This window comes from Equus asinus, chromosome 6 (genome assembly GCF_041296235.1).
Source record: "Equus asinus isolate D_3611 breed Donkey chromosome 6, EquAss-T2T_v2, whole genome shotgun sequence".
NCBI lineage: Eukaryota > Metazoa > Chordata > Mammalia > Perissodactyla > Equidae > Equus > Equus asinus.
The window spans coordinates 54,482,630-54,626,808 of NC_091795.1; the positions used below are offsets into that span (position 1 = coordinate 54,482,630).

The window sequence follows — 144,179 nt, forward strand, 5'->3', positions numbered from 1 at the left end:
GTTGGATCAGAATTGTTGTTCAACTTGCTGTCTTTTTATCTTCAATGTCTAATACTTTTCCTGTCACATAGAAGGTCTTTAATAAATGTTTATTGAAAGAATAATTGGACATTTTATGGAGGACCAGACATTGGACCACTGGGATGCATCAAATGAATGCCACACTTAGGGATCTTCTTAGGTGACCAGTTGGCCTTTGGAAGGTGACTCATCAACATTAGCCTGTGAATTGAGGCTTCTTTAAATACATCTCTATCTGTATCTCTATATCTACAATCATAAGTTAGAGTAGTGGGACTAGGACTTGGTTGTCTAAAGGAAAAGCTCAGAGATATGGGGAAAGCAGATTTTAACATAATGAGCAGAAAGAAGCTAGGGACTTGCAGGAGTGAGATGTTTTAATTTGTCTGTCTGATGAATAAGTCTGTGCACCTTTAAATTGACTGAAGGTGAGGAATGGGATATAAATAGCACAAAGTCAGAAAAAGAGTGCAGTGCACAGGATAAAGAAGAAAAGGCATTGATAATTTTATACAAATAGGATTAGCATTTACATTTTTTTCACTTTTCCGTTTAGCACTTATCTTTGAAACACTTCCTATTTTCTTTATTACGTAAATCATGTGGTAAGGGGCAAGAAAATTTCTGTTAGGGTGAAATTTGGATTGCCATTCTGCAAAACAAAAGGGAGCATTCCTTTACATGTAAGGTAAATTTTCTCAGGAGGAGGAGAGGGAAATAGAAAGGTTGAAAATGTGCAGCATAAAGAGGCCTGGATAACTCAATGAAGAGTCAACTATTATGATAAATGCATAGTCAAATGCTTAAGGAAAGAGAGAGACCTTATTGTAGTAAGAGAGCTATCAAGTAAAAAAGAATGTTATTTGTCAAAAGATGTAAGAGAAATAAAACAACTAACCATAAAACAAATAATTTCAGAGAATTAAGATGATCTGAATACCAATTAATTCAGGAAGAACTTCACTAAGAACTTAGACGCAAGAAGTACAGCTCAAATAACGTTAGTAGAAGCGAAATTTTCAGTGATTCATGGACCAAGTAGTTAAGCAGCTGAGAATAATTTTGAAAATCTGTTACAAATGGCATTTTCCTTGGTGTTTCATGTCAGATGAGATAGAATTTAAAGTAAAACTATGAAGGAATGTAAAGTCACGATGTACCTGTGTAGATAACTAATAACGGAAACAATACAGTTGTTACAAATAAACCTACTACCTTCTGCTCTCTTGTGTGTACAGTCTCCACCGGCACTGAGCTTGGGGAGACTGATTTAGGCGATATCCTCTGTGTTCTCTATTGCTTGTGAGAGCAATAAACCTCTTCTTCACCTGCTTCTGCCTTGGTTGTGCTTTTTGGCTCCACATTCACCGAGACGAACCCACTGAGCTCAATTACAGTTCCATCATGTGGATGATTGAATATAGTTTTGTTCAACAAACATTTTATACTAGAGATTGTAATAGCCACCAGAGATTCCAGGAAGACTGACAAATAAGTATTTAAAGATGAAGTAAAGATTAAGATAGTTTGTTTTCCATGTAAACAATGAGCTGGCATGAAGCACTTGGAAAGATGCAGAAGTAATTCCATAACAGGAAACTGAGGTGCAGTTAGGATTAAGAACTACGTGCTAAGTAGCTGAAAAACCAGTACCAACACCAGTCCTTGTCTTTGATAACCTAATGTCCACAAGTCATATTTCCTCATTAACACTTTTAAAAATATCTCTTGTATAATACAGAGTAGTGACTGTGCATGTAGCTTAAAAGCTACTCATCCAGTCTGCAAAGGGAGGAAATTCCAAGTGAGAGCCATTTTCCTCTAGTTCTATGCTACCTGACAACATGCTTAAATTTATGAACTGAAACAAATTTTCTTCATCCTTTATTTTTCAATATTTACACATGAGTAGATATTATCTATTAGATTTGGGGGGAGGAATAAGGAAATTAAAGGAAAATTCCTTAAAACAGCTAGACATTTGCAAATTCCAGCAAGAAAATAAATATAAGGATTGCCTGCAGAGCTTGTTTCTGAAACTATTTATGGAAGTGGCATTCTGTAAGTGGCCTTCTTTGCGTATTTACGATTATCCTCCTGAAATATCTTTTTGGTGTTTGTTTTGCCTTTGTCCAGCACCTCAGTTTTTTCAGAGATCTTTGCTCATAGCAATGAGCCAAATCTTAATTATTGAGAGAACTGAACCTTTATTTATCCTTAGTACTGAATATGGGCTTTCACGGTAGAATTTCCTGGGTTGGTACTCTATTCTTTTATTCTCCTGTTAAGCACCCGTAACTCTGTTTCATCTTGATAGTGCTGCAAATCACTGTAAACCAACAAAAAACCCCCTTTTCTAACAGTTTCACCCTATGTCATGAAGCACAAAAAATATTAAGTGAAATAGCTGCGAATCTCAGCTTTCAATTCAGTGGAGCTACTTTGTTCTCTGGTAGAATTCTACTTCTTTCTTTCTTTTTTTTTTTTTTTTAATACTAACTCCTATAAAAGTACAGCCCAAAGCAAAAGATGACAAGGAAAATTTTTGCTAATAAATAACTCTGTAAGTAGTAGTAGCTGCTCTCATGCTTTCTTCCCTGAAGTCCTGAGCCCTTGTAATATGACTATGGAAGAAAAAGCAGCTAAATAACACATACAGTATCCTGAATCAATGCCCTAACCTTGAAAAGCATTGTCTCATCCCCAGCTCCATAACAGAGTGTTCAATATCTGCTCTGGATGATGGGGTAAGTGATAAGAATAAAGCATACTTTGTGGATCTCTGACTTATTCTTTCCCCGAAAAGTGATTCCCTTAGAAGAAATATTTGTGAAATATAATAATGGTATTTGAGATATTTAGTAATCTTGTAATCCTTTTGAGCGTGGTAGCATAATTCAAATTCAGTATTTACTACTGCTGTCAAATTGGGCTCTCAGCAGAGGCATTAGACATGTTATCTTGGTGATGGGAAAGTTCATGCTGTTGAGCCCATGCAAAGCTAACCTGATCTGCCAACTTGCCATTGATTAATTAGAGATGTAACTGGTAAAGAAGAATGCCTGATGTTTATAGGGAAGACCATCTTGTCCTCTTGATTAGAGGGACCTTCAGTTTTCTTCAGGGCGTTTGTGATTACAAAATACTCCTAAGAAGATTCACTCTTGGCTGGCGCTATCATGTTGTGCAGTGTCATCTGTAAAGAAGACATGTTTTCGTTATCAGTTAACACTATGTAGGGAATTCTCAATGAGGGCATAAAGAGTATCAGTTGTATGATAACTGTTATCATGCTAAAACCATGGCCAACTTGATTGTGCCATCAGGGCCTCCTCAGATTTTTCATGGATACAGCACAGGGAGTGCCTCTGGGCGTCTTCAATGATATGACAGATGGATCTGCTCATGCCCAACTTACAGTAAGGGGCTAGTCAGTTAGTATCCCACGGTCAGACAGTTAGTCTTCACTATTGCCCAGTGTAAAGATATGTGTTGATATTCAGATGGTGATGATTTACTTATTGAAGAGGGCACAGCTTTGTTATAAAACATTAGATGATTTCTAAATAAAGTCTCTTATCAGGGATTACCATAGATACCATAAAGAATTTCAACCTGATTATCATTGAGCCAAAAGATTACAGGAGACAAGAGTCTGACTCACTTGTAATGTGGCCATGAAATCCTCTTCAGGTATGAGACCTGATCCAATGTAGAAATTTTCAATTATTTGTTATTTTAAAAAATATTACATTTTTTGCAAAAGACGTATCTATATAGGACTGTTACCCCAAATATATAAAGAACTCTTAAAACTCAATAATAACAAAATGAACAACCCAATTAGAAAACAGACCAAAGACTTTAATAGACAACTCACCAAAGAAGATATACAGATGGCAAATAACCATATTAAAAGATACTTCACACCATATGTCATTAGGAAAATGTAAATTAAAACAACAATAAGATACCACTACACACCCAGCAGAATGGCCAAAATTAACAACACTGACGATAACCAATGCTGATGAGGGCGTAGAGCAACAGGATCTCTGATTCCTTACTGGTAGGAACGCAAAATGCTCTAGACGCTGAGATACCCATATGCTTATCATATGATCCAGCAATCATTCTCCTCGTGAAGACTTCTGTCCACAGAAAAACCTGTATATGGATGTTTATAGCAGCTCTATTCATAACTGCCAAAACATTGGTACATACAGACAATGGAATATGATTCAGCACTAAAAAGAAATGAGCTATCAAGCCATGAAAAGACATGGTGGAAACTTAAATGTATATTATTAGGTGAAAGAAGCCAATTTGAAAAGGATACATACTGTATGATTCAAACTATATGACATTCTAGAAAGGGCAAAGCTATGGAGACAATAAAAGGATGTGTGGTTGCCAGGGATTGGGGGAGGGGGAGGGATGGATAGGTGGACCACAGAGGATTTTAGACCAGTGAAAATACCGTGTAGGATACTATAATGATGGATCCATGTCATTACACATTTTTCAAAACTCACAGAATAGACAACACCAGGAATGAACCCTCAGTAAACTATGAACTTTGGATGTTTATGGTATGTCAATGTAGGTAGTAAACTACTACTCTGATAGGGGATGTTGGTAATGGGGAAAGCTGCGCATGTACGGAGGCAGGGGATGTATGGGAAATCTCTGCACCTTCCTTGTAATTTTGCTGTGAACCTAAAACTTCTCTGAAAAAATAACGTCTTAAAAATAAAAAGTTACATTTCTGAGTTATAATAAAGTGCACATGTGTTACACATGTGTAGCCATCACTCAGAGCAAGATCTAGAACATTTTCATCTCTCTAGAAGCCTTCCTTATGCCCTTTCGTAGTCCATAATCTCCCACTCCCACCCAGAAATAATCATTTGTCTTGACTTCAAGTAACAGAGTTTAAACATAGTTTCGTCTGTTCTTGAAACTTATATAAATGGGATCATAGAAAATGCTCTCTGTTGTCTCTGCCTCCTTTCACTATCAATGAGATTATTGCATATTGTTGCACGTAGCAAATATTTGTTCATTTTTATTGCTAGGTAGCATTCTTCTGTATGGATATGCATTTTTTTGTCTATTCATTCAACTGTTGAAAGGCTTTTGAACAAGCTGCAGTTTTTGGCTTCTGTGATTAATGCTTCCAAGAACATTCTTGCATAGGTGTTTTGCTAGACATTGCTTTTACTTCTCCTGGGTATATAGTTGAAAGTAGAATTAGTGAGTCATATGGAAGTCATATATTAGTTTCCTATTTGGAGTATACTGACAGTTTTCCAAAAAAGTTTTATTGTTTTAAACTCTCACCAGCAATACATAGGCCTCCAGTTACTGCATATTTTTGCCATACACACTAGTGTCCGTGTAGTGGTAACTGAATATAGTTTTACTTTGAGTTTAGCAAAGCCTTGATAACTTTTTAATGCTTATCTGCTATTTCAATATCTTCTTTTATGAAATACCTGCTAAAGTCTTCTGTCCATTTTTTAATGTTTTCTTTTGTTATTATTTGATTGATAAATTTCTTTGTTTAATTCTGAATATAAGTCTTTTGTTGCATATATAAGATATATATTTTATATGTCTTTCACCAGTTTAATGACGTAAGTTTATTACCACACCTCTTAATTTTAAGGAAGTTCAATTTATCAATTTTTTTATGATTAAAGCTTTTCATAAATTACTTAAGAAATCTTTGCCTATTGAAACTTCATGAAAATATTCTGCTAATTTTTCATTTATATTATTATTTTCACTTTAACATTTAGGCGTAAGATTTTAGAGAATGATGTGAATTAAGGGTCAATACTCTTCTTTCTCTTAATATAGATATCCAATTTTTTTCAGTATTATTTATTTAAAAAGCCATCTTTTCCTTACTGAATAACTGTGGCACATTGCTCCTCAGTCAGGTTAATATATGAGCGGGGTCTCTACTCTATTCCATTGGTCTATTTATCTATCCTCACACTAACACTACACTGTCTTAATTATGTTCATTTTATTTAAAGTATTAACATCTCATAGTGTAAATTCTCCAACTTTTCTTTTTTTCTTCATGATTTTCTTGGCTATTTTAGGTTCGTTGAATTATATAAACCCTTTAAAATGACAGTTTTTAAAATTCTGGAAATGGGTACAACCATTGTTCCAGTTGATCACAGATATTATTTTAATTAACTGTCTCACTATTGAATGTTATAGAAGGCTAGGGTACTATTTCAGAATATAAACAGAACATTTACTCCCATTTCCCCAATGCAAAACAGAGAAGTATTGTCACCATATCTCACATTTCCTGAGGATCCGTGGCTTCAATCTCTCTCTTTTTTCTCTCGTGCCATTTTTTTTCAGTATTTCACTTTATTCAATCAAAAGTAAAGTGATTACCTCTAGATAGCACAGTGATATTTGTTGGGAAGATTCCTAAAGCTCACTGAATTGACAAGAAAGCCACATTTTGTATGGAAAAAATGCAAGAAGCTGAGAATCTCTGAGCTAGGAAGCAATACCTACTAATCCAGTCTTATTGTGAGACCAGTCTGGTCAGGGCAGTTCTGCCATAGAAATGAACTTTCAAGATGTAAATTCCTGGAAATAAATGTCATATTGGCCAAATTTATTGGTCTGCCAACACCACACCTCCTCAGATATGCAAGTAAATAAGGTGGAGTTGGGTGGAATATGGCCCTCTCATCTTTCATAGCAAGAACAAGGCAGTTATATTTATTATCTAGTCAAAATTTCCTATAAAGAGGATAGGGAGCAATTCCTTTAAGTAAAATCAGAGTACTATAGGAAAGAAGGATGATACGTTTGGTGACTAAAACCTGACAAATGTTCAGTACAGCATACAATAGGATATCCTCCAGTAGTTGAAAGGAATAAGGAACCTCTATATGTATTAATACAAAAATATCTTTGAGACACCAAGTGAAAAAAGAAGGCAAGAACAATTGATATAGTGAAATGATACTTATTTTTAAAATATTTTTAGATTTTAGGGAGTGAGGGGCATATATTTATGGAATTAAAACTGCAGAAAATATTCCAGAGGCATAAATACCACTGGTAAATTTTGAATAAGGAGGAAGATTCTAGAATTGGAGGGAGGAAGGCTAACTGCCTAGCCATTTTTTTATAAGAAGAAAATATTTGTGTATAATTGTGTAATTAAAAATTGACTTAAAATAGACTTGTCAGAAGAATGAAAAGCTTTTTTAACTACAGTCAATTCTTTCTCTTATTACCATTCTAGTCCAAGCTATGATTTTTACTTATTTGACTTCTGTAAGTCAAATGACTTTTCTAATTGCCCTCTTACCCCATATCTAATCTATTCTCCACATCTCTATTTGAATGATGTTCTAAAAGCAGAACTATAATTACTTAACATTTCTTTTAGGATAAAGATATAACTGCTTGAAATGGTTTAAAATCCAAAGCCTTGTGATGCCTGATTCCTCTCTCCCTCTTCAGCCTGATTTTTCCTCATTTTCAAGACCATAATATCAATCCTTGTAACACACTTTACAATGTGCAAAACTTTATGCAGTTCCTATTTTATCTACTGAAAAATGTTACTATATAATTTGGCTTTCCCACACTTTAGCAGTAAAATAGCTAAGAGTAATGAAACAAATATCACGTTAATTAATTCACTAACTAAAGGCAACTATACAGTACTCATGATAAAGCCTCAAATTTTCAACTCATTGCTATGACTTCAAAAGCCTTGAAAGTTCTCCAAGGGCAAAAAAAAAAAATCTATATTTATATGTCTATCTCTACCTGTCTATCTTCTATCTATACAGAGGACATAGACAAACAGAGAAACATCTTAATACTAAGATGGGGGTTAATGTTGGATTTGTTTCCCAAACCTCCATATTAAACAGTAGACCTGCTGACCTACAATAGTTTACAGGATCCACAAAGCCTTTTTTTTTTTAAATGAAATGTGTCTGAGATTTAAACCACAGAATTCTGATTGGCTTCTTGACATACTTCCTTGATCAACATACCCAAATAATGGTCTCAGAAGAGCCAAACAGTTTATTCCTAAAGCTTGACTTGGATGTGGTTGGGGAAGCCTACCATATTCCTTCCTGGTGGGAGGTTGCCTGCCTTCCCACCCATACTTCAATTTCAGTTGCATGGAAGAGAAGAGGAAAAAGAGATAGAGAATGCTCAAAAAGGAAAACTTAAAGAGAGAGACAACCTGCACAGTGATTTCATCCAGAATCTCTTTATTCATTAAATTTGAAGATTATGAAAGTAATGGACTATTATTAAAACCCATAAGTAGAGTAGGAGGGGAGTGGAATGGAGAGGAGCTATTAAGCTCCTTACGGTACAAGGCAATCCGTTTACTCTACCCTAGCTTTGATAATGATACCAAGTGTTATCATCATAGGCTTCTTTTAGACTGACAGAACAGAATATCATATGTATCACTTTCTTGAAAATTACTACGTAGCACAAAGTAGTTACTGCTAGCCATGGGGAGCACTAAATACTCTAGTCATTCCCACCAAGAGGAGCAAGTTTCAGGTCTCACAGTGTTTTTATGTCCAAGCCCTTTGCCTACTATTTTTGGATTTAAAGCCAGGATTAGGCTTGAAATCCAAGGACGTTTTCTTGAAAGTAAGCTGAATCATTGACACTTCATGTTACTTTAGTGCTGTAGTTCAATTTTCTCCCTCACTTAAGGATTAACTATATTAAATTCTTATGTGGATTCAATACTCATAGGATATTCTCTGCAAAAAGCTTACTATACCTAAATAGATCAAGAATAATGAATTTTTAAAATATATTACCTACTAATTTCCAATCGCAAAGGATAAAAATACATTTCAGCATAATAAAAAATCATAACTCAGTGATTTGGGATTCCTTTTGTCTTAATGTTTGTAATGGCTTCTTTAGTTAGATTTACCAGTAACAAAGGCATGAAAGGGGCCAGTAGCAATAATGAGCAATAAAAATGGGCAATTCCAAGCCCCCCAGTACCTCGTTGTATATTTCCAGTTGTGAGTCCTTCTAGTCGTGGCATGCGGGATGCCGCCTCAGCATGTCTTGATGAGTGGTTCCATGTCTGCACCCAGGATTCGAACTGGCAAAACCCTGGGCCGCTGAAGTGGAGTGCACAAATGTAACCACTCGGCCACAGGGCCGGCCCCCCTAATTTAGAGTTTTATAACCATTTTTGATAGTGAATATCAGTTGGTCCTCAATACTTCCCAGCAATTCTATGATATTTCTGCAACTGATTCATTCTCTCCAATGATTTAAACTTTTATCCAGTCTTCTCAATTCATGAACTTCCCACCTCTCCCAAGAACCCCCACAGGTCCAATTTCAAAACCTACTGGCTCAGAGAGGGTGAAGTCAATGCACAAAGCACCCAGGGTGGCCTCTCCTGCCCTTTACCTCTTCTCTCTTCTACTAGCCTGATCCTAGAGAGATCTGAAGCTGAGTGGGCAGGGATTCAGAGAGGGTGAAGAAGATACACGAGACACAGATACCCCAAGGAAGTCAACTGTAAGTCATTATTCTCTACAGTCACAAGTCTAACTAAGAGAGAAGATCTAACAGTAAATCAAGTTTGAAATTCAATTACCACGCTACTACAAAGAACTGGGTATCCTAGTGAACAAATTGAGATTTTTTTCTGTGTTTACTTATTTTGTGAATTAAAAGAACCGCAAGTGTCTTAGCCAGTTGGGACGGCTATAACAAATTACTATAGACTGGGTGGCTTATGAACAACAGAAATTTATTTCTTACAGTTTCTAGAGACCGAGAAGAGATCAGGGTGCCAGCATGGCTGGGTTTTGGTGTGAGCCGTCACCTGGTTTGCAGACTGCCAAATTCTTGTTATATCCTCACAGGGCAGAAAGAGAGTGAGCTAGTTCTCTGGCCTCTTCTTATAAAAGCCTTAATCCCATTCATGAGGGTGCAGTCCTCCCAAAGGCCCCACCTCCAAGTACCATCACATTGGGATTTGATTTCAACATATGAATTTGGAGGGACACAAACATTCAGTCCATAAAAAAACCCTGTTCCATGAGTCAAAGAAAATTTATGTGTTGATCTCTTTAAGTTTTTACCTAAATTAAGAGAGAAATATTCCCCTACTGAATAAATTTTAATGAGTAAGCAGGAGACAAAAGTAAAGTTGCATTTTGATTTTGTCATGATATGAGCTTGTTCAACAAAGTTGTTAAAGGTGATATACTATTCCTCTTCTTCTCCCTCTTCTTTTTCTCCTTTCTTCCTTTCCCTTCCCTTCCTTTACTAAACATTTCAGTCCTCAAACTATTAACTGGGATAAAACAAGGCAGACATCTGTGTTGACCATGGAGGAGGGACCATGGTGGCCTGGCAAGGGATGAAAGTCAGAGTTGAGTGTCAGAGCCTCAGCAGAGTAAGAAAGACAGCTGCACAATAGCCTCCCCTAGCGTATTAGAGCCCAAGTGGATGAAGAGGCATCCATGTGGTGGGAGGTGGGGATGAGGTAGGGCAGTCAGCCTGGGAACAGGGCCCAGACAGAGGGAGGAGAGCACCCATCCAAAGCTTTGTTGACCCATAGGCTTCTCTGTCTGGTGATAGGATGGGCACCTCACAATTCATTGAGAGACTGTGAGGTCAATTGCTGTAAGTCTGGTCTCGAGCTGCTCAGTTATCCAGAGAACTTCTGGGAGCTGTCATCCAGAGAGGAGTTCAGGAACTGAGTGATGGTAAATAGAGCAGAGCCTCTCCATTCATCTTACTTAATGTCTCTGTATCCAGTTCCATGCCTTTGTCCCTATCTTCTGCTAGGTTTGGAGCTGCTGATTCAAGGCCAACTTCTTACTGGAGCTCACAGGTCTATGAGAAAAACAGTAAACACTAAGAAGTGGTATGTTTGATGGTTTGGTTATTGATACTGGCTTTGGATTAAGATCAATCTTTCTTTAGATCTTAGGTACACCATGGTCCATTATCTTAACTGTCATGATTTTGTCTTCTTTCACATAAAATGCAGATTGTAAAACCTACCATACTGGGAGGATATAAGGACTACTACTGTATTAGTTTTGATATCTATTGCACTTGTTGATTCATTATAATAATGAAATCCAGTAATTATTATCACTAGTGAAATCTTATTAAACAGCCCACAAAATCATATCAAAGCCTTTTAAAAATACTTTCATATATCAAAAACAACACCAAGATCAATTTTCATTTTTAAAAAGGCAATAGAATTATTCTGAATTTTTGCAATGAAATTATTGACATATAAATAATTCTATTTATATGTTCTCTAAATGAGAATATATTGACCAAGAGGACAATTTTACAAAAATGAAAGGATGTAAGGTTTGCATAACAATTTAATTTAATTTTTGATAAATTTTATTACAAACAGAAAGTAATGAGATGTTTGGAAAAGATAAATAAGAAAGACTTAAAAGACTTCTATAATAACTAATTTTAAATCTCTTACATTTTCTCTGTAACTGCACACTTTCAATGATGATAGCTTTTTTATACTAAGAGGAAAATAGTACCTTTTTTATAACATTCTTAAATAATAATTAAACCGTAAATAATTAAGCATTCCTTTGTATTGAGTGATTAACAAAGCTTTTCTTTTTTTAGTCAATAACTTTCATTATTTTTACCAAATGTAGAGAAAAATGGAAAATCTAAAGAACTGTAGTTGTCTAGGTCTTAAAGAATATCATTCAGAATTCAGCTAATCTGCAAAAGCTCCTTAATCAGAATTATATTTCTCTTTTTCTACTTAAATGATATGAATTTAATAAATGAGGGACTTTTCTCCTCTATATACTTATTTAGCTTACCACTGACTGAAGCAGGTTATGTTGAAATATTTGTGATCATCCAATTTCAAATAAACTCACAAAAATTCATGGTTACACTACCATTAAGCAAAATTGTGTACTCACATTTTCTGCACTAGTTAATTAATACTTTTCCATACAAGGAATTCATTAAAAGATCAGTATAATCACAAGTCAAATCACAGTGTAATTTACCAATATTTCATCAAAAATGATTTATGAACGAAAATTAAAAATATTATTTACTTTCTCTATTAAAGATTATTTTCTCTATGAAAACGTTGGTAACCAAATGTCCCCCTAAATTCCAGCTTTACCACTAGAGAATATTTCTTCTGATCATGTTGCCTTTTGGGATTTTAAAATTTTCCATCAAAGTAATTTTTAAAATATTAATACCTAACAATAATACTTTTTAGCAAATATGTATAATGTCTGTGTTGAAGATAAAGCATGGTATGTAGAAGGGGTGTGGGGACAGACAGAGAGAAAGAGAGACGAGAGAGAGAGCGGGAGAGAGAGATCAAGGTATGAGGAAGAGAAAGTACTGGTGACAAATGGGAAAGCAGAGCCTGAAGAAGTCAAGTTTGCAAGGTTGCACTTGGACCCAAAGCAGTTCTAAAGCACACTTATGTGTGATGCTCAGAGTATGAAGGTGTGCAAGAAATATCAACTTAAAATTTGTTTTAAATTCATTGAAAAAGAAAGAATTGGTATTTTCTACGGGACCAGATATTTTACATATTAGGCCATGAAACTTATTCATGTGTAAACGTTTAATCTGCATCTAGTCCATTCATCAGTATAGAGTACCAATTGAATGGTCTAGTTGTATTAAACCGAAACCAAAACAGAAACAAAACTCACCCCCTGTATCTTAGACATTGTGCTCTCTTGGTCATTGTACCATTGTCTTAAAATGCAACTCAGGATCTCTTCTATCACCCCATTCACTCTGAGCTAAGCTAAGATTGCTACTTTCATTTCAAAAGCTCTGTTTCAATAAAGAGATAATTACCATTCTATCCTTGTTCATGACAGGAGTAATTGGCTAAATAATGTAAGGTTCATTGTAACATTGTGCTTCATATACAATGAAAATTGTCAGGCATTGTGCTTCTGGAATAAAACAACAAAAATCTAACCAACAAGACTATTCAGAAAAGATGATATGCAGAAAGTAACTCACTTTTCAGAAATAAATGTCATTTTTATCTATTTTTCCCCTCCCCACTCCTAAAACCTCCTCTGCTTCCACCATCATTTCTGATGGGAGGGTGAATTGCTAAAGGGCTAATTCTTGAGGTAAACAGTATAGTTGAAAATTATTGCTGAAACGGCACCTTGCCTGGCTTCATGTTTGCATTTTTATTAAATATTTATTGTTCTTCCTTCTTCTAAAAAGCGTTATTTAGGGTGGATAATTTGTATATATTCCCATTTTCTTCTAGATTATACATGTAAAATCTTTTCCCTGGAAATAAATACAATCATGAGAGAATCCTAATCTTCAAAGTTCCTGAAGCATATTTTTTTGAAATTTCATATCTTTAAGTACACATAATTCATCTCCATATTTATGATGGGAAGACAGTGCAGATATATGCACATGTCCATGATAGGAACAAATAATACACATAGTTTCTGAATTCTGCCTTTAATTTGTCAAAAGCCTACAAAAATGGAAAAGGCTTTTCACATGTAAGTGCTAAACACACAGATGTTCTTTTATTTGTACACTGCAGAGATTTAGGGAGAAATACCTGTTTAGTAAAACGATACTAAAGATAGACTGTTTTTAACCAATGCGTTTTTGAGAGTGATCCACTGTCACAGCAATAACTCTTCCATTGGTGATGAACTCAAGGCTGTAGAGATCATTTTCCATGTGGATTTAAAATACTCACTTGGAAAAAAGTTGATTTACGTCAATGAAATTACATTTTAGTCTTATGGCTAAGCCTCATGCTAATTTTCAAGGCTTTTTCAAAAATAAGATTATCAAGGGGCCAGGCCCTGTGGCCAAATGGTTAAAGTTCCGCATGCTTCCCTTTGCTGGCCTGGGTTTGCGGGTTAAGATTCCAGGTGCAGACCTACTGCCCTCACCAGTCATTCTGTGGCAGTGTCCCACATACAAAACCATAGAGGAGGATTGGCACAGATGTTAGCTCAGGGCAAATCTTCCTCAGCAAAACAAAAGAAAAAAAGAAAAAAGAAAGATTCCAAGGTCCTGGGGAATACACCAGGGGACTGTGAGCCATACATGTTTTACATTTTTTCACTGTTTAGTAGACCTTTTTCCCCATGAATGGCTTGGTGGACTGCATATATTTTGAAACAATGAAGTTGTGTGTGTGTGTGTGTGTGTGTGTGTGCGCGTGTGTGTGTGAGGAAGATTTGCCCTGAGCTAACATCTGTCGCCAATCCTTCTCCTTTTTGGCTTGAGGAAGATTAGCCTGGAGCATCTGTGCCAATCTTTCTCTACTTTGTATGTGGGATGCCTCCACAGCATGGCTGAGTGGAGTAGGTCCCTCCCTGGGGTCCGAACTCGTGAACCCATGCTGCCAAAGTGGAGCATGCAGAACGTTAACCACTTGGCCACCAAGCCGGCCTCAACAATGAAGAATTTTCACCAATGAAGATAAATCATGAAATACGCTATCTCAATCCATATTCCTTTTGGAAATTTTTGTTACTTTAGTGTATTATTCAAAGATAAAGATTAGACGTACCTTTAAAAAGTGCTTTATGAATACATAGAATGCAGGAGGCAGGAATCTTTCAATGCCCAGGAATAAACTCCTTAATGTATTTCTTAAGGACGGACCACAAAATAATACTCTTTTGACTTCTTTTCAGATTGCTTTTTCGATCCATTTTGAATAGTATTTTTAGGAAAGATTTTTAGGACTAAAACCCCCCGCTGCATTAAAACAATATTCCTTCAGACCCATGGATTCCAACTCCTTGACTTATAAGGTAATGCATGCCATCACACTCTCTCGAGTAAGGAGAGTTAAGGAGACAAAGTTCTTGCCTAGTTGACACACATGTGTGCACATGCACGCACACACATACATATGCATAAACAGTAGTAGTGTATTTGCACTGTAAAGTAAATGAAATTATAGATAAGCAAAATAAAAACAAAAAATCAAATCTTCATATTTATCCTACTAAGAGATCATCATATTTAACACTTTAGTGCACAACCAGAGATGTGCTGGACCAGCTGCTACTGTCTGTCACACCTAATTGTGCACACCTTTTCCCAACTGTGTGTTCAGTGACATCCCATTGGTACTGTGTTGATTACCACATGACTAATTGCTATAGTGGGAGTATTTACACCATGATAATCAGCAAGTGCTGTGAATCAAGGCTTCCACTGCCTGTCCCAGCAGATTCATTAGCACACTACTATAAAAACCCTTTAGAGCTTTCTCTGCACATATATATGCATATATGTGTATTTTTACCAAAATTAGGTCATAAATATACATCCTGTCTTACCATCTGCTGGTTTTGGTCAATAATTTCCACCATTCCGTTTAAATAAAATGTCATCTCATCAATCGTATTCAGAAATTTTTAATTTACCTAAAATATCTTTTTGACAGATAATTTGACCTAAAAACCATACACAATGTGATAATTTTTTAACTCCTCCTGCAGAAGATTTTCCTTATGATTTTAAAGTGCCAGGGGCTGCCTGGTGCGTAGTGGTTAAGTTTGCTCGCTCTGCTTTGACAGCACTGGGGTTCTCTGGTTTCGATCTGGGCACCAACCTAGCACCGCTTATCAAGCCATACTGTGGCAGGCACGTCCCACATATAAAACAGAGGAAGATGGGCATGGATGTTAGCTCAGGGCCAATCTTCCTCAACAAAAAGAGGAGGATTGGCAGCAGATGTTAGCTCAGGGCCAATCTTCCTGAAAAAAAAAATGCCAGTTACTAGAACCATTTCTATTATAGCACAGCCAGATTTGGCCTCATTGTTCTCTTCCAGACTCTTGATATGGGTTTAAATTATGTTCTTTTTGTGTCAGAGACAGTGTAGGGTAGTAGTTAATGTCTGAGGACCCGGAAGCTAGAGTGCAGCTCTGCCATTCATCAGCTCTGTGATATTAGGCGAGTCATACAAGTCTGCTGTTCCTCATGCACTTACTTTACATGTAAAACGGGCATGATAAATACCCTCACTGATTGTAAAAAGGACTTTTCTCATTACCTAGTGTCTTCATTGTATCTTACAAATCAATTTAATAGTTTATTTATCAGCTTTGTTTGCTTTCTTAGTGGCACATAGAAATGATATATCTTCAGTCTTGCAATCAATGGTACAACATCTTAGATCAAATAAGTTATGATAAATTTATGTACTTTATAGAATGTTGTTATATTTAAATATACATATTTACGTACGTATAGATATATGAGCCCAGAATATAGTAAACAATTAATTAGCTTTAACTATTTTTATTATTGATAATACTGATGGGAAAAATGAAAGAGATCTTTTCAACAGAAATTTTCTCAATAAATTGATCATTAAGATCTTTTGGTCTGTTAAAATTTATTCTAACAGAGCTATTGAATCTAAATTAAATGAATTTTTTGGAGAGAGATTTACTACTCTCTTTTGATTCCTTGAATGAACTGTTTTAAGGAAATAAGTCCTCTGTGGATTTTTAGAAGTTACAGGAAAAGGTCAGCAGAGACAAACCTCTTATCCAAAAGACATGCCCGCAGGCATTCTTACAATATCTCTAAGGAATTCAAGCTCTAATTAGCACAATTAATGAAGATTCAAAATTGTAAATTGGGCACTATTAATGAAGGTGCTTACTAAATGTAGCTATAGGATGCTTAAAATAAGCATTTAAAATGAAATATGATTCCTAAATTTCAATACTGACTCAATAAAAAAATACCTTTTTGGCCACAAATTTAAGGGGGGTTTATTAACTTTGACACCACTATAAATGATACAATTATTTCATCTTTTTAGTTTTAAATTGTAAAAAGAGTGTTGAGAGTTGCAAGTTTGGTGAAGCTTTACTAAAGCATTCAACTACTTTCAAGAAACTCATGACAGAGTGTACAGAAAGTTAAGTTAGATCACTTTCTAGATCTTAAAATAAATGTGAATTTGCTTTACAATCCAGAAAAAGTTGATCTGGATACATATTTTATTCACTAGACCACTATATATTTAGCTTAAAAATTATGGATAACCCAACCAAGCAGTTGATTTAATTAGAAAAAAAGGACAGTCATATTAGTACCTTGAGATCATGTTAGGCAAAATAGAAAAAGGATTAGATCCACTTAGAGTATAGTTGATTTGTTTCAAGCTTTTGGCATCCTCTGGACACGTCTCCCCTTACTGGAATTATTATCCTTAACATGAAATATAATTTTCAAAGTGATTTCAATAGTAGGATGATTTCAATTACAATGGTAAATAATTGGATCTGAAGATCCACACTTATAAATTAATCATCTACTAACAACAATGAGTTTTATGAAGCGGATTCAAAGTGACAAATAAAAATGGCAAGTAATAGGATATATTGGAGTATATGAGGAAGCCATTTGGTGTAAACCTAATTTGGCCTGAACTTGTCTTTCCAAAAGGGCCTGACTATGGTCATTGAGCATGCATTGTATATCTGCTTTAGATATTCCCTATGGCAAGAACAAAGGCCCTTGAGATAAAGGTGCAACTTCCCTCCCCCTCCTAACCTTGGCGTCTCCTTAAGGATTAAGCATCTTTCCTTAGGCTAGGAACTGATTGCTGAGCTCACCTGTGACTGCCCAGCTGGAGACAATAGACTTGCCTCCAGCTACACCCTCCAAGATAGCAGACCCACTACCTGCTGTGTCCATCAAACGCTGTGCCAACAGGGCAATCTTGTGAGTATTGTGGGACTGACATTTCAATCATATGTGAAAAATCCTGTTTGGGGGTATATAACCACTCTGTATACCTCACTTCTTTGGTGCCCTTTCTTCCTTTGGGAAGAAAGGCCCCAGACCGTGGTCCTCACATTTTAGCTCAGGATAAACTCACCCAAATTTTTATTTATAGATTGGCTATGGACTATTTTCATCAACAAAAATAAGAAAAAAAAAAGCTGTGAAATGAATAGCAATAAAAACTAAGACCTTTCAGAAATTCCTGGATGCCCTAACTCTCCTGAGCAGCTCCTGGGTGTGACAGACAGTGCACTTTAATGCACTCACCAGGAAAAGGTCACTGAAAATGGAAAAGCACATTCAATTGCACATGTCCTCATGTTAATTTGTAAATTCAGTGACTTTCTCTTTAGAAAACTTAAGAAAAAAGAAACATATCAAAGGTCAAATATATGAAAGAAAAATAAAAATACAGACTCGTAATAACTTTCTTAGATTAACATCTCAATGGGTACAACAAAACAAAAGCAATCATAAGGAAAATTTGCTTTCCTTTAATTAGCAAGGAATGTTACCTGAACAAAGAATCATCACATTACAGTTTGTATTAATATCCCCAATTGCTATAAGATGTTATTTCTCCCTCATTGATCTTTTATTAATTTGGAACGGTGTCTCAAGAATACTTTAAAAACATCAGTTGGAAAATACTTCTGGCACAACGATTTTATTTTACGCATGAAGTAACAAAGGTACATAAGATGAAATTACCTTCACAGGGACACAATAATTCTTAGCTGTAAAGGCAGAATGTGTCCATGACTTTTCTGAACTCAAGTTCACTGATATTTTTGCTATGTGATTTTGCCACCTATGGATACAAATTATACTCCTTAGTTGGAAGATATTTCCATTCAGTTATAAAACCTCAAAAAATCTTGCAAGAGATAATACAGAAAAATATTTTGTAAACCAGCATTGGAGACAATTGTTTCAATAAATTTGATGAAGGTCTTTTGATGATTAAATTAATATGTGGCACATTGAAAGAATCTGTAATTATAATTATAAGCAAATAATCATATTTGGTTCAATAAAGAATCATAGCATTTATAGATACATTAAACTGATTTTACATAAAACTTTTAAAAATGCTTAATGGATTTGTGTCAAACAGTTTTAAAATATAGAGGCTGTGTAAGTTCAGTATTTGATTCTGTTTCCATGAAGTTCCAAAGTATCCATAGTATTGTTAACTAAATGTATATATTTAATTCTGCTTTAAGATGTTCAACTATCCTGAAATGTAATTTTTTTTTTTTTTTGGTGAGGAGGATTTGCCCTGAGCTAACATCCATTGCCAATCTTCCTCTTTTTTTTTTTATTGCTTGAGGAAGATTGGCCCTGAATTAATATCTGCGTCAATCTTTCCTCTACCTTGAATTTGAGATGCCTCCACAGCATAGCTGACAAGCGGAGTAAGTCTGCACCTGGGATACGAACCCATGAACCCAGGCCTTGGAAGCGGAGTGCAGGGAACATTAACCACCAGGCCACGGGCTTGACCCCCTTAATTTCTTTTTTATTTGTAAAAATCAAGAGAATAATCATGTAATGAACACATTTCGTGAGGCAGCAGACCTTTTCTGGGAATCTGGGTTGGAACTGCAAGGTTTACAGGAAATGTCTACTTGCCTCTGGACGTTATACGCATAAACTCCAGCTCTGTGGAATAATCTTAGTCCATCAAGTCTGTAAGAAGTACAAAACCTGGAGTGGAGAGAGTTGGGAAAATATAATTAAAAGCAAAATCTCTTGCCAAACCAGAAAACCTCTCTGCAAAAATAGCAGTGGAAGAAAACAATTTTCTTATTGAATAAGCATTAAAAGCATTAAGCACAAGAAGCATTAAATAAGCAGAATGTGATGCTCATCACAGGCAATCTACTAACGAGATTGCAAAAACAAAAGGAAATCTTACCTTTCTATACAGTCAAGCAGATACGACTCATTGCATATATTTTTCAAGATAAACAATAATTAGTCCTCAAGTCAGAGGTCTTTACAGCATCATTTGTCACACATAGTTCATCCTAAATTCACCTGGTAATTGGGGTAGCCACCTGTGTTTGCTAATTGCCTTTATCCAAAGGAAAAATAAATTTCTTACATCTATGAAAGGAGGTGGGTTTGGAGCCAGCTGCCTGCTGAGGTTGGGTTCCTGCTCGCCCACAGAAACTGGGAGGTAGACGCGCTATCTTCCTTGATGATTACATTTTAAAGAAATAGTTTCCAAATCCTTGAGAAAAATATCCCTGGGTTGTAAAGCTGACAAAATGTTTACTTAGCTTTTAAAAATACATGCAGATAGCCCAAAGGGACAGAGAAAGAATACACAATTACAAGTTTTCTAAAGCAAGTGCTCTAAGAAATAGGATGGGAGAGAGTCTCTGTCTCTTTTTTTCACCAGGAAAAATTAAAATTTATTTTTCTCATTTTTAATTTGTGTTTTTCCTTATGAGAGGGAGAGATTATTTTAGGTGCGTATCTTTTATATAATACTTTATATAATACTTTGTTGAGTTGCACCTTTTTGAACCTAATCTGAAAGATACTTGACAAACTTGTAAATATAATATATTTGAAATAAATTCAGTTATCATGTTTTTGTATTTCTGCTTTCAACAGTTCATTTGTTATCTACATTTAGCTTTATAAATTATACCTTTTTTAATAGTGTTTGTGCATCTCTACGTATGTATGAAAGACTTATAATCTCTGTCTCTCTCTCCATAACACAGCAGGGGCTCAACTCCTGGCCTCCTGGCCTCCTGGCCTCCTGGTCTAGTCATCTGAACACGGTTGGTACAGAGAATCTTCCCACTTTTAGAGTGGACTTGATTGATGGACATTAGAAAACAAACAAATAAACCAATCATTTACAACTACTGGTGAATAATATGGCACTCTAATACCACAATAGCATTTTCTATTAAGACTAACATATTACCTGTGTGTTATGAGACTTATTTTCTCTTGTGAGTTCAAAAGACGAGCCAAACAGAATGTCAATTGTTTTATTAATTTTTTTAAAAACACTTTGAACAAAATATTAAAACTGGAATAAGAGCGAAACATTCTGATTAAAATCAAAGAAACATATCCATTTGTATAAATCCTTATATTTCTTAAAACAAAATAAAATGGCGTACTAATCAAGCAAATAAATATATAAGTAACAATTCTAAACCCATAATCATGTTTCTGGGAGAAAGAGGAATGATTAATCTTTTAAAAGCTACTAGGTTCTGGGTCACATTTGAAAAAGCACAAAAATATAATAGTGTTCGTGAGAAGGAAGGTTTGGAGGGAGGGAACCAGGAAATTGAAGGTGAGGAGAGAGAGAGAAGGAAGGACAACCGTTTATCATCATCATCATTGTATAATAGTCATAGAATGAAATGCACATAGTTTAAGTATACTGTTTGATAAGTTTTGAGAAACCCAAACACTTGTGTCACCCAGAAATCTATCAGGGTATGGAGCACTTCTATCACTCAAAATAGTAACCTCCTACCTCTTCACAAATTTATATCTGACACTCTTGAAATCAACCCCTGTTCCTTTTCCATCACCTTAGATTAGTTTTGTCTGTTCCATAACTTTATGTAAATGTTTCATACCGTAGGTACTCCTTTGTGTCTGGCTTTTTAGATTCAGTATAGTATCTGTGATATTACCATGATATATTTTAATTCTTATTAATATTCCACTAGTTCATTTCTCTTTATTCTATTCATTGTTGAGTAATACGTCATCATTCATTACATGACAATGTTTACACATTTTCCACTTGATGGACTGTTTCCAGTTTGAGTCTATGATAAATAGAAGTGCTATGAAGATTTTTGTAAAAGTCTTTTTATGGAATATATTTTCTTTTAATTTCCTAGCTTAATATCTAGTAATGAAATTGCTTCATCATAGGTATACAGTAGGCATATATTTAAATGTACAAGTCACTGGAAAGCTGTTTTCCCAAATAACTACAATATTTTGCTCTCTCATAAGCAATGTACAAGAGTTCCCTTTGTTCCATATCACTGTCAGCATTTGGCCCTGTCAGTCTTTACATTTTAGGCATTCTAGTGCATGTGTGTTGGGTATATAATGATACAATGATATGTCTTTATAGTTTAAATTTGCATTTCCTTGATACCTAAAAATGTCAATACAAGTCTTTTGTCAGACATATGTATTGAAAATATTTTTCCCGTTCTATGTCTTGCCTTTTCGTTTTCTTAATGGTATCTTTCCCGAGAAGAAGCTTTGAATTTCAATGATGTCAAATTTATAAATAGTTTCTTCTACAGGTATTCCTTTTCCCGTCCTGTAAAAGAAATTTCTACTGACCCTATTTATTTTTCCCTAGAAGTTTTGTAGTCTTAGCCTTTACATTTAACTCTATGAGCTACATCAAATTAATTTTTGCACATTGTGTGAGGTAGGGGTAGATATTTTCTGACATGGGTTATTTACAAGTGTATTGTTTAATTTCCAATTATTGGAGAATTTTTTGGGTATCTTATTTTTTATTGGTTTCCAATTCAATTCCATTTTTTCCTCAAAGAACATTCACTGTATATTTTCATTCCTTTAAAATGTATTGAATTTATAGCCCAGCATATGACCTGTCTTGGTGAATAATGTATGTATACTGAAAAAAGAGTGTGTTCTGGTATCATAGATCTAATATTCTATAAGGGTTGATTAGGTTAAATTGGTTGAGAATGTTAATCTAAGCTTCTATATACATACAGATCTTTATATTAATATGTATACTATATATTAAATTTTATAAAAATAACTTCTGTCAATTACTGACAGAATATGTTAAAATTTACCACTATTATTGTAGTTTTGTCTAATTCTCCTTTTCGCTCTTTCAGTTTTTGCATTATATAATTTATTCCTTTGTTATTAGGTTTGTGCACGTTTAGGAGAGTTGTATCTTCTGGATTAATTGATCCTTTTATAAAATGTCTTTATAGTGATTCTTTTTGCCTTAAAATGTAAATGGTTTGATATTATTTTAGCTAATATTCTTTTTATACTATTAGAATTTGCATAATATATCTTCTATACTTTTTAAATCTATTAGGTCCTTGATATTTACAGCTCATTTCTTGTAAACAGCATATAGTTGGGTCTTGCTTTTTTATCCAACCTGACAATCTCTGCCTTTTTTTTTTGGAGAGGGGGTTTTTAGTTCATTTACATTTCATACAGTTATTTATATTATTGTTATAAGTGTACTATATTTTTGTTTTTTTCATTTGTTCAATGTGATCTTTGGTTTTCTGTTAAATATTTCTTGTCTCCTTTTCCATAAATCAAGTATTTGTTACTATTCTGTCTCCTTTACTAACGTTTCAGTCAAACTTCTATTTTTTTTGTGTTTATTATTAGCTCAAAACATTAATAAAGTACATCATTAATGTATTACTATCTAACTTTGAGTTATTATAACACTTCACGTACAATTTAAGAACTTTACAATAGCATGCATTCATTTATGCAACTCCCAACTTTTGTTCCATTGTCACGTATTTTACTTCAATGTATTCTATAAACCATATCATACATTGTCATACTTTGCTATAAACAACCAACTGTCTTTTAAATAAATTAAGAAGAAAAAAGTCTTCTAGGTACTAATTTATTTGTTGTTTCTAGTGTTCTTTGCATCATGGGAACTACATTCCCATTGGGCGTAATTTCCCATCAGCCTAAAGGATGTCCTTCAGTATTTCATGGATGTCAGGGCTTCTGGCAATAACTTCTGTCAGCTATTATTCCATTTTAAACCCTTTATTTCCCCTCCATTTTTGAAAGATAGCTCTGCTGGATATAGAATTCCAATCGGCATGTTCTTTCGGCACTTTCAATGTACCTTTTCATTTCTTTACAGCTTCTGTTGTTTCTGATGAGAAGTAAGCAGTTATTCTTATCTACTGTTCTCATTCATATCTAAATGTAAATCTAAATCATGTTTCATTTTCTCTTCTTTTATAATTTTCTCTTTATGTTTAGTTTTCTATAATTTGACTATGATGTACCTGCTTGTATTTGCCTTTGTATGTATGTGTATGTATTTATGCTACTTACGATTTGTTTAGCATTTTAAATATATGGGTTGATATTTCTTGTTAAACTTAGAAATTCAATTTTTTCTTGCTCCAACATCTTTTCACTGTTGGAACTACAATTGTGTATATTCTACTAGTAAATATGTTCCTGTAAGTCAATGAGGCCATCTGGATTTCTTTAAAATCTTTTTCCTCCCCATGTTATAGTTAGGATGGTCTCTATTGCCCTGTACTTAGGTTAACTGACACCATACAATCTGATGTTAGGATATCCAGTTGATGTTTTATTTTAGATACTGTATTTCTGCATTTATAATTTTCCTTTTTGTCTTTATTATAGCTTCCATTTTTTCCCAATATTTTCCACGTGTTCAATGATTTATTTCCATTTTTCTTGAATTTCTTATGTAATCATTGCTTAAATCCCTTGCTTATTAATTCCAACATCTGTGTTATCTTTTGGTCTTCTTCAAATCAACTTCAGTCTCAAAATCAACTCCACTCACTCTTGTCATAAGTCCAAAGACTCCTAGAATTTTGCAAGCTCTGTAGTCTCTGCTCAGGTCTAGCCTTTCTGTTGTGTTCTTTGCTATCAACTCTTGTTCTGTTAGATTAGTATTTGGCCAAGGAGTCAAGGAGAAGTAGAAACACACATCTGGAGCTCTTTCTCTGTGAATATCCATTCTAATACCTTTAACTGCAAATTCTAGCCATCTCAGCAGTTATGAACACTGATTTCTTTTTCCTCGAGCTAGTGAAATCAATGCTCTTTATTTGGGCTCCATTCCTTCTGTTGAGGTTTGGAAAATTCCCCAGGTAGAAAACAGGGGTAAATGTGTAGCTCTCCTAATGTATTTCACTTCTTTGAATGATCAAAGCACTGTTGTTCAAATATCAAAGCATATGTTGCCCACAGCTTGAAAAATGTTGCTTCATGTATCTTGTCCAATTATATAAATTTTTATGAGGATAAATCTGGCACTCATTTCTCTGTTATGGCCAAAGTTGAAATTCCATAACCATTTTTCAAGCATTTGTTATATGAAGGATGGTTTTATTCAGTGTTTTAGTAACATAACTTCCTTCCCTATTTCCTCCAAAATATGAATTACAGATTACTTTCTTTATTTTACATTTCAAGATCTTGAGTGTCTGTAGGCTTAAACTATCTGAAATAATAAAAGTTAATGTGGTTAATATGTATTGAGCTCAATTTTAAATTCAGGTCAATTGGAATATAAAATCTTTTTTTCTTAACAATTATACTGATAGTTTTAGGAATGCCTTATGGTGAAATTATTTGTTTAATAAAAATCTTCAAAGGTGCCTAATAGATTCATTGTATGTAAAACAAATGCTACTGGAGGTACTCAACCTGTGCTTGAAGTAGAGATGTGAGGCCCAAAGCCACATATATTCTGGCTTTCTGCCAGGCCCCTACCAACTCACTCCTTGATGATGAGGGATATGCATGATTTCTAGACATCCATTGCTTAGAGTTTAAAACCATTGCATTACATTGTGTGGCCTATGAGTAATCGTTGAAGTTACTGTGGATGTTTTGACTGTAGAAGAAAGGACTAAATGAAGATGCAATAGCTAATTAAACAAAAATTTAAAAGCCAAGAAGAGGCTGAGTGATTATTTTTGGCATCTTGAGGACCTGCAGTTGGGAAGTAGACTCATGCTCAAGCTACAGAGCATGAAACTGAGTGTGATACAAGAAGCAAGTTTAGTGTTGATTTAAAATCAAAGGCATGCAGAGAGACTAAATAAGATATCATCCTGAAAAGAATTGGTAGAGAGGCAGAATCCAGATGCGTGGCACAAGGATGGAAATGAATAAGACCAGATCAAAGCAAGTGATTGCATATCAGAGAGGTAGGAGATAGATCATCCCAAATATCTGGGACGGATACCCAACCTAAAAGCTACTCTGAAAGGCAAGAGTGGGTAAGGAGCTTACATAGATGGGAAGCCATCCTGAAAAATTGTGTAGAAGGAAATCTTACATTGAGTGACAAATCCAGATTAACCTCTGTAAGATTCTCAAATATATTTTATAATATTTGATCAGCTTTATATATTCATATCGAACTCCTTGTTAGTACATTATTTATCTCACTAATAATTTGGAGAAATTGAAAATTTTCAAATATCAGGTTAAATTGTACATTAAGTTAAAAGACGTATGTTCTGCTAAGGTGCTACCAATCAGGCATATTTTAGGTAAAGACCAAGAAAGTTGTAGTCTTAATTACTACTCACAAGATGTTTTAATGCTGGGCCTGATTATCTTATAAACCTGTGTCCTCATAAAATGCAGAGCATTCTTGTTTTCCTATTGTGGCTCTGTGGTTACTTTGTAAAAATATGTAACCCAATGTAGGAATCTAAAATAGTTTTGATCTTACAGGGAAGCAGAAAGCTCAGTATTAGCCAACAGTAGATGAAGAGAGGAGCTTGCCTGTCAGCTTTCTCTTTGCTGGCAGAAGAAAATCTCAAAAGAGTTAGAAGGTTAGCTTATTCTTCATTACTTGTGCACACACACTCACAGATTTATAGCAGCTAAGATCTAAATTCCAGAAATTAAAGGATTTCAGAAAATCATATTTTCAAGTGAGGCTTTCTTTAACTTAGATCTTAGTAGATCAAATACATTTGAAACTCTAAAAATATCATTAAATAGCTTCATTTAGACCTAGAAATATTTTGCAGCTCAAGTTAAAGAGATTAAACCTATGTCTCCTTAATGAAGAAAATCTCACCTTGTCTTTTGATGAAGTAACATAAATCAGTTCTCGCTCCCAGTGTTGAGTTTGAGGTTTCATCCTTAGTGTTTAAATGAACAGCCTGCCCTGAAATGGACCTATAGCTGCACCTGATATCTTTTCCTCAAAAACTCTTGTTGTTGGAAATGTTGACTTCATTTGGCAGTGAAGGGGGAGCTGTGTGTTTCATTTCTATTCGTCCATCATTATAGGGCATGTAGGAACCTGAGAAAGTTCGATAGATGTGGGATCAAAGTTGTATTTCAAAAGATAAGACTTTGGTTGATGTTTGGAATACATCAAATTAAAAGGAGAAATTTAAAAATTATACCCCCTTGTGCATGGATATGTGCGTGTGAGAGAAAGAGACAGAAAGAGAGAAACTGTTAAAACGTCTCCCTAATTAGATGGGAAGCTTGCAAATATAAAAAATGTATCTTATTTACTCTGATATTCTCAAAAATTTACAAAATACCAGAGGTATAATAGATTCTCAATTAATAATACTTGAATAGACATAGTAAATATGTCATTTGAGTGCTGTGGAACATAATTAAAACTATGTTCTTTCTTCTATTTCTACAGGAAATTATTTTTAAAAATTCGTTAATATTAATCTACTCCATCAGCTTCTATTTCTTTTAACTACAGGGCTTGAATAATCCAGATCTAGTCTTGGGTTAGACGCTGCTAATTGTTCCAGTTGGAGTAGGAAACAGGCACCATGACTCATTGGTTATGTTTTGTTTCCTTACATTCTATGCCATATATCTTTGTTTTATCAGTGGCTCTGGTGATGGTAGAAGGATGATGGCATCATACCTCCCTTACCTCCAATTGTTTTCAATGGTGTGTCTGTTGATTGTCCATTTTTTGATTCCTGAGTAATAGTCCATTATACAGATATCCACGATTTGTTTATCCATCCCTTTGTTAATGGGCATTTGGCCCATTTTCAATTTTTGTCTATTATGCATAAAATTTCTATGCCCATTTACATATCAGTCTTTGGGGGTACGCTTGTATTCATCTCTCTTCTGTACGTAGCTAGTCATGAAATTACTCCCTTGCATACTATGTATAAGTTTTACTTTATGAGGAATGAAAAACTGTATTCCAATGTGGCTGTAAAGTTTACTTTAGCTTTCCCACCAGCATTATATGCAACTTCCAACTGCTGCATATCCTTGCCAATATTTGGTATTGTCCATGTTGATATTGTCAGTCTTTTTAACTTTAGACACCTTAATGGGTTCTTGGTGGTGTGTCTTTACACATAAATAATTGCAAAACATTCTTTTCAAGTAGATGAGAAACATTTACAAAAATTGATGAAGTTGACACACTTGAAAAGAAATGCTTTTCTTTATCACTGATAATACTCCCTCTACTGAAATCTATCTAATCTGATATCCACACCAGCTTTCTTATGTTTACTGTTTGTGTGGTACATGTATTCCTCAGTTTTTGCTTTTGTATGTGCGTGTCCATTGTTTTTTAAATTTTTAAAGATTTTATTTTTTTCCGTTTTCTCCCCAAAGCCCCCCAGTACACAGTTGTATATTCTTAGTTGTGGGTCCTTCTAGTTGTGGCATATGGGATGCTGCCTCAGCAAGGCCTGATGAGCGGTGCCATGTCTGCGCCCAGGATTCAAACTGGGAAACCCTGGGCCACTGCAGTGGAGTGAGTGAACTCAACCACTCAGCTACAGGGCTGGCCCCTGTTTTTTAAATTTTTAAATTTCGAAACATTAGACTTACAGAAAAGTTGCAAAAAGAGTACAGAAAGTTCCTATACACTCTATAATCTACTTCCCTTAATATTAACATTTTGCATAAGTATGTTAGAATAAACATAACCAAAAAATTAACGTTGTTACACTACATTTATTAACCACAGACTTTATTCAGATTTCACCACCTTTTCAACTAATGCTTTTCTCTGTTCCAGGACCAAGTAGAAAAATCCCATAACGCATTTATTCTTCATTTCTCCTTAGATTTCATAGATGCCTTCAATCTATGATTATTCCTAAATCTTTCTCTGTCTTACATGACCTTGATATTTTGGAAAAGTATTGGTCAGTTATTTTGTAGACTATCCTTCAATTTAGGTTTGTCTAATGTTTTCTTACCATTAGAACAAAGTTATGGGTTTTTGGGAAGAAAACCAATAAACAAGTATGACCTTCTCAATGCTTCATAGCAGGAGTTACATAATGACACTACATCATTACTAATAATGTTAACCTTGATCGCTTGGGTAAGATAGTGCTTTTCCAATGGCTTCACTTTAAAGTTATTATTTTTCCTTTTGTCCTTAACAAATATCTTGATGGAGAAACATGGAGATGATGAAAATATCTTGTTTCTCCTTTAATTCTGCCCACTAATTTTAGCATCCAGATTGGATCTTGACTGCAAAAATTATTACACTGATATTTGAGTGGTGATTTTCTATTCCCATTATTCCTTTTACACATATTAAAGGAATTCTTTTGTGAGGAAAAGCTGCTGATTCTCCCCCATTTATTTATTTACTTGTTTATTTATATCAGTATGGGCTCATGAATATTTATTTTATTTTCTGGATCATAATCCAATACTTTCATTATTTATTTTTTTGCTCAAGATTTTCTAGGTTTAGTCTTTGAGAGCTTTTTCAGATTGTTTTCTGTGCCACTTCAACGTCTCCATAATTTTTGAATATTTCCTTACTTTCAATCACCACAACATGCTCCAAACTCACCTTAGAATCAACCACTTCTCCAAGAATCCTAGATTCCTTTTTTGAGAGAATGCATGTCTTGTCTCTTCATTCACTGAACAAAGTTTCCTTCACTTATTCACGCAAGAAAAGCTTCTAATTTTGATAAAGTCTCATTTATCAATATTTTTTCTTTTACAGATTATACTGGTAATATGGCATAAAAGGAATCCTTTTTTTAAGCCATGACTACAAAGATTTTCCTCTGTGTATTCTTCTTGATGAGTTAAAGTTTTAAATTTTAGTCTATGCTCCATATTTATTTATTTTTCTTTAATTTTACTATTATTTTTTCAGATGCACATCATAACATATTTCAAATTCTGTGTACATCATGTACACCACCCAAAAACTAATTATAGTCCATCCCCTCACATGTGAACCTAATCACCCCTTTTGCCCTCCCCCCTTCCCCTGTGGTAGCCACCAATCCAACCTCCAATGCTATGTGTTTGTTTCTCGTTGCTTTTATCTTCTACTTATGAGTGAAATCATATGGTATTTGACTTTCTCCCTCTGACTTATTTCACTCAGCATAGTACCCTCAAGGTCCATCCATGTTGTCACAAGTGGCCGGATTTCATCATCATCTACCATATGATCTAGCTGTCCCACTGCTGGGTATTTATTCAAAGAAATTGAAAATGCAAAGGCATAAAGATACTTGCACCCATATGTTCATTGCAGCGTTATACACAATAGCCCAGACTTGGAAGCAACCTGGGTGCCCATCAAGGGACAAATGGATAAAGAAGATGTGGTATTTATGCTTCATATTTATTTTTTTGCATAGGTTTTGAAGTATTTATTGGATCAGCCCCATTTGTTGAATAAATAAAATTTTCTCTATTTACTTGCCTTTGTGTCTTTGTAAATAAACAGCTGATTATATTTTGTGGTCTATTTCTAAAGTGTTCAATTGGTTCTGTGTTTTTCCTTTTGCCCATAACACAATATCTTGATTACAGCAACTTTTTAGTGAACCTTGAAATCAGGAAGTATGAGTCTTCCAAATTTGTTTTTCTTTTTCCACTTGTTTGGGTAATTCTAGTTACAGTCGCTTTCTATATAAATTTAGCACAAGGTACTATAAAAATATCTACAAGGAATTAATTTCATTTCACATTCACTCTATAGATCAATTTGGATAATGTTAACATCATAAAGTGTTAGTTATTCCAATCCACTATCTCAATATATTTTCTCATTTATTAGGACATTCTTGATTTCTTATTCCATGTTTGTAGTTATCAACGTGAAGATATATGTATTTGGTTAACTTTACACTTAAATATCTCTTTTCCCCTGATGCTATTGTAAATGTTACTTTAAAAAATCAACTTTCAATTGTTCACAGGCATTATTCATAAATGTAATTGAATTTTTCATATTCACTTAGTACCCTGGGGCATTCCTGAAATAATTTATCAGATCTATGGGCTTTTTATAGATTTTTTGGGGGAATTTATATGTTAATATCAGGTCTTAAATCCACAGAGATTTATTTCATCATTCCCTTTTTTTATTGAATATAGTTGACATACAATTTTGTATTACTTTCAGCTATACAACCTCGTGACTTGACATTTATTTACATTACAAAATGATCACCCTGACAAGACTAGTAACCACTTGTCATCATACAAAATTATTACCATATTCTTGTCTGTATTTCCTGTGCTGTACATTACATCCCCACGACTTATTTATTTTATGAGTGGAAGTGTGTGCTTCTTATCCCCTTCACCTATTTCACTCTTCCACCCTCTCCCCTCCCCTCTAGCAACCACTAATTTGTTCTCTGATTCTGAGTCTTTTTCTGTTTTGTTTGTTCATTTATTTTGTTTTTTCCAAAGAAGACATGCAGATGGCCAACAGGTACATGAAAGGTGCTCAACAACACTAATCATCAGGGAAATGCAAATCAAAATCACAGTGAGCTATCGTCTCACACTCGTCAGGTGGCTATCATCAAAAAGACAAGAAATAACAGGTGTTGGCGAGGATGTGGAGAGAAGGGAACCTTCGTGCACTGTTGGTGGGAGTGTAAATTGGTGGAAATTATGGAAAACAGTATGGAGGTTTCTCAAAAAACAAAAATAGAACTACCATATGATCCAGCAATACCACTTCTGGGTATTTATCCAAAGAAAATGAAAAAACTAATTTTAAAAGAAATATGCACCCCTATGTTCATTGCAGCATTATTTGCAATAGCAAAGATATGGAAGGAATCGAAGTGTCCATTGGTAGATGCAAGGATAAAGAAGATGTGATACAGATAGATAGATGGAAAGATAGATAGGTATATAGACAGATATAGATATATAGGTATACTTACACATACAATGGAATACAAGTCAGCTGTACAAAAGGGTGGGATCTTGCCATTTGTGACAACGTAAATGGACCTAGAGGGTCTAATGAAAAGTGAAGTAAGTCAGATAGAGAAAGAAGGATACAGTATAATTTCACTTATATGTGGAATCATCATTTTCATTCTGCATGACTTTTCTTTTTCTTGTCTTATTTCACTGACTAGGACTTTCAAAACTAGTGAGAGAAGTCATTCCTCCCTTGTTCCTGTTGTAAGGGCAACATTTTATTGATCCCTCACTCACTCGTGTTGCATCTGCTGATGAGCCTGCTGAATACATGCTTCATCACTTTTTACTGTGTTTTTTTATTTCTACCTTTTGATTAGAGTTTTTTCATGTAGTTTGCATCAATCTGCTGAAATCACACACCTGATTTTGTATATCATCCACCTTTTTCTAGTATCTTCCTTAATTTCCTTTAACATATTTACCATAGGTATCTAAAAGTCCCAGTGAGGTAATTACAACATCTGCATCACACCTGAGTGTGTTTTTCTTGCTTGCTCCGTCTCATGGCAGTGTGTTACCTTTTTGCGTGCATTGTAATTTTTGGTGAAAAGTGGATGGATCTTTTGAAAAATCATAAAGGCTGAAGTAAATCATTTTTATTATTAGAAACGTGTATCTCTTTTCTTCTATCCCAAGGCCACTCTGTTCTCAGATAGAAATTACATATATTACAATAATAGAAGAAAATAACATGAGAATTTCTGCAAAATGTTAGTTGCTTCCTGGATGCCTTGAGCAATTATGCAAGCTTATTCTCTTTAATATTTCAATTAAGGCTTAGAGGAAGCTCACAAATGAAAAACTGAAATGTAATGTTAAGCACCATATTGTTTGCTATTTTATCTCTGGAAACTAGCTCAGAGTCTAGAACATTGTAATTAGCTAATAATCACTTGCTCTATGAACAAATGAATGAATGAATGCATGAATACACGAACACATGAAAGAAGTCAGTTGTTGCCAGAATTTGGAGGCATATGAGTGACAGATTAATGAATCAGGAATATTTGACAGCTCTAGCATAAAAGTATTATATCACATAAATTAACATGAAATTCTAATTTTATAACCTATTTTATACTTTAGAAATATGTATTAATTAAAATCTGTTTAAATATTATAAGCCAAAGAGAAAATAAGAGTATTATTGAGAAACCATTTCCCTGCATATTTTTTTGGAAAGGACTGAGAATAATTTCAGGATCTCCATAATATAGAATATCTAGGAGACTCTGTAATGCATCAAACTGGGTGATTTCTTTAATGTAACCAAAACAAATATTTTAATATTAAAGAGGTACGTGCATGAAGATGTTAGTACCGAGAATATAATTTTATTTCTCATGGAAAAACCTACCGGGGAATTTGCCAACTGAAAAAAAAAAATTAAAAAGCAAAACAAAAGTAAACGAAACAAACAAAACTAAGAGCCAGAAGGCAAAGCAAGGATAGAGTAATAAAGAGAAGCATGAATTATAAGCAAGATCTTATGACGTCTCTAACTTTATATTAACAGGACATAGATGCAGTTTTACATCCTCCAAGGCCTATAAAAGAGGATGCTTCTATGAAACAAGGGAGCAAAGGTTTGAGTCTAACTTAGGGGAGAGAATATGGAAAAACACCTCAGCCATGTGAACTGAGTTTCATATTTTTGCCAAATTAGAAATATTTAAAAATGTCTACATTATGATACACAATTTCTGGACTATGTCAGAAGCAGAAAGTCGAATACTGAAAGACAAAGCATCTCTCCAAATGCAAATAAAATGATGCACTAAAGGAACTGAAAAAAAAAATAGTTTTCATTTCCTGAGTGCTTCTACTTTGTTCTTGCTTAAAATAATTGCATAGTTTCCTTATTAACATTTACTCAATCATTCAGCAAATTCTTGTTGGTTTCCTCCAGTGTGTTAGGTGCTATTATAGGAATATTTGATAATTGTTCATATTATATTCAGTAATCGATATGACTACCACATTAAATTTTATAGTAAATGATGATAAAGCAAGTGATTGCTTAAAAAAGATTCTAATTAGATTCATGAACCAAATTTTGGAGAGGTTTCCAGTAGCCACCAGGTATTTAGAGTCCTAACAATTTTGTATACATTTTTCTTGAAAAACTATTTTCTAGAGAAATTGGCAAAAACATTAGGGTTCATGGGAACTGATGTCGATTGATATACATGGAGAAGCACATTTGTTCGCAAATATGTACAAAATGCATATGAATGAAGGAAAAACACTTGTGTTGCCACTAACACATTTTTTCTTACTTGATACTTGAATAAACTTATCTATTAAAATCCATTAGAGTGCAATTTCCTTACATGCAGGCATGCTCTCTTATTTGCCATTTTGCAGCAAATAATGTTTCCATTCATTTTTGAATGTGAATGAATATAAAGGAATTGTAAAAACAATTTGCCTCAACATCATCATATTCTAACAACATTATTAGATTTTCTTCGATGGCATTTGTTACAAAATAACAATAAAACTGATTTCTTTTTTTGTTGTTATTTTCCATATGTGTTTGTGAATAGAAAGTAAGTCAGTGATAACATAGGTATCTCTGAACTTCCAAGAAAATTGTTTATTTCCCTATGAGAGTATATCTGTATCGACATGTCTATTATCTATCAACCAACAATGTGTGAGAGTTCTAATTGTTCAAACTCTCAGAAACATTTGATGTTTTTATTTGTTTTAAATTGTAACGTATACTAGTATTTCATTGTGGTTTTGCATTTGATAATTTTTGAAGTTAGTATAAAAGGTATCATTTAGTATTTGATTTTCAAGTATTTTATTGCTAGTTGATAGTCAATATTGTTGACTTTTTTGTATATTGACATTGTATCCTACAACTTTGTTAAATTCTCTTCTTAATTATAGTGATGTATCTATAGATACTTGGGATCTTTAATGTAGAGTATCACATAATCTGCAAAAATGATGGGTTTATATTTCATTTCTGCTCCTTAATACATTTCATCAAACAAAATTTCTTCATTGAAAGACTGCAGCCTTTGAAATTCCATCTAGAAAAAAAAAATGCCTTACAATTTATTTTCCTCTTTCATTATTTCTGTATCAGCATGGTAGCATTTCTCAAAGCAAAAGCACATTTAAAATGAAAAGAAAAAGAATAGCTGGTAATGAAGAAATCTATCTTAGGAAGGCCTGAAGGAAGCAGCCAGTGCATAGCGCTTTGTACCTTTAGAAGAAGACGGGATGACTGATGACAGAAGAACCTGAAGTCTTCTTTCTGAGCTCCGGGCTTCAGGGGAATCCAACAGTTTCCCCTCAAAGAAAATTTGATGAAGACTGATATTGACCAAGAGAGGAACAGGGGTAAAAGAGCAACACTCCAAATACCTGAAGGCTGTGCTCAGAGGCTATGGGCTGTCTGGGCGTCTTGAAAGAAACCCACCTCATTTATCCCCCTGAATCAGAGCCTATCAGAAAAACCTTGCAAAGTTATTGTAAGGAGAGACTGCACCATTAGAAATACTTGCACGTAGTGTATTTATCTCAGAGATTTTGTAAATCCAGAGAAAAATATTGACCAAAGTATGCAAATTTGACTGAACCAGTTTTTGTTGTTGTTACAGTCAAGAGGCCAAATCTTTAAGCAATAACTCTAAATATTCCATTAAATTACCGTGGCTTTTACAGCAAGGGCTTTGCACTGAGTAAAGTAGAGTAGCTATCAGTTCAAGTATACAATAGCCAAACAGGCATTTTTTCCCTTTCACAGAGATGCGCTCTTTCTTCCTACACCTACTGATTACAGACATCTACAAGACAAGGTCCGTTGCTTAGAGATGCTGTTCACCTTCACTGTTCAGAAGTAGAGGACAGAAAATTCCCATATATACAGTACATCTAAGAGACCGTGACCATTATTCTGACCTCAGTTGTGTTAAACTACAACTGATGCGTACTCATTTTTTTAAAAAAAGGTATTTCTTGTCATATTCATTTTATTCAACATAAATGACACAAGTTATGCAAATGGTTGAGTAGTTGCCACAATAAATATCTATATCTATAGCTTAAGATGAAGACAAGTTATTTGCCAATAATGCTGCAATTAGGGCTGGAATCAGCTGGGTGCTACTTCTGCTGGTTTTGTCCAGTTTCTCTTATAGCTCTTGTCACCTGGTAGCTTGACTGAGGCTGGATTGTCCAAGAGAGTCTCACTCACATATCTGGCAGTTAGCTGCACCAGCTATCTGGGGTGCCTCATTCTCCTCCATTTGGCCTCTCCAGTAGAATAGCCTGCTGGTGTACATGGCAGTAGTGGCCTTCTCGGAGGGCAAATCTGAGTGTTCAAGCACTTATCAAGCCTCTGCTTTCCTCATGTTTGCTGATTTGCAATTGCTAAGCCAAATCACATGACCAAGGCCTGCATCAATATGTGAAGGTGTGGATCCCGGGAGATATGATTCATTGGTGGCTATCATTTTAACAATCTACTATGATGCCCTAGTATAAATAAAATCATGGCTTATTTTTCTCATTTTCTTGGTTTAGTATACCTTTTAAATTTTTTTTGAGATAAGTTTAGACTTACAGAAGAAGCAAAAAAATAGTACAGAGAGGTCCCATATACTTTTCATTTATTTCCTCTATTATTGCCATCTTACACAACCATAGCACAACTAACAAAACTAACATTTAATCATAGTTAATATTATTATGCTAATAATATTATTAGCAATATTATTAACTAAAATGCAGGCTTTACTCAAGATTCATTAATTTTCCTACTAATATCATTTTTTTCTTTCAGGATCCAATCCAGGATTCCATATTATTACATCTCCTTAGTTTTCTCCAATCTGTGACTGTTCTTTAACCTTTCCTTGTCCGTCATGAACTTGAAACTTTTAAAGGGTGCTGGTCAGTATTCTGTGAAATGTCTCCTGGTCTGGATTTGCCTGATGCTTTTTCATGATTGGGTTAAGCATATGCATTTTTGGCAAGTATACCACAGAAGGGATGTTGTGTCCTTTTCAATGCATCGATTGAAGCACATGATGTCAATAAGTAGTGATTTGCTGGTGATGTTAACCTTGACCACTTGGCTGAGATGGTGTCTTCCAGGTTTCTCCACTGAAAATATGTATCTTTTCTTAAATGCAGCCCTGGGATCAACTAATTTTCCAGGAGAAGGGAAAAATGAGTTAAAAAATTTACTTTTGGAGCCAACCCATTGCATAGTGTTTAAGTTTCCCTGCTCTGCTTCAGCAGTCGAGGGTTTGCAGGTTCAGATGCCAGGTGGGGACCTACACACCACTCATTGAGCCATGCTGTGGCAGCATCCCACATACAAAATAAAGGAAGGCTGGCACAGATGTTAGCTCAGGGCCAATCTTCATTCCAAAAAAAAAAAAAAAAGATACTTTTAACCCTTTCCTTCTCAATTTACTTAGTGTAGTCTCATAAAACACAGGGTAATATAGCTCATTCTTCCCAAATAGCTCTATATTTTTTAGTTAGGGGTATTGTCTTACAAAATTTTTTTATATTTGACTATTTCTACTAGGAGTGTATTGTCCTTCGTCTCAAATACTAATATGCTTGCTATTGCTGTTGTGAGTAATAAAGTCCTTTGCTTCTGACCCAGGAATATCATGGCTTCTAGCAGGTTAAAAATCTCAGACTCTGCACAAGTCTTAATACTTGCCTGTCACTTTCTTTCCTCTCTGTCTCCTTGTAAACTCTTAGGCTGAAGAAGGACATACATAGAGGAGATTAGTGCCAGATGGAAGTGCCAAATTGTAGGCAAAACAGATTAAAATCAATAGATCGTATATTAAGAAAATGGAGATGAACTATTTGGATTCATGCAAAAAAAGATGCTTAACAGTATACATTTGTACTCAGAAAGCAATAAAAACTCAGCGACTTCCCAATGAATGTTATTTTATTGTTTATAAGATTATACTGCAATTTTATTCTGATTAATTATTTTTAATTCCCCAAATCATATAAGAATAAATGCTAATGAATAAAAATAAAAGATACAAAATTTGATACTGAAAAGAGTTAGAGAACTACTTCATTCTTTCAACTCAATTTACCCCTTCAGCAATAAACACTGCTAATGATAGTGTTTCCCTATGCATAATCATCAATAGGAGCACATGTGAATATATACAATGTTAGTTAACATTTTTAATACAGTTTGGGTCATGCTTTATATTTTTGTTATTTTTTCTTTCTAACTTAAGTATCTGGATAATCTTTTATGTTAGTGTATTTGGAACTACGTCATACTTTCCTTTTTTTCGTAATTGCTGCTAAATGTTGCTCAATGTATTTAACTATTCTCTAACTTATAAGCATTTTATTTTCACCCTTACCAATGGTGATACTATGAGTATCTATTTACATGTGTCTTACTGCATATGTGTAGGAAAGCTTTCTAGAAATGTATTTGTTGCTCAAATAGTATACGCTTTTTAATTTTTATGGATACTACCAAAGAATTTTTCAAGGAAAATTGCACCAGTTTACACCTCTGCAAACATTGATTTAGCTCATCTATTTTTCTTCTTCTTCCTTACCCACAGAGGATATTAGCAATCCCTTTACTGCTGTGGGTGAAAATGTCTTAGATGAACATCATATATTAACACTTTTAATTTGTATGTTTCTGATTACTAGTGAAGTTACTCATCTTTTAATATGGCTATTGGCCTTGTAAGTTATTTTTTCTTTTTTATATTGTCATTTACCTTTTTTGATTATCATGCTTTTCTTTATTTTATATCCCCCTTTATCAAAAAAAGTAAATATTTGAACACATACTATTTGTACAATGAATTGTACTGAGCAAAAGAGAGTAGTCTCTATTTAATTCCTGCCTCTCTCCATATACGTAGACTTTCCAGAGTTACCTTCTATCAACTGTTTGATGTGCATCTTCTTAGCATGTTTTATATTAATTTCCCTGCATATACATATACACATGAGGGCACACACAAATGCATTCGATAGAGATGGTACTCTTTGTATTATTTTGCAATGAACCTGCTCATTTAATCTCTTCACTTGTTTTTACTGGCCCAATAGAAAACCTAATGTAGGTTGCCAAATGCTCTGTTAACTAACATTTATGTGTTTCTCAATTTTTCATTACTATAAATAATGCTAAAATGATCATCGTTAATCATATGTTTATGTGCAGATATGCAAGTGTTCCTAAATAATAGAATTCTTGCAGTAGAATTCCTTATTCAAAGACTTTGATATTTTAAAAACACATTATCTGTGGGTAACGATAATTTCATTTCTTCTTGTCCAATAGTTATGATTTTAATTACTTTTTTGCCTTAATATGATGTCTAGAATATTCAGTACAATATGTAATAAGAGTGGTGCTATTGGATGCCTTTACTGGTTCCTGATTTTAAAGGTAACACTGTGTTATTCTCTAGTAAGAATAATGCTTACTCTAGGCTGTTTTTCTAGATATCATTTTAACAATTTAAGGAAATTTCATCATTTGCTTAGATTGCTTTGAATTTTTGTCCCAAATTAAAGTTGACATTTATTAAATGTTTTGTACAGCTATCCAGCTTTTCAGTTTTGCTAATGTAAAACTATCCTTGAATTTCTCAGATAAATTCAACTTGATCTGGGTTTATTTTTTATACAGTGCTATATTTTTGTTTAGAATTTTCCATCTATTTTATGCATGAGATTGATGCGTGACTCTATCTTATTCTAGTCACTGGTTTTGGTACAAATGTTATACTGATATTGTCAAATTAGTTGAGAAGAAATTTACTCTTCTAATATCTGAAGATCTTGTATTATTTTGCAATGGTTTTTTCTTTAGAAAATTTGCTACAATTCAATTGTAAAAATAAAACAAAACATAAAAGCAAATTAAATTTGATCTTAAAATATAAAAAGCAGATCATGGAAAAAATGAAATATACTATATAGTTAAGTTTTTAAAAAAATGATTATAAAGGGCTTGTAAATTGTATTTAAATTGTGAGAAAGTGTATTCTATAAAAAGGGGCATAGAGTTTATAGTCATACAGTCCTGGATTGGCGTCACAGACTCAAGCTCCATCTGTGACATGTTCAGTACTTAGCCTCCAAGTCTTGGTTTTCTAATGTGTAAAATAATATAACGTTTAAGGTCACTGTGGAGGTAAAACGAAATAACATTTGTAAAACATCTGTCACAGTTCTGAGCACACAGGTTTTACACTCAAGAAATGTTAGGTTTTTTCCTCCTTTTACATGTTTTTCCATTACAGAAGTCTGAATTAATGTTGTGTTTAGGCTCAGAAGGTGCTGTTCATTATTTCTGAGAAGCTAATACCATGTGTCAGGACTTGTCTAGGCCATTTGAATATTTCATCCAAGGCTTCTATTGAGCATATAAAAAACTGAAGACACGCTTGTTACCAACATGGCACGTTGTAGTTCAGAAATCTGCATTTCAAAATTAAAGGGCTAACTGGATCAGAGTTTATTGCTCACACTACAGAATTATTCCTTATATTCCAAGCCTACAATTTTAGGAGTTTGCATGGACAATATTATGACCTTTCACATTCCATGTGGAGGCCATGATAACTCTCTAAAGGCATTCTTTGACAGAATCTATTTTGACATCCACATTGGCTCAAATACGGCCCCAGGCAATGAGAATACATTAGTGCAGGTCACTAACATAAACAGAACAGCTTCTCATATGGGTTCTGCCCCTAGCCCAAAAGGAAGAGAAAACTTAAAATAAGATCATCAGGACAAAGAAAGGAGTATTTCAAAATATCTTCATATGAATCCAAATGTAGTCAATCCTATTTAAGTCAATGTTTGCAAAATCCATTTCTCTACTTTCAAGTGCAAGTATGAATAATGTAGATTGTTGGAAATAAAAGGCCACCTTGAGAAAATATGCCATGTAAAGTTCAGCTCTATCATGTAGCTCATTAATTCTTCAGCAGTATTTAAATATGCATTCAGTTTTATTTTGCATTATGTATTATTATGTCATATGTTATATATTTTTACTCAAGAGGTTCTATTTGATTCTTTATCAAAATTTTCGTATCATTTTTAATGGTTTCTTATTTGTTGGTCATTGTTTCTTTCCTCTGTGTTTCTTTGCAGATACTAAAGATAATTTTCACCTTTTATATATGGAAGTTATTATATCTGAAATATTCTCACTCATAGTTGCTGGTTAGCTCCTGTGTTTTGTAATTCTTTTTTAGTTCATATTTTATTGAATTCACTTGTGGGAGCACGAAGGAGTCTGAGCTGAAGATACTTTCCTGCAAAGAGGTTTGGTATTTGGAGTTGAGGGGCATGTTTTTATAAAAATTTTGTCAGTTATTATTAATTTCATCACAAGTACTTTCTTATAACTACCTCTGCACAAACATAATTTTCAATGGTTGCTTAACATTCATAATGTGAGTATAACAATTTAATTAAGCATTCTCTTTTTGTTGGACATTTTTACTATTTTCACTATTATAAATAACTTCACAACAGATGCCTTTATTCGTGAGGTTTTATTTAGAGTTATTTCCTCATGTTGGATGTAAAATTGCTGGGGCAAAGACAATGAAGCATTCTCAAGTCCTTGATTGTCAAATTGCTATTCAGACGAGTTATAGCAATTTACACTCCGTTAAGCAATGTATCAAAGTGCCCATCTCAGCCCACCTTTAGTCTGATTGCTAATTTGTAGGGGAAAGAGGGCATCTCACTATGCTTTAATTTTTTTTCCAGTTTCTAGTGATGTTGAACATTTTTCACATATGGTATCCATTATGTATTTTTTCTTTTGCTGAAGAATCCTCGTTAAATTATTTCAGCTTTATCTTTTTCTTTGTTTATTAACATGATCTTTTCTCAGATATTAATGAAAAGTTCAGGGAAAACTAGTTAAAGAATTTAGAAAATGCTGGGACTTCTTTATTCTATCTGTGCATACTATCCTACATATAATTTTAGAGTTTGGGGCTTCTGGTCCATATTTAGTTTTAAATAGTCAGAGACTATATACCTAAATTGACATATACCCAGTGGTTGAATGGTGGGCTAAATTTGTTCCAATTAAAATATATTGCAATCAAAGTAACCATCCCAATTTTATGATGACTGAATCCAACTTTGTTAAACTGTGTACTCTCTCGCCTATCAATATTGATGTTCTAAAATTAACATCATACTTAATAAATGACCCTTTGTATATTTGCATATTTTCAAATTTTAGACTCTGTTCTCCCCAATTCACGGGTCAAGCAGAATAACAAGATAACTGGTTTCCATTTCTATAATGAAAATAGCTAATTAATTAATGTATAATAAATTGATTCAACAGCTTGTGAGATAAAATACCCAAATATTATACTGGCTTACTAATTATATGTGGGTTGTACGTGCATGTGTGTTTGCATGTATGTATGTAGTAGCCTATAAAACGTGTTTATGTAGATGTAATAGCATTACTATTTGTATGTAATAGTATGTAAACATTTATGTGCGTATATCAATATTTTTAACTGTAAGTTAACTTATTTTCCTGTTGTCTCAGAATTTCAGATTTCCTAAATGCTTGGATTTTAGGTTGCTAAATCATCTATTTATGACATGGTGACAAATTGGAAAACCAGTTTGGTAAGCATATGGCTTGTCTCCTCATTTTGGGTGTTTCCAGAGTCGTGGAGATGGGTCAGGTTGTTGTTAATGGCGTCCAGTTGATACCGACTCCTAGCGACCCTGTGTAAGGCAGAACTGAACCCTGCACAGCCTTTTTTGTGCCATCCTCTCATCTTCCTACAACTCAGACAATGCTCTGCTGCTATTCATGGCCAATTTTTTCAGAAGTGGGTGCCCAGGTCCTTCTTCCCAGTCTGTCTGAGACTGTACACTCCACTGAAACCTGTCCACCATGGGTGACCCTACTGGTATTTGAAATACTGGTGGCATAGCTTTCAGCATCACAGCAACATGCAGCTGCCACAGTATGACAACTGACAGATGGGTGGTGTGGTTCTCTGACCAGAAATGAACCCAGGCCATAGTGAGGAGAGTGATGAATCTTAACCACTAGACCACAAGGCCTCCTGGTCAGGGGTCAAGAGAGGATTAGAGAGGATTTATACAGTGAGAGTTATTAGAAAGCTGAGGCATTTCCTCTCTCTTCAACCAAGCCGAGTGAAGGAGACTTTAGAGAAGCATCTGAAAAGTTTAACAAATGTCACCAGAGTTTGGAACCCATAGTGAATACACCTGACTTACATCTAAAATTGTCTAAAGGCAAATGCAACCTCTGATGCATGTGGCTAAATGCAACCTCTAATGGCAGAGTAAAAATAGTATGAAAATAAATTTTATTTTATTTTTACTAATAGGAGAGGTCAGAGGCCTGTCTCTCTTCTGCTAGATGTTTCTATTTAGGGAGCCACTATTAGTCATTTTGGAAGAGAGTCCAGCAAAAAAGGCACTTACTGGGAGGAAACAGATTGTCTGGGGATGGTAAGCTGTAGAGATCTGGAGTCTAAGAGAAATCACAACTGATTGGCTGAGGGGGCCTGGAGCACATAAGAGACCTGTAGGTACAAGGTCCCAATTTGAAAAATCTCAGAGGAGAGAAGGAGTCTTCACTTGATACCTGCCATGGGAGTGGGCATCAACGCCCATGAAAAACCTACCAGTCAAGTAAGATGACATCTCTCATAGCTATAGCTGGCCTTCACACAGGCAGAGGCTAGACCATCGCTGAATCACTCAGAGCTGCTTGTTTGAGGAGAGTATCTTTGCCTATAGAGATTTTAAAAATCATGGAAGCCAAAGGTGGGGAGAGGCAAAGAAATGAAAGAACAAAATCAGAAATAGAAAAAAAAAATTGGCAAGCATTTATCCTTCATCTTAATTTATATTTCTCACCATGTAACCACTTTGAGAGATGTATGCCTTGTTTTCCTTTCTTCTCTGTCCCTGTCTCTCTCCTCACCCTCTCCTGCCCTTTCTCACTTATACCAAATCGAGTTAAAAAGATACTCTGTTTGGGGCACATCAGAACCTTCAATTCCTGAAAGGCTCTTCTCAGTTAATTTTCAGACATTGAGGTCTTTTCATATTTTTGTTGTTCTTATTGAGTTCTAGCTTAATTCTCACGAGGTCAGAAAACATGTTCTGTATGAATTCAAAACTTTGAAATGTATTGACACTTTTTGTGGCCCAGCAGTATACAATGAATCTTTGTAAATTCTCCATGTGAGTGTGAAATAAAGATGTACAGTCTGAAACTTATAGATGCAGCATTCTACATAAATCTCAACTTTATTTAAAATAGTCTATCCTTGGTGATTTTTAACTAACTTTTCTATCAATTACTGAGAAGTGTGTGCTAATATTTCCCAGTATAATTATTAGTTTTTTTCTTCTAGTAATTTTTACTTTTTTTCATATTGAGATCACATAATTAAAGACATACACTTTCAGAATATGTTGTTTTCCTGATGAAATAAACTTTTTATCATTATGGAATGGCCTTATGTATTCCTACAGGTACTTTTTGTCTGAAGACTATTTTACAATAATTGATGTAGAGATGTCATCTTTTTTACAGTAGTTTCATTTGATACTTTATCATTTCTCTTACTTTTGAATGTTTTAGATAAAGTTATTATAAAAAACTAGATCTTTATAGTCAAGTCTGATGACTTTTGTCTTTTAATCAGATCATTTAGAATAATTACATGCAATGGAGTTAACAAAATTATCAAAATATATTTGGTTTACAGCTCTACCATAATCCCCTAATTTTTAGTTCCCTTGACCAATTCCTTGGTTCCTTTTTTTTACTTCTTGCCTTATTTTAGACTAATTAGTTCAATCACTACATTTTTAAGTCTTTATTTGCATGGAAATTACACATTCCGCTTTTATTATCCCATAGCTACATATAAAATTATAACATGCATAATTATTAAATTTAAGTTTACTTGGTAATATTGTTTGTGCTCTTTTTCATATCAAACCAAAATTTCCTTCAAGAAGAAAGACTACAAAAAAATCTGTTTGGAACATCCAGTTTTAAGTAATTTTTTGTTGATGAACCTTTCTTTAATAATCTTGTTAACACCAAATTTCACTCACCCCTAAGGTGAATGGGGGTAAAATTGCAGGTCTAAAAGTGTAACAAAGGTGAGTATAAAAGTGTAATAATACACATATGCTACATGCTCTGACAAAGTGGAAATAACACAATTTAAAAAGTGAGAAGAAAGAGGAAAATGAAAAGAAAAGTAGAATTGATTCTTGATTAGCACACAAGCAAGAAATGAGAGTAATGAACAAGATTGTAGGTGGACACACCATTAGTAGAATCTTAAGTGAGGCAGACTGGGATTGTGGAAATTTATATAGGTATTAATAATACAAGTGTGCTCACTAGAACTAACATACATATTTCTGTGTGTGTATATATGTACACACACAAATTATATATACAAAACAATCAATTTAAATTCAAAGAACGCATAGTGGAAGATAAACAGCAAATATAACATAATACAAAAATAAAATAATCTGACAGAACAGAAACCAAGCAAATCAATTTCTTCAAAACATGTAAATGTACTTATCTCACCTTTTAAAAGAAAAAAGATATTCTGATGGCACTTGAAGCAATATTCAGCCCTCTGCTACACAAAAGGGACATACCTAAAACAGAGGCATTCAAAAAAGATAACGTTACAGGATGACAAAGAAATACCAGACAAATGCAAACCAAAAAGAAAAAAAGAAAAATGCAAGGTGGCAAACGTAATACCTGGCAAGGTTAATTTAAGCAAAGCATCAGTAAACAAGACAAATAAGTACAGTTTTATAATTGTAAAGGCTAAAATTTACAATAAATTTATAAAAACATCAATTAAAAAAAGGGGGATTTGGGAATACCATTCTTCATCCCTCCCCCAAAAAAGTTAAAGGAGTTCTAAACAATATAATTTAAAGGTATGTTAAAACAACATATTTAAAGAAATATATCCAACTTCGTGCACCAATGATAGAGAATAAACTCTCTTTTTAAAAGCACACAGGGTGCCGGCCCCATGGCCTAGTGGTTGAGTTCGGAGCAGTCCACTTTGGCAGCCTGGGTGCAGTTCCTGGGCGCAGACTGACACCACTCGTCAGCAGCCATGCTGTGGTGGTGACCCATATACAAGATAGAGGAAGATTGGCACAGATGTTAGCTCAACGTGAAGCTTCCTCAGTAAAAAAAAGTATTACAATAAAAGCACATGGAACATTCATGAAAGTAGACAATGTATTCACGCAAAAAACCTTAATAAGTTCCAAATAGTACAAATAAACTAAACAATGAAATAAAACCAGAAATTAGTAACAAAATTAAAAATGGAAAACTTACATAAAAAGTGATAATGACTAGGGGCCGGCCTGGTGGTGTAGAAGTTAAGTTCATGTGCTCTGCTTCAGCCACCCAGGGTTCTCTGGTTCAGACCCCAGATGTGGACCTCAGCACCACTTACCAAGCCATGCTGTCGCAGGTGTCCCACCTATAAAATATAGGAAAATGGGCATAGATGTTAGCTCACGGCCAATCTTACCCAGCAAAAAGAGGAAGATTGGTGGCAGATGTGAGGTCATGGCTAATCTTCCTCAAAACAAAAAAAAAGAGATAATGACCAAAAAAATTGACCAGAAGTGATAAAAGTATTTCCACTTTCCAGCAGTCTATAGTATCGCAGGTTTCCGAGGGTCCATTACTCATGCCCTGTGAGTCTGAAATTTCATTCAATATAAAAAGTTTGGGCAAAAGCTATCAGGAAAAGTGTAGCATTAGTACTCAGCTCTCCTTTCTGGATCCTCATTTCACATCTATTTTAGTCTAACAGTTTGTTATTCTTAGTTCTTACTTCAGTGAGATTGTACTCCCCAGTAAGACATTAGCACATTAAATCTTCCTTCAGGCTCTGGAAGCCTGGGCTAAGACAATTAGAAGTGTTTCTAGAAAACAGAATCTCAAGCTGAGATGTCAGAGCCCCATTACCTACTCATGTGAAAGCAATAGGGACCTCACTGCCCTGGTAAATGGGATAGTAACCTGACATTCAGTGACATCACAATTCCTTCGGCTTTCACAAGTGGTTAATTCAAATGAGGCCCAGATGGAAGGTAAGGTTTTGAGAGATCACACCTATTAGAATGGCCAAAATCTGGAATACTGATAACCCCAGCTGCTAGAGTGGATGTGGACCAACGAGAACTCATTCATTGCTGGTGAGAATGAGAAATGGTACGGCCACTTTGGAAGACAGTTTTACACAGTGTTTCTAGTGTGCTGACAAAAAACCAAAATACATATGTATGTACGAGCTATGAAATACAAAGTGTGTAATTTTAGTGATTCCACATACGAGGAGTTAAATGAGCTTATATTTGCATTTAAAACTGTGATTACACAATACAAAGATGGATGAAAAAATTCAACGCAAAATTTAAAATTGTAATTTTTCTTGATTTTGAATGGCGTTAAATAGCAAATAAACACTGTCACAAGTAGAGAGCTAGACAGCAGAAGAAAGGAAAAAGCCATATATGTTAGTATCTTTAGTGGCACTTTTCTCCTGCTTTTTAAATGAGGCACACTGCATTTTCATTTTACACAGGGCATTGCAAATTATGTACCTGGCCCTAATTGTATGTATATTTGTTATTGATACATATACTTCTTACTTAAGCATAAGAATATTTTGTAACCCCTTCTCCTCCACCACCAAGATCCAATTTTTGGCCCTTCAGGGTGCTATCATACCCATTGAAAATGCACGCTCTGGTACTTGCATCAACATCTGCAGCCATCTGACAGAGTATGAAAACATTTTGAGGACTGTTTGGTACGAGGTCTTAGCTGACTCTGAAATCAGAGACGTGAAATGACATTTGCATCCTCTGAGTAGAGCTGAAGCTTATGGAAGGTAAGTGGATAAACCATCATGGCCAGCATGATAATGCATCCCATCGCATTTGCTTCCTACACGTCGCTGCCTCACTTCCCCTTCCCATTCCTTGCATTGCACTGGGATTATTGCACTTTGCAGTATCGTTAGAGCAAAAGTTTTGCCCCAAGCTCTGTTTTCTAGGGGATTCTGTTATACGTTGCTTAGTTTCTTGTCTTCCATAGTGCTTGAAATTTCACTGGTCATACATTATTTTCCATCTTCACCTCAATTTTCTTGCAATTAACAGAGTTTATGGCCAATAGTGTCACCTCTGGGAAGGTGCTAAGCCCTATGACCTACCTCGTTTCTCTTCCTGGTGCTTAGGAAATGGGGTGACAGAAAAGCTTCAGGCAAATGATACAGATCACATTTGGTTTCAAACTTGGAGGAGGTAGAAGAGCAAATTCTCAGTATAGGCCAGCTCACCCACATGTGCTATTGTGATGCTGGGGTCTGAGAATGCCCTGATGGTTTCCTGCCAACCTGTCTGTCCTGTCAGGCTGGCATTGCTGCTTTCCTAGCCTGTAATTAGGCAATGAAGTAGGCAAGGAGGAACAAAACAACAGGGAGGAAAGGAAAGTGTACGCATCTCCATTTCCATCAGTAACATCTTCTCCTTTTCTAAGCTACCACTTACCTTCCACACATTCTGCTTCCTAAGGAGATTCCTTTTTCTTTCTTTCTTTGTTTTAATTGAAATTAAATTCTGGGATACCAGTCTTCTTCTTACTTCTGTAGCATCACCAGGATTGGGTTATGTGGGAAGGCCCATGCTAGTTTTTCAAAATAAAAAATCATTGAATTTTAAATTTATAAATATTGAACAAAGGGGCAAGGCAAGATAATTTGTAATGCTTTGTTCACTATGTTTTTCATTTCAAGTTTTTTATTATTGTTGTTGAGGAAGATTCGCTCTGAGCTAACATCTGTTGCCAATCTTCCTCTTTTTTATTTGTTTTACTTGTGGAACATTAGCCCTGAGCCAACATCTGTGCCAGTCTTCCTCTGTTTTGTATGTGTGTCACTGCCACAGCATGACTGGCGAATGGTGTAAGTCTGTGCCCGGGATCCGAACCAGCGAAACTGAGCTGCTGAAGCGGAGCGTGTCAGACTTACCCACTACACCACAGGGTCAGTCCCTCATTTCAAGTTTTGCTTAAAAAAATTCATGTTAAAATGAGATTACTTTTTGACTTAGTTTCTTAATGAGATATTTCATGGTTAATTATTAACATATTATTTCTGCTATCATGACATTATAATGCAATTTAATATCAACTAAATGAAGGAAGACGCTTGGTGAACTCTTAGTTAATACTAGCTCTTTCAAGATAACATTGTAGCAGAGAGTTAAATGCCAGAGGTTAAGTACAGTTCTATTTCAGTGTAAGATAACTAATTAAGAAGTAATATTAATTGTATAATGCAAAGATTGAGAGCAGAAAACCAGAACATATGTGAAACGCTCCAAATTCCAGCATTATCTGTTATAAACTCATAGATTGAGACCATCTTCATTTATAATGACAATAGTTAAGCTGTAAAACTATATTCTGAAGAAAAGCTGATACAGTAAATAAGGAGACATGAAACATTAGCTGTGGAGTGCTTGAGACACCTTGTTTAAAAATGTCTTTATTATGAATAATTTTCTTCCCAAGTTTAACGCATATGCAGGAATTAGAGCATCCTGTCTAAGATCAACATCCTTGCAGAATCTCAGTGTGATTCCTGTCAGTCAAAATCTTATATTAGAGATTATTTTAAATCTATAAACATACATAAACTTAATATAATAATAAAAGTATTATGATTGTTATTATAATGATCAAAAATTTCTATCCTAAATTAATTTTTCCATTCTATGTAGTCAGGTATTCGTTATATATTTCCAGTAACCACCCAACTATCATGTGACCTTGTATCAATTAGAAATTAAATTTTCATTTTACTCCTACTTTACAAAAGCTAATTGGAAAGGTAAGTCAGATTTGAAAATCATTCACTGCATTTCAATGACAACAATGAAGGGATTTCGGATTATTCTTGATTTTGTGTTACCTGTTCAATATTCTCCACAATTAACATAGGTAGTTGATATTGGCTTTATGAAGAGCTAAGCCATCACAATATGTAACAAAAACAGCATCGATTCTATTTAACTAGTAATTGGTTAAATTATTTTTAACAATTTGTGCTGTTGTTAAACCAGTGAAACTAGGTATCTTAAATGGCCATTAGCATTAAGGTCATTTGTGAAAATATTGAATGTGTTAGAAGACAATACAAATAGAGAAATAAGAACAGCCCAAAAGTTACACTGAACTGCTATGATTTGATATTTTATGGCTGTTTCAAATTGTTGATTCAAGTGCCTCAAAAGATGAACAAATAGGAAAGTAATACTATTTGCATCTAGAATATGTTCACGGAAGATTAATGGGCAATTAATAGTTTCAAGGGACTTGGAGCTCCTAACTTACCTGTGCCAACCCTAAGGCCATCAATCCTCTCCTTGTATATTGTCTCTGTTGCTTCTTCATTAAATCACATGAACTAATTACACTATTCAGTTGATAGACTCTTAAATGATGTCTAATTGCTGTTAACATCAATTGAAAAGTTTCAGATAAGGGAGTATTCTGGATGTTAGAATAAATGATTTATGAATTAGGAACATGGAACATGGATAATTTTTTTCTTTTATTTCCAAAGAATATAAATAAACTGTCTAGTTAATGTAAATTGAATACAGGAAAAACCACCAATTTTGTACAATTTCAGTTTGTGTTTAGAAAATTCTTAGAGTTCAGGAGCATGTCTATTATTCTTGTGATTATATAGTTACATGACTTCACCAAGCGCCTTCCATGTGAGGTCTTTCCTGACTCCCTCTGGCCCCTTTTGAATGTTTACATTATTTGATATCTGTCAAGAGTGCATATTGTGGGGGCTGATCCTGTGTCTGAGTGGTTAAGTTCACGTGCTCCACTTCCATGGCCTGGGATTCATGGGTTCAGATCATGGGCGTGGACCTAGACACTGCTCATCAAGCCATGCTGTGGTGGCATCCCACATAGAAGAACTAGAATGACCTACAACTAGCATATACAACTAGGTACCGGGACTTTGGGGAGAAAAATAAAAAGAGGAAGATTAGCAACAGATATTAACTCAGGGTCATTCTTCCTTAAAAAAAAAAAATGCATAATGTGTATAAAAATCACCCGAGAATCTTATGAAAATACAAATAACATTTCCATAGCTCTGCAATAGGACCTGCATTTCTAACAACCTCTTAAGTCATGCTGATGTTACTGGCCCACGAACCACAGTAAAATACCAAGATCTTTCAGCATTTATTAAGAGCCTGAACAACATAGACTTTCCTTTTGTGATTTTCACCTATTGTTTCATATCCATTAAAAATATCTTCCAATTGAGATAGCAAATTATTTATCTTAAAATTATAAAAATTGCTTTAAAAATATTCCAGCATCAACTATGTTAGTCTTTACTAAATTAGTAAAATTTGGGGACATTTTGAAAAACAGCTACAATGTTTCTTTCTTTCTTCACTTAACCAATCCTGTGCCTGGCATTGTTTGAGGTGCTAGGGTTAGAGTGGTAAAGACTAGTAGGGCCTTTGTCCTCAGGGAGCACACAGTGTGCAGTTTAGGCTCAAGGAAGGAAACAGGTTACTGAACCCATTTTGATTGCATTAGTGACTCAAAAGTCACCCATGGTGCCGATGACGCAATAAAACAGACCTGTGCTTCCGGTTTTCCCCAGGTTATGTTTGACTTTCTCGTTAACACCCTACCAGTAGAAGAAGCAGAGTGATTTAAGAATTAAGAGCAAAATAAGTTAATCTTAGTCAAAAAAAAGAGCTTAAGAGTAGAGGAGTGAAATATTTGGAAAAGATATAAAATGATGAAATATTTATATAAGGTCATTTAAAATGTTATGTACAATAAAAATTTATAACTAGCAGGAACAAATAAAAACAACTTTCTAGAGGCTAAAAAGAGAACCAATTCAACTGGAAAAATTATTTTTAAAAAGTAAATTTCTATTTTGAAATGAATTGTAAGCTATGATGCTGTTAGAAATTATGATATCCATGAGAACATGCAAATAAAATAAGAAGAAACATCTCAGAAGGGGTTTTATTATTATAATGGATGCAATGAAGATTATCTTTTACATGTTATTCTGAAGCTTGTTTCTTGTATTAACAAGAACCCCTCTCCATAAATTCCGTTTTGTCTATTTATGCCAGCAATTTGATGTATATCTTAAATATACTATATTTGGAGAATTTCTATTTTTAAAATATTACACTCAGTTGGCACATTTATCTTCCCTCATTTTTATGACTATTTCTATATCATAAATTCCTTGAAGGAGAATATTAGTATTAGTTTGCTAGGGCTGCTGTAACAAGCAATCACAGACTGAATTTTCAGATGGGTAGCTGAATTTCAGACAGGTACCTGAAACAAAAGAAACGTATTTCTCACAATTCTGGAGGCCAGAGGTCCAAGATCAAGATGTCGCCACAGTTGAATTCTTCTGAGGCCTCTCTCTTTGGCTTGCAGATGGCCATCTTTTCCCTGTGTCTTCACATGGTCTTCCCTCTATGTATGTTTGGGTCCTAATCTCCTCGTTTCATAAGAATACTAATCATACTGAATTAGGGTCCACCCTAATGACCTCATTTTAATTTAATTACCTCTTTAAAGACCCTATCTTGAAATAATAGTCTGAGATACTGGAGGTTAGGACTTCAACATATGAATTTGGAGGAGACGGACACAATTTAGTCTATAACAATCTTGATCAAATGTTTTGCATATTTAATTATTTGCTAAATTTTGCCTATTATGCTTCAAAAATATGGCACAAATATTTTTTCCAGCCAGAACTTTTTTCTACTCCCTTTCATCTCTTTTGAGATGAGAATAGTCATTAACTTTTTTCTTTTATGTTAATTGAAAATTTGAATTTTTGTCTGCTAACAGGTGAAAGAGGTTAGACTCTATGCTGGAAGTAATACAAAGCCAAAGACATTGTTGATCACCTAAAGTGACTGGATTAGGAAGATTACTGAGGGCAGTGTGTTCAGGGTGGATTACATTGAGGAGAAACTAGAAATGAATAGAATCTAGTTGCATAGCAATTGTCACCATGACAGACTAAAACAGGTGGTGGCAATAGAAACATGAAGGAAGGGGCTAATGTGAAAAGCAGTAGGAAACAAGACCAAAGGTGCGGGGATAGACACATGGAAATGGTAATTTTGTTTTCTGAAACAAATTTTGGAGCACATGATCAACGTGTTTTAAGACAGCCAAAGGCTTCTGATCTCTGGTTATAAATCATTTAACTTGAAGCTCTAACATGTCCTTACAATCTCTCTATTAAGAGTCCTAAGAAGGCATCACTAGCATTCAGTGGAAAATAAATTGGGGAAGTGCATGAAATTTGAAGGAAACATACCAAGCAAAAATGATCAACCTACTGGGAAAGGGAAAAGACAGGGAAGATATTTTATAGTGATCACCTCCATGTGACATTATACTTTTCAAAAAAGCAGTAATATTATCAGGAATAGTAAGGGAATTATAAAAAAAAAAAGAATGGAGAAACCAGAAGACTCAATTCTTAATGATAGTGTATAAATAGAGAAGTATACTGCATTGGAGTCCAGGTTCTGCAATTTACTAGCTGTGTGAATTTAGGTCGTTTATTTTCATCTTTCTGAGCTCTGGTTTTCTCCGTAATAGAATGGGAAGTATAATATATGCTTAAATGTGTTATTGAATTTTGTTTAACATTCTCTGTGAAATATTTAGAATGTACCACATAAATGATAGCTTTTACTATTAATAGTGTTGTTATTGGCACTGCCTTTTTCTCACTAACTGTGATTTATGCAGCCTGTGTCTCTAACAGTCATGGAAGCTCACTCAGAACAGACTAGCCCCCTTAAATCAGCATACACTCTAGCCCCCATCACATAGCACGGCGCATGCTTCTTTGGGGAATGATTACCTTGGAAGCACTACATTTAGGCTAAATGTAGGCACACAGTGTATTTAGAATGCAGGAGAACATAGGAGAAAGCCCTGCAACTGAGAACCTGATACAACTGAGGAGATTATTTTTTAAAAGTAACTTTCTGTTTGTAAATGAATCGTCAGCCATGGTAGTGTTAACAGCTGTGATGACTGCTCACACTCCAGCAGGCCCTTCTCACTGCTACTGAAACATTTTTCCTCAAGGTTCATCACTTTGGAAGCTGGATCTCCTCTGAATTATATCACTCCCCAAATGATTGACAGTCATTATAGTTCTACCGGGTGTAACTGAAGATAGCAAATATTTTAATACCAGGATATTAATATTCATATAAATTTCCAGGGGTGTTCATACATCAAAGAAAGTAATCCTGAAAGCTCATATATTTAATTTCAGGGGACTCTGAAAGTGGTATGGTAACTTTTTTCAATTCTATGGCTTTGGAATATTTCCATAAATGTGATGAGATGTGGGGGGGTGTGTGTGTACACGTGTGCACCATAGATATATATAGCAACTAAGTTAGGGTCATTTATTTCAAGAAATGGTAAGGACTTAATTGAATAAAATGGTAATATGAATTTTATTAATTGTAAGTAATTTCCCATGCTTATTCTCAATTAATGTTGATATTAATTTAGACTACGGAACAACTAAATCTCCAGGATGTAAGCTCTTCTCAAGTACACAAGTGCAAGTCATTTGGTATCACATGGTAAAATGATTTAAAATGATGATGGGACACTGAAAAAAATAGTAATTAATCATCATCTTTCCTATCAAAATTAATTATAATTTTAATGTCATAATACAGATGAGTGAAATGTAAAAATTATCATTTCTTATATAAAAAAGGGAGAAAAATGAATCCACCAAACATATCGCTTAAAATAGATTAGGAGAACTCGGTGTCAAAAATGGACACATCTGGATTTCCAGGAGCACGGAGCTGATAAATATCTGCTTCTTCGGATTATTTTAAAATAAAAATCGTCTGATTTCGATTCCCCTTTCAACATCAGAATACATCAGTTAATCATTTCAGATCCTCCCCATCATTTTTTCTCAAAGAATGCTAATATAATTCCCACTGAAAATTAAAATTAGCAGAAAAAAAATGCAACCATCTCCTGAAGAAGACTTGCCAAACTTTTTCTCCATACTGTCTTCTTTGAAAAGAAAAACAAATGGTGCTAGAAATTTTATTTTAACGTGGTTATAGTAAAAAATATTCCTGTCCCTCTCTTGACCCCTTAGGGCCAAATTTCTCAATAAATATTAGTTGCATTAAAAAAAAGATATTTTGCAAAGTTAAATGTCAGGCAACAGAGTAACTAAAAAAACTGCATTCTTCATGTATAAATATATATTTTTTAAAAATAGGAGAAAACAATAGGAGAAAATTAGGGTGATAAACCAGACAAATATTTCTCTCCCTACCATTCCCTACCACACAAAATAAATTCTGGAAATTTGAATAATATTTTTAATAGCTAAGCAGACCTTTTTTCAGTATTTGATAACTTCTGTGCTTGAACTTAATTAAAATAATTTCATTCCAAAACAAAGAAACCTGATGCTGTTTTATGCAGCTAAATTGATTTTGAAACATTAGAAATCGTTCAGTGACCTTAATAGGATTTCAGTTTGAGAAATGCTGAACTAGTTGGGTTGATTTTAAAAAGAAGGTAGAGGGGCTGGCCCCGTGGCCTAGTGGTTAAGTTCGCGCGCTCCGCTGCAGGCGGCCCAGTGTTTCCTTAGTTCGAATCCTGGGCGCGGACACAGTACTGCTCATCAGACCACGCTGAGGAAGCGTCCCACATGCCACAACCAGAAGAACCCACAACGAACAATACACAACTATGTACCGGGGGGCTTTGGGGAGAAAAAGGAAAAGATAAAATCTTAAAAAAAAAAAAAAAAGAAGGCAGAGAGAAAAAATGTATTTTATTTTTAAGTATCCAGGTAACTTTCACTATTTTTATGAAGAGCATTAATATATGTTTTGAAATTGAATACTATACTCAAAATTTAGTAGTAACTACTTCATGCTATTACTTTAACAGTAGACAATAAACGTGACAGAACATCTCTTGGGTCATGTTCAATTATGATATTGAAATTAAATTCACAATAAAGGAAAATGTAACAACTATTTTAAGATGTTTTCAGAGAAAAAAGTTACCTAAATCATGTTTTCAGAGTATTAATTTGCATAATGTCTCAAATTGCAAGCAATATTTTCAATGCATTCCTTATAGACTTTCTGTTAGTACAAAACTCAAAACTTAAAAGAATTTCTAGGGTGACAGTGTGAGGGGTTCTGTGGACATGCTCTCCAGCAAAACTGGTGAAAATTATTAAAAACAAAATCCCAACCATTAAAATCTCTGGAAATGGTCTTAAGGGCATACAGCAAATGAAGAAACATTTACTCAAGAAAATCTACTAAAATTCGGTAAGAACAATAAGAGTTGTTTTGAACCAAGACTCACTCCATCTCTCCCCTCTCTTAAGTCATGAGCTGGAAACTCCAACTCCAGACTGGCACAGCCAAGTACACAAGGCCCCCTCACCACCTTTAGCTCCTAGTCAGAGGGCTGTCTTCCCAGGAGAGGCTGGACATCATTGGAATGCCTCATGTTTCCCCCAACTACTTGCTACGGAGGTTAAGATTTGGGACTGTGGAACAGTGAGATTGAGGGGTGCCTTCTCCCACCCAGTCCCCACTCATGAGATGAAAGCTCTACCTTGGGCATGACAGCGCTGACAATACCGGGGCCTTATTGCTTCCTGCCTTGGTGTGTGGAGCAAGGATTGCATACCAGGAGTGGGAAGCCAAGAGCCAAGGAGGCCTGGGGCTGTTGCCCTCCCACTCCAACTAAATATTCAGTTCCTAAATCGGGGAGGTCACTCAGAGAGTAGCATCATTGTCCCACCCCCGACACCAGAGATATGGCTCAAAGATTTTGCCCAGAGAAGCAGGCCATAGTACAGAGAGTTCCTAATTTGTTTTCAAAGGCGGTTACTTAATTTGCAACAGAGATTGGAGACGTTTAAATCTAAGAACACTCAAAAAACAGTGGAGAATGTCGTGAAAGAGAAGTGAGATGAGATAGATTCATTGACTATATAGGGTAAACTGTAGGCAGGCTCATTTGCAAAACAGAAATGAGGAAAGATCAGGGAGGAACTTTTCTGGGTGAAGACAAATATCAAACACTAACCATAGGAACTATCTCTTGAAAGGAGTCTGGATTTGATTAGATCAGTCTGTAAGCAAGTTATGTCCCAGATTATTCCTGTAAACAGTAGGCAACCAGCTAGTAATGAGTGGAGTTTGACAGATGGGTGTGCATAGGGAAAGAGAGATTTGCTGAAGGCAATGTTATCCCAAGGTGACTGTGGGCATATCCCAGGCTCCGCCCCCTGAGAAACAATATCAAAGGCTTCAAACTGCCGGGAGAAATAGACTTCCCTAAAGTAATCTAACCAGTCAGCTGGATTCCCTATGGAAACTGATCATCTGGTTTTAAAATTCATATGGAATTACAAGAGACCCAGAATAGCCAAAACAATCTTGATGAAGAACAAAATAGAACTCACATTTTCCAATTTCAAAACTTACTACAAAGCAATATTAATCAAGAGAGTAATATTTGCCAATGTGGTACTGGTATAAGAATAGACTTCAAGATCAATAAAATAGAATTGAGAGCTCAGAAATAAACTTATGCATCTATGACTCCTAAGGCAATTCAATGGGAAAAGAATAATCTTTTCAAAAAATGGTAACGGGACAACTGGATAACTACATGCAAAAGAATGAAGTCAAACCCCTAACTTATACCATACACAAAAATTAACTCAAAGTGGATCAAAGACCCAAAAGTGAGGGCTAAAACTATATAACTCTTAGAAGAAAACATAAGGGTAAATCTTTTTGAGCTTATATATAGCAATTGGTTCTTAAAGAACAACAGCAAAAAAAGATAAGTTGGACTTCATTAAAATTAAAAACTTTTTGCTTCAATGGACACTATTGTGAAAATTTGAAGACCACCTACAGAATGGGAGAAACTATTTGCAATCATTTATCTGATAAAGGACTTTCAACTAGAATATATAAAGAATGCTTGCAACTAAGTGTAAAAAATACAAACAATTCAATTTAAAAATTAGCAAAGAATCTGAATAGACATCTCTCAAAGAACACATTGGGCATATGAAGAATGCTTGACATCATTAGTCATCAGAGAAGTGCAAATCAAATCCACAATGAGATACCTCTTGACACTCGCTAGGATGGCTAAAATCAAAAAGTCCAATAATAACCAATGTTGGTGAGGATGTAGAGAAATTGGAACCCTCAGGCACTGCTGGTTAGAATATAAAACAGTGCAGCCACTTTGGAAAACAGTCTGGCAGTTCCTCAAATGCTTAAACATAAAATTAACATACTATCCCAAAATTAAATATATGTAAATATAATAAATGTATAGACCCAAGAGATATGAAAACTTATTCCACCCAAGAACATGTACATGAATGTTTATAGCAACATTATTTCTAATAGCCAAAAGATGTAAACAAACCAAATACCCATTAATTGATCGATATTTTAAAAAAGTAGATTCATACAGTGGAATATTTTTCGGCCATGAAAAAGCAATGGACCACTCATACATGGTATAACATGGATGAACTTTGAAGACATTATACTCAGTGAAAGAATCCAGTCACGGAAGTTCACATGTCATATCGTTCCATTTATATGAAACACCTAGAAGAGGCACACCTACAGAGAAAGAAAATAGATTAGTGGTTGCTGAGGTTTAGGTGGTATGACAGGTTTAGGTGGTATGACAGGTTTAGGTGGTATGACAGGTTTAGGTGGTATGACAGGTTTAGGTGGTATGACAGGATAAGCGGAGAAGGAGTAGTAGCTACGTGATACGGATTTGGGGGTTTTTAGGTGATTACGATGTTCTAAAATTAACTGTGATACCATTTGTGCATACCTGTGAATATATTAACAATCACTGGATTATACAATTTAAATGGGTAAATTATATTGCATGTGAATTATATCTCAATAAAGCTGTTACAGTAGACTCAAAATCTAGTCAATTTGAAATCCAGTTCAACATAGGAAATAATCTACTGGAAGTTTAATGGAAATATTCTTGGCTGCACAGATTCATAGAAAATATTATTTTAAAATTAAACAGGCAAAAATGAGTGAAGAACATACTATTAATATACATCCAATTATGCTCTCTTTTATACACTTCACTTGTAGAAGAAATCACTTAGACTCATTTTGAGAAACAACTTCCATATTTGGCAAGGCTTCATTGGATCAAGTTTACTTGACTTAATAAAAGCTTTTGCCTACAGCACAGTCTCAATGAATTTCAACTCTGAATTCACACACACACGCCAAAGGAAAGAGAGAAATAATAATTTGCCACTAATATTTGAAGCTAGAATCTCAAGTATAACTTTTTAGTCGGTCAACTTCCCTATTATTTCCAATGGCAAGCTATTTAGAGTTTTGGTCTTCTTAAGAGCAAAATTTTTGAGCATAACAGCTTTACTAATAATAGCAGGCAATCATTATTGAGTTACTAGTGGTTACTGTTAAAAGATAAACTTTGGCACATTAAAATTTTGAAGAGTTTATTTGAGGAAACATTGATTCCGATTGGACAGTGCCAAGCCAGAAGTGGTTAGAAGCACTCCGGCGACAGCAGCTAACTGTAATGTTTTTATAGAGAAGATGCAGAAGCAAAGCAAAGCAATGATTTAATTAGTTATAGCTCAAGTGTGTGCCTTATTTGGGAAAACCTAGTTGGCTGTCTGTGATTGGTTGTTCTTAAGTTTCACTTTCGTGGATTCAAGTGTATTGTCTTGGTTTGCTTAAATAAGCTACCAAGGCATTGGAGCTACCTCAGCCTAATGGCCTCCTTGTTTAATTACTTCACATTTATCATGCACTGTGCTATCACTTTCGCTAGGATCCTGTTTTTACTTTGACAGTTGCAGATTTTACGGTTTAACTTGATGAGCTTCTGATTATATGTTTTGTCATATAGGAGATAATCACTTTAATTTCTAAGGCCTAATGCAATAAAGGAGTTAATTTAGCAGAGAGTAAAATGTGTGGAGACTTAAATGGCACCGTTAAGTCTCATTCCTGCTGCGCCACTTATTCTTGCTGATTCACACCTTGAACTGCCTTCCATTGCCCACTCTGTATTTCACTCCTAGCTTTACTGCTGCCACAATTTGCAGTACATAATCTCCTTTTCTAGCCCCTCAGCATGTTGCCATCTGTACCTAGGACGAAGAACTGAGCTGTAAGTTTTCTGTGGTAGTTTAGACAGCCTATTCACAGACAACTTCTAATACTATGCCTGGTTTGATCTGTGAGCAATTATTCCACCTCCCTTCTCCTCACTCCCAACTGGTTTGTCTGTAAGCTAGACAAGAATGCGGAAACAAAGCTCGTCCTTAAGGAAATAAAGGTGAAGAATAGAGTCATTGCCTACAATTTACATATTTTGGAAAGAAGTATTTTGAACTGAATCATCTGATTTAAAATTCCTTCTTGGATTGGGGCAGATGAGAAATTATGGAAGTTGGAATATGTCTATGGCTCATATTTTTTCTTTATATAGAATCTTTTTACTTCATATGAACTAATAATTATTGAGCACTTTTGTGCTCTGCACTATTCTAAGCACTTTACATATATTAACACATTAATCCTTACAAAGACTATGAAATAGGCACTATTGTCCCAATTTTATATCGAGAAGTTAAACAACTTGCCTAAGGCCACTCAGTTAGTGAATAGCAAAACCAACTGGCTCACGGAATACAGAGTCCTTAAATGAAGTCATAAGGCTGCACCATTTCTGGACATGGATAGAGCATCATATGCTATTTCTAGAAAGCAAGAGAACATTGGGGGCAGTATTATGTTTCCTGTTTGAAGCTCAGAAATTGTATTTGAAGGAAAGCATCCATCATAAAGAGAAAACAGGCTATTTCTTTTTAGATTGAAGTGTTGCACAAGTCAGTGTTATGTTGTTTCAATGAATGATGCAGAATTCAAGAACTAAAAGGAATCAGAATCATGTATCTTAAGCGCTATGTGTCTAACATATATATGGAAATTAACAAATATTACTGCTTTACCTTCATTGCCCATGATCTGAGTTAGCATGCGTCTAAGTTCTCCTTCAATAAAGCTATGAATCTTTTCTTCAGAAATAAATCATCTGAAAAATGATTTACTGGACACAGTTCTTTCATAAAACTCTGTAGGACTTGTAAAGTCACAGAAGGTAAGGAAAATTAAAAAGCAAAAATTAAAAGTGCTTGAGAGTTTTAATTATGTCCTATATTTCTATTAATAGAATAAGAATTAAAAATTTTTCTGTTTGATATGACAACAGTTAAAATTATATTTGGTATATACATTAACACTATGATTTTTTCTTTTTAAAGATAAAGGCTGATTCCTTTCAAACAACTTTTTCTTCACTTATGGGACTATTAATCAAAATATAAAGTAGACTAAAAGTTAAAAATGATTATTTCAGGGGGGAGTATCATTTCTCATCTAGAAGACTAATGATAAGCAAAGGATGTGAGGTTTAGGAGATGTATTTGTTATAACATGCTTGAAAAAGTTATTTATTATTTGTTATGTAAAATTCTGAACATGTCTCAGACTGGTTTATCAAGACTAATATATGCTTTTTATAGAAAATAAATGTGTTTAGTGTAAAGTCTCTCATATAAAATTGTGTTAGAAAAGAAAAAATGTAAATAGTATCTGTGATGAATATGTTATGTAAAATCAAGTAGATGCTAATGATTTGGGAGACTCCTTAATATAACTGACATTCTTATTTAAATGCTATTCCTTATTCTTACTTCTAAGACATACATAATATTAAATTGCTTTAAAATTATTGCCATTATTCACTGGAAATATATGATGACGTACATTTTAGAATATTTTCATAATGGCACAAGCATTTTAAGGGCTTCAATAGAGGATTCAAATGGAATAAACTACACATAAAAGCGTAAACAGAGACTTTAAAATGCTATTTCTTTAATAAGGGCTTCCCGTGATAGGCAATATTTTGTGGTCGTTTATAACTGAGGATGCTTCCTTCTTTTAACCAAAGGTGGAAATATAGAATGAGAAGAAGGCATGGAGGGGAAAAGTTTTGAATATCTTGATTTTGAGATGTCTGTGAAACATAAAGATGGGAGTGTTCGGTAGGTAAATGAAAATATTGGTCCAGAACTCATGGGTGTAGTTTGACTAAGGGCTAGATTAGAGATTTTTCACAGTGTGAATATTGAAATACAGACTGGTTGTCTGTTTTGGTTTTGGTAAGTTGTAAAGTGAGTCCTGCATAAAACCCAAGAGAACAAAAGAGTAGACTATACTGGGTTGAAGGATTCCCTATGGAAACTGGATAGAGAGGTCAATGTGTGAAGCCAGCAGGAAGAAAATGGGCTGATAAGAAGGGATGAGCATGAGACAGAGGAAAAGGGATAGATTACGGGACTCAAGGACGTGGAAGAGTAGCCATAGCAAATATACAGAAAGGAGAGTTAGGAGAGGCTGTGTCACAGAGTGAGGATAGTCATTCTAGATGATCCCAAAGTTCAAGTTGTACCATGCCACCTCAAATATATTGAGGAAATTTAGTGAAGGATGCTAGAGTCTAAGACATTGGAAATAGCATCTGATAGGGACACATATGGCAATAAGGAGGCAGACATTAGGGTGAAGAGGAAGACTGAATTAGGAATCACAGTCTGGGGGAACTGGAGTCTGTACATGAAAGTGAGATTTCTTATTTGCAAATTCTGCAATTACACAGATCCAGTCTTTATTAGCTATTGAGTTAGCTAAAGAGTTAGCTAGTATTATTTTTCAGCTCAGTCATATATGCAGAGATTTGGAATGTTTAGTTAAACTGTAGTGAAAACACTTTCCAATAGCTTTCTCTAAAACTCCTCATTGTCTAAGCCCGTCGTAGCAAGAGTGGGATTTGCTATGCAAAAGTGCTAGATTGAAACAGTGAAACCATACCTGAAAGAAACTTCCCTGCTAAAGGCAAGACCTGCCTTCAGAATTGCTTCCTGACTCTGCTGAGTCAACAAATCTTGACTGAAGTTAAAGTTCAATACGTTTGCTGTGCCTTTGAAGTTTACTGATAAACTATCCCATGCCAATTGAAGCTAAATTATAAAAAAACTTTGAAAAATTATAGAAACTTTGAAAATCTCTTAACACCAGCTGCAGCAAACTGACTCCAAATGAAAGGGCCTGAGTCTTTATTTCAAACGCATGTTGACCAGAGAGAAAAGTAGAGCCAAATAGGGAAAAATAGTACTTTGGATAGGATCTCATTTGAGCCATTATATATTTCTTACCCTCAGTTAAACATAACAATTTTAATCAGAGTAGAATTCACCAGAAGTAAGTGCCAGTTTATTTCAACAAAGAGATATACCACTTTATATTCTGCAGAGACCTGCTCACAACTCACCTGTCCAGTTCATCATGGATGTTTACATGACCTTGACTTCACAGATACATTGGGAATTGCTGCAATTCTCAAACATTAGATGTGTGAGTGAAGTTGATAGATGAGAACAGGAGAAAAAAGAGATGTTCTAATGTGTTTTGCAACTGCTCAACAATAAGGAAGAGGACTTGAGTCACCCAAAAGAGGAAATGGATTGCCATTTATCTTTAATTTACTCCCATCCATCCACATTCACTTCAATTGCCCAGCTATAGAGGCTGTCAGTCATAGTCAACTATCACCAACATCGTTACATTGTTTTTGTTACTTTGTATCACTGAGAAGAAGTTTCATCTTAAGTATTTTAGTTTAATTTCTGCTTTAGTAAATATTGGTACTGTACCATTTTTTGAGAAAAAAATATATGTACATACACACACACACACATCGTCCCCTATTGAAATGAATTTTCAGTGGAACAGAAAATTCCAGCACCATCTCGAATGTGGCCAGTCTCTTAAAATCTGTTGTACTGAAATAAATCCTAAAAAACATTATGGAAAACAATGACTGGATAATGGCATCATTTCTAGAGCATCTAATAAACTAAATTCTTGCACTTATATTGAAAAAGCTGTCAAGATTATTTAAATTCTTAGTTTTAAAATAGGATCCGGAGTCATGTTTATAGATGTGTGGAGAGAATACTGTGCTTATTTCCCGACCTTTTATCAAGTACCGAATGCAAACAGGAGAAATATAAGTCATTTGGAAAGTTTTTTCCTAAGGCAAGATCTATAGACAAAATAAAATAACAGCTGTACTTAAGATGACCCTAAGTCCTTCCAGGTCTGTAATTCACTCTCAAGCAACCCTAAGACCTAGATGTGTATATTAATATTATGCCATCAGTAATGTCAGCATGACAAGGACAGAGAAGGTTGATAAACATATATGATTTATATGCAAAGAGACAGCTATCCAGAACAATTACACCGTTTTAAGGCAACCCGCTCTTTAACCGTTTTAGCAAGATTTGCTGGACATAAACATTATATTTGTCACACTGTGTGAACACAGTATTGAAATAACACTTTAAAATCGTAATACCAATGATTAAGATATTACCTCTACCTCATGATTTTCAAATTGCTATGTCAGTAAACATAAGGTAGAAAGAGAAAAATAAACATTTCTTTCATTGAAGCAGATAGCTGATCTTTAAAATGTATTATTCAATATTTTAGGACATATAGGAGCTCACGGCTATAGGAAAAACTTCGGCTGGTTCTTTTTCCAAAATATTTTCTCCTGGTGTGATTTCTTAGCTAGGTTTAGCTTTTGTTGCTCCTTTTTCATTTTTTGCATACTCAAAGTTGAAAGTGACCATGCTTCCCAATGAATCACTATTTTCAAGGCAGACTGAACATTTATGACAGTGAAGAGGAAGCGAAAATTGCAGAGTACTCCTTCAGGCTTCATACTTTTTGAGTTTCCTTTTCTCCTCAAGTGAGCTAAATTGGCAGGTGGGAAAAGATCTATTTGAAAAATTTTATAACGTGAAAGCATTTCCAAGAGATTTAGCTATTTAGAAATATTTGATGCTAAAAGAACTCATCTTTCAGCCTTGTTTACTGAGTCCTTAGCTCGTGTGTTATGGTGTAAGCACTGAAAGGTAGTTACTAACTAAGCTCTTTAAGAGTTTACAATCTAAAAGAAGAGGTAGTTAACATTGATAGGGTACTTATTATATGGCAGACACTGATTTAAGCACTTTACAAACGTTAATGTATTTAATCCTTATAACAACCCTAAAAGGCAAGTATTATTATTAGTCACATTTTAGAGATAAGGACAAAGAGACGCAGATGTATTGAGTGACATGCCCATGGTCACCAACTATGTAAATAGTTGGCTAACCTATGAGGTTATTGCAGGAATTTGAGAGAGCTAATATATAGCACCAATTTTTCACCATTCTGACAAAGTGAGAAATAGGTATTGGAATCAAGTGGATGTATACAAAAAAATCAACTTGTTACTTATAATGCTTTGTTGAACAACATGGCATTAAATCTGCTAGACAAGTAGGGTTGCTAATATGTTAGCACTAAATTGGACACACTTGTCCAGTCACTGTCCGTGGTGGGATTTAAAGATCAATAGTTTCTGGGGTCATCTGCCTGAAAAATATAGGTCATAAAAGAGCAGAACAGAACGTATGTCTTCTGCAGGCAGGCAGATCACAAAGAGGAAAAAGGAACAAGGAGAAAGAGGAGGAAGTGGGCAAACACGATACAATCTTCCTATTAGTTTCTTATTTCTGTAAAATTACTATACATTTATTAGCTTAAACACCATGTATTCATGGTCTTACAGTTCTGGAGTTCAACGGTCCTAAAAATTAAGGTGTTGGCAAAGCTACATTCCTTGTGGCGGCTCTAGAGAGAGAATACATGTCCTTGCCTTTTATAGCTTCTTCAAGCAACCTGCATTCTTTGGCTTAGGGCCCCTTTCCTCCATCTTCCAAAGTTCATCACTCCAACCTCTCCCTCTCTTATCACGTTGTCTTCTTCCTCTTTGATCCTCTTGTCTCCCTTTTATAAGGACCCTTGTGATTACACTGGACTCACCCAGATGATCCAGGATAGTCTCCCCATCTCAAGATCCTTAACTTCACCACATCTGGAAAGTGCCTTCTGACATCTAAGGCAACATATTCACAGGCTCCAGGGATTCGAGTGTGGACATCTTTAGAGGGCATTATTATGTCTAACATATCTCACCAAATTCATCACCGAGAAGAGTGAATACAAGAGTAAAAGGCTAAAATTGTTACTCTATGTGGCTCTCTTCAGAAGATATCATGACATTGAAGGAAAGAGATTCCCTCCCTAGTCAACATTTTGTAGCATGTGGTTCATTTCTCTGTGGGCTTAACCATTAAACTCATTCTTAATCAAAGCAGTCTTGTCTATCTCAGAACAGGAAATCACGAGTGGCTTGCATTCTGTTAACCCACTTTCCCATTGCCAGCTGTAGTTGCTTTATGCATCTTTTTGGGACCACTAGTACGTAGTGGAGATTTTAGAGTTCCCTGGATATCTCTTACATCTAATAGAGCAGTACTTTGATTACATTATGTCCAAGGGCACTTTATACACAAGGCTTAAAATTCAATCCCATATTCTTTATCACTCCCCAAATTTGGTTCAAACATGTAGTCCATTATAGCTCAACTGAAGTTATGCAATATACTAAATAAACACACTTCAAAAAATCAAATTTAGACACATCCATAAGAATGGCAACAACGAAGATATGCCTTAAATATTATTATAAATCCTTTCCCATTATGAAGTTCTTGTTATATATTAACATCCAAAAATTAAATTCTCTTGAAAATTATTGTCTAAAGACATTAGTATTTGAACCAAATTGTGAAACCACATTATCTTCCATTTATGAGTTAAACTTACTAGCGGCTAAAGCCCAAAATATATCCTGAACTATAATATAACCTGCTTACCCTCAGTTAGATGAATTCTTGATGTGGAGACAGACTGGGTTCCTTTATCATCTTCAGCCTGGGTTCTATTTCCACTAGAATGGTATAGGCTTTTTCAGGGACTCAGAAGTCTCTCTTTATCTTAGCACACAGTTGGAAATTATCCAAGTGTATGTAAGTATTAGAATGGATATGTATTGTGTTTATTCATGCAATAAAAAATTAACCATAATTATATTAAAATATGATTTTGACATAAAGATGCTTTGAAACAATGAATACTAAAGTGAATTTTTCAGTATAAATACTGGGAGAAATGGAGTCACAGAAATGGTAAATATTTGGGTACAAGATTCCCCTGCTATCCAAAGGGTCACTTTATGCCACTTTGCTTTTGTGGAAGACCTACATTAGTACCTGTTTTCACTAACTGAAAGAAATCTGAAGAGGATTTTCACTTTTAAGAAAAAAGGTAAGAACTGAAAGTAGTGTTCAGTGTTTGTTTGGCTCGCTGTGAAGTTACACTGTACATACATTATGTCTACTTTATACAGGCTGTGCATTTATCATATCATTCCTGATTTTACTACGTCAGTGTTGTTTTAGAGTTTATGTGTTATTTGTTATGAAGTGGTGGGTTATCTTTTGAGTCTGGGAATGCTCAAAAATTTTTCTCGTATAAATTAATGGTAATTGTTTCTTCACTTTATGCCATTTCAGCTTAGGAAAGATTTCATAAGAATGCACTACTTTCTGATAGTAGGGAAAACCTGCATACAGAAATGAATATTGAATGAAGAAAATAATATATTTTGTGGTTTAAAGTATAAGAATTAAAATACATGATAAAAAATAATACATTATTCAAGAGGAGTGTAAAGAGAATGAAATGTTCTAAGATTTCTAGAATTATTGAGTAAATGGAAAAAGTAAAAACTAGTAATGAAATTTTTCTCCAGCCTTACTAAGGTATAATTGACCTGTAACATTGTGTAAGTTTACGGTGTACAATACGATGATTTGACATAAATACATATTGTGAAATGACTACCATAATAAGGATAGTTAACACATCCATCACCTCACATAGTTACTTCTTTTTCTTTGTGGTAAGAATATTTAAGATTTATTCACTTAGCAAATTTCAAGTATAAAATACAGTATTTGTTGGCAGTATAGTCACCCTGCTGTACATTAGATCTCCAGAACGTATTCAACTTAAAACTAGAAGTCTGCAACCTTTGACCAACATCTCCCCATTTCCCCAACTCAGCCCCTGGCAACCACAAGTCTACTATCTGTTTCTGTGAGTTAGGCATTTTTAGATTGCAAAAATAAGTGAGATCATAGAGTATTTGTCTTTCTCTGTCTAAATTACTTCTCTTCCCATAATGCCCTCAAGCTTTATCCATGTTATCCCACATGGCAGGATCAAAGATTGGTTGACCATATATGCATGCAGTTATTGCTGGGCTCTCTGTTCTGTTTCATCAGACTATGTACCTGTTTTCAGGCCAGCACCATACTATTTTGATTACTATAACTTTGTGATATAGTTTGAAATTAGAAAGTGTGATACCTCCAGGTTTTTCATCTTCCTCAACATTGCTATGGCTATGCAGGGGCTTTTCTGCTTCCATCTGAATTTTAGGATTGTTTTTTCTATTTCTGTGAAAAATGCCTTTTTTTAAGGGATTGCATTGAATTTATTCATGGATTTGCATAGTAGGGACATTTTAATGATATTAATTCTTCTGATCGAGGAAGAGGGGGTATCTTTTTAATTATTTATATTTTCTTCAATTTCTTTCGTGAGTTACTTTTTGTACATCATGTGACATAGGGATCAAAATTCATTCTTTTGTGTTTGGCTATCCAGTTTTCCCAGTGTCATTTGTTGAGAAGACTCATTCCCCATAGAATGGTCTTGGCACCACTGGCAAAAATCAATTGGCCATAAATGTAAAGGCTTATTTCTGAACTCCAAACTATATTCCATTTATCTATATGTCCATTCTTATATCAGTACCATACTATCATAATTACAGTCACTTTTTAATAAGTTTGAAATTTGGGAAGTATGAATCTTCCAACTTTGTTATTTCTTTTCAAGAGTCTTGGCTATTCTGAGTCCCTAGCATTTCCATGTGAATTTTAGGATCAGCCTGCTAATTTCTACCGAAAAGGATTTTGGAATTTTGACAGGGATGGCATTGGATCTCTAGATCAATATTGGGAGTATTGACATCTTAAAGTATCAAATCTTCCAATCCATAAACATGAGTTATCTTTCTATATTTAGGTGTTCTTTAATTTATTTGGACAATGTTCTGTGGTTTTCAGTGTACAACTTTTGAACTTATTTGTTAAAATTATTTCTTAGGACTTTATTATTTTTAATGCTATTGTCTATAGGTTTTTGTGAAATTTCGGTTTCAAATTGTTGGCTGCTGATGTGGAGAAACAAGACTGATTTTTGCGTGTTGATCTAGTATCTTGCAACCTTGCAAATATTTTTATTATCTCTACGGTGTTTGATGTGGATGCACTGGAACTTTCAAGATACAAGATCATGCCATCTGAAAATAGAGATAGTTTTAATTTTCCATCCTAATTTGGATTCCTTTTATTTCCTTTACTTGTCTAATTGCCCTGACTAGAACCTCTAATACTATGCCAAGTATAGCAGGCAGGAGAAGATATCTTTGTCTTGTTCCTGATCTTAGGGAGGAAGCTGACATTCTTTCACCACTAAATATGATATTATCTTTAGATATTTAATAGACACACTTTGTCAGGTTGAGGAAATTCACTTCTATTCCTAGTTAGCTTACAGTTTTTATCACATGAAAGGGTGTTATATTTTTATCAAATGATTTTGCGTGTCTAATGAGATGCTCCTGTGGATCTTTTTCCTTAATTCTGTTAATACGGTATTTTACATTGATTGGTTTTCATACATTGAAACAGCCTGTTATTTCTGGTATAAATCCTACCTGGTCACGGTGTACAATCTTATTTATATGCTGCTCAATTTGCTTAGTATTTTATGAGAATTTTTGTGTCTACATTCATAAGGGGTATTCTGTAGTTTTCTTTTCTTGGGATGTCTTTGGCTTTTGCTTCATAATAATTCTGACCTTATGAAATGAGTTGGGAAGTCTTCCCTCTTCTTTTGCTTTTTGGAAGAGTTTGAGAAAGATTGGTGTGATTCTGTAAACACTTGGTATAATTCAGCAGTGAAGTCTGATCCTAGGCTTTTCTTGTGGGATGTTTTCTGATTAATAATTTATTCTCCTTAGCTCTTATAGGTCAATTGGGATTTTCTATTTTTTTAAATCAATTTCAGTAGTTGTGTCTTTCTAGTAACTTCTTTATTTCATCTAGGTTATCTAATTTATTAGTGGAAAATTAATCATTTTATTCCCTTGTAGTTCTTTTTATTTCTGTAAGATTAGTAGTCATGTCCCTTCTTTTACTACTCATTTTAGTCATTTGAGTCTCCTCTTTCTCTCTCATTAGTATAGGTAAAGATTTGGCAATTTCGTTGATCTTTCAAAGAACCAAACTTTCGGTTTCATTGATTTTTCTCTATTGTTTCTATTTCTTATTTTATTTCTTTTCCTTCTAAAATTAATTCCTTCCTCGATTCTTCTTTGACCCATGACGTTAGGTAAGTTATTTAGTGTGTGATTTAATTTCCATATATTTGTAAATTTCCAAAATTTCCTTCTGTTTTTGGTTCATTTCACACCATTGTGGTCAGAGAATATACTGTAGTATTTCAATACTTGTAAATTTACTGAAAATTTTTTGTGGCGTAAGATCTTATCTATTCTGGAGAATGTTCCATGGGAACTTAAGAAGAATTATATTCTGATTTTTTGGGGGGATTGTTCTATAGATCTCTGCTATGTCTAATTGGTTATATATAGGTGCATACATGCTCACGATAATTACACCTTCATGATGAATTGATCCTTTTAACATTAAATAAAATAACATCCTTTTTGTCTCTAGTAACAATAGTTACAATTTGCTGAATGCTTACTATGTTCCAGGCACAGTTATAAGCAGGTGTTACTTGTGGTTCATGTATAATTGCTATGTATTGAGAATATCAAATGGATTCTAATTTTTTTCTTTAGTTTCTTATTGAGAAATAATTTTCAGTGGTATTTTTATTCTTTGAGCTATTTAGGATATTATATGTTTCCTTGTGCTGAAGTATTTTTCATATGTCTCATTCTGTATGATTTTGCTTATTGTTTACTTATTGTTGAAAAATCTGAGTTCTATCCCAGATCCATGTCTACCATCAAGGGAAGAACTGGGTTTCCCTTAAGCCTAAGTCACTGTTAACTTGTTTATTGGAATTATTCCCAATTCCGCTTAAAATATAGAAGAATTATTGATACGATACACTTCAAAACCAGTGCGTATGATTAAATAGACTTTAACTAGAGTACATTTGCTAATTTCAGTCAAGTTGTTTTCTAATAGATGTCATCACTGAAAAACTGCCCAGATTGCAGAAACAAAAACTACATTTCCCATCATGCACTACTCTTAGTTCCATTTCTGTGTTCTTCCCAAACTAAGAAACTTTTAAAAATCAGCATTTCACGTCCTTCAACTCCCAAAATATGAGTAACACCACAAGTCTGTATTTAATTTCTAACGCACGTGTGTGTGTGTATGTATGTGTTGCAATCTACCTATGAACACCGATGGGGAGATACTGATGGGATGTGACGTGTGGAGGCAGAGACAAAATATTGTCCTTACTGGATGAAAATGAAAGAGAGGGATGGTTGCTCAGTTCTCTTTTCACGGATGATTCTAAGACTATAAGTTGGGAGACAGAAGGTGGAGGAAGCTCTGAGTTTCCCAGAAAGACTTCTCCAATTTTGCCAATTTTGAGTCCTCTCGGGGAAAAAGACAAGTGTTTCTTACTGACTGTGATTTCAAATTCAGTACCATACATCTCCTCCTTGGTTAACTGTTTGCTAATACCTTCAGGTTGATTTTCCCCCTACTCTTTTGTGATTTTGTCCTTTTCTGTCCATTATAGGTATTTTAATGGGCAGGCTTTTTGAAGAATTTGGAATTTGCTCCCGTTTTTGAGAGTCCCAAATTATTAATTTAGCATGCTCAATTTTACGTTTAATTTTGATTAGATGCTTTCCATGATAATATATGAATAAATTATTATAATTTGATATTATTAATATCAAATTAACGTAAGTTAGTTTTATCTCCTACATTTAGAACAGAGAAAAATTTTATAAATACGGTTTTAACTTAAACTTCAGCTCTTTTAGTAAGCAAATAAAATAAATAATTTTAAATATAGCAGATCAAATTCCTTAGTAAATTATTGTCTGTCTTACACAGACTGAGAAACCCTTAATCAATTTTGCTTTTATTTCTTAGTATTCTTTGCTTTTTAAAAAAGAATGACTCTTTTCATAGTATTGCAATATGCAGCTCTTCCATGTATTATTTTTTTGTGTTCCAGAACAATAAAGCAGCATTTGTCAGCAAACACTCATATGCTTGCTGCTACCTCTGGCTTCTTTTCAGGACTAAAATCATCCAGAGATAATGGACTCCAGGGAGAAAGTAAACAAATTATAGGGGAACAACACAGTTCCTCAGAGCAGGTTGGCAACATGGATTCTATATTCCAGGCTTGCTACATTGTGGTGAGAAATCTGTAGAGGGGCTATTACTCCCTGTCAGGGGCAGCATGAGCAGCATGTAAAAGGTTGATATTCAACCCTGACAAATTGAACTTACTATTTTGTTTAAAAATAGCATTGACCAGAGTAGGAGTGGATTTTTAGAGGGGTAATAAACAGCTTTGTCACTTTGTTTTGCTGAATTTGAATACATAGTGTAACAGTTAGATCTTAAGTTACCACGAGGGAAGCCAATTTAGGGAAAAGAAACAATATTGTAACTATGACCTTGATTCTCTAGTCTCTGTGAATACATTTCAGCCTGCATGTAGCCTAGATGATTAAGCATCTCTCGCTTTTATAAAATACATGATCCGCTAGTTCTGTGACTCTTGCTTACGTATATCTCCCAGCTGTGACAAGACATCTTTGCTCTCTGAGTTCCCCAGGAACATGACGACCTCCAGAAAGAAAACCTGCATTGGTACCCATCATAAGTGACAAAAGAAAGAGATAATGTGGTGCCTTGAAGTTCATCACACTGGATAGTTGACATCCCTAAGCCCCCTCCTTCCCTACCCTTTTCTCCTGTATGACTGCCTCAAGAGTCTGTGTGAATTTAAGATGCTTCTTCAGGACACTGGTCCACCATCTTCTGATCATGCTGGCTAATCGTATAAGGTTTCCTTTCTCAAACACCGGCTTGTTTGCAATTGATTGGCACCAGACTGCAGCGAGCATAACGAGCCCCTTTTTGCTTGGTTACAATACCATCCACCCTATGTGGGTTGCAGGAATGAAAGAATGAAAGAATCTGGATTTCAATTTGGAAGCTCTGGATTTGAGTCCTAGATTTTATATTACTAAGTAGGTGGGGAACTTAATTATTTTTGATATTCAAATTCCTTTGTTGAATAAAGAAAATACTGATACCACATCATTGTGAAGACTAAAAATGAGGCAATGTGCATAAAAATACTTGGAAACTATAAAGCAGGGTACTATGTGGAATTAGCATATTATTAACATTTAATTAGACTGGTCCATGGTCGAATTCAAAATATTTTATATTAGGGTAAAATTGCATATATATATATGTAGGTGATGAAGACAACAACCTGGTGGTGTAGATGGAAAGCTTAGTCCTTCCACGTTAATTACTCTGGCTGACTTTCTCTCACTGTTCGTCTCACGCTATCAGTGGTAACATTCGCATTATGATTTCTTGAGCTAATTTTCACTTGTTTTTATTTCTCCTACCCAAATATTCTTTTGGTGCTTTGCCAATTTTCTGCCCATTTATAATGGACATGCTAAATAAATATTGTCTGATAGCTCATTCCTTCATTTATACATTCACTATTTATTTATTTATGTCATTCTTTCTTTCTTCCCTCCATTCTTTAAAAATATTGTCCACTTACATTTCCAATGGAACAGCTATTTGGAGTATACAAATATGAAATGAAATGGTTCCTTCCCTGAAGTAGTTTGCAGTTAAATAAGGAAGATGAGTTAGGTGTGTGAGTAACGTTAATGAAAATGAGAAAGGAGATGAGTACTGTAAGTGAAGGACAGGTCAAGTATGGGAAACTAGAGGAGGGAAAAACTCCCCGATGATGAGGGATATAAAGATCTAAGTGGCATCTGAGCTCCTTCGTGGGTATGAAGGTATTGGCAGGGAGAACATGCAAGAATAAATATAAGAGTATGGGCAAATTACACAGTATGGTGCGAAGAAAGTAACCATTTAAATTTGTATGGATTTAAGTTACATGTAATGGAACTGTAGCAAAAAAATTTGGAAAACAACACTGGCTGCAGATCGTGAGTGTTGTTGAAGGCTACACCGAAGAATTTTGATTTTGTTCAACAGGAGGAAATCAGAAGTGGGAAGCTATTCTGTCGGAAATGGGAGGCCAGAGACTGATACGATAAATAAAGGGTTAAAATGACAAAAAAGGGAACCAGTGAGAAGGTTATGTGTGAGGCGAAGAAAGTCCATTTCATCTTAGTGCAAGTGAGAATGGAGATTTGAGAAAAATATTGAGCCAGCCCTGATGGCCTAGTAGTTGAAGTTTAGTGCTCTCCCTGTTTCGGTGGCCAAGGTTTGTTTCCTGCTGTGGAAGCACACCACCTGTCTGTCAGTTGCCACGCTGTTGCAGTGGCTCACACAGAGGACTTACAACTGGGATGTGTAACAATACATGAGGGCTTTGGGGAGGTGGGGGGGGGGGAAGGAAGATTGGCAACAGATCTTAGCTCAGGGTGAATCTTTCACTGCAAAAACAAATTGAGGAGTTTGGACCACAACTAGAATATCATTATGATTTTTGAGGTGATAACTCTGTGCCAAGAACTCCACGTACATTATTTAATCTTATTCTCATGACAAGCCCAGGAGAAGGGCTATTGCTCCACTTTGGAGAGAGGAAACTGAGGCCCAAGAGCACACAGTTGTGGAGCAGGGGAGCTGAGATTTGAACCCAGGCCGTCTCACTCCAAAGCTGGTGATCTCAGCAATTGTACCATTCTAGAACCCCATTTACTGACAGGGAGGCATGAGAAAGGCAAGACTTTTCACACGATAGCAGAAGATTTCCAGCCTTAGAGACTGAGAAGATGCAAAGGATAATCACAGAAAAATGACATAGGAGAATGAAGGGAGACAAAGTGAGCCTGTTTTTGACAAGTTATGTTTTGGTCTTTATGGATCATAAATGTGGAGATGCCCAGGAAGCAGATGAAAATGCAGGATGAACTCAGGAAAAGAGTGTGGAGAGACATATTTCAGAGTTTTCTAGAAGAAGGTGATAGAGGATGCCAGGAACAGGCATGACAAGAGAGAATGAATAGAGGAAAGGCAGGCCAAGGGCAGGTCCTTGGGAAAGTCAGAAAGCCAACTGTGATTTCACTGTGAAACATAAGCATATTTTCATATCAGAGAATTTAAAGATTTTCTAGACTAGCAATTCTCTCCTACTTGGAGAAGCCACTGCACTGCAGGGCACCGTAAGTCTGTAAATCAATTAAACTCAAATTACAAAGTCAAACAACATCTGTTCCCATCGTGATATAAAGCCCGCTAAGATGAAGACTCTCTGGCTGGAATATGTTAAATTTTTTATAAGCTGCTGTCCCACTGAGCTGTTTTTCTTCATACCGTTTCAATAACTTAGAGGCAGATTTGGGGCTTGGAAGGGTCCTTAGAGCTCACCTGGTCTAACATCCTCATTTTATAAATGAGAAATCTGAGGCTCAGAGAAGTGACCCCAGGTCACGAAGCTAGCTTTTCCATAAGCGTCCATTTATATTTACACTCACTAAATGTTTGGGGACCAAGCAGCTTGTATTTCATAATGATACTTACCCGAGAGTATTATTGAGAAGAAGTGTTTTATAATGTGTAGCCACAAAGTTTACTGAGACTTTAATTTGTGTACATTTTTCTCTCCCTTTACCAAGAATGTAGCCATCATCTTGTTCTGTTTGGTTTTTCCCCAAGGAGAGTTTGGCTGCGAGGATGAAAGCAGAAATTGCCTGGAAACAAATGATTTTCATGGCTTTTAAGAATATCTGAGTTCCTTGAGAGGATAGGGGGAAGGGAAAGGTATTTTCAGTCAAGAGAAGGAAGAAGTGAAGGAGCACAGAGGAAAAAAAGAAGAGGAGGTAAGGGGGAGAGAAACAGGCAGGCAGGTGTCTAAGAGTTGAGAACAGCTGTCCTCCACTCTCCTGAAGGGCCCACTAAGTCTCTGACCCATAGGAAAAGGTGAATATTTCACAGTTCTGTTTTACCAAAGTTCCTCTCTGCTACTCTGCATGGTCTCTCGAGACACTGCCGCTTAAGCCTGTTATCCCACAACTTAGGAATAGAAGTTCCCTTTCTGAACCTCAGATTTTCTTCAAAAGATTTTTATATAGATCGAATAGGATGAATCAGGATCACCATAGAGTCTGAAAAAAAAAATGCATTCATATCACTACTCCTTTTGTTTTTGATGTAATGCTAATTTTATTTTAAATAATTTTAATTTTATTAATATTTTGAGAAATTTATTGTGACCGTTAATATTCCTCCTAAATAATGCAAGCTTATATTTCGAGAAAGGGAACCATGTATTATGGCAGCAAAGACCCACACCCAGGATTACAGTTGCCTTTGCCTGGGAAGCACAGAAAAGCAATCCAAGATACAAATCAGTCTTTGTAAGGGGCCAAAGCAGGGGTGTCGGCAACTTCTTTCAAGTGAGGTAAGCTGAAATAATAGGTACAAACAATAAGGAAGTAGAAATTTGGGAGAAGAAGACATTTTCAAAAGATTCTACAAAGTTTTGCAGAGAAGGTGGGACCAAGAAAGGCTTGAAAATTAATATTTTTAACCAAGGACATATAGGAATGCTGAGTTGATTTTGGGACATTGAATGGGGAAAGAACTTTTGTGAGAATGATTAGAATAAAGAAGTAGTTGAGGGAAAACTGAACCATATTTGAACATTCTTTCTTCTTGGGAATGAGAGCCAGGCCAGAGACTTTGAGAATAATTCCACGGCGAATAGTGGAAATGGTTCTTAACTTACAAGGCAATCAGGAATCTTTCAAAAAATATAGATGCCTGGGCCTCATCTCTAAACCAATTAAACCAGAGCCTCTGGAATGGGATCCAGAATGGGTATTTTTGAAACCCTGCAGCTCTTTCTCATGTTCGGCATGACTGAACACTACTTATTTTGAGATACTGAATGGGGCATAGGGGTGAGATAGTAGGCAGAACAATGACCTAGTGGCCTGCGAAGATGTTCACAAACTAATCTCCAAAGCCTATGAATGTGTTACCTTACATGGTAAAAGAGACATCGCAGATGTAATTAAGTTAAGGGTTTTGAGATGGGGAGATTGTCCTGGATTATCTAGGTGGGCTCAAGATTATCACAAGGGTCCTTTTAAAAGGGGCGAGTGTCAGAGTGACCGTGGAAGCAGAAGCTGGAGTGATGTGGGGCTATGAGTCAGGGAATAAGGGTGGCCTCTGGAACATGTAAAAGGCAAAGAAATAGATTCTCCCCAAGAGCAGGCCAAGAGGAATGCAGTTCTCATGAATTGTTTTAGACTTCTGAACTCCGAAACTGTAAGATCATAAATTTGTGTTGTGTTAAGCAACGAATTTTGTAGAATTTGTTATAAACAGTGAAAGGAAACTAATACTAGCAGCTATTGAAAAGAGTGAGTCCCTAACTGATCATGCTCCATGGTAAGAAAAGGATCAGGGTGAGCAGACATCCCTGCCTTGGGCCTTTATATCGCCTGTGCCCTACCACCTTCTCTTCCTAGTCTTTCTAATTCTATCATTTTTCATGAATTGGCATTTTCTGTTACTAGATAAATTTAAATAATTTCCTGTTTATTTCTATTCAAATAATAGATTACTGCTATTTATAATAGCAATACAAAGTGATTACTTGTGGAAATTTTTTTTTAAAAGAGGGTATAAAAAGGAAGATCTGTTAGGAGAATAGATCCACAGAAGCAGTAACACAAATAAGAGCCAGGGCTTTGCTGAATGCCTTTGAGATTTTTCTCCTCATCCGAGCTCTTAGTTTGGCAAAAACCACGCTGAGAGGAGGTCTAATGCCAAGGGAGCTAGAAGACAATACTTGCTCTGGAGGAAAGGGAGGCTCTCCAGAGCTATCAGGAAACTAACCTGGAATATTTTCTCTGCCTAAGATTCTATTTCTCCTATTGTAATGTAGTCTGGAACGAAAGATTTCATTTTGGATAGGGAATGAGAATTCTAAGTTTAAAGGTTGAGGAAGAATTCTGGAATGTCGTACTGGAGTTATCTCTGTGTGATGCAAACAGCTCTGTGGAGGAAGAATGTAACTGATTGTGATCATCACACTTCTTGTGCTTTATGATCATTTTCTTTGCTGTATTAGGAGTTGTTTAATTCACTGTGGAAGGTCATGGTTGTGGGGTGAGACAGCTTCCCACGATGGAAAGAAAATTCTCCTCACCCTAAAAGTAGCAGGTTTGGAGAAACTGTGCTCCTGGGGAATGATCCCATTCTGACTTAAAATAAAAAGAGAACTAGTTCTCTGATGATAATGATATAAGTTCCAGATCCAGCACCAGACAGAAGGACCATGAAGGGAATGAAGAACAGAGGGTTTTTGCATAAAGAGAAAAATGGAGATGTAGATAGAACACTAAGAAGAAAAGGCAGAAATATGATACAGAATCTCAGGGTTGGCTTGCCAAGCTACCGGTCCAAGAGGTGGGGCTGTTGCACAGGAAATGACATACATGTTGCTTGTAAGGACCGCTGAGAGAGATAATTTGCATATGTAGGAGCTGGTTGAGTAGCCCTCATTAATAGATCATATGGTCATCTTATGCACAAGGTATTCATATACCTAAATTTCTGGGTTGTCTAATAAATCATTAGTCTTTATGCAAGTGAGCGCTTTGAACTAATTGCATCAGAAGACCTGTTCTCAAGTGATGGAGCAATGGTAAACTAAAACAAATGGTTTTGTATTTGAATCAGGGGATTTTTATACCTGTAGATGGGGTCCAAATACAGCCTGCTAGATATAGAAATACAGATATGGATATTGGTATAGTAGAGGTATAAATATCTATTTATAACTATATTTAGGTCTAGATCTGTTTTTATTTTTAAATATATAATTTAAATAAATTTATATCAAAATTAGTATAAATTAAAATTTGTATTAAAAGTCTGACGCAGGTGGCATGATCCTTCTTTAGAATTGTCTTAGTCTATAGTGTAATTCTCATTTTGGGGATTGCCATAAAGTCCACATATCTTTTTCTACTATAGACCCTACCTATGCTTAGAATCTACTAGGTTATATGAGTCTCATTCAAAATTGGGAGCTTTTCACGTCACTGGGAATATATGATTTATCTATGGAATATGGCGAGAGGTTTAGAATGTGCTGCCTCCAAAACCCAAGTGAACCTATCAATTTATCAGGGTTTGAACTTCCTTCTTTGTGGTCGGGAGTGAGATGAAATAACCTGTCCTGTATTTTAGAAGCAATGTCCCAACATGCTCTAGACCACCCGTCTTCTACAAATTCACTGATAGCAAACCCATGAATCATCATAGGTCTTAGCTCCCACCTTCTGGATCACACGTGTCCTACGAAGGCTTCCTTTGTTCTTGTCATTTCCTGCGCAGACAGGATTATCAGCATGATGTCATCAATATAGTGAACTGCTTTGATGTTCCACAGGGTGTCCCCATGGTCTGGGTTTCTTCAGATCATGTTTAAGAGAGTAGGAGAGTTAGCAGAGTTTTGGTGCAAAACTGAAAATGAATTCTGTTGTCCATCCCGAATGATTATTAACTATTTCTGTTCTTCCTTTGCTACTTCTTGGTTGAGTCTGTGGTAGTCTACAATATTTTCCGTGATCTGTTTGGTTTTTTTAGGGTCTGCGTGGTGAACTAAATGCAGATATGATACAGATGCCACCTCTGCCTCCTTTATATCTTTAAAGTGGCACCAATCTCTGTCATTTTACCTGGAATACTGTCACTATCTTCTTCATGTTGGGGGGGGTGGTGTGACATGTGTCAGAGCCTTTCATTTTGCCTTTTCTACTGTGATAGATTTTACATTATAGGCCAAGGAACTAATGTAGGGCTTGTGCTAATTGCCAAGAATGTTTAGTAAAATTATACACTTGGCAACTGGATAAAGGACCACTTTCATTTGACTATCATTTGCCATAGCAATCCTTTCACTTATTCGGGGCCACCATTTTCTCCAAGCTTCTAAGAGATATCCTAGAAACATACTAGCACCATCTCTCAGTATTTATGAGAATGTTTTGCTGGAATTTTTTCCAAAAACAATTCCCCTGTATCAATAAACTTTGCCTTATATGACTGTATATTCTTTCTGAATACACTTCCATATGTATTTTTCCAGTTTCTCTACAAGACTGGTAGGCTTGGTCTGGCAGCTCGATATAGTCCCTTTTTCCCTTTGCAAGCCTGTCACTTCCATGGCCAGACTGTGGTGTGACATAAGAAGAGTTGTTGGCCTAATTTCTAAGAGGAGAGGGACGTTCAGATCCTGAGGAGGACACAATGTCTTGCAAGAGAATGGTTTTCTTCAAGACCAAGCGGGAGCAATATCCTCTAGTGGAGAGAAGTGGGTCACTTCCAGGGGTCCAAAGAGTTCAAAGGATCTGAGGAATCAAGATTTTCAAGGGCTTTGGAAATTTTTCAAGATTTTCAAAACCAAGATGACTCCATCTCATATCTCAGGGTTTCATTTTTTCCTGATAAAGGCTCTAAACTTGGCATAGCAGATTTGTCTAGGTTGAGTGTTTAACCTTCTCTGGAGCTTTGCTACTCTTTGCATTTGGTCCTGCTCCTCAGATTTCTCTGTCTTTAGTATGTGGAATAAAAGCTGCTATATGCTTCCAAGCAGTCCCTCTAGCTTTCACAGTTAGCATTTAATTGGAAAATTAATAACCCCCAGACTTTCATTTTCTTTCTCCAGAGCATCATTTACCCCTAGCAATAGTCATGCAACTCCACTATCCTTATAAATACTATTTCTCCTCCATTTCTCAATCACCTGCTACATTACACCTACTAGTACATTTCAGTCCACCAGGTTACTTCTTCAGGTCACCAATGATAAAAGTTTTAACAGTTTCACTAATATAGTCATATATTGCTTAACAACAGGGATACATTCTGAGAAATGCATCATTAGGCAATTTCATCATTGTGTGAACATTATAGAATGTACTTATACAAACCTAGATGATATAGCCTACTACAGACCTAGGCTATATGGTACTAATGTTATGGGACCACCATCATGTATGCAGTCTGTTGTTGGCTGGAACACTTACACTTGGCACACGACTGTACTTTGTTACAGAAGCTATCCAAGTTCCATCTACCACCAGTGATTTGGCCCTCATTGTCAACTAGCTAGCAAGTGATCCAGTCCATCTTCTCTCTTAGTTATTACTAGATGTAACTCTTGTAGGTCAAGTTACCCATGAAGCAGACTGTAAGATGGAGATTTTCATGCAGGAGGTTTAGTAGGCAGTGCTCTTAGAATTAACACCAGAGTGGAATGGAAAGAAATCAGGCTTAGACAGAGGGAGAAGGAGGCTCTGGCTGACCCTTTGAAAGCTCTGAAGCTGGCAAGGATATTCAGAGTTGTCTTGAGTTGGGATAATAAGCCAAATATTAAATCCTTGTATTAACCAGTCACTGGATTTAGGCTGTGCCTGGTATGGGGACATGATCTTGAACAAGGAGGCTTTCTTCAGAAAATTTCTTTGGAAATTGAGGGCAATTTCCAAAGGGTTGACTGTTGAAGGTTATTTGAAAGAAGATTATTTAGGTGAAAATATTCTTCAAACCTGTTGGGGATCTCCAGGCAGCACAGCACAGTGCCCACAGCACATTGCTTGAGGCAATGAAGTTGAAAACCACCATCAAAAAACTGTGTCTGTTGGTAAACACATGATTTCAGAACAGGGAACCAAAAATACATGGCCCTTGGCATAGCAGATTTGTCTCAGGAGAAGCACTGTTGCCATAGCAATAAAACGCAAATATGTAAAAATTACTATTAAATGATAAAGTCCAATTGTGAAATGATTAGAGAGAAGAAATACATTGGAACAACATTCAGCTACCTTGCAGTTTTCTCATGACTAAGACTTTATCAGAAGCTGAAGTGTGGAAGAATAACTGCTATTACAAATATACAGGGAAGTCACTCACCATATATACTCAGACATGCATTTTTATTTCCTATAACTACTGTTATTGTCCTTGCAATCCTCACTCCCAACTGTCCTTGCTCTGGAGGTAGGTATTTAAATTTTAAACTAAACATTAAACTTGGTAAGCAGTCATGTTTTGTTTTCCGTGGGTTGGGTAGACTCTTTATAGCTCAGCTTCTTGATTTTAAGTGCCAGTTTTTGGCTCTTTCCCTTCTCCCTCCATCGAGGGCTTCTGGAGTATGGTAGAGCTTACAGGGGCCTCCCTGGCTTCTGTAATAGTGGTACCCCCACCTTCTTAGTCACCGTTTGCTCTCACAGTATCTGCTGCTTCCCTGCAGCTGGTGAACTGTTAATGATTCCCCAGCTCAGGCAGGCCCCACCTTAGCACTCCCTGGCTTGGCTTCTCTGAAGAATGGCTGGGCACCTTCTTCATCCCAAATCCAGATGTGCTGCCCAGTAGAGCTGAGCTACAGGATCCTTTCCCTGGAGCCACAGTGACACCCTTTGCCAGCTAGTCACTCAACACCATCAGACGCCTCCTGCAGCTCTCCACAGGGCACGTGGGAACTGCTGGATACCTTGGGAGAGCTAGAAAGCTCTGAGGAGCAGTCCTCCCAGGCCCACAGAGTGCAGCCAGCTTAGACCCTTGTAGCCATGTTAGCATCATACAAAGAAGTGGGATAAATACTTCCCTTCAAACTACCTGACATTCCTAGTCCTCACTCCAAGAATTCAACCCACTGATGAGGGGGCAAGATGTCAGTGTCTCACTGCCTATCTTCCTTCTCTTGGTCTCCACTCTCTTGTAAACCTACCTCCTCAGTTCCAAATGCCTCTCACTTTCATTTCCTGTCCAATAAAGACTTCCCCAGACATCGTATTTTCTTCCTTCTCCCCCAGGGTCATCAGCCTGTCCCTCTTCTCTGGATGTGTCACCCCGGAATGGCTGCAAGCAAACATGTTCTACAATTATATATATTTACATCTTTTCATCTGTATGCATCTTAGCCATTCCTCTTTTTTCATTTTTTAAAAATGCTTTCTTTTCCTATGTATTTTCAGTTATAAGAGAGACATTAGAGTCTACAGTGACCCACTTACAAATAATAATAATCCTTGTTACCTAACTTTAGATAACACCTTCAAGTCATTCAAAACCAGTGAAACTATTATATCTTACTCAGTTTAAGTAGAACACACAATCTACAATCTTAAAAGGAAACTTGTTCCAGTGGGATTTTTATTTCTTTGTTTGCCTTTCTAAATCCTCAAAGCAAAGTTCTTAAGTATAAAAGAGTATATTACTTTCCTCATTTGGGGTCTATATCTATTTGCAAATATGTACACTTTCTAATATTTCCTTTGCCATGAATATCAATAAAACCTACCTCTCAGAGAAGCTACACTTCCAAAAAAAAATTGGTAAACTATTTTCTCCAGTGTCTCCTCAAGAACATGGGATAAGTCACTAAGCCATTAACAGCGATAATAGCTCAGCTCGGTGCCATCCAAAATGCTTCAGTACGAAATTTGCTGAAATGTTTTAACAACTGAGCATTATAAGAAAAAGTAAATAATGATATTTTAGCTAATGGCCATCACTTCAAACAAAACAAAACAATCGTTTTTCATATGCTGAACTCTAGTTATATTTTATGTTGTGGATGGAGCCATCCAAGAAGAAAGCTGTATTCTATTTTTCTTAGAAGGATGTTTACAAGACTGTATTCTCCACTGCATAAAGTTTAAAAGACAATAAAATCTCAGCTGCACTAATAAGAGTGAAAAACAATGACATCTGTGATCTCCTCCAAAAGAAGTGAGTTCATATATTTCATCTGGATGTATTTTTCATGTGTTAAACGAGCATTTCACTCAGCTGGGGATTTTGTGATCACAGTCTTGTAAGATGACTTTTCCCCACTTGAAATTCATACCCAGACATTATGTATAATAAATAGGTATAAGTTTCCTTATTAGAAATTTTTAGTTTAGATTGGATTTTATATACATCAAATACTAAGTCCATGAGTGTCCTCTAACAGATGGAAGTAGATCCCAACACTAACTGCAATTAGAATCGTTTGGAGAGTTGTTTGTTTGTTTTTAATACTGATGCACAGGCCACACTTTCCAGATGATTCTGACTCAATGGGCTGCGTGCGCCTGGATGCTGCATTTCTCCCAGGGTTGGGATGCACTGTTCCCAATCACCATGTAAATAGTGTTTGGATGACCTTATAATGTAAACATTCAACCTCAAATCTCAAATATTTCTTGAATCTCCAAAGTTTGATTATCTGTTTAAATTAAAGTTTGCTTGTTGTTTAAAGTCTCAATAGATAGGGTAACAAAATAGTAGATTAACTACTACGAAGTATTCATAGTCATGCTTATTTTTTTTTGTATCATTCACCTTGGCTTTCTTGGTTTTTCTCAACTTGTTCCTTAACCTTGAACTTCAAAGTAAATTTTGAGATGGAAATTAATCCATAGAAGATATATCAAGGCAAGAAAAATGGGTTATCATCTAAAAAATGTTCAATTCATCTGCACAGTAATAGAGAGAGCATAATTTTGTTCTAGAAATTGATATGGTATAGTAATGGGTAACCCACAATTTGCTATGTTTAAAGACCCTACTGCTCAGGGGGAAAATACCATTTAAATATTACTTCAGGTATATGCTTCTTAGATTTTATGAAGAAAAATTTCATTCACACTCAACTGTGAGATTTTAGTTTTATCAAATACTTTCAAAATAAAGAGTTCATTTATCATTTAAAAAGGCATCAGAGATGATTAGAGCAGCTTCAAACTGAATTCTAATCTCAAATCTTGTTCTGAGAACCAAATTTATTGTTTCCTCGTCTCTCTTAAAGGTTAAGATTATATAGGCCAGCGAAACAAATACAACAAGGAATACCTAATTCATAACTTAAACAAATGTGTTTGTACTGTGTTGTCCCATCCTTCCTTGTTCTCCTAAATCCACTTAGTCTGACCACTTGACACAACAACTGTCTTCACTGATAAAGCACGTATCACCCAGGACAATCTTGTGGGTTTAAAAAAATGTTCTTGTCATAGGAAAATTTATCCCTGGTCTTCAAACTGTATGTTCAGTTGCTTTATGATTTTGTTTTCAAAAGTTATAGTTGCTGAAATTGATGAGCTGTACTGGTAGCCACAGCACGAGCATCCTATTTCTTCAACCAAAAATCCGTCACTTTATGAGGAGAATCAAGGTCAGGGGGGTATGTGAACAGAGTCTTTTACACTCAGATGTGGGAGAGGAGAGGTGATGTGGAGGCAGGGAAGGGTGGAGCCTTCCTGGCTTGTTTTCAAATTTCCCAGATCTGCTTTAACAGTTTTTCTAGTTAGAAACCAAAGGAATGGAAAAGGGCAGAATACTGAGATCTTAAATCAGTCTTCATTTTCCCAGAGAATATGAGCTGCTTCACTAGGCAGCACTTCTCAAACTTTAGTGTGCATGTGGATTGCCGGGCATCTTGTTGAAATGCAGGACTGTTTGGATAGGTCTAAAATTGCGCCTGCGATTTTACATTTCTTACAGGTCCTGCTGAGGTTGCTGGTGCAATTGCTCAGAGCACAACTGCCAAATATAGTGTCTGTGCAAGTTCACCTCAACCTGCCTTAGACCCATAGACTTTTCCAAGATTAGTGATCAAATAAAACAGAGGGGAATACTAGGCATTTAGGAATTGATTGTTTACTCTCTTGCCCTATGAATGGATGTATAAGGATGTGCCAATCATCCTTAATTAAGCACCTCATTATCTCTGAGTAGAGAAGAAAGAGCGTTCTCTTCAAATTTCACTACCCTGCTCTATCTAGCATATGCCGACCTTTTGCCATTAAAATATATTTCAGCAGGAAATTTCAGAGTGATCTTCTAACGATCTGGCGGTAAAACTACTCGCAGCCTGTGGAACAGCTATATTCAGAGTTGAATTAAGATTCCGTTCATGTGTAAAGAAATGGAGTAAGTGGCAATAAGTTAATAGGTTCTGTCACTACTGGAGCAAACTAACTTCTTTTTAAAAATTAACCCTGAACCTTATCCTTTTTCAGTAGTTAATGGAATTGAAAGATAGAACACTCCATATATTATTTATAACATTAATAGAAAAATAAAATAAGCATTTCTTGGCTTCACACCTTGCATATTTTAAACTTTCTGCTTTTATCACTTGGAGATCGCATTGAATTTGAGGAAGGGACTGCCACAGAGTCTAATTAGTACCAACATTTATAGAATACTTAATGTGACCAGGCAGACGCTGTTCTAGGTATTAGCTTAATCAGTCTTTGTGAGGCTTGTACAATTACTTTTATTTCCATTTTAAAAGTAAGGAAACCGAACAATTTAGAAACTGACCCTGTATTACACAGCTGGAAAGTACCAGAGGCAGGGCTCGAAACCAAGCATTCTGAGTACAGTGCCCAAGCAAGTAACCACTCTGTGATTCCGGCTTGTTAGTTACACAGGTGCAAAGTGTGACTTCAGAGAGGCTAGGAACGCTCCACCAACACAGCCCCTCACCCAAACCCTTCAGCAGAAACCAAAGCTACAGATACTTTGAATTTGTATTTTTCATTCATTTTCCTTACCAAATTTAGCACAAATTATCTAAAAACACTTACCCACTTGTATCCAGAAGAGGAACAACCTTGTATAAATCTAACTGCTCATCTCTCCAGTCCCTACACCCTAATTGCTAAGTCCTAGACAAAAGATTCACAACTGTTTATCCTGAAGTCATTACACATTCCTATCTCTAGCCTTAGTTGAATGCTCTATTTTCATAGAAATCTTTCCCTTCAATTGGTAATTTATATCACTGCCACTCATTTCAGCCCTGCCACCCCACCTTCTTCTCACGTTCAGCAAATGTCCTTGGCTCCTATTTCCTAATGACTATTGAGTCCCGTAGGTGTGAAGTCCCTTAAATCCTGTCACTTTCACAAACATCCCTGTGCATTTCCATCCAATCAGCCTTTCTCTGCTTCATTTTGGAGTCCTTGGAAAATGCCCCTCCTCACATCCAAACTTACCCCGCAACTCTGCTGTGGATCACATCCCCACCGCCCTCCTTTCGCTATCTGTCTTCATCACTGTCTTTGCTCTGCAACTTCTATGCCTAAGTTTCTTCCAACATTAAAAACCAAAAAGCAAACAAAAAATCCCCACACTTAATCTTCTTACCCTTTTTAGCTAGGGATCCATCTCACCCTTCCCCCTCAACAAAATTATTTTAAAGAATATATACTTGGTATCTATCTTTTCATCTTCATCTCTTGCTTTCTCCTTAGTCTTTGTGTTTATTGATTTTACAGTCTTCAAAATCACCAATGACATCATACTAAAGTTTAACGGACATTTGCTAGTTTTGAATTTCTTTAATTTCTTCAGCTTTCGGGCATTATTATTACATCCTTTTATTTTAAATTCTCTCTTCCATTCTCTTCTAGGATAGCACTCTACCTGTTTTCCCTGTGGTAAGAATACACAGGGATGAAATTGGGAAGTTAAAGGAAAAATCTGGGGACATGACAATGTCGTATGTTGCTTTGATATAGCACTATGGAATATGAACACACAGAGGCCCAGTGGAATAGACCATTCATTTTAGTTTTGGTTATAGACTGTTGCTCTGACATCTTCCTCTAAATAACAGAGAAGGATGTGACAACACCCTATTCTAAATCCCCTCCTTTCTACAGCTCCACCCTGAGAAATGGCTCAGTGAAAAATAACCAGAAAGAAGAAAAGTTCATCTTAGGCAAAGTGATGCCTTTTGGATCCCATGTGATCTTTTCGTGTGTAGCATTCACTGTCATAAGCAAAGTCAGAGAACTTCATAGCGGTGTCTACAGGGCAGTGCATAGCTCCTCCACATTGAGCTAGCTGAAACCAAAGGCCTTCACGTGGCAACTAGGACCGCCTTTCCAGGAGACATTCTCCCAATTCTGGGAAAATATTATAAGGATGCTTTCCAGAATTTTACACGTTCCTGAAGTTATCTGTAATTTGAAGAAGCCAGTTTGATAGATTAAATATCCGCTTCTGGAATATTTAAGTTGTTCATCTATTTTTTTCCTTAAATTTCCCTATTCTTGCTTGATTTCTAGGCTTATTAATTCTCCACTTCAGCTTTCCTATCTGTAAAATGAGCATAACAACCGTACGAATCTGAAAGAGCTGTTGGGAATATTAAATATGTCTATCTATTTTATATGTTAATCCTACTAGGATTTTGTACTTTCTCATTTCTCTCAACTTCATTTTGGGTCTCACATCCATAAAAAGTCATTGAGGAACAGAAACTTTCTCCTCCTGATTCCATCGATCCATTGAATGTACAACCACAAATAGGCAAATAAACACACACCTTCAATCCTACAAATGATGGGAGACTGGGAATCTCCAGTCACCTCAGGTTTCTCATGACTTGAAAGCAGATAAGAAGGCTGCCTAACAAAGTTGTTGTGCAGATTAAATGACAAATTACGTGGTGCACTCAGTATATAGAATTGCTTCCTTGCTTTAATTAAGGGTACTGTGATTCGCAGAAGCATCATTTAGTGCTGAGATTCCACGTTCATTCTGTTTACATTCACTGCAGTTAGCGGTGGTGGTGATGGGAGTAATAATCACTGTAGGAGTGACTTTTTTTATTACTCTATTAGGCTGAGAAAAAATTCAATTCAGTCTAGTCAGTGCCCTTCTCAAGTGCCTGTACTTTTTTTCTTATTGATCAGCTCTGCTGTTCTTTTTCAGATTCTATCTCAGCGTCTTAATCTTCATGTCTATACTATTACTCAAGCAGATTTTTCACAAAATTCAAAGAGAATACTCAACCAACTTCATTCATTGGTTTTATTCACATATATAATCAAAATAATTTTCTGTGGATATAAACTTTTTAGCCTTTTGATATTTTTAATGCTTCAAAAACTATTGCCTTGTAGAGATTCTAGACTTTCTCTTGCTATCTTGGTGCATGTATATTTCCTTTCTCTCACTGTGGGGGAGGGTGCAGATGTGGGTGTGTGTATGTGTGTTGTGTTTCGAGTAGAGAAATAGATTCTAAGGGTTAAATATCCAGCATTACAAAGAAAGAATGGATTAAGGTGTTAATTATAATACCAATTAATCATGAAAGACTTGGTAGAAGCACCTCTTCCTTCTACTTTTTCCCAGTGCTTGTGTAGTACTCCGATTTCTCGTGGTTATTAACATTTGTGTTACTCCTTTGAAATTAGGTCAGCCTGTTTTAAAAATAGTTACCACTGCAATTCAATTTTAGTAACATTCGTAGAGTGACAACTAAAAGCAAAATAGGGCTGGCCCCGTGGCCGAGTGGTTAAGTTCGTGCGCTCCGCTTCAGTGGCTCAGGGTTTCACCCGTTCGGATCCCAGGCGGGGACATGGCACCACTCATCAGGCCATGCTGAGGTGGCGTCCCACATAGCACAACCAGAGGCACTCACAACTAGAATATACACTATGTAACTGGGGAGCTTTGGGGAGAAGAAAAATAAAAAAAAGAAGAAGAAGATTGGCAACAGTTGTTAGCTCAGGTGCCAATCTTTAAAACATAAAATAAAAGCAAAATAAAGCCACCATAAGTAACATCCTTTGAGATGTTTTAGGTAGCTTACCGTTATAAACTTGAAATAAAAAAACTCATAAAAAGGAGTATTAGATGGAGAAATTCATTTTCTTTAGAGCAACATAACTTTCCCCCAAAGTGAGGTTTTAGCTGCTCTGGAGCCCAAATCCAGGATGTACACAAAGTACTCACCATGAGGAAGGGACTGCGTTCTTCATACCACAGGAATAAGTACATACATTTCTAATCCCTTCCAACCAGGTAGCACAGAATTACATGGGGTAGGATAAATGATACCCTGCCTGATTTTATTACCTGTATTTCCTTCCCAAAGTTATTTAAACATGAATATTCATGACATGGAACATTCATGAAAACAATTAACATTTAAATCCTGCAAATGTCTTAAAAACTATAAATTTCTTAGGGTAAATACCACATTATGTAGTGAGATTTTTTTCCTAGGTAGTTCTATGGTTATTTTTAAGTTATTCTCCTTTTAATTTAAAGATATATTAGCTTTCTTATTCCTAACATTCTGTAGCCACCACTTATATTTGCCTGATGATTAATTTTTACAGAAAGCTTTTACTCTATCATCTCCTGATCCTGACACTGTTTCTACACTGTACTGTTCAGGAACTGTTGTGAACATTGTCCTGATTTGGCCTTCCAACTCAGTTTTGGAGAATTTTGAGGGCATGGAGACACAGCCTGTAATTTTGTTAGTTATTCCTTCCCTAAATACAGTCAGTAGGAAGAATACTTTTCTTTCCTTTTGCTCTTCCATTTCCTCTTCAGTAAAAAGTTGGAAACCAAGGTAATTACCACACTACCCTAAAGCTTATGCTGAAGCGTTAGTACACGTATGTAGGTATGGTGTGTGGAGCCCAAGTCTTGAGGGATATTCCTGTTCAATATTGGCTCTGTGTTTTCTTTTTTTTTCTTTTTTGTTTTCCCCCCTCTTTTGCTGATGTTTCATATCTTCCTCTTAACACATTACAATTACTAAATAATAGACTGACTGACATTGGTTAATTACAGCATTTCCTAACTTATGTGTGCATAGAAACTTTTGGTTTCTCATGATTCTATTCACATACCACAGAATGAGAGTCCCCAAAACACAGTATATAAGTCTTTCCAAAATACTGGGCTAAATCCCAAGGTGATTGCTCCAAACATACTTATAAAAAATGAATATGTGAGCAATTAAAAGCATACCATTAAAAGGATACATTTTAAAATGTCTAACAAAAAGTAAATAAATAGCTAGTCTTAACCAGGAGGCACATCTGTTTTTCAGCATGGAGGCATGTTGGTGAGCACTGAGAACTGAAGGATCATAACATCTGGAGTCCTCCCAATATATCCAGCTTCCATAGAGCCCCCTGCAGTCCCCATGCCATTGTCTGGACCTCCTGAGAGCTGCGAACCTTGCATCTTCTCCTTTAGGAAAAAGAGAAATCACTGGGTCCACTGCAGCAACCTCTAATCCTCTGATTCTATCAGCACCTCTCTTTTTGAAATCCCTGAGCACACAAATATAAAGATCATTTCATTCAATTAAGGTTTATTACATAATTACATTTTCTAAGTGTGATTCTTCTAAAAAAAATTTTATATACTGGCACTAAACTAATCAGCAGAAATGGGGGAAAGGAGGTAATGATTGTTCAACACCCACTTGTAACAAGCACTATGATAGCACTTCAAGCTATTTCATTTATTCTACAACTTAAGGACAACTTGGGGCTGGCCTGGTGGGGTAGCATCAAGTTCACGTGCTCCAATTCAGCGGACTGGGGTCACGGGTTTGGACCCTGAGCACGGACCTAGTCATGCTCATCAAGCCACAATGTGGCAGCATCCCATATAAAATAGAGGAAGATCAGCACAGATGTTAGCTCAGCAACAATCTTCCTCAAGCAAAAAGAGGAGGATTGGCCACAGATGTTAACTCAGGGCTCATCTTCCTCAAGAAAAAAAAAGAAAATTAAGGATTATTTGATAAGCATGCAGAGTTAGTTAATACTGAGTATTTGAAAGGTAAATGATTTTATCCATGTAAGAAATAAAAATCTTTAATCCTGTAATGCAATACCTATAATACAGGAGAATGAATACCATTCAATTATTATTAGATTTCAGACAAAGCCTAAAAAGTTAGACAGAAGACTTATTTTCAATTATACCCAACTTTGTATTTTTAAGCATTTTTCAATTAAGCTACCTTTAACTTTTTTATGACACTATAAAATATTTTCTTTAGTAACTTTAACTTGAATTGTTGGGGATTCTATATTGAACAGTCCTGAACACCCTGTAGACTGACAATAGAAATTAATAGCTTGAAGCACTGCTGCTTTACCTGGGTTTCCAACTGGAAACCGTATGATATGAATTGACCAGTTAATTAATATGCTTTTATATAATGAAATCAAATTTATATATTTGTAATACATTCTATAGAATATGTTTTATTATATAAGATAAACTAATAGTGTATCATTCTCCAAATAAATTGAAGGGAACTCAATTCTACTGGGGAGCACTGGAGACATATACCTTAGAGTTTTCCCAGTTGAAGTGGAAAGGGGTAGGGTCTTTATGGTGTAATTCCCATCTGTCATTGGCCAGGAGCTGTTCCCAGGGACCCTTAGTTCCGTGCTGTTTCTAACCTGTCAGCCGTGTATGCAGGGCTAGTTCCTGGCTCAGAGAAAGTCCTCTGGCAACAAGATGAAGCTGCTAGATTTTGGAAGATGTGCTGGAAGGTAGGCTGAAATGCAGGGAATAACTAAGTGCTCAGAGGATATGGTAAGGCATTGACAACACATGTTACAACATTTTCTAGAAGAAACATCCTTTTAAAAATGAGAAATAAATGAAAAGCAGTATCATCTAATGAATAATCACACTGACTTCTGGTGACTCACTGGGGGCTGAGAGACCAGAAGTCAAATGCAGACTGAATATCCTGGCTGGCTGATCTTGAGAATATCCTTTAATTTCTCTCGGGCTGGGCTTCCTTATCTATGAAACAGAGAACATGGCACCTACCTTAAAATTTGTAGTTTAAATGAGTTGAGATCTAAGAAGTGCTTACAACAGAATCTAGTACTCAATAAATAGTAAATAGTAATGTCTTCAGAAGGTGGTTTAGTATTTGAAATACCTCACTATGTCATTTATCAACTCTATTCTAATGCAAGAAATCTTGTCTACAGTGTCTTTCTCCGGCAACTGTTCAACCTGAATGTGAACCCTTTTAGTTACGGGTCATACACAGCCTAAGGAGTTGGCTCATTCTGGTTTGGGGCAGCACCAATGGCTAACATGTTCTTTTTTATGTTACAACTGAAATTACTTCCCTAATAAATAGCCTTATAGATTAAGGGGGCCTCAGAACCCCTTCTAACATTTGTGGCACCTCCTGGGACATGGAGGATCACATACCCTTTGTCTAAAACTTACAATCAAACTAGCACAATTTATACATAAAATATTTTCTATTTTCCTGTTCTTAAAAATATCTACATAATAAAAAAATGGAAATTTATGCATTAAGATGCCATTTTTAGTAGACTAAAATATGGCTAAATGTAAACAGTAAATAAATTAATTTCATTGTGTTTATCTGGATATTCAATATTAATGTGTCAGTGATGTTTGGATGATTAATAAATTAAGACTGACATAATTCATAAATTATTATGTTCTATGCAATCTTAGCTTTCATTTTAGCAACATCATTGATTGTTGCTGTAATCACAATTTTAATGTATTTTTGTTTTCTTGACAGTAATACCGAATTAGACAACTTTCAAAAACAATCAAATGATTTTTAGATCATTTATTGAAATAGTGGTGTATTATTACATATTATGCATTAGAGCTCAAAGATCAGATGTTGCAACCTTTCTAAAAGTCAATTTTATTGAAGTACACTTTAAAAATCATGATATTCACCCTTTTTAGATGTACACTTGATGAATTTTACCAATGTTTAAAGTCATGAAAACCCCAAAACCATGAAGTTATTTGATATTTCCATCACTCCCAGAAGTTCCCTCATGCTCTTTAGATAATCCCCTCCCATCACCCTCAGCCCCCAACAGCTCTTATTGAGTTATTATTGTTCTTAGTTATTTTACAATTTCAATACGGAAAATTGTAGCCTACTGAGACAGTAGCCACTGGAATTGTCAATAAAATTCTTAAAGTGAAAGGTTTAAAAAGAAATTATAGATTTTAAATAATATGCTCAAACATTGTAATGGGGTAGCAAGTAGTAAAGTCACATCATCACAGAAAATATTACAAAATATTTTAAAATCACCTTATAAATTGCTATCTCAGATTGCCATTTTCACCATCTCGTAAGGCAATATATAGTTCCATAGATTAGTGCTTGTGTTCTTGTTTCAAATTTTTCAATGCTAGGATATTATGCAGAAAATGAAAATAGCAGTATGGTGCCCAATTTGTTCCAATTTCTCTTCACACACTTCAATCCATACTTGCCAGAAAATATTATTCTTTGTAGAAATCAGTGTTGAGATTATTTGCACATAAATCTTGTTCTTCGCAGTCATGGGTATGGTGTTCATTTCCTTGTTCTAATTATCTTATTTTTTATTTGAATGCTACTTGTGTTGCAATTTTTGCAGTCAGATCCATTAACTGTTTTTTGCTAAGCTTTTACTCATATTATTAAAAATAAATGACAGTTTATACCAAGTCATGTGGATAATGCAAATCACACTTGTTTAATTTCTGCCAAAGACCACGATTTCCTCCTTGTTGAAGATCACTCTTGTTTCACTTTTTTTTCCTATTGCATTTCATGTCTTGTCTAAAATAAATCTAATTGCTTTATTTTGGTGATTATCTCCAGAAACACAGATTGGAAAAAGAGAGGCAAGCAAAAAAATGCTTACCACAAACAGCCAAAGCTACTCCACTTTGCAAGACTGTACTGCATTCTTGTGATTGGAGAGGAAGGATTCACAAGTTATATTGTTTCTCCTCTTACACAAATGTTTCCACTGTGGAAATTCATCTTCTTGCTCAAAGCAGAGACCTCCAAAGGGGTTAGCAGCACAATTCAAACCTGCAAAACCTTCACACACAGTTGCCTTTTGTTTCAAAGATGGAGGGCAAGAAATGTGGTGAAGAATTTCCTAGAGGCCTGAAAGACTTAGTCACAAGAACAAATGTTTGGGTTATGGGTTGAGCTGTGCCAGCACTGACTGCCAGAGTTTGAGTGACAGAGGTACCTGAGTGTTCTCTAGAACATTTATTTTGTGTGCATGTGTGATATGCAGGGCGTCCTGTATCACATGGTGCAGAGCAGGGGAATCCCTTGAATGGGTCTAAGGATGGTACCAGTTGCTCTAATCTCACTTCTTTTTTTTGTTTGTTTTTTTGTGGAAGATTAGACCTGAGCTAACTGCTGCCATTCCTCCTCTTTTTGCTGAGGAAGACTGGCCCTGAGCTAACATCTGTGCCCATCTTCCTCTACTTTATATGTGGGATGCCTACCACAGCATGGCTTGCCAAGTGATGCCATGTCTGCACCCGGGATCCGAAGCAGCGAATCCCAGGTCACCAAAGCAGAATGTGTGCACTTAACCTCTGTGCCACCAGGTCGGCCCCTAATCTCAGTTCTTTAAGTCAGTCCTTTAGTTTTGATGATGGCTACTAATGTCTTCTATTTTCATTGCTAACCAAGGCTAATGTCTTCAACTCTTCTGTTGAAAATACTTGCTTTACACCATGACCTGTAATTTGAAGTAAGTAATAGACAACCACAAGGTTCCAAGTATTAGCACAAAATTTAGGAGGCCTTTCGTTCACTTTTCTCTTCACTTCCAACTTCTTTCTCGCTGCCTCCCCAGAATCTCCCTAAATCCAGCAAGCATTGTCCACAGAACGTTGCCCCGTAGTCAGTGTGACTTATTAGCAATGCATTGTTGCTGGCAGTCATCCAGAGGCTTTATCTCTCAGTAAAGGAGACACTGAATCTGTGTTATAACATCTTCTTTTATTGCATGCGGTCAATCCATCATATTGGAACTCCTTCTTGGACCCTTTTTCCACCGGGTTACTATGCTTAGCTACCTGTTAATTCCTTCCTGCCCTTGATACAGTTTCTTCTTTCTTCCTGACTATTCATAGTTCTCTTTCCTACTTATACACAGAGAAATACATATCTAGACCTGATAGATAGAAGTATACCTAAATAGAAAAAGCATAACCCTTGAATACAACAATGTCTTTCTTATTTGACATACTTTCCACACAGATCCACTATTCTGGCTCTCCTCCTCTCTAGTCTTGAGCTTTTGACATCTGTTCTTTAAAATGTAGTTGTCAGAGCTTGAGCAACTTCAGACATTGAAATGCAAAGTAAATTGGGAACCAAAATCTACCTATTTCTCTACATCTCTATCTATTTTTGCAATCTCCAAACAAATTAGCTTTATGGAAGTAGCAATTCCAAATTGTTGCTACTATTAAATTTATAATAAAAAAACGGTAGAACATTTTTCCTTTTCATACAAATTGTTAAAATAGATTTATTCATTGGAGTTTGGGTGTGATTACAATAAGAATGTGGAAAGCATGGTGTAAATGAATTAATATCAAAACCAGAAACTTAGATGAGTAACAATAAAATTCTGTATTAATTCAGAGAAGTAAATGAGATTCCTCTTGCCAGAGTCTCAATAGGAAATGTCCTCAAGGGAGAAAGTCAAGTATCTGTTAATGTGAAGTGAGGGGCCACTTAAGGAAGAGACGGAAGATGTAAGGGGAGTTTGAGCATGAAGAAAGAAATCCTTAGGTTGAATGGAATTTAGACGAGGGTAGCATGTCTTTAAAAGGAGAAAGGTAAACAAGACAAAGGTAGAAGTTTGGGAGAAGACAGATGTCAATGGTGGTTCTTATGTTAGGCTGGCCAAGATGGGTGACTGGATGCAGGACACTGGGAAGGAGGTTAAAGATAACAGATATACTAGCAAGAAGGGAAGAATATGTCGATCAATCCATTTTAACCATTTCTACAGTGTCTATGGAGATATGCAAATATATTGCATACGCAAATTTGTGTCCGTATATAAAAGTAGGCAGGGATTAAATCAGATTTTGAGATGATATCCTACACTAAGCCATTTCACCTTTCACAAAAAGACTTCATTTAAACCAGACACATCCAGAAATCCCTTTATAATATTGAGATTTATCATGACATCATTTCAAAGAGTAGAGAAATTCATGTCAGTTTTGCATATTATATTAATTTTTATATCATATTTCCTTATCTCATCAAGATGGTGGTGTTATACATGAATGGGAAAATACAGGATATTAAAGGAAAATCACCAATCCAAAATTTACTGTAATATTGGCTTGTGATAAATACCACTGCATAAGCCCTAGAGGTACAACAAACTAGACTGAGTGCATTGGCCTAGGTGCTTTGGATAATAGATTGGCCCGGTCTTCCTACTGGTATGCCAAGGAAGAGTATATGCTATTGTGAACATTTCCTGCTGCACGTGGAGAAATACTACAGAGATAGTTGAATAATCTGTATGCAAATTAAAGGGAAGAGCAACTTTGGTTGCTAAAAATAGACCCTGGAGGCCTCTAGGAACTGTTCTCCTTGTCAAGACTTGGGGGTCTTCAGTGCTGGCTCTGAGATGACTTCTAGTCCCGTCTTATATGACTGCAGTTATTCTTATTCATCTCATGTCTTCAGGTGTCTGGTCTCTCGAGTCTTAAATGATGTTGCATAACTGCTTTCATGTCAGACGGCACAAAAACTCATTCTTCAACGAAAGGAAAATAAACTGCTTCTGCTCTGCTCAGATCGAATCCCAGAACATTCATCTGAGTCCACTTTGTAGAACATCTGCTTACAATAAAGTCTACAGTGGTGCAGACCTGGAGGGTGTTAATGTGAAACCCAATGCTGTCCTCTTCTGTTTTTCCAGGGACAGAAGGGGTCCATAAAGTGGGCTGTTAAACAAAAATTTTTCAAGCCTCTCTCATGCACATCCAAATCCTGTTATAGCCTTATTTATCTCATCCTGGACTTCTTTGAGAGCTGACCCTTCCTTTCAAGACTTAGAGCATATAAAGACCATTTGTAAAAAAGAGTTTATAACCTGATTCATAAGTCAACCAAAGACTTAAACTCAGAATATTGCCTAAATTGGTATTCTTCTTTTATTCCTTTACCTTGCCCAGTGATTGTCAACCACGGGTGACTTTTCCCACAAGAGGACATTTGCAAATGTCTGGAGATGGTTTTGATTGACACACCCCGGCAGGGTGGGGTAACATGCAGCTAGTGGACAGAGACCAAAGATACTGCTCAACATCCTAATAATATATAGGACACCCACACACACAGAAAATCACAACAAAAAATTGTCTAGTCCAAAATGTCAGTAGTGCCCCTCTTGAGAAACCCTAAGCCAGCGCTTTACATTTCTGCTCAGGGAGAACCACAAAACTTGTTTCTTAAGCGATGCAGTTCTTCTTTGCCCAACAATCTTTGAACTCAACTTTGTTTACTCACTTATGGTTGTCTTTGTATTTTGATTCGACATGAGGCATAAACCAAAAACATGTTTAGCAGGACATTAGTTTTTGCATCAGAATCTATCACACTATTTGTTTAAATGAAGTGAGAAGCTATTTAACTGGCGTCATCCATCAGCTGCTTAAAACGGTGAAGTCAGTAACCCCATTGAGTCATCACACATGGCAGGACACAGTAAGAAGTGAGTTTTGGGCTTCTCTTGCTACTAAATGTGGAATCTCTGATGACCATCAAGGAAGTTTAGGATTGTTCTAGTCACATCCAGGGATAAGAAGTTGTAGGCCCAGTATAATCTCTGTGATGTCTGAGAATCAAAGCTCCACCATCACCATCTAGGCCTCATGGGATTTATTTTTGAGACAAAAACTCTTTTTATCTTTCAATTTCAAAAATGCTTTAAATCCATTTGTGCAGGACTACTTTCATAATTTTTATTTCACTTACTCCTACTAATTTATTCTAGGTCATAATCATTCCCAAAACTGTGTTCTTCTTTTGTTGTTATCTTGTTTTGTTTTTATTTTTGTTTTCCTTTTTCTGCCGCTCAATGAAAGGCCTTGCCTTTTAGCTTTCCATCTGTCCAATTTCCAGCCTTAAGAACTTCAAGTAAAACAAAATTTTTTAACCAGATACGTGGCCATTTCAACAGAAATGAGATTTCCCTCTTAAGCTGAATAAGGGACAGGATCAGAGTCACTTGGAGGAGAGGAGTGTTTACACATTACTGCCTCCGTTTCTTGCCATGCTCTTCCCCCTGTGCATTCTGACACTACCCCAGACTCTCAATGAAAACCACTCCTCTTTAGAAATGATGGCCTATAGCACTCTTTTGAGAACACGTTTTATTGGATTCTTACTCTTTGTACATGTATTATTGTCTTCAAAATCACACTGCCGTGTCAGAGATTTTATCCTATACCCCTTGGTAATCTACATCTTGCCTATTACAACTGTGCTAGGACATAAAAGTATCAAAAATAAATACTTTGTTGAAAATCATAGTTAGAGACAATGAAGTCCCAATTCAAAAAAATCTTTTGAATGCATTAGGATGAGATTTCCAAACGTACATATGTGCAGTTAAACAGCTTGGCTCATTTTAATAAAAGAGCTTTATAGTCTGACCCAGGATAAGAAGATGAATGGGAAAGAAAACAGTGTAGGTTTGATTGCATGAATATTTTATTGGAAGCAGCTAAGCAAGTTGTAGATTGATTGTAAACAGCATACAATCAGTGGCTATGGAGAATTTTGGCATCCAACAAGCTTTTAGCTTCCTTAAGAAGCAGTAGCATATTTTCAGAAAAAATAATTCAAACTTTTAATTTCCTAATTGAAATAGCATCACTCACTTAAGTAGTTTAGCTGATTATAATTATGAAAACATTCCATGTATTTAACAGCAAGTTTCAAGTTCTCCTGTGGTCCAGATTATTAATAGACTCAATGATGCTCTTTTCTCAATATTAATGTTAATATTTTTAATACATGAAACCACTGACACTGAGATCAAGCATTTTATCTCAGGAAAAAAATGCTTTCTCCTTTTCTCTCTATCAACATGACAGGAAGCAAAAGACTTACTCATGGCTAACACTCCACTATGCTTTCAAAAATAGTTGCTACTTTAATTAGGCCATCTTGAATTGATAGATGTAAACGCAGTTTGTAACCAAAATGCTGTCTCCTTGTGGAACGATAGTGCATTGCTTGAGGCTCTGAAGTACTGCTGTCTGTGCTTTTATAGTGAAACAATGATTATGCCTAATTTTACTCAATTTAGAAAACCAGATCAAGGTGGAGATAGGTGCCTTCAGTTCAGTTAATGTCAGTATTTACTGAAAGCCTGTTATATGTCAGGGACTGTGTAAAGACAGGGAAGTACAAGATGATCGAGAAGCCACAGCTCTCAAGGAGAGCAGAGTCTAGAGCTGGGATGCAGTATCGTGCAGAATAGACATCAGGATAAGAAGTGATAAGCAGGCGAGGAGAGGCCAGAGTTGGTTAAAAGAGAGACAAAGTCATTTTTGAATTGAGGGGAAGTTTAATTTTTTGGCTAACCCCAAGTCAACTATTCTTGAAAAGTTCCAAATACCTCTCAATCTCAGTCTCTCTTTGCCATAAAATTCTTTCTTACTATTAAAGGCATTAATGGATACCAGGAGCCATTATTAGATCATGAGCTTTTACATTCTTTTTTATTTCCTCCCAATGCATTACTATCTTTAAACATAAAATAGGAGGTTATTCTTCCCTTCCTTCTCTCCAACTCCATACCCCCATGCTTTTTCTGAGATTTGGTTGCTCAGATCCCTGAGTTCCTACCCATCTCCTTGACATGCTTCCCACTCCCACCTGCCCTGCTCAGGTTATCAGGTAACATCCAGTACTCTATTCTCAGCATGTTCTATATTCTGGACCTTTCTTATATCCAAACTCCCTATCAAAATATTTCCATACCATGCCCTATTCCTTTATATCCCAGTGTTCCACTAGGTGAAAGCTAGGTAGCCTGACGTCACAATTGGTACTGATATTATTAATCAGTGTTGCCACATGGTACATATCTGCTCCTTGAAACTCTATGAAAAAAAGTCTTTTTAAGTAGAAATTCCCCAATATCAGGATTTTTTTTTTTCTTAAGACAGTAAGGGTATCCGGGACCAGACAAACTCATCATATACTATTGTCATTCCTCAAACTTATCATATAGTCAGCCACATGCCCTATATGCAATTACATCTGTTATCTAAGGACATCATGTGTGTGCCATACACACCAACGAGGAACTGAATGTATTTTAGCACAAGAATGAAAACTAAGGTGAAAACTATTCAATCTAAATCTGTTCACAGACTTCAGTCCTTGATCATATCCAACAAACACATCAGCAAAGAATATTATTATTAACAAATATGTATGCATTATACCGCATATTACCTTAGTTTCAAAAAAGAGCTATTAACATGTTCAGTAGCATATGAAATAACTTTCTGTCATATAGTGTTTCTCTGTAGGGATTTAAAAAGTCCCAGCAGGCCAAAATATAACATATTTGTCTGCCTTGTATATAGCAGTTATAATTAATTACTATTATTACAGTGAAATCAGAAGGTGAACAGTTTCTAAGATATGAAATATTTTCTAACTACTTGAATTCATGGAGAAAATAGTAGGCATCTTCCAATAATTTTCTGTGATTGAAAACTGGAACTTTTTATGCAAATGTAAAAAATATAATTAGCTTCATTAAGGAAGAGTAACACAATTTCTCTCTTTTTTTAGACTTTCTAAAATCTTCTAGATTAGTGGTTGTTAATCTTTATAAGCACATTAGAATATTCTGGGGAACTTTACAAAATTACCATGTCTAAGCCACACCTTAGATCAATGAAATCAGAATCTGGGAGTGGACATCAGCACTTTTAAAGCTCCGTTGAGGTCAAGAACTACTCTTCCTGAGTGAAAAAAGATCAATCATCCTGATGGACATTCTGACATTGGGCATAAGAGGATTACTGACAATGAGGAATGTGCAAGAAAAACATCCCACCTCCAGATGGAAATTGAAGATTGGTTATCCCACCTGGTGTCTTGGCCTCAAGCATCTTACAGTGTTGTGGGGATGAGAGAACTATGAGAGGGCAGGTGCCAAACACAAGGTTTTGGCAGCAGCACGGTAAGTAGTTAACCTACGGAGTGGAGAACTGGGGAGGATCAAGATAGGGACAGAGGAAGGCAACCAGTGGTACTCATGATCAAAAGTCACACCCTTAGCGACCCACAAAACCATGGGATTGAGTACTGATTTTTAGGATAAATTCACAGAGTAATAAAAGGTCAGGATCAAATGCAAAGGCTTTGACTTTTTTTCAAAGGATTTAAAAATCGTGATCGGCCTATGGGCTAAATAGCACAGGAGCTAAAATTAGCCAGTTGAAAAACGTAATTGACAGTGAGGTCCCGAGAACTCGTCCAAGATTACACAAACAGTAATAAGCAGCACTTGAAACAGATTTAATAAATCCTACTCCTACTGTATGTCTACAATGCTATTCTGACAGTGAAGAAATTGATAGACTTACTGTCACTATGTTAGAAGAGAAAATTTAATGTACCTCACTTTAAATGTGTCAATAAGTACTTAGATAAATATGCTTGTTGGTATAAAACCTAGAGTGCCCATCTATCTGCTTATTGGTATAAAATCTAGAGTGTCCATCTATGTTTAACATTGGCATTTCTATAAAAGAAGTACTACAGAATGAGAAAGCACACAAGAAAAAGATAAAGCACCTAGGCTTTGAATCGGTGGTAAATAAATGTATCTGTTACATAGCAGTGAAATGGGGACATTGAGTTTATAAAGCAGTGAGTCCAGATTTAGATTTTACACTAAAGAAATCTAAAGGCACCCGTTTGTTTTCCTGAATTATGCACAGGAGACGGGGATTTCTGGAATACTCAGCACTGATTATTGCTAAGAGAATGCTATAGACTTGACTGTACTATTAGATGAGATAAATTGTGCTCAAAAGGGCAATGACATATACCCCATCCAGCCAAACTCAATTCTCTCTTTAAATAGGTTTGGTCAAAGTGTCTAAAGATCATTCATTTCACTTGGAGTTATCTACAAGTTTCTTATGCCCTGCTAGCACTTTTAACAATAAATCTGTGCAATAGATTGTCGGTATAAAGCATGATCCTTTACTACTCACTTTTATCTTTTAGATTTCTTTTAGAGATGAACCTTCATGATAAAGAAACAGATGTTAGATCCCAAATGGCACAGGTGGCGCTAGTTAGATGTCTTTGCTCTACCCTTCAAGGGACAGAAGTGTGTTTAGGAAGTAGCTCCAAATTTAACATTTCCTATGGTGTTTATTTTCATATTTGTTTTCTAATTAGAATTTCTGTGTCATATATATATATATATATATACTAAATCTAAAATATAAAATTTTTCCCACAACTAGAAGGACCTGCAACTAAGATATACAACTGTGTACAGGGGGGGTTTGGAGAGATAAAGCAGAAAAAAATTAAAAAATTAAAAAAATAAAATGAAATATAAAATTTTATCTTTTATCCATAATTAGACACAAATTTGTTTTTCTTCCTAAAAGTGAACAATGAATTAAAGGGCTTCTAATTTCCAGTCCAGTATGTAAGAAACTTGGAAGACACCACTCTATCCCAACAACAAGTAAAACTCTGCACAAACAGAAAAATCAACAACTCTTCCTAGATATGTAAGAGAAGTGAGGTCATAGGGCCAACAACTGCCCCCAGAATTGGAGAGACAAACTAGCAAATATAGAGAGTCACAACTTACCAGAGCAAAAAGCCATGAGGAAAGACCTCCCTGGGAACTAGCGCCGGAACAGGGAAACCTGAACTCTAATTGACAAGTTGCTGGAGGCTCAGTGTGGGCAAGTCTGAAGTAAAAGCTCCAGAGGGACCCCGTCATGGGGTTTTGGGAGACGGGTGTGCAAACTTTCCTACGTTCTACTTCCTGGAGCTCTAGCAAGTTCTCACACTGAATATCAGAGAAAAATCTCCTTCTGTTTCCAGAAAAGGGAGGGTAAAAGACCATTGTGAAATACACCAGAACATTCTGTTCTTCTTAACAAAGTCTGCCCTCAGGAGAAACTCTTTTAACTAGAGCCTAACCTGCTGGGATTTTAGCAGAGCCTAACTGACCTCACAAAAGGGAAATATCCAACTCCAACTGGCTCTAGCCTTTCAAGTGGAGGAAAGCAAATACTCAGCTCCAGCCTATTGTAGCCATTCTGTCCCACCTACATGAGGGCTGGGGAAACTGAGAAGCACTTGTGAAGTTCACAGTCTGGAGGCACAGGCTCATGAAAAGCCTGAGACCCAATAACAGGATGATAGAATTCTTCCCTTCCCCCCGCCCCTTACCATGACCATATTACTAAAGGCCTATTTACAGCAGCTCCCTCTACCTGGTACATCATGTCCAGCTATCAAGAAAAAATTATGAGGCATACTACAAGGCAAAAACACCCCCCAAACAAAACAGTTTGAAGAGACAGAGCAAGCATCAGAACCAGACTCACATACGTCAGAGATGTTGGAATTATACAACCAGGATTTTAAAACAACTATGATAAATATGCTAAGCGCTCTAATTGATAAAGTAGACAGCATGCAGGAATGGACAATATAAGTAGAGAGACGGAAATTTTAAGAAAGAAACAAAAAGAAATACCAGAGAGGAAAAAAAAAAACACTGTAAAGAAATGGAGAATGCTTTTGAGGAGCTTGCTAGTAAATTGGACACAGCTGAGGAAAGAATCTCTGAGCTTGAGAATATCCCAACAGAAACCTCCAAAACTAAAAGCAAAGACAACAAGGACAGAAAAAATCCAGAACAGAATACGCAAGAACTGTGGGACAACTACAAAAGATGGAACATACGTGTAATGGAAATAGCAGAAGAACAAGAAAGAGAGAAAGAAGCAGTAGAAATGTAAAAATAATGACTGAGAATCTCCCCAAATTAATGTCAGAAACCAAACCACATATCCAGGAGACTCAAAGAGTAACTAGCAGGATAAAAGCCAAAAGAAAATTACACCCAGGCATATCACATTCACCTTACAGAAAATCAAAGACAAAGAAAAAAATCCCAAAAGAAGCCAGAGGCAGAAAATATACATGTATAAATATAAATAAATATATATATTTTATATAAATATAAAGTAAATATATATTTATAAATGTAGGTTGCAAAATTATCCTTCAAAAGAGAAGAATAAATAAAGACTTCTTCAGATAAACAAAACTTGAGGGAATTTGTTGCCACTTGACGCCTTGCAAGAAATCTTAAAAGATAAATTTTACAGAAAAGGAAATGATAGAGGTCAGAAATTTAGATCTACAAAAGGAAGACCATCGGAGAAGGAATAAGTAAAGGTAAAATAAAATCTTTTCTTTTTCTTACTGTTGATTGATCCAGAAGATAACAGTTTGTTCAAAATAATAATAGCAACAATGTATTCAATTGTGAATGTTTATATAGGTTTTAGGGAAAAAACAGTTTTTCTTCCTATGTGTCTCCTTTATTATTTACAAACAACACTTCACTTCTGCTCACCAAATGTGTGGGATTTGTTCCCCCACCAAGCAATTCTCTGTGACACCAGCTGTGTGTTCTACAATTTCACTCAATACTGACACTATCTAAAGATAGTGTCAGATACCACAGGTTAAGGGCTCAGTCCCACAAGACTGTCCCCTATTTCAGATGCCTACCGCAAGTCCAGTTAGTCACCTGTGCTGTTGACTGATTGGTTGTAAATTAGATGGTCCCATGACCCCTTCCTCGGGTTCCATTAATTTGGTAGGAGCTCACAGAATTCAGGGAAATGCTTACTTAGGTTTGCCAGTTTATTAAAGGATACGATAAAAGAAATAGATGAACAGCCAGATAAGAGATACGTAGTGTGGGGTCTGGAAAGGTCCTGAGTGTAGTAGCTTCTGTCCCCATGGAGTTGTGGTGTGCCACCCTCCTGGTACGCAGATATGTTCACCAACCTGGAAGCTCTCTTAACCTTGGACTTTTGGGGTTTCTATGGAGGCTTCATCACGTAGGCATGATCTATCATTAACTCATTTCCAACCCCTCTTCCCTATCTGGAGGATGGAGGATGGAGCTAAAACTTTCCAGCTTCTGATGGTGGCGTGGACTTTTTGGTGAACAGCCCCCATTTAGGAGTCATCCAGGAGCCCACCCAGAGTTATTTTATTAGAACAAAAGACACTCCTATCACCCAAATTCAAGGGATTTCGGAGCCCTGTGTCAGGAACCAGGGTCAAAGGACATATTTGAAAGTGGACTTGGATTAGTTGTAAATGTATATTGCAAACTCTAGGGAGACTACTAAAAAAAAAGTAGAAAAAGAAGTGAAATAGATATGCTAAGAAAGGAGAGAAAATGAATCATATGACATTCTCAATTACAACCACAAAAGGCAAACAAAGAGCAGAAGATCACAACAGGAACAAAGAACAAGGGCAACAAATAGAAAATAGTAATAAATATGGCAGATATTAATCCAACTATATCAATAATCACTTTCAGTGCCAATGACCTAAATGCACAAATTAGAACACAGAGATTCTTAGACTGGATCAAAAAACAAGACCCAACTGTATGTTGTCTACAAGAAACTCACTTTAAATATACAATGACTTATAGATAAAATGTAAATGGGGAGAGAAAGATATACCATGCTAATGCTAATCTAAATGAAGTAGGAGTGGCTATGTTAATTTTAGACAGACTAGATTTAAAAGAAAAGAAAGTTATCACAGATAAGAGGCATTAAATAATGATAAAGGAGCTAATTCTCCAAGAATAAGTATAAATCCTTAACATGCATGTGCATAAAAACAAAGCACTAAAGTATGTGAGGCAAAAAGTGATAGAATTTCAAGGAGAAAAAGATGAATCCACTACTACATTTGGAGACTTCAATATCTTTTTATCAGAAATGGACATAGCAGCAGGTAGAAAAGCAGTAAGGACGGGGTTGAACTCACCAGTCCTACAAATCACTGAATATAATTGAAATCTGTAGACTGCTTAATCCAACAATAGCAGATTTTACACTCTTCTTTACATTTTCAAGCTTACATGGCACATTGACAAAGATGCAACACATTCTGGACCGTAAAAATACTTTAACAAATTTAAAAGAACAGGAATCATACAATATTTGCTCTCAAACATTATACAGTGGAATTGAACTATAATTGAATAACAAAAATGTAACTGAAAAATCACACATACTTGGAGATTAAGTTACATACTTCTAAAAACACACAGGTTAAGGAAGAAATCTCAAGAGAAATAAAAAAATATTTTGAACTAAATAAAAATAAAAAAGTAGTTTGAACTAAATGACTTATCAAAGTTTTGAGGATGCAGTGAAAGCAGTGCTTAGGGGGGAAATTTATAGCATTCAATACATATATTAGGAAAGAAAATCTAAAAGCAATAATCTATCACCTTAGGAAACTAGAAAAAGAGTAGCAAATTAGGTTTAAAGTAAGCAAAAGAAACAAAATAATAAAAAGCAGAGCAGAAATCAATAAAATTAAAAATATGGGGTCTGTCCCCTGGCGAGTGGTTGAGTTTGCGTGCTCCCCTTCAGTTGCCCAGGGTTTTGCTGGTTCGAATTCTGGGCACGGACCTAGCACCACTCACCAAGCCATGCTGAAGCAGCGATCCACATAGCAGAACTAGACAGACCTACAACTAGAATATACAACTATGTACTGGGGGGCTTTGAGGAGAAGAAGGAAAAAAAAAAAGATTGACAACAGATGTTAGCTCAGGTGCAAGTCTTCAAAAAAAAAAAAAGAAAAAAATTGAAATCAATAGAGCAAATCACTGAAATCAAAAGCTGTTCTTTGAAAAGATCAATAAAATTGATAAGCTCTAGTCAGGCTAACTATGAAAAGAAGAGAGAGGACACAAATTACCACTATCAGAAACGAACAAGCAGACCTCCCTACATATCCCATGGCCATTAAAAGGATAATAAAGGAATACTATGAACATCTCTAGGTCCACAAATTTGATAACCTAAATGAAATGGATTAATTCCTTGAAAGACACAATCTGCCAGTACTCACAGAAGGATAAATAGACAATATGAATAGGCCCATATGTATTAAAGAAATTGAATCTTAATTAAACACCTTCCAAAACAGAAAGTGCCAGGTCCAGATGGGTTGACTGGTGAATTCTACCAAACATTTAAGAAAGAAATATACTAGCTCTCTACAATCTCTTTCAGTGGAGAGAAGCAAAGGGAATACTTCCTCACTCATTCTATGAGACCAGCGTTACCCTAACATTAAAATCAGATGAAGACATTACAAGAAAAGAAAACTATAGGACTCGCATGAAAATAGATGCAAATATCCTCAACAAAATATTAGCAAATAGAACCCAACAGTAAATAAAAATAATTTACACCATAGTCAAGTGGGATTTACCCCAGGTATGCAAGGCTGGTTCAACATTTGAAAATCAATTACTATAATCCACCATATTAACAGGCTAATGAAGAAAAATCACATGATTATGTCAATAGATGCAGAAAAAGCACTTGACAAAATCCAACACCTATTTAGGATAAAAACTCTCAGTAAACTAGGAATATAGGGGAGCTATATTATTCAAGCCATTAGAGCACTGGCAAAAGAATAGACAAATAGATCAGTAAAACAAAATAGAAAGGCCAGAAATAGACCCACATAAATATAGTCAACTGCCTTCTGTCAAAAGAGAAAAGATAGTACAATGCAGCAAAGGTGGTCTTGTCAACAAATGATACTGGAACAAGTGGACATCCACATGAGAAAACAAATAAATCTAAACACAGACCTTATACTCTTCACAAAAATTTACTCAAGATGGATCACAGAGCTAAATGTAAAGTGCAAAACTATAAAAGTCCTAAAAGATAATGTATGGGGGCCAGCCTGGCAGCATAGTGATTAAGTTTCACACTCTGCTGTGGCAGCCTGGGGTTCACAGGTTTGGATCCTGGGTGCAGACCTACACATCACTCATCAAGCCATGCTGTGGCGGTGTCCCACATATAAAATACTGGAAGACTGGCACAGAAGTTAGCTCAACAACAATCTTCCTCAAGCAAAAAGAAGAAGATTAGCAACAGATGTTACTCAAGGTCAATCTTCCTCACCCAAAAAAAGAAGATGATGCAGAAGAAAACATGGATGACCTTGGGTATGGTGATGACTTTTTAGATACAACATCAAGGGCATAATCCATGAAAGAAATAGTTGATAAGGTTGGCTTCATTAAACTTAAAAATTTCTGCTCTGCAAAAGACATTATCAAGAGAATGAATAGATAAGCCACAGACTGGAAGAAAATATTTGTAAAAGACATATCTGGTAAAGGACTGTTATCCAGAATATACAAAGAACTCAAAACTTACGAAAAGCAAAACCAACAACGAGATTAAAAAATGGATCAAAGACCTTAACATACATCTCAACAAAGCAGATATACAGACAGCAAATAAGCATATGAAAAGATTGCCCATGCAATATGTGTTCAGAGAAATGCAAACTAAAACAACAATGAGATACCGCTACACACTTACTAGAATGGCCTGAATCAGAATACTGATAAGACCAAATACTGGTGAGAATGTGGAGCAAGTGGAACTCTCATTCCTTGCTTGCTGGAATGCAAGATGGTTATAGCAACTTTGGAAGACAGTTTGACAATTTCTTGCAAAACTAAACATATTCTTACTATATGATTGGCGTCCTTGGTATTTACCCAAAGGAGTTCAAAACTTACGTCCACACAGAAATCTACACAGGATGTTTATAGCAGCTTTATTCAGAATTTATAAAATTTGGAAGCAACCAAGATGTCCTTCAGCAGGTGAACAGATAAACTGTAGTACATCTAGACGATGGAATATTATTCAGTACTAAAAAGGGATGAGCTTTCAAGTCAAGAAAAGACATGGAGGAACCAGAAATGCATAATATTAAGTGAAAGAAACCAATCTCAAAAGGCTACCTACTGTATGAGTCCAAGTATGTGACATTCTGGACAAGGTAAAAGTCTGGAGACAGTAGCAAGATCACTGGTTGCCAGAGATTGGGGGGAAAGAGGGATAAATAGGTGAAGCAGGGAGAATTTTTAGGGCAGTGAAACTACTCTTTTAGATACTATTGTGGTGGATACGTGTCCTTATACATTTGTCCAAACCCTTAGAATGTACAAAACCAAGAGTGAGCCCTGATGTAAACCATGGACTTTGGGTGTCAATATTGGTTCATTGATTGCAACTAATGTACCACTGTGATGGGAAGTGTTGATAAATAATACAGGAAGTTATGCATGTGCGAGGGCAGAGGTATGGAAAATCTCCGTACTTTCCACTTAATTTAACTGTGAACCTAAAAATACTCTAAAAAATAAAATCTGTTAACAAAAGTGAATAAAAATTCCTGAACTTCTTTATGAAATAGTGTCCATTTTGAGGCCAAAATTACACTGGCTACGAGAAAACAACACTCCCTATTCCTCTCTCTCTTTTAATTTTCAACTCTTTACTCCCCTACCTCTTCTAAGGAAAGGGAAAACCAAATGTGGAATTTAGTACCACTGAGCTTAACTAGATGCATAAGAAAAGTTGTGTAGTGTTTTTATTGATCTGCAGACTGTATATACAAGATCGAGCTGGGTTCTAGGAAGTGGGTTGTCATGAATCAACATGTTCCCTAGGTTCAAAGAACATAGAAAGCAACAGTGTTTTAGAGAAATGTGAATAGCTGAAACCTAAATAGAATCTTTTGCCAGTGCTCATGGCTCTGGGGACTTTTCTACCCCTCTCTTAATTCAGAGTTTATAAGCCTGAAACCGAAAAATCTTGCAGGCCAGTTCTCTACTTCAGTGGTTTTAAATGTGATTAAGGCACCCATTGGAGTATATGTAAGACTGTCCTAGGGGTTCCAGGGAATGGAGAGTTTTAAGGAAATTAAATTCAAAAATTTAAACTCCCATATGTCTCTTTCCTAAACCTGTTCTGCATGAGAATGTGTCTATTGTCAGGGCATGGTATGGGTTCTTTTTTCCGATGGCATTTTGTGAAATGCCAAAAAGAAATAATCAAAAGTATTGTTGTTAGTGTTGAGAAAGTGAATAACTCTAATGATTAACAAATCATTTTTCACGGCACGTTGTTTCAATGTTTTATTTTCAACAAGACTGATGCAGGACTTAAATTGAGCTCCTGGCACACAGATCATTAAAAATCATTTTTGATGATTGATAACTATGTAATATTTGGCATGTAACTCCGTTCCATTCTTATCTACTAATTTATGTTGACAAGATTTTCAAAGTTTATAAAAATGAAAGAAATATAAAAAATGAATATTTAGCCATGTGATATTCAATTAAAAATTAACATCTGTCCACAGATACATGTAATCAATTTTTTATCACTCTCCATCCACCTCATAAAGAGATGCATTTCCCCTAAAGTTTTCCTTTTATGTTAAATAATTATTTAAAAAATTTTAACATATTTCTGTTATTTGATGAGATGTGCTTTAATATTCAATGATGAAACAATTCATAAGAAAACCAAGGGGCCGGCTCCGTGGCCGAGCGGTTAAGTTCACGCACTCCGCTACGGCAGCCAAGGGTTCGGATCCTGGGCGCGGACATGGCACCACTCGTCAGGTCACGTTGAGGCGGCGTCCCACATCCCACAACTAGAAGGACCTGCAACTAAGATATACAACTATGTACCGGGGAGGGTGTTGGGAAATAAAGTAGGAAAAAAAAAAAAAGATTGGCAACAGTTGTTAGCCCTGGTGCCAATCCTTAAAAAAAAAAGGATGATTGGCAACAGTTGTTAGCCTAGATGCCAATCTTTAGGAAAAAACAAAAAAAACAAAAAAGAAAATCATTTAAAACTTTTTGTTCACACAATTAATATATTACATTCAAGTTTGTATACATGTTTTTGTTGCAAAGGAATAGATAAATGATCAAGGATGACTTTCAAGGTCAAAATACATTAGATTGGAGTAAACATCTGTGGACTAAGTGCAAAGGAAATATATTAAAGAAGAAAAAAGAGCAGTGTAAAATATCTGATTGTTAAAACTTTTGTTTATACACATTTAAATGTGTAATAGTAGGCCTCAAAAACTATGGTACTCTTACGCCACAGGATGTTTTTTAAAAGATTGATATAATATTGTTTCAAATTATATATCCTTTCCAACTAGTTAAAATTTTAATAAAGCGTTTTGACTCATCTTAAAATATGTGTGTGTACATACATTTTCAAAATTATCTTAAAATATACGCAAACAAAAAGGAGGTTTCAGATGCATAAAGTCCTGAGTAACATGGGGTCCCCAAAGATCTGTTCACAAGCCAACCAAGCCATTTGTACTGGAAACTTCCAGAGGAAAAGATACAATTTGAAGGTGGCTAGTTGAGTTGGTTTGCACTGAGTGGAAACAAACCTCAATCCCACTTTCCTTAGCTAGACAGCCTTTGAGTGATGCCTGCAAATTTGTCCAAACCCTCATTCGAGACTCAGAACAGAGGAGAATTCTGCAGGATTCTCTGTTGTCCATATGCCTCATGGTTTCTAAAAGTCAGATGTCAAATGAATCAAATCAGGGAATCTGATTGGAATGGATTTCAAAGTCTTGGTAGCCACTAGACGTTTTTCTTGGTGAAGGAATATGTTTAGTACAGATAGAGTCATTTGGGGCTGGGAAAGTTTTCCAGCCCTCATTGTAGCTCTATGCTTGGGGCACAGTGTAAGAATGAAAAAAGGCTAGAGCTCTCATGATCCCACTTGGTGGAGATTCTGTGGCTTAATCACCATTTTATTAGATTATTTCCTAAAGTACTCTTAATCCAAAATGATAATAAAAAGAGTTTTTTATAATTGCCTTATAAATCAGATTTATTGGGTCATACTCAAGAACACAGTTGAAAAAAACCAACTGTATGGAAATTCTATTTTATTAACTTATACTAACTAATGCGAATATATACAATTAATCTCTATATTATCATTGTCATGATTATTTTTATACCAATAATACTTCAATGAAAATAATTCCTAATACAAAGATTAAGAAATCAAATAAGAAAGCTTGAGATACGTTAAAACTCGCACATTAAATAAGAAAACTGTGTTTCAGACTCTAAATGGGTCAAACCTGATTCTTTATTTCTTGATGTTTAGATTAAGTACATTGGGCAGCTCATTTAAAAAAGATATTTTTAAAGGAGAGCCTGGATAAGAAATTCTACAGAATTTATGTTAAACGTAAATCTCCAATGTAGCTCACATTATTCTGGGTCAGTAAGAACAGAAAGCTAATAAAGGCAAATCTTCATAAGGAGGAAGTATAGATAGATCAGATAACAGATTAGATAGATTCATAGATAATATATAAAGTATGTATACATATTATTCTTTACACAGTGCTTGGGCCTGAACGGGATAGCAAGGGACTCAAATAAGTCATAACTGAGATATCATTACCAAATTTGATATCCACCAGATCTATTCCCATCCTCCCCGCCCCCACCTCCCCGGGGACTATGGAGACTCTTATGACAAGAATCTCAGTCATATCTGAAGATATAGAGGTTTGCAACAGAACATTTATTCTGATGAGACACAGAAGGGATTCCTCAGAAGATTTGTCCCAATATTACAAAGAAACTGTAATAAACTGCAAAACTGACAGCATATTTTGTGGTACCTCTTTTTTCACGTGTCTCAACTTTGCTAACCTGGTGGCAAACACATGTACTTGAAAGTGAATGAGTTACAGTAAACTTAGAAAATTTTAGTTCTTGGGAGCTACGTACAGATGGTGGGCTAAATGAGCAAAATTTACAGAAGTGGGAATTGCTTCTCTACTCGAGTCCTCCAGAGTGGGGAACACCAGAACTCTGACCTGAGAAAGATGGGAAGGAGCCATGAGAGACCGACATATGGGGGTGAATATAAGACCAACAGTGCCATAGAAAGATGACAATGTCTCTTAACAGTGGAAGGCACTGCATGACATAGGCAATAGGGCCCAGATAAAATTGCAGAGGCAAAATGAAGGGGCTAAAGATACTCCCAGGCATACAGGAAGGAAGGAATTCCGAAGAGACTATCTGAAGTATAGCCATCTTAGAGGTGATCATTAATGGAACTAGCAGAATTCTGCTCTAAACGCTTATGTAACCTTATTTGCTAGCTGCTTAGCCTTGTAATTCTTACACTTTTGTCATCATAGTAATGAGGAAAGGTCAGAAAAAATAATTACTGTGAAAAGACACAGTGAATTACAGAATAATGTACGTACTATTCATATTATTCAGAGCAACCTCGATGGTGTGCAAATACAGAAGCAATACTGGATAGGGAAAGCGGGTGTTATCTCATTTTGGTGGCTATAGAGGAAAATAAAGACAAATTTCTGAATATTTCCAGTAGTTTTAGACATGAAAGTAGTTTAAAGACATTAAAAAATATTTAAGATGGCTGAAGATAAAGGTACCCGATAATATGAAGTATTGGGCAGCCATGTGGATGACTGCCGAGATGCTGAAAGCTTTTTGTTTAGATGCCATAATTCAGTCATAACACAAATAGTTACTTTGCATCCGTGAGGTGTCAGGCACAGCATTGTGTGCACTGACCATGTAGACACAAACAAAACTGACAACAATCTCTGCCTCCCTGGCGTTTACATCTCAGTGTACTCAAGAACACCTTGGAGGAACATTATCAATGCATCCTCGATGAAATAAACTGCAGCATTGTGAAACCCAACAAAATAAATTAAACATGTTTCAAAACTAAAGGTGAGCATAAGTTTTGAAAAGATCTCTTATCCACAACTGTCTATATTTTACCGGTTTGTGGAAAATTGAAATTCTTTCAGGATTTTAGTGGTTATTGTGAGAACAACAGAATCAAAAGTAAGGCTTTGTGTATCATTGTTCACGAACCCCACAACTCTCAAATCAGGGCCCTCTTTTAAAACTGGGTTCATGGGTTAGGCTTCAAGCTTAAGCAGACCACTACCCCCTCCCAATCCAATTTTAAATTGTAGGAATCCTATTCTTAAGGATGGAAGGGCCTAGGAGGGAATGTATCCTAAAGAGAAAAGGAGAGAGATATAAAAACTCAGAACCGTTAGCATATTTAGCAGTGATGCTTTTTTACCATTGAGCATTCTGCGATATAGAGAAAAAGATATAGATAGGAATCAGAAGGTAGGCCCTGTCCAAGTGAGCCACTCAATAAGCTCAAAAGAATTCAGAAAATGCAAAACATGACTGTGTTCCAGGCAGTAGGTAGACAAGGCCATGATGGAGTGTCTCCCGTAGGGAACAGTAACCACATCCACCATAAAAATGTGGCCCAGGGGGCCAGCCAGTGGCACAGCAGTTAAGTGTACACGTTCCACTTTGGCGGCCCCGGGGTTTGCTGGTTCGGATCCCGGGTGCGGACATGGCACCACTTGGCAAGCCATGCTGTGGTAGGCGTCTCACATACAAAGCAGAGGAAGATGGGCACAGATGTTAGCTTAGGGCCAGTCTTCCTCGGTGAAAAGAGGAGGATTGGCAGCAGTTAGCTCAGGGCTAGTCTTCCTCAAACAACAACAACAACAACAAAAAAATGTGACCAGTAAATGTCCTGAGCCTTGTTCAACAAAACAAGCTGCTATCTCTCTATTGGGATTGGAGTGTTCCTAAAGTGGTGGGCTGAGAATTCAGAAGTTAGCAGAGGGTGCAAGCAAGTATGCAGCCCCATAAGCTGATATTTGACAAGTGCAACAGTTGTTCCCATGCTGAGAACCAAATCACCTGGAAGGTTTTTAAACAAATACAGATGTCCAAATCACATCCTAGAGAATCAAAATATCAAGGAGTGAGGACTACACATCTGTATTTTCAAATAGCTCATGGGGAGAGACTGCTGCTACAATCAGGTTTGTAAATCAGAACTCTAGAGAGTGTGTGAAAAATTAGTCCTAATTTTGTAATCTCCTTATTAGCCTGACCCACAGGAGAGAGTGTAAGGATGAGAGGTGAGCGGGGTCACCTTCTCTCCTGTGAACCCTTGGCGACTAGGCAAAGGAGAGGCGTGGCAGCAGATGCCTAAGGCTTAGGTACCCACATGGTCCAGGTCTTGTGACAGCAGCAGTTGCTGATTCTTTCACTCCTTTGTTTTACACTCTGATCCACGTTTTGAGGGGGTTAAGAACCAAACTACATGAAGAAGAAAGACTAGGAAAGAAAGCTTTAGTTTTTACTAGCAGAACTCTACCCACTTGAAAGATTTAGTACCCTTAGAGCTAACTAGCCTTCTAAGAATAATTGTCTCCATATGCTGACTTCACTCCCTCAGCTCTTGAAATTCATGTTTATTGTTAAAATATTTTATTAATGCGTATCTCTCTAAGTACAGATTTTAAATCAAATCTACTCTGCATAGTGTGGTTTTATTAATTTAAAGCTATAATCATGTAATTACGCTCTGAGTCCTTTATTTTATAAATCAGTTGAACTACGCTCTGAGTCCTTTATTTTATAAATCAGTTGAACCAAACCAACTTTACAGTTAACATTTATTATATGATATTGTCTAAAACATACTTTGTTTTAACAAGAATAGAACCAAACTTGAATTTATAGAATCTAAGAACTGCCCCAATTTTTTCCCCTCCCAGGATTTGTAAACATAAGAGAGCCATTTCCCCTTTCCAAGTCATAGCTTTCTCATCTGGAAAATGGGGTTCTTATACACACCAACTTTCCTCTTAGGATTGTGTGAAAAATACAAATTCATTACAAAATAATATAAAGCACAATACAGTTATAAATAGTTGGTTATTATCATTTAAAATAATTAGGCTCAAAATAATTAGGCTCAAATGAGGTTGAAAGAAGTTTGGGACCCATAACTTGGTGAAGGAATTCATGAAAAAGAATAAGGTCATGATGAAGACACGAGGACTTATGTCCTTCTGCTAAATGTAGTAATAGAGTTATTAACAACGCCCTCTTCTATGGCATGTGTTCCTATTGTACCTGCGTAAGTGTCTAGTTTGCAATTAGAGTACGTGTATCTATCAAGGTTATCATCTCCTCTATTGTATCTGGGGTTGTAGGGGGAGCCGTAAAGCAATATTTCTTGTTCAGATGTTGTGAAGTCTCTCCCAGTCTCAGGTTTGTTGGCTTCCCTCTTGAAGGGTGAGAAAGCAAACAACACTTCTTCTCTTTCACCCTGCAGGTACAAGGTTGCCTTTCAAATGTGATGGAAATGCCTTCCTAAGAGCAAAATTCCAACCTGTCCACTGTTTTTTATTCACATTCCATTAAAAGCCAGTGGTCAGAAATTAGTAGAATTTACATATGTGAAAACACCATGTCTTAATGTGCTTTTTTTCAATTAATCGATGGCACTTTTGAAAGGAGCAGTTTATAATTCACATTGATGTTTATTGCCCTTGATAAAGTAGTAAATTGTGCTTTTAAATCTTATGACTTGTCTCATCTTCCTATATATCATTTTCCTGTTTGAACAAAATTATCCTCCCATTTAGCCTTGTAAACTTCTAAGTCCTTTGACTCTTAGCTCTCTCTTTTCATTTTACTCTTTTTTTTAAACTTCACCTGTCAGTTTGGATATTATAGGTTTTATTTTTAGTAATTAAAATTTCAACATACATATTTGACTGTACGTATTTCTAGCATAATCCAAAGTTTTTCACCAAGGACCTTATGCTTAACGATCCTTAAAATACTTCCACTGCCAGCTTGCAAACCGTTGTCTGGAAATTTAGTTCCAGCATTTTAAAAGATACCTACAAAATGAGCCACATGCTACAATAAATAATAAGCATTCTCCAAATATTTTGGTGATTAATTTTCTCTCCATTGCTTCTTACGTTTCACTTATTTTCTACAGATTTAATTTGAATGCTGAATATATTCTTGAGTAGTCCTTTCAAAGCTCACAGAACTACCCCACACATTCAAAGTTAGTGGACTCCCAAGTGGTTTCCATACCTCCATTGGTGACGCCAGCCTCTCCCTCAACCCCATCAGTGAGTCTCGGTAATTCTATGTCTGAGTCTTATCTTCAATCTAGTCGCTTATTTCCTTGTCCACTGCCATCTTCCTTTCCTGTCAGCCAGGGCCTAATGGGGTACTAAGAAGTCAGCTACCTACTTCCTCTTGCCCTCAGAAATTGCACTCAACAGCCAGTATGAATTTTTAAAAAATATAAAGTGAGTCCTGTTGTACCTTTGTTAAGATGTGTAAGTTATTATCATCAGTCTTGAAATAAATACAAAATTCTTAACATGGCCAATATGCTCTTGTTTGCTCCTTCCCTGAGGATTTTCAACATGCCTTTTCTTCTGTCTGGAATATTTTCGTCTCCATTCTCAGCCTAGCTAACTGGTACACTCAGGGCTCAGTTTAAATGACTAAATGACTTTTTTACATTCACTCATTTATTCATCATTCAACAAATATTTCTTGACTTTCTAATATCAATAAAGCCTTGTCCTAGGCACTGGGATAAAGTAGTGGCCAAACCAGAAGAGGGAGGAGAGAAAAGAATGCAAGTGTGTATATCTTTATCTTTATCTATATAAACATTAAGTGCAGTGAAGTAATTTCTAAGAGAAGCCTTGTCTGATGCCAATCTAAATTGGATTTTCCCCCTTCCCCTTCATAATAACCTAGTTTATCTTCATTTTCAATTTTGTAGCATTTATAAGAATATATGATAGTGCATTTATTAGAGTAATTTTTTCTCAGTGGATGTCTTTTGACTATACTACAAGCCCCATGTGTTAGGGAATATGCTCCTTTTAGCTCTACTCGATCTTTGACCTTACAGCTGGGCCTGGCACATACTGGATGTTCAATAGATATTTGTTGAAAACTGACTATTATTCTTTTTCTAAATATTCATCTTTATCTCTTATGAGCATTTGGAATAAAATTAATAGAGATGAATCTGCTTCTAACCCAGAATATTTCCTGTGAGCATTTAGGATAGAATTACTACTCTGGGTTAGAGACAGCCTTCCTGTTACTTCACAGTAAATAGTAAATGCATTGACGCCTCTTTCCCTATCTTCAGGCAGTGTGATGAGACCTGATAGGATTTTTTCCTACTTGAGTGGCCCAATACTCCGCTGGTAAGAGACAAACTGAAAGGCTTTTTCTTTGCTTATAAAGGAGAAGGAGGCAGCTGTCTCCCTCCCTTCTTGAAAGAGTCTTCATTGAAAAGACCTCCAGTCCTTTGGTGTGTAAATAAAAATCTCTCCAAGAACCAGATAGTCCCCTGTGTCTGGGGCTTTATTCCTTCTGAAATGTCAATACCTAGGGAGATAATTCTCCAACGTCCTTGGCACCCTGCAGTTTAACCTAGGGACCTATTCCAGGCTGTAATCATTGGTCCTTTTGGGGAAATACGTGAAGTTTTATTATCCTTTTAAATCAGAAATATTTACTAGACAAATAGCTACATTTGTAGCTACAAATAGCTACAAATAGCTAATTCTCATGGTATGTGCAGAGTAAAATGTTTCCATGCCTTAGAAGGATAAGGATTTTTACAGAAACATTGAGAAATCTAGGGAAGTTTTATTTCCCCCAAACTAACTGAATAAGTGAATGAAAGTAGGACAGTCTTAAATGGGGTGACCTTCCAGATGTGAACTTACTTCAACATTCTCACCTATGTTTTTGTTGAGAGACTGTCCTCCATAATCTTTCACATGCCTACAAGTCTCAGTGGGCATAACAAGAATGCCAGGCACTGACAGTATTTTACCTGGGCCATTTCTCAGGGTTGTGTCTGCAGCGAAAAATCTTGAGGGATGAGATAATATCCTCCTTTGGGAAAATGAGCAGACTTGCTTACTGCCTGGTTTAGGTTGGTAAATTCTCTATGCTCCGTATTTTCCTCCTGTAATGCAACTCACTGCATGAGCAGCATCTGTCTGCGCCCTCTGCATTGGCTCCATTGGACTGGTGGAAAAAGGAGAACCAATGCAAACATGGTGCTCAAGCTGCTGTAATAAAGTCCTTTACCTCTGACCCAGGAGTCTCAGGTCTTCTAACAGCATCCATGAAACAGTAACCATAGGCTACCTTATTGGCACACAGGAAGGGAGACTCAAATCCCAGGGCCTGACAATTTTCTTCAGTATCCAGTTGAGATGTAACAGGAGGTTGCGGTGATGGTTTAATTTAACATTACCTTGGATGTTCACTATAGTTTCTGAATCTGCACGAGAATAAGAGTGTTCTTTCTCTTATTGGTCTCACCTGCAGATCATTCAAATTAGTCCCAGTGAGGGCCATCAGGTGCCGTTGACACTCCATATTGTGTGATATCCATCTTTAAGAGATGTTTCCCTTCACAGTTAGTGCCTGCAGTAGCTGTCAACCCAATTCCACTGATCATTTAGGGACATTCTACAGGAGCAGAAGGGTCATTGGAGTGGGCGTGTAGCATTTCTAGCTGAAACATATAAAGCTTTACTGAAATTCTTGAAATTTCCCAAATATACCATGCTTTTTTATTCCCCTAAAATTTGGCACATTTGTTTTTACTTACCTCAGTCTATCAGCTTTATACTCATCATTTACAACCAATTTGAGTATTAAACTTCTAGGACATCTCTTCTGACTCTTCCCTTTAAAGGCCAAATTAGTTCCTCCCCTTTAGTTTGCCCATACAGTTAGTATATATCTCTATTAGGTACTGGATAAGCCTGAAAGGTTTACTTCATGACTGAGAGAGAGGAGGAATTAGTAATTAGACCAAAATAAAGACTTCAGAACTTTGTAAAATCTATTTATGCTCATTGAAATATTATTACTACATATATAATGTTATACACAGAAACAGAAACTATATCTGAATGTCAGAAAATAAGCATTTGGTTTCTATTCCCCCCATCTTCTTTTTCAGGCTAACTTGTCTACTAGATTGGATCACTATCCATTATATCATAGGCTTGGGTGACACAGACTCAGTTAATGTTAGAAGGGTAGGAAAAGGTTAAATGAGTCTGGAATATTACCCAATTTACAACTAGCTTATTCAAACTTATTCTTGTATAAAACAGATTCTAATCTGAGTTCATATTAACACGTATGATATAAAATTGTTTCTAAAATTGAGCTGTTGCTAGGGCCACAAAAAATTTAAAAAAGGAAAGCAAGGATAAAATAATTGGAGATGGGAAAGATAAAAATAATTTTCAAAGAATAAATTATTTGAAGTGTATTTTGCTTTCAATACTTTATTTTATGGTCAGTTTCCAGCTTCTTTAATAATAAAACAAAATGAAAAAGAGGAAAGTTTCATTACTATATTTTAGAGAAAAACACGGACATTTGATGTCTTAGTTGAAAAGGCAAAACAAGCGCTAAGTGAAGCTTATATCTATCACTAGGTTTATTAGGCCAAAGAATTGAAGCAAGTTAGATGGTTTTTTGAACTCATTGACTAGGAAAGTATCTGACTTGATCATTTTTCATGTTCTGCATTTGAAGACTTTACGCCAGTCAACAGATTGTATAATGCATTAAGTAGAAGTAATCAATGTGATTATGTATGAATCTCCATGAATAAAAAATTAAATTCTCTAATGTTATCATGGTATAACCATTCAATTTTAGAAAATAGTAGTAGATTTAAAATAATTACAAAGAAGGCATGTGGGCACTAAGCAGGTAAGTGTTCAATTTTTAAGAGGAAAGTGTTACCGGTCTGAAAAAGTAAAGAAAAATTTCCTCTAAAGCATGACAATTATTCAGTAGCAGTCAGCAACCTCATTCAGCCATTCATTTAGATTATAAATATTAAGCTATTCAGTGGCAAAAATCATAGAAAAGAGCTAAATTTTAGTTGGCATGTTTGAAGTTGCTTATTATCATATTTTGAATAATTAACAAGATAAATTAAAATGAACCATGCATGGACAAAGGTAAGAGTGTGTCATAAATAATTATTACAATTCAATTGCATATGAGTTCTAAGGGAGAATTAAAGGGACAGAAACAAATCATTTATCCATCATCATTGAGGAAAGTAACTATTTTTGTAACTATATATCTAGATACTTTATTCATTTAAGTGCCAAAGTTAGTATTTAAACATTTATAATGACAATATCTCAAAAATGCATTGCATACTTCTAAATGGAAGATAATGTGTAAAAGTGAATGTTCTCTTAAAAAGGATAAAGATTATAACAATCAAATATTTTACTCTCTACAAACTGGCCATTGTTGTTAGCCTATTAGTTTGTATCAACTTCCCTAAACCAGAAAATCCAAAGTTCTATATTAAACTTCACTAAAAGCAATTAATTAAACATTTGACAATATTACATGTATGTAATTTGATATCTATATCTATAAACATATAGATGTATATATAATTAGCATTATAGTCTCAAAATTTTACAAAGTGTTCATGAAAAAAAATTTGAAGCCCACTAGCCTACAAGGTGAATAAATCACTCCTAAGTATGACATAGACACCTCAGCCATCTGTCCTCAATACATTGCTTCAACCCCTCTTAAGTTATTCTCCTACCACACCTCCCTTCCATCCCCATGCCCTGTCAAAGAGCTACTCTATATTCCCTGAATATTCCAAGAGCTTCCATGAGTTGTGAGTACTAAATAATTTCCTCCACTATGTTTCCTCTGCAATGGCTGCACAGTGTCTCTTCTGTAGACTCTCTAAGATAATTTCTAAATCTCCTCATCTCCTTGAGATGTGACTCTGATTCAATCATTAAAGACTCTGTCTTCTATACATATTCATACAATGTAAAACACAATGATACACAGTAGCAGTCTAGATAATTGAGATAATAATAGGAATGTTAGTCTAGTCACATAATTTTATCTTAATTAACAGGTTATGCTCACTTTGTGTATATAATTATGTCTTCATGACTGGCTGAAATTTCGGATTTAGTGTTTCATAATTAGTGAGATAAGGAGCTGAAGAAATCGTGATTGAAAAAAACACACCTAAAAGGGATAATTCAGTGGTCAAAGTAAAGATATTGACTAGTTTCCGTGTGTTTACTCTTAAGGGAACATTTTTTCCCTTATTCCTGGTCTCCCCCGGGAGGGATTGCTCCTAAGCCCAGTCATGCTCTCCCTGCCCCTTTCCTCATTCTGTCCCCAGGGAGATGCAGTGACTGATCTGATTTGTAAATTTGAGAAGTCAAACTGGGAATGATACGTATATATCCAGGTCCACCTTCCATTTGGCTGAGGCATGAGTTGAAGCACTCCTGAAGAGGTGGCTCTTCCCAGGTGAGGTTGCCCTCACTCAGTGCCCAATTCTCAGGCCACTTAGTTACATGCTCTGTCTTAGCCTCTACCAAAAATAAAGGTGATATTTTGGTTTCCAATCTGGCTTACTCTTTGTTTTATTTATTTGTTTGTTTCTGCTTCTACTGTTTATTGAAAAATTACTCAGAGACTCTAACCTTTACCATCAGTTTTTAAGATTTCCATTCAGAGATCATAAAAGCAACAAAATGATCTGTTTTTAAAATGCTCTTCTGCTTTAAAATTCAAAGTTCAAGAAGCATAAAATTTTATAAAATTATTTTCATTCTTATTTATTTGTAGTATTTCATGTTCTGCATTTCTAGGATTTAGCCAAAGGATATAAGCATTTTTTGGATGACAATTTCTGTTATTCTTTTCTTCTTCCTAGTCATTTTCCTAAGTGTTGCTTAAACTTTTCTAATTATAAGTATCATCTACTGTGCAAATTCTGAGTATTCATAACAATTTTCAGAATCAGAATATCTGGAAAAGAGGCCTCAGGATTATTACATTAATAAATACCCCCAAATGATTCTTACCATTGTCTAGTGTGGATAATTGCCTTGCTAACTGAAGGCAGAGTAGACCTACAGCTGGCAAAGGCCATTGCTGCTTGATATACAGTTTGAATATACTGGAACGACAAAATTAGGTAGATTAGTGAGATAAGATTCGTGGATCTTTCCAGCATAGCCATTTAGGGTAGACATTATCGACCAACCAGCGATCCTCTTTTTAACTATGTAGCAACCTGAAAACACTTGAGCAGGAAAACATAGATGAATTAATATAGACGTTTACAACTTCAGTCAATAAATTTCACACCTTTGTATCCCCAGAGTCTGGTTTTTCTGGTGTCCCACCACTGACATAGGGATAGCTGACGCTGACTTCTCTGCCTCTGCTAACCACAGTCAACCACCATAGAGACATTTTTTCATTGTCTGAAAACAGAGCATAGTGCTTTACACTAATCACAGAAGGAGTTCACGTGCATGTCTTTCACACATGATAGTGGGAAGGAGTATAGAGTATCCACTCACAAATGTTTCTGGATTCCTTCTCAAGCTCTCAAGATTTCTGGTGCAAAATAGCCCTAACATTTTCGTAACGATTATAGCATTTGTGAAACACAGACACACACACACATACCTGCACACTTTATAGGCTGATTACCAAGGTTTAACTTCAAATAAACCACCCACCATTCATAGTAACCCAAATACCTATTTTCACAGCTAAATTGCAAAATATCTTAAAAGCCATACATATAGAAGCTAAGATATTCACATCAAAATGTTCTCTCCCTCCCCCGCCTTCTCATTTCCTCTCTCCCTCCTTCCATCTCCTCTCCCTCTCCCCTCTCCCTCTCATTTTTAAAAATCTTTCTAATGGCTCTATCTTTTCACTAGCAATTGACTTTTCTTGCTTTCAGTCCCATTTAACCATTTCATTCCAATTAACGTTTGTCTTCTTTCAACTCTTCGCAGTTTTGTTTCTAGCTAGTCATGGCAATTTAAAGAACGAGCTATTATTAGTCCCCCTTTAAGATTCAGCTCATTCCCTTTCTTCACAAAGCTTTCTTAAATCATATTATGCCACAATAATTCCTCTTGTATTTAACTAACAACACATATTGTATCACCTACCTATTGCTGCATAACAAATTACTCAGATCTTATTGGCTTAAACAACAGACATTTGTAGCTCCGTATTTTCTGTGGGTTAGAAAGCCAGGCATGGCTTACCTGGGTCTTCATCTTCAGGGTCTCTTACAAGCCTGCAGTCAACACCTTAGCCAGGTCCACACTCATCTCAAGATTCAACTGCAGCAAAGTCCTCTTCTAAGCTAACTCAGGATTGGCTGTTGTCAGGATTCCCGTCCCTGTGGGTTGACTGACTGAGCGGCTTCAGTCCCTTGCTAGTTGTTGGCTGTAAGCTGCCATAAATTCTCTGCCACGTGGACTGCTTCAGAATGGCAGCCCTCTTCATCAAAGTGAGCAAGCTGTGAAGGCGACAGAGAAAGAGCAGCAACACAAGAGACAGTCCTAGTAAGATGGAAGTCACAAATTTTTAACTTAATCATGAAACAGGAAAATCAGTTTTTCTGTATTCTATTCATTAGAAGCAAGTCACTATGTCCACCCCACACTCAAGGGGAGGGAGTCGCATAAGAGCGTGAGTACAGGAGGCAGTGATCATTGAACTGTCTTCCATTTGTCCAGCATCCATTCGCTTACAACCCTAGGGATTTCTTTATCTGTTGTATGTATCATCATATGACCCGGACTTTAATTTTTTTTTTCTTATTTTTATTTTTCCTTTCCTAGTAGATAGCAAGTTCTTTGATCCTTACTTTCCATATTCCTTTATGATATCTTGCCAACTGCTATATTTTATTTTACTCAAGTCAGTTAATTCAACTCCCCTGTGTCTCCCTGGAGACAGAGAAGGGACTCATATAAGACTCATACTTGCACTGCTCACTCACTTTGTGCTACGTGTTCCACAGAACATAAAGCCATTTTGCCCATCATCTTTAGAAAATGTGCACGCAAGCTTTTGGAGCATCCCATTGTATATTTCAAAACACACAGAACGGCAGTTTTTGTCATTGCTTTGGTTGATTGTTTATATTAGGGGAAAAAAAGTTTTCCATCATAGCTAGAGCTAAACCTACCATCCTTTCAACCATATATCATTATAACTGAACATAATTTCTAGAGTTGCAATTCTGGATTAAACAATATTGTTAGTCCTCAACAAAGTTTTATATAATGAATTTCCAGACTATAGTTCTACAAACAGGCAAGATCCATATTGTCTAACGTATCTTGCGGAAGTGGTTTGCCAAGTCTTTACTCTTATTTACTCATTAAGATTCCTTGGATGGAGACTCTTATTTTAGACATCTTCTTCACTAAAGATTGTGGATTAGGGGTGTCTTGGTCTGATTGAAGCCAAGAAAATCAAATAAGTGACAAAATAATCTGATTTAGAAATTAGCAATGTCTTTTCTTCTATTGAACTATCATAAAACATATAGAATTATTTTTCCCTCTTTTCCAGAGAATAAGAACTTTTGTTCATGACAGAAATGTATATGATACATTTTTTTCACACCCCTGCTAACAATCAGCATTAGTTCAGTTGACGGTCTAGTGGCTTTATGAGTGTAATTATAGATTTAATTTGCATTTCCCTGACTAATGGAGAAGTGAGCATCTTCTCTTACACATATTTACTCTTCTGATAATTGTCTTTTCATAAAATCTTCCCTTTTGTTCATTGTGTTTCTTATCAATTTGTAAGATTTCACATATGCTGCAAATATTTTGCCAGTCTCAGTTTTCCATTTATTTATTGCAGCATCTGTCATGCACACATTTGGGAGGGATATGTCTATCACTTACTTCATAGTCTCAAGGATTTTCTTGGTTACTAGAGAAGTTATGTTCTAATTCTTTTCATTTAAAATTTTTAAGTGTCCAATTTTCTATTCTTTCAATTGGATAGCCGATTGTTCCAACGACATTCATTAAATGAATGTTTTTACAACTTTGAATACCATATATGCTTGTATTAGATTTTCATAGACAGATTATGGATTATCTCATTTGTTCCCTTGGCAATGAACAAAGATTTGACAGTTCTTGAGCCAAACTTTGGATTATACTAGTCTTAATTTAAGCTTTAATGTCTTCTACGACCAGGCTTTTTCATAACTTTTCATTTTTATCATTTTCCTTATTTTTATTTATACTTTTTTTGACATATGTACTTTAAAACTGTATTGTTAAACACATCACTTGATTGGATTTTAATTGTAATTGCATTAATTATATGTATTAATTTAGAGATTAATAATATTGCGATGATATTGATTCTTCCCTTGTAGGAAAATACTGTATTGCTCTATTTGTTTAAGGCCTCATTTCCTTTAATAAAATTGTATAGATTTTACCATTTAGTCCTTTTAGCTCTATCTGGTTTATTTTATACTTAAATATTCATATCTTTTATTGTTATTGTGATTGAAGTAATTTTTCCATTTCCAGTTGATTATTTTAAAAAGAGGGGCAAAAATATCATTGTTTTTTGTGTATTTATCTTATTTCCACCTGACATCAATTTTTCTGTTTAATTCTACTAACTTTCACTAACTTCTAAAGGATTGTATTATTACATAATCATAATGTCTACTGAGAATGTAATTATTTAATTAATATTTTATAATGTAATAATTTAATTATATTAAGACTTTTAAAATGATGACCTCATTTTATTTTCATATTGTGTTAGTTAGAATCTCTAAATGTCGATTAGTAATTATGGTAGTAAGCATTCCTATCACACTTCTGACTTAAATGGTTTGACTTTATCATTTTGTGTTTATGATGTTTTTTGCTGTTGGTTTGCGGGGAACTCTTGCAAAAGGAGGAGAATTGGATGAGGGAATTTCTCGTCCTTTACATCAATCAAAAATTCATGGCTGGTTATAATGAATTATTTTCCAATTTCCACAGCTCACTTTAGTTTGAAAACTTGAGCATTCTAAAGAGTTTGACTTAAACTGATGAATTTATACAGAACTACAAATACACTTAGGGGAATGTGGGAACAAAAAAGAAGAAAAACAAGATTAATATGTGCAGTGCGTGTTGAGTACTGAATTGTTGTAAGAGCAAGATGACAATCATATTTAGTTAGAATAATGAGTACTCAAAGAGATTCAATAAATAGTAAAATGTTTTATGGGGGGAAAAATTAACAGTGGAGACATCCAGCTTCAGCTCCACTATGTGAAACGCTTGAAAGTCACACATCTGTCTTTAAAACAAGAAAAAACTTAAACTAAAAATCAATGACTTTTCTGTGACCCATTAGGGAGATGAAGTTGCAGGGCAAACTGTCCACCACCATGATGTCCAGAGAGACTTAAGGATTGAGAAAGTCACAGCTGAGATCTGCTTGTCTGAAGCAGAAGTCATTGGAGCCATAAACTAATAAGAACATTTAAATGGTAATTTTAATGACTATCTGGATACTAAGAGTAGACTAGCTCAATAGAAACTTTCTAAACTCAAATGCAAAGACAATGAGGAAAATCTCAAAAAACAGAACATCCAAGAATTGTGGAAAATTTTCAAAACATACACATAATTGGAATACCAGAAAGAAAATAGAGAACACAGCAAAAGAAATATTTGAAGTAATAATGGCCAAGAACTTTCTAAAACTAATCTTAGACACTAAACTACAGATCTAGGAAGCTCAGAAAACACTAAGCAAGATCAATTTTAAAAAAATTTTAAAAAGAACGAACATCTATACATGATCATATCATATTCAAACAGCAAAACTCACAGAGAACATTTTGAATAATGCTAAAGGGGGAAGATTTTACCTATCGTGGATTGAATTGTGTTCCTTAAAAATGTATGCTGAAAACCTAACTCCTGGTACTATTAACATCACCTTATTTGCAAATAAGGATTTTGCAGATGTAATCAAGTTAAAGTGAAGATATAATGGATTAGGGTAAGACCTAATCCAATGACTGATGTCCTTATAAAAAGAGGGAAATTTGGCTACAGACACACAGAGGAAAGAACACCATGTGAAGATGGGGACAGCTATAAGCCAAGGAATTTCAAAGATTGCTGCAGTCACCAGAAGCTGGAAGGCAGACATGGAACGGTTTCTACTTCAGAGCTTCCAGAAAGAGTTAACCCTGCAGATTCCTTGATTTCAGACTTTTAGCCTCCACAACTGTGAGAGAAAAAATTTCTTTTGCTTTAAGCCCCTCAGAGAACGGTAATTTGTTATGGCAGCCCTGGGAGACAAATGCACATCAAGGAAAGAGGGGAAGAGACGCAGCAGGCTTCTTGTCAGAAACCACACAAGCAAGAAGTGAGTGAAATAAAGTATTTAAAGTGTTAAAAAAAAAGCAAACCATCAACATAGAATCTGAATCCAGTGAAATTATCCTTCAAAAGTGATATAGAAATAGACTTTCTCAGACAACCAAAATTTGGGAGGATTTATCACTGGCAAATGCTAAAAGAAGTTCTTCAAAGAGAAGGAAAATGATATGGATCAAAAACTGATGTTCATAAAGGAGGAGTATTGTAGAAAGAATAATGAAGGCAAGTGGAACATTCCATTTTCTTATTATTAATTGATCTAAAAGTTATTTATTTATTTAAAGTAATAACAATAAAAATATTACTATTGGAAAAGTGAAATGAATTGCACCAATGTCAGAAGGGATGAGAGGAAAGAATCAGCAAATAATACAAGGTACCTGCAGTTCACCGGGAGCAGTCTTGGTGTCATTTGCGCACAGGCTTAGGTTAGTATAAGTGTATATTAGAAAGTCTAGGGTAACCACTGAATTTTTTTATAAAAAGTATAATTTAAATGCTAATTGAGGAGATATAATGAAAACATATGAAGTGCTCAATTTATACCAAAGAAAAAACACGTGAGAAGAGGGTGAGACCAAGGAACAAATGAAACAAATAGAAAACAAGATAGATGTTAATCCAAATATATCAATAATCACTTCAGTGTCAATCATTTAAATACAGCAATTAAAAGAAAAATATTGCCAGAATGGATTATAAAAAATAAGAATCAAGTATATTGTCTACAAGACACTCACTTTAAGTATAAATATTTAGATTAGGATAAAAGTCAGAAAATGGAGAAATATATATCATGCCAACACCAAACACATTTTAAAAAGCCAGAATATCTAATGTCAGACAAAACAGACTTCAGAACAAGGGAAATTATCAAGTATAAACAGAATCATTACATAATGATAAAGTATCAATTATCTTAGAAGACACAACAATCCTAAGCACGTATGTACCCAACAACAGATCATCAGCATACATGACGCAAAAGCTGGTAAAACTGCAAGGAGAAATAGACAAATCCCATGCCGTAAAAGAGACTTCAACACATCTCTGTCAGTAACTTAGATTGAGCAGCCAGAAAATCAGTAAGTATATAGGTGACTGTCAATGTACTTGATCTAATTGAAATTTATAGAATACTTCATCCAACAACAATAGGCTATACATTCTTCTTAAGCTCATTAAGAACATTTACCAAGATAGATCACATTCTCGGCCGAAAAATACACCTGAACAAGTGTAAAATAATAGAAATCATACAAAGTATTTTGCAGCCCACAACAGAATTAAACTAGAAATCAATAACAAAAGAATAGCTGGATAAAATTTTTCAAAAATTTTAAACATCTGAAAAATTTAAAAATGCTTTTAAATAACAATGGATCAAAAAAGTCTCAAGAGAAATTTTAGAAGTATTTTGAACTAGATGAAAATGAAAATGCAGCATAGTAAACTTTGTGGAATTCAGTGACAGCAGTGCTTAGAGGGAAGTTTATAGCATTAAGTGCATATGTTAGAAAAAAGAAAGAAGTAAAATTATTAACCCACACTTCCACCTAAGGAAACTAAACAAATGAGTATTTTATGCCTAAAGCAAGCAGAAAAAAAGAAGTAATAACAATTAAAGCAGAAATCAATAAAATTTAAAACAGGAAAACAATAGAGAAAATCAATATCTTGTTTATGAAAAGATCAATAAGATTGACAAACCTCTAGTAAAGATAATGAAGAAAACAAAGAAAGAAGACATCAATTAACAATATCAGAAACGAAGGAGCAGTCATCACTCATGCTCTCATATACATTAAAAGGATAATAACAATAAGCCGCAAACAACTCTATGCCCACAAATTTGATAACTTAGAGGAAAAGTACCAATTCTTTGAAATACACAAATTATCAAAACTCACACAAAGACAAATCGATAATCTGCATAAGCCTATATCTATTAAATGAACTGAATCAATAACTTTTCAGAAAAAATCAGGCTCAGACAGTTTCACTGGTGAATTTATGGGAGAAATGACATCAGTTCTCTTCAAGTTCTTCTAGAAAACAGAAGTAGAATGAACAATTTTTAATTTATTTCATGAGGCAAGAATTATCCTGATACCAAAACCAGGTAAAGACATTACAATAAAGAAATACTACAGACTAATATCTCTTGTAAACACAGAAGCAAATATTCTTAACAAAATATTAGCGAATCAAACCCAACAAATAAGTAAATAAATAAAAGTCATCACTGTGATTAAGTGAGATTTATTCTAGTTATGCAAGTCTGGTCCAATGTTTGAAAAACAGTCGATGTAATCAACTACCTCAATAGACGAAAGTTGGAAAATCATATGATCATATCAATAGATGAAAAAAAGTATTTGACAAATTCCAACATCTATTCGTAACAATCCCCCCACCAAAAGACTTGAAATAGAGGGGAGCCTTCTCAAGTTAATAAATATCACCTACAAAAATCCGACAAATCAGAGGTGAAACTCTGGATGACATTAGATTTGATGATGATTTTTTTAAATACAACATCAAAGGCATGATCCATCAAAGAAAGAATTGCTAAGTTGAGCTTTATTAAAATTAAAAACTTAAGAATGCCAAAAAAATGAAAAGATAAGCAACAGACTGGGAGAAAATATTTGCAAAAGATACACCTGATAGATGACTGTTATCCAAAATTGTAAAGAATTCTTAAAACTTAACAATAAGAAAACAATCTAGTTAAGAAATGAAATGAGCCAAGTCCTGAACGGGGCCCTCTTCAAAGAAGATGTATAGATAGTAAGAAAGCATATGAAAAGATCTTCAACATCATATGTCAATAGGGAATTGCAAATTAAAACAACAAAATACCCCTACACACCTCTTAGAAAGGCCAAAATCCAGAACACTGACAACACCAAATGCTGACAAGGATGTGGACCAACAGGTACTCTCATTCATTGCTGGTGGGAATGCAAAACAGTATGGCTACTTTGGAAGAAAGTTTGGCAGTTTCTTACAAAACTACACATATTCTTATGCTACAATCCAGCAAGCACACTGCTTGGTATTTACCAAATGAGTTGAAAACTTATGCCCACAAAAAAAACTGCACATGGATGTTTATAACAGCTTTATTCATAATCCCCGAAGCATGGACGCAATCATGATGTCCATCAGTAGGTGAATGAATAAACTGTGGTGCATCCAGACAATGGAATATCATTCAATGCTAAAAATAAATGAGCTATCAAGCCATGAAAAAACCTAGAAGAGCCTTACATGCATGTTATTAAGTGAAAGAAGCCAATCTGAAAAGGCTACGTACTGTACTATTCCAACTACACGCCATTCTGGAAAAGGCAAAACTATAGAGACAGTAAAAATGTCAGTGATTGCCAGGGGTTTGGGGGGGAGGAATGGATGAATAGGTGGAGCACAGAGGGTTTTTAGGGAAGTGAAAATATTCCTTATGATAATATAATAGTGGATATGTGTCATTATACATTTGTCAAAACCCATGGAATATACAACACAAAGAGTGAACCCTAATGTAAACCATAAATTGTGGGTGATGATATGCAAATATACGTTCATTGTAACAAATGTAACACCGTGGTGTGGGCTGTGGATAATGGGGAAGGTTACGCACGTGTGGGGCAGGGTGTGTATGGGAAATCTCTGTACCTTCTGTTCAGTTTTGCTGAGAGGCTAAAACTGCTCTAAAAAAGTAGAGTATATATAATGGGTGAGAAACTGGGCAGTATTCCTCTAAGATTATGAATATATCAACATTTCCTGAGGAAAGTAGAAAACAATTACCTGTCAGGTGTGTGAGATTCCGAGTCGTCTCGGACACACTGGCCTCTAACTGCTAATTAAGGATTGAGACCCTTCCCCCAGGTATTCGGCTGAGTGATCACAGCTTAAATGCAAGATCTGCTAGGAGGTGGGTAGGTTGTTTTAAGAAAATTAAAAAACACAAAAAGAACACATTAGCAGTTACTTTACTAGTGTATGATATAATTCAACATTTATGATAATAAGATTGTTGTAAATGAGACAAATGCTTTCTGGCAAAACATTTCTACACATTGTTCCAGTTTGAATGTACACATATAGCAAATACTCTATTAAAATAAGAAATAATATTTGGGGTATTTGAGTTAGCGATTCCTTTGCAGGCGTATGTTTTCTGAATCTATTGGAAGTAACTTTACTTTCATGATCCACCTGTATTTGTGGACTCAGCTATTTAAGTTACCCGGACTTTTCCATCAGCAACTTATTAGGTGCAGTAAAAAAGGCAGTATTACATAATTGCTACCAAGGTGATGTCATCTGGTTAGAAGGTACGGGGGCTAAAAATATGCAACTCTGTCTAACAGGTATTAGATAACCAGCAATCACGGGCAGTACAGATCATCCAGAAAAGCAGATTAGCATCGTTAAATTTAGTTATAAACTGTTTGAGTATTACAGATGACAATAAAATCTCGTGAAGCCAATTATGAGTTGTAAGAAAAATTTTAATAGGGCAGAATTAACTCAACAGTTTGAAAAAAGGATTGCCTTAATTTTATAGATTCCAAGGCACATTAATTTCAATTTAAAAAAAAAAGTGAAGTACAAATAATTGAAGGCAAGAAAGATTCAGTTGATAAAATTCTACACTTTTCCCAAAACAAAAGGCCTAGATAAAAAGCTCATGATTAATTTAATACCCACAATAATTCACAAAACCTATTGCAATAAATTAAATTTTATTTAGACTCCAGTATTTGTTCTTTGTTAATGTGTTATTGGACCAGCTTATATTAAAAAAATGCAGTTCTTCCATCTACAAATAAAGATGTATTTAATTACTTCACTTTTTAAAATTATAAAAGAAATTCAATTTTGTTAAAGTCAGAATTGTCACAAGAGGGTAAAAGGGAAACTCTTATGCACAAAGTTTACAAAGAGGATTTTATTGCAACATGATTTATAATAAGGGAAACCTGAAGGAAAAAAAGCCAGCGCCAAACAACATGACGTAGTTGAATAAATACTGGCACAGCTATGTATTGAGACTATTCTAAAAATCACACAAAATTGTCTAGAATCCTTATTGATCACGTAAAATGCTCACATATAATGTTAAATTTTTAAAAGTCTTGCTTAAAACCATACACACATTCACACACACACATATACATACATATATGTGCAATGCTGGGGGATAAAGGAGAGATAAATAATTTTAATAACGCATGTGTGTGTTCCACAATAGGATTCTTGTCTCCTCTGAGCTCCCTGAGCTCTCTGAACGCTGTGTTGCAGGTTGAATGATTCTCCAGGGAAGCAGAATCTCAGGCAGAGTTGAATGTGTGTGATGAATACTAGGCCAAGGGAGAAGTATGTTACAGTGCAGGCCCTGTGGCTTCAACCAACCCCATGGGAAGCTGTGGTACAGAAATGGATCTTCAGAAATGTCCTGCATTGGGCCCAAATCACCGAAAGACTTTACGCTCATGACTCAAGCAGTTATTGGTTGTGGCCTGCTCTTAGAAGGGTATGAACTCTGGCAAGGCAGCTCGCTGCAGCTGAGGCAGTTCCAGAAGAGGCTGCAGGCACTCATAGCTACTGGGGCAAGAATCTTTCCTTGAAGAGCACCTGGGCATCACATCTCCTTCTCATTACACTCTTTAATCTGAACCTAGATGAGTGTATAGTTATTACACATTATTATTATACTATTACCCAGATTGGACCACATGGATAAAATTAAAGCCACACACTATATCCAAAAATCTACTCCCTTTCCAGCCAGGCTTTAAAAAAAAATCATTTTTCTGCAAGAAAAATACTGATAAACAATGTGTGACTCATAAGAAACTCTCTGTCATAGCAGATATATTCCATTATTCATTTAGGGAACATATTCTGCAAACTGCAAGATATGGAAAGCTGTCTATAACAGGTAGAATATGTTACCAGGAAGACATTTCCCCAAAGCAAAGTCAAACTTCTCTTCCACTATAACCTCATTTGCTACTGAACAACCATCCTTGTCTACAAAGGAGGGAGCATTGAGATTTTGTTGACAGAAGCTTAAAATTGTTGTTTCATTATTTTTAAAGTTGCCACGAATGTATACACATGCTTTATAATCTTACATCAAAAAGTAAACCAGTGATATTCATCATCTACCCAATTAGTGATCCATTGGTCACTCAAACATCAGTTTGATTATTTAGGTCATTAGTAAAGAGTGAGTGACTAAACAATCTTGTGGTCCATTGTCCATTTTATCATGGTACTTCAGTTTGAAATATGAGTAATGTGTATTTTTATAAGTAAATAACTGTTTTCCAAATGGAATCCACAAAAGGCATAATAATGATAGGCTCCATAAAAGTATACAAATATAACAATTTGGGAGATTTACTAACTCACAAAAACCAGGAAAGTTTTAACGCAGAACATCTATTTCAAAGCTATAAATGCTGAGTATTGGTTTAACTGATAGCAGATTTAATATAGGAAAATGAAAATATTTCATTTCTTAGTCTCAAGGGTAGAATCATATCATAAAAGTAAGTTCACTATTTAAAAAACAGTGAAAATCTAAGAAAAATAACAGTGAAGGAGTCTTCCCCAGGCTACACCAATGTTTCCTTTATTTATGTGTTTTGTTTAATCATACCAATTTTTTAGTTAGTTGAACTGTAAAATAGCAAACTCTGATGCACAAAACTTACAGCCCACCCATTTCCTAAAGTGGGTGGGCAAATAGAATATTCCATTTTACCTAATTAATTAAACTAATAAACTAAAGAGATTGCTACATATTCTCATGTGTGATCTTTGAATAGCATCAAAGAGAAAAATACGATTTCTCAGAATCTTGGGCGCTTTGAAAACCTAAAAAACGAATAATTGACTTTTGTAGTTGCACTACATATTTTTTTCAGCAGGTAAATCACTCAGGGTGGCAATATTTTCTTAAATTTCAGTCTTAGAAAAGAAGCCATATTTTAAAACATGAGACAATGGAAACTTTATTACAAAATGGAAAGATTTATTACAGAAAGTGCTAAGGAGATGCAGAACATGTCTGTCTCTTTAATAATATGCTCCATCCATCATCCAAAGTACACAATATTTTACTTTCTTTCATGCCAATACATTTCTTGGGCAGTGTCGTAACATAGTGATAAAAGCACAGGCATTGAGATAAGACAGACTTGCCACTTACTAGCTGGGTGATGTGAGCAACGCATTTGGGTTCTCCCAACCCTAACTACCTTATCTGTCAAATAGGAATAATAATACATAATAATAAGCTATACAGGGTTGTTGCCTGTAAAGCATGTACCATCTTATATGGTCCTTTCCGCTTACTGTTATTTTTATTTGCATTTATCTCACATAGAAATACTAATCATTTTTGAGGGAATATGTTGTTAAAGTAATGAAAGTAGGTACTTACTAGTGGTCAGCAGCTTGTTATATCATTTCCCTAACTCATGGGGATATTGTATACCCAGTCATATCACAGCATCTCATTATTCTGTGTTTATCATCTGTCTTATTGCTGGATTAAGACAGAGGCAAAGTAACTACAAATGTTTGGGAATTTTTTCTTCCCTACTACAATTTCTTTCAAAGGGAAGTTAACTGTACCCAAGATGGTACGAACATTTAAAGAATACAGAATCTGTACACAGTTTCTGATTATTAATACTAGAATTCAGGAAAGCTCTAAACAATTTTAGATTACTTCAAGTTGTGCAACTACATATCTCGAAGGAAATAGATGTAATACAGATGAGGAAAGTGAGCCCAGATAAATAATGGGGTTTGGTCAAGGTCAAAGAGCTTTTAAGGGGCCTAATCGGACATAAACAAAGGCTATCTCCTATAATCTACCTGCAGAAAAGCTGGTGTTTACAAAATGATGCATCCAGGAGTATTACAAATAAGCTAAAATTCCCAGCTGATTCACAATAATTTGACAGTTTAAACTTGTCAGAATGCTGAACAACCTGTGTACGTAATTTATTGTGTTGGAGCCTTCTTATACTAGAGAAATAGAAAGAATCATCACTCAGAATGCTGTCAGACCTCAACATTCCACTTGTAATTTTTCACTATAAGGGCCTGGGAATTTCCCATGTTATTTCGTGTGCTTGAAAACAAATTAATATATCAAATTGCTCCCTCTCTTTCTACACTGGATTTCTATTCTTTTTATAACCACCTTTTATGCGTAACACAAGATAAGGCAAATATCAACACAGTACCTAACTAAATTCCAAATTATTTGATTCCAAATTATTTGATAAGATTTGATGTAATGAAAATTTGCTTTAACATATTGAGATAATTATTTTATTATTATTAAACTGTATTCACTATTATGCATAGGGTCTTTGATCAAATATGCTTTAAGGACCAATTCACAGGACAAAACTGTATCCTTTAACTATAAGATATAAGGATCTAATTCAATTATGTTAAAAAATCCTTCTATATATAAAGTCATACTTTTCAATAAGATGCTCTATTAATAAGTCAATATCTATAGGATATTCTTACAAATGGCTCTGCTATCAAGGTAGTTTGAGAAAGAATGAAAAAACTATTTAATGCTAAACTTGTGTGACGTTCGATTTTCTTACTGAGTGAGTGACCATGTGAACATTATAGGTTTGAAACCGCTCAATATGACTTTGTAAATTTCAAAATAAATAACCCCTAGAGTTTGTCAAAATCCATATACCTAAATTATTTCAATGTCTTGATTTCCAATCAATAACACTAAGATTCCCACTTTGGATTATTTTTTTCTAAATTTCAATCTAATTTGCCATAGTCTAAAGGGTATGGAAATTTTCCTTATTTGTATGAAGACTATCCAATGTAATACCTCAGGTTATGATTTTGGATAAAATACCTTATGTCTTGTTGGGCTCTAGAACTAACTCCATGCAATGTGCTATGATGTCTCAACATCTGGTTGACCACATGGCTAAATCCCGAATTTCTAAAATGCTTGAAATTCATGATGATAAAACAGTAGCACGAAGTGGAAGGCCTCACTTCATCAAATGTTGATTCCAAGCTTAAAAAAAATTTTAAGCTGTCAATTATTCTGAGAGTTACCTCCTCTGCCATAGCTTCCCACCCTACCCCACCCCTGCCAAGATAGGAAAATAAAGGTAATTCTCATGTTGGATAAGTACTAATAGGCTAATTGAGAAGCTGAGAAATTGGCAGAATTTAGACTCGAAATCAGTGGATGTGCCAGGATTGAACTTTTTTCTTTTCTTTTTTCTTAAATCTAGGAACATACTATTCTAAGTACCTCAGAAGATAACAAGATGAGTAAGGTATCCTTCCTTTTCTTAAGGAGCTTAACAGCTAATGGAGAGAAGACAATATGGAGAAATAACACACAAATTACTGTAGGCACAAAAAGCATTTTGCAAGTTCAAAGAAGAGAAAGATGTCTTTTGAGGGGATTAAAAAGGCATCTTAAAGGAAATACTTGAAGGTTAGATAGGATCTTGACAGGTGGAGGTGGTAGTGATAGGAAAAAGCATTCCAAGTAAATGAGAGGGAGAGGTGGGGAAGTGCAGGATAAGGAAGCAGTAGTTGGAAGAGAATATATACAAGGGGGCAGTGAGTTTAGGCTAGAAAATCATAGTGAAGCTAGACCCAGAAGGCCTTAGATTAGAAGGCAAGTTAAGAAGTTTATGATTAATGGGTAAGTCATTAAGTCTTCAGGTTACTGCTCAGGAGAGTGGCATATCTGAGCTCTGATTTAGAAAGATTAATCTAGAAGGAGGATAGAATAGAGGGGAATGAAGTTGTGGGGACTAATTATTATGGAACTCTATTAAGATATGAGGTCATTAGAGGGTAAGCAAGAATGAAAGTTTTATGCTAAGGCAAAAGAGTGAAATAAAATTTTAAGATACAATAACCAGTTCATTCATTCATTCATTCATCTATTCATATATCCCAGTCAATGACTATTTATTGAGTGCCTACCATGGCCAGACAGTGGTACTCTTGGGTGCTGGAGAAAAGTAAGAATAAGAAAGGCAGAGCCCTTCCCCCCATAGAGCTTGCATGCTAATAAGGGTTGAACGTTCTTGACAATAACCTGATGCCATTATGTAAAAATAATTGTTAGCAATATGTTTTTCCCAGGAAAGCTACCCGGAATCCACTATTAAGGGCCCATTCAAGCTTTCCTTCATCCATTTGTGTAATAATGATTCCAAAATGAATCAAAATCGCTAACAGTTTCCTATCGGTGCTGTAACAAATTATAATAAGATGAGTAATTTAAACACACAAGCACACATTGTTTTACAGTTGTGAAGGTCAGAAGTACAAAATCAGTCTCACTGGGCTAACGTAGAAGTGTTGGCAAACTTCGTTCCTTTTAGAAGCTCTCAGGGAGAATCCGTTCTTTGCCTTTTCCAGCTTCCAGAGGCTATTGACACTCCTTTCCTTGTAATTGCATATCTCACCTCTGATTTTACAGTCACATCTCCTCTTTCCATCCCTTTCAGTCCAAGCATTTCTGCTGGTATTACATTCTCAAGAACCTTGATGGTCTCCCCCATATGTCGTGAAGATTCATTCTATTAGATATGAGGCTTCTCCTCAGATCTTTCTGGACTGTCCTATCACTACTCCTGGCTTCTGCTGAGATCACTGAGGAAATTCATGATTCATGTACCTTATCTCTTCAAAAGACCTTCAGTGTGACTAAATACTCTCATCTTTTAATCCTTGCAGTTACTAGCAAAAGGTTGCCTAGCCATATTCCTGGCTTTCTCTCCAGAGCATGAATTCCTGACAATAAATTCCCTAATATTAGCATTTTTTCAACTCTGGATAATCTGAGAATTTCCCAAATCATCAAGTCCTGGTTCCTTTTTGCTTAACAGTTCATCCTTCAGTTTTTGTCTTTCCTCTCACATCTTATTATAAGTAGTAAGAAGAAACTAGGCCACATCTTCAGTTGCTTTACTTGGAGATCTCCTCAGCTAAATATCCAAGTTCATCACTCACAACTTCTACTTTCCATACAACTATAAGATACAATCCAGCTAGGTTTCCTGCTATTATATAACAAGAATACCCTTTCCTCCAGTTTCCAGTGACATTTTCTTCTGAACTCTTTTTTTTTTTTTTTTTTTTTTAGATTTTTATTTTTTTCCTTTTTCTCCCCAAAGCCCCCCGGTACATAGTTGTGTATTCTTCGTTGTGGGTTCTTCTAGTTGTGGCATGTGGGACGCTGCCTCAGCGTGGTCTGACGAGCAGTGCCATGTCCGCGCCCAGGATCCGAACCAACGAAACACTGGGCCGCCTGCAGCGGAGCGCGCGAACTTAACCACTCGGCCACGGGGCCAGCCCCTCTTCTGAACTCTTACCAACAGTTAGTTTAAGGCCATATTTGTGCCAATAATCTGTATACGATGATTTAAGTATTCTCTAAGACAATATAGGCTTTTCTCTACCGTGCTCCTCACTTCCTCTGAGCCCTCACTACCAGCCCCTTTAATGCCCATATTTCTATTAATAGTCTGTTCAAGGAAATCTGGGCTTTGCCTCTAATGCTCCTCAAAGTTCTTCCAGCTTCTACCAGTTACCCAATTTTAAAGCCGCTTCCACATTCTTGTTATAGCAGCTCCCCGTTTCCAGGTATCAAAATCAGTATTAATTTTCTATTGCTAATATAAAAAACTACCACATAGAAAATGCTGATAGGGAAGCCCTGGGAAAGGGGGTGTAGGAGAGGTACTGAGAGACAGTAAACCAGATTGTCTGATATTTAAATCATAAGGCAGATCTCAGTGCTACTGCAGAACTTTAAGAGTTGGTAGTAATGATGCTTAAACACGGGCTGTATGATGAGTCACATGCAGAATTTTAAAAGGCATAATTAGAGGCACATGAGACTGTGTATTACCTAGGAATCCCTCAACCAATCTCATACACCCCTCAACCAGCCTCACATACACGTTCGGGAAACCTTAACGCCTCTGCTGAATGTGATTCCATGAACTGAAAGTTTCTTTTTACATTGATTTCTTATATTTTATAAACTCTTAAAATATCAAATATATAACGAATCATTGAGAAATATTAACTTGTGAAACATTCAGCAATGACATATAGTAAGAACTCACTTCTGAAACAATGCAGGGAAATTTAGCAGAACTTCACAGTGGACATCACAGCCAACTCATTAAAACACAGCAATTAAATTCTAACTTTACAAGTTAAATAAAGTGGCTAATTGGAAAAAAGACAGCAAACAAAGAGAAATGTACCCGCATACTAATACACCTAGGTGGGACAAAGACATGCAATTCAATATAGGAAAAAACCTGGAAATATAACTCAGGGCTACAGTGGAAAATTAATGCTAAAGGAAGATCTAGTGAAATGAGGAGATTAAGAGGTTATTACTGGAAAATCTCAGTTCTCACTGAATTGTTGAAGAGTAGAGTGAGAGGTATTTTTAGCAATTATCAATTCTAATTAATAAGAAGTCACAAATTTTAGAGGTTAGAAGGCTACATTGTTGTGAAGATAACTATGATTTACCACTTCCAAAGAATTTTTAAATGATGCTACAAGCATTTTGTCTGAGGTTGACTAACTCATTTATAAATACTGAAATTTTATATAGTAACTAGAAGACATTTTTAAAAAGTGATTTTAATTTCACCTTTCAACGAACCCTATTTTGGAGAGGTAAAGTTGGCAAAATACATTATTTGCTTCACTTCATCCCTCTGGGTCCTGCCCTACCCTAAGCATCCCTTCCAGCTCCCACCACTGAGCCTAAAATCTGTTGCCAATGCTTTTGTTGTTGTTGTGTTGAAAGCAGGTTAGAAGAAGGTGAAAATAGAGACTGGGCAAATATTATGACAGGATCACAACATCAGATCATGGCATTATAAAATTCTTTATAGGGAGAAGGCGCTTAACATTTGTTGAATGATAAATTTACCTTCTCTGTCAACAATTTTTGGGGTGCTTAATCTACTCCCTAAGGTTTAAACAGGCATTTGACACTTTCCATAAAGTGGAACGACTCGTAAGAGATCTCTCCCATGTATCTCATTCTCTGCATCCTCACACTGACTCCAATATTTCAACCCCTCATCTTCTCTTGACTGACCATAAGAATAACCTTCTAATAATTTTCCCTGACACCAGCCACTAATGTCCTCAATATATCCTCTACCTGTCAAAACAGCTAAATTTCAAAAACACATAGCTGATAAAAATAGCTTCCTTGCTATAAATATGTGATGCTTACAGAGCCATGTCTAAGTTCCTAACAAGAACCTGACAAGGTCCTACAGCTAGCCCCAACCCATTTTTTTCAGCCATACATTTTCTCTCTCTGTCTCCCTCTCTCTCTCTTTACGTACACATATATACGCATACATACATCCTGTGTGCTCTGCTCCTATACTGTCAAGTTCTTTCCATATTTGGACCTTCACAGTATATACCTGAAATGCTATTTACCCAGATGTCTGCATATCTGGTTTATTTTTGTCAACGTCTTAATTCAAACTTCACCTTTACTGATGTAACTTTTCAACAGGTCTACAGATTTATAACTGTACCTAAGATGAAGTGAGAATTATGTCTATTAATAATAATGAAGTTGCATCTCAATCTTTGAGTATACAGTAAACAGTTACTCAAGGAAAATTATGGACTTATAAATGCTTTCCTTATAAAAGGGAAAAAGAATAAAAAATATTAGTTATGAATTCAAATCATTCGAATTATAAAATGAACCACAAAACCAACAAAGAAACTGTAAAGCAAAAAAATGATAAGGATAATGGTTAACATAATTCAGAAGACCTAACTGGTAGGATATATAAGTAAATTCTTCTGACCAGAATAATTAAAATCAGAGAGTGAGAAAGAAAATGAATGAATGAAATAACAGAATCAGTAATTAGAAGAGATACCTAAAAAGAATGTGAATGATATTTTTAAAATATCAGCTAGCATTATCTATATCTTGGGTGTATATTGTAAACAAAATACATTATATTTTGCCAGGTGCTAAGACAATGGAGTTACTCAAATTGTGCTGGTATAAACCTGAGTTATAGACAGCAACTATAGGTTGTAACTCAGAGGCAATTCCAAAATATTATTCCTGCATCTACTATAGTGCCTGAAAAAATTTTCCATTAACCATTTATTTTCACTGATGTGCTGCAGGTCTCTGTTAAAACATAACCCAAATTCTTCTCCCCTGGCTTCTAGATGGCTTTGGTACTACGTTCTTTCTATAACTGTTTCTAGAATCCTTTTCTTTTCTCTATCAACTTCTTCAAATTTCTCTCTTTGGGCTCACTTCTCATCCAGATTTAGATTTGTTTACAATGTTTTAAATTCTTACG

The 144,179-nt window shown here is 35.6% G+C and overlaps 2 long non-coding RNA genes across 2 annotated transcripts; both read right to left on the reverse strand.

The window, feature by feature from the left end:
- Nucleotides 1-19,532: 19,532 nt before the first annotated feature.
- On the reverse strand, nt 19,533-36,415 carry LOC123286598 (uncharacterized). Its single transcript, XR_006529158.2, has 3 exons — nt 35,135-36,415; nt 31,866-31,944; nt 19,533-19,608 (listed from the first exon to the last, which is right to left on the reverse strand). It is a non-coding gene; the product is annotated as an uncharacterized lncRNA (long non-coding RNA).
- A 9,126-nt stretch (nt 36,416-45,541) lies between these two features.
- LOC139045598 (uncharacterized) lies at nt 45,542-104,341 on the reverse strand. Its single transcript, XR_011504291.1, has 3 exons — nt 104,165-104,341; nt 46,349-46,496; nt 45,542-45,639 (listed from the first exon to the last, which is right to left on the reverse strand). It is a non-coding gene; the product is annotated as an uncharacterized lncRNA (long non-coding RNA).
- Between the last annotated feature and the right edge of the window lie 39,838 nt (nt 104,342-144,179).